This window comes from Cornus florida, unplaced genomic scaffold (genome assembly GCF_030987335.1).
Source record: "Cornus florida cultivar Cherokee Brave unplaced genomic scaffold, ASM3098733v1 CherokeeBrave_3.0.0_Hap2_Chr04, whole genome shotgun sequence".
Lineage (NCBI taxonomy): Eukaryota > Viridiplantae > Streptophyta > Magnoliopsida > Cornales > Cornaceae > Cornus > Cornus florida.
In genome coordinates this window covers 58,259,528-58,403,706 of record NW_026775574.1, presented here as the reverse complement: position 1 = coordinate 58,403,706, position 144,179 = coordinate 58,259,528, and positions in this window count along the sequence as shown.

Below are 144,179 nucleotides of genomic sequence, written 5' to 3'. Positions count from 1 at the left end.
ATAGCTTTGAAATTTAAAGAAATAAGTGTACAAGAATCTCTCAAAGATAGATTACAGAGTTTAGCTCACAACTATAGAAAAGATGAATATACGTGAAGCTCAGAATTACTACAGTGATATGAAATAACAGAGAGGGAATGAAAGCTCAGAATACTTCTTTAATGCTTTTCAAGGAATGATAGAATGTTCTCTGTAAAAGTGTTTTTTAGTTTGAAGACCAACCTCAGTATTTATAGAATCAACAGAGTTCAATATAGCTGTTAGAGGTTGTTGAGAACATTTAATGAAAATTTTTACATTACAGTTCAAAATCCTAAAGAGAGCCGTCTCTTGAAAACCAAAGAGCCTGCTCTTTGTTCATTTTCCTTGGAAAGAGCCTGCTCAATAAAAACGTGAGCCTGCTCTTTATTTTGAAGATCCATTTTTGTAGCTTTCTTGGAACAAAAAGAGCCCTCTCTTTCTTTTGATTGAGCCCTCTCTTTTTCTTAAATACTTCTCAAAGACTTACTGGAGTTAAAGAAAAGAACCTTTTCAGAGCTCATTGAATAGAAGAAAAGAGCCTTCTCTTTATTTTATGGAGCCTTCTCCATCTCACATTATGATACTTAATATGAAATTCTTTAAGTCCTGTGAATGTGATCATGAGCTGATTTTATTTTCTTTGAGAAATAAAATGGGAATGCAATGCATAGATTGAATTTTGAGCTTCAAATATATTCAAATTAACTTTGACATTAAATCTTAAGCTCTCACCATCTAATCTACCATTTTCTTCAATCTTTGACCATGATCGGTTAGCCTTTGATGGAGTACTTGAATAATCTTTGAATTCTTGCAACTTCAATGCTTCCTTGAATCCATTGCTTGAGTACTTGGAATGCTTCTGGCTCATTATTGAGGATTAAATTGATTGATCAACTATATAGCACTCAAGGAAAATATTAGTACATAAACATCATTAATGGTTTGTAATCATCAAAATATAAGATTGACCTTTAGATTAAATCCTTAGGCCAACAGTTACAACATCATCTAGTTATCAACTTGAAATTCAAATGTGAAATCAAACAAAGTGGATACTCGGACATCAGTCGAATCAGGCCGACACCATGGTTACTTTAGGGTTACTAGCCCATGCTAAACTTCCCTATGTGTGCACTAGACTACATAGAGGGACTATCCCCCGTACTAGAACCACGTCCTAGCCGTAGCCAAACAACGACATCCCCAAGTTTCCAAAATCAACAAATTGTGCAACAACAAATATATCAGCATGTATATACAAGATAATCAACTATCTACCATGCACAACCAAATTTGGAAACCTATACAATACATGCTCTAAGTCCACAACTAATATGATATGATGAATGTCGAATCTTCAGTATGCGATTCGTTACACGCTATGCATGAAAGATGTTAAATACGAAGTGTGCAAATCATTACACAAGGCAACAATATATTTGATGAGCACTAAAAAATGCGTATTTAAACCCTTTAAGCTTAGGCATTCTTATACCTTTATCTATCTTACTTTACCGCTTTAGATTAATTTCGTATTATTTCTATTTTCTGGCACTTATCCCGAAAATAAGCTAACTCAGCCAAATAAGAGTTTAATTGAAACAATTCTAGGATTAAACAAAGAAAGGAACAAAGTGGAGAAAGAAATAAGCAAATGAAGCCAAAGGTGGGAAACAGCAAAGTTCGATCAATCCAACTTCAAGGTTTGATCGATCGAACACTGATCGATCTCAGTACTTCAAGATAGATCCAAACCTTGACCCAAACCAGAAAGTCCAAAGTTCGATCGATCCAAAACCATCCTTCGATCAATCGAACACTTTTGTCCTTATTCAAATGATTGATCTTATCCAGAGCTGTACCACCCACTAACCACTTTTATCCTTTTCCCAAAAATATCTCTCAAAATATCTCTGATTTGTCTTTTCCCAAAAAGCTTAACTAGTTGGATCGTTTCAGCCTCAATTCGATAGATCTCAGCTAAGTTCGATCGATCCAAGTCCAAGGTTTGATCGATCGAACTTCCTCCAGTGCGAAAAAGTTAAAAAGCCAGCTTGTTCAATCCGTCCTCTATCCAATCATTAGAGAATATTCTTTGCATGACCCCAGCTCATTTTGTATGTCACTTGACCTACCTCTAAAAGGAATATGATGCACTTTTTGAGAGATATACAACTCTAGGGATTATTCTCAAGAGGAGGCAAGCTTTAGGGAGGAAGAAAAGGATGAGGAGGCTAGAGACAACATTAGAGTTCTTCATCAACAAGGAACAAATCTCTTCCACGGAGTTAGCCCTTGAGGGTTGGAGCAACATCACTATGAGTGGCTAGACATCCTCTTAGGGCTAGAGTTAGCCCCAAACATGTTTTCTATATCTTAATCTTGTGTATTATTGAGGGATTAGTGTTGTAATTAATGTTTTGACACTTTGATATATATAGATCTTGATTGTTCAATGATTTATGTGGTTAAATGCTTTCAATTGATCATTTCATTCTATCCATATGTTTATGTATGTTAGAATAGATGTTCATGTGCTTGTCTCTAGATTTTGTGTTATTGATGCATGTCTATGTGAATTGATGCTATAGATTTAGAGATTGTTAAAACATAGTGCTTAAAGGAATGCTCTTGTGATTCTCTAGATGGTTTATGCTCATTTTTTTGATGAATTGTGCCTCTCCCTTAGTTTATTTTCATGCTAGTAGTGTAGATGTAGTGTAGTTGTAGTGTAGTGTTAAATGGGAGGACAATCTATGCTTGTTGTTTGATGATCCATACTTTTGAATGCAAGTAGCATATGTCTCTAACCTTGTGTTGTATTTGGATTGTGAACTTACTGAAAGGATTAATGACTTGTTTTGATTTATTGTGCCTTTCACATGCTGTTTAGACAATATATGCTTCATTACTTAGATATATTGTGCCTTTCACATGATGTTTAGATAATACATGCTTAACTAGTCATCCTTGCTTGTTGAATCAACCAAACACACACACACACACCAATATTGCAACACACCATTTTCCCTCACTATTCACTTGTCATATAATGACCCGGTCTTTTTCATTTCTTTCCTTCTGCTCAGATTTTCACGGATATTTTTTTTCCGTTGATATTTTCCTTTCTGAGTTCGGTTTCTTGTCACATAGTGTTGTCTCGAGTGCTCGGAAATGGTTTCTGAGACTCTTTCATGTGGATTGATAACTTCTTTTGAGGACCGAGTCATTTCCATATTTTCACTTTTCGGACACTATGCACTATTTCGTCCTTTTCCTTATTTTGTCTTTTCCTCGTTTGTCACTTTTTAGCGTAACCACACTTCTTGTGTTTGGAGTTGGTTTTTGACTTAACGTATCTTCATCTTGAGTAGTTTCCATGAAATACGTATCTTTACTTTTGCAGTAAAGTACTCTAGTTGCTCCCGGTGTCCATAGGGGCATGGATGCAAAGTTCTTTGGGAACTTTTTCTTTTCTTGGGGTGTTTTTCGTAAATATCTTTTGAAGATATTTTATTTCAGGGGTATCTAAGAAAATATATTTTGGAAGATATTTTCATTTTGGGGCAGTTTTGCAGTTTTCACTTTTTGTAGGGGTCATTTTGCAATTAATGAAAGTTATTGCAAAATGCCTCGTTTTGAGCTTGAATCCTCATATGGGATTCATTTTCACTTTTCATTATGTCGTGGACTTTTTGAATTTTCTTCTGATTATTTTTCTCTAGTTTCAGGGTTTCTGACCCCGTTTGTCGCCAAACTTGTTTGGGGCATAACTTTCTGCACGGGACTCAGTTTTCGACGTCATTTCTTCTGTTATTCATTTTTTCTCATTTTGAATCTTTTTTGTTCATGGAGTTTTTCCGTTTGAGCGTGTTTGCTCAAATTCCACTTTTCCGGACGCGGCGGGGCCCGTTTGGGGCACTTTTAGGGTTTTTCTGTAAATAGGGTGCCTTTAGTTGAAAAATCAGATCTCACCCTCTCTCTCCCCTCTTCTGGCCGGAATCCATGGCAGCCATGGCTGCCATCTTCTCTCTCCTCTTTTGGTCCAATTTTCCTTGATGGAAAGTCTTCGGCCTTAACATTTATTGTTCCCCTCGACGTGCTCTTCCTTTCCCCCTTATTAGAATTCAGTTTTGGCCATTTCTTGAGTTCGGATTTGAATTCAAGGTGTGAATTTGATGGGGCTTCCTTGGGGTTTATGTTCACGATGTTGTCACCGACAAAACCTTGAAGCTTTGTCGGATTCGGAGCACATTCATTTTGGTGGGGATTTGAGATTTCATCTCAAATGGAGGTAGGGGATGTTTTAGGATTATTTGTGTGTTGTATTGAGTATTTTGCATGATTATACAACTTATATATTTGCCTTGTATCAAATCTAGAAAGTTAGTAATATTTAATTCTTTATATAAGATTTAAATTTCATGATGATGTATAACTTGGATTTGAATTGTGGCATGCTAGAAAGTTTAGTTTTAATATGTTTGTTAGCATATATTAAATTGGGATTTATTGAATAAGAATTGCACATTTTATTTAATATCTTTTGTGAAAGATTAAATCCTATGGCCGTACCTTGCATGAAATTGACATGTGATATGCTTTTAAATTAATTCTTGGCATGTTGTTTAACATACTTTAATTTGAGAGCATTTGGTTAAGTATGAAAATCTAGAGATTTTAATTAATAGGATTAATTGAAATCTATTTAAGAGTTCCATTGGCCAAATTGGAATTTTGAATGCATATATGTAATGACCATGATTCGTTCTTCAACATATATTAAATTGAGGCCATTTAGAAATGATGTGAAATCTACAGAGTTTAATTATTTTAATTTAATTAAATTCTATCTTGTTTATCCATGGATTTAATCATGTTTTAGAAGTTGCTTCTATGTTGAGATCATGGATTTGGACTTGTTGAGTATTTATTTGATTGCGTTTTAAGCATTGAAGAGCATTGTTGCTAAATTTATATTCATGAGAACTTGTTTCCAATATTGAATATATGATTGACTTGTGTAAGGAATTGTACACTTTGTGTTGACATTATATATGTCATTTTAGAATTGAAACTTAACGCATGGATTGTGTGGTTTCAACCTACTTGTGCATGGAAAGTGGTTTTCGTGCATTATATAAATTATGTATAAGTTGTGAACTTATTTGGATTATTTTAGAGTCTTGGGACATTGTTGTTACATGTGATATGGCTAGAGTTTGGCTTTAGTACGGGAGGTATGAGTTCTCCCTATTTGATAGTGTGCACTAGGGTGGTCTTCCCAGCGGGTTAGTGCCCGGAATAACCATTTTGTTCTCGGCGGAAATCCGAGACGTGATGTCCAAGTCTTCCACTATTTGTTTTCGCATTCAATTCCAAGTTGATAATCATGTTTAATTGTGACTTGTGGTTTTAGCTATTGGCGAATTGATATTGTTAAGTACATCCATACTAAATTGTTATATTTAGTTGTTTTCACACTTTTAGATTTCAAGTTAATAACTTTGAGAATCTATGTCTTGATGTGTGGTATTAGAATTCTAATTGTACTAAATTGTTATATTTAGTTGTTTTCGTACTCGTAGATTTCAAGTTGATAACTTTGAGAATCTATACCTAGTTGCTTTGTATAGCATGCTTCTATGTTGGTTAAATTGCATAGATGTTGTGATTTATGATTTATTGTTCAAATGTGACTTAGGAATGATCCTATAGATTCATTTGGAACATAGACGTTAGGTGGCATGACCCATTTTGGTTTTTGTAACATTTTAGATTTCAAGTTAATGACATTGAGAATCTATATCTTGTTACCTTGCATAACATGTTCTTATGTTATTGGAATTGCATGAATGATGTGATTGATGCTAGAAATGATCTAGAGTAGCTTATCCCTGAGTCTCACTTTAACATAGACATTAGGTGGCATGAACCTTTTAACATGTTTCACCTTAAGGTGATAAATTTGTAAAACGTAGGTCGATGCATGTTCATTTCCTACAAGTAGCTTTATGTTGCTCACCCCAAAGTTACTGGGGCATATTTCAAGTACAGGGATCAAGGTTGGAATTCACATTATGCTTAGATGATTTGTGGACTTGAAAACTTCCATCCTTGTAATGGTTGGCTTGAAAAGCCATTTGTAGCCTTGTATGTCAAAATGTGTATATTTGGCTCTAAAGATGTAAAGTGTACCTAAGTATACTCCTTTCAATGTATTTGATATGTATGACATGAGGCCAAGGGCCATAAGCCTTTAAATTCAAGTGTATGTATTTAAACTTCAAGTTTTGCCTTTGAAATGTAACTTTTCAAACTTTGGTTGGTTGGCATGTCAAATTTTATAAGTGTTATGTAATGAGGCCATGGGCTATTATAACATATCTCAATATGTAAATTTCACTTGTTGGCATGCTTATATAGCTTAAAATCTTGTGTTTTGAACCAATTTCATGTTGGGGTATGAGGCATGGTGAAGTCTCAACAATACTTGCTTATAACAGGAGTTTCAGCACCATTTCAAGGAGTTTCAGTCGACCGAAACTCCAATTCGATCGACCGATGGCTCAATTCGGCCTACCGAATCAAAACCACTTCAAAAATCAATTTTCCAGTAGCTCTCTATGAGTTTTAGTCAACCTAAAGTCACCCTATCTCTATTTCGGTCGACCGAAATAGCCCTTTTATGTGCAGCTTCCAGGTTGTGTTTCAGCAATGAACATCCGACTTTAAATGATCATAACTCCTTCATTTTAAATCCAAATGGGTGATTCTTGAGCCTAAATTCATGGATTTTGAGTCATCTTTCCAATGGTACCAATTCAATTCTCAGATTCCAAACATAGTGAGAGTTATTCATGTTTTAGTGAAGTAGTGTCTGTTTTCACTTCAACCGGGAAGGGGCATTTTGTGGGATTCTTGTCCAATGTTCTTAGAACCTCTTGGAATGTTATGAAATGGTTAGATTAGGTTTTTTTCACCTTTTTTTTGAATTTTTTAGAGTCAAATTTCTCCTTTTAGTTGTGAGTTGACCATTTTACCCTTGGTTCATGGTTTTTGGCCATTTTGACCTTTTGTTTCCGCTTTCGTTCTCTTTGAGCTTCGTGGATTCATGGAAGGTCACATTGGTGTCTTAGAGATGGTTTATATCTCTAAAGACTTTGGTTTCATCTTTTGCTTCCGCATTTCGGATCCGTTACCGGATCAACTTTCGGTTCATCACTGACGCACCGGGTTAAAAAATCCGGGTCGTCACATGTCAATGGTACATAAATGATTTGCTTGGTAGTGATCTCTAAACCCCAAGAATCTTCTCTCTCTTACTTACTCTTAGTTGCATTCTTTTGTTATCACTTAGTTTAATTTAGTTGCTCTCTAGTTTAATCAACCAACCAACCAATTGTTTGATCACTCGACCTATTAGCCCTAATAGCGATTCCACAACCTTGTTCGACCCTCACAATCCCTTGGGACGATCCCTACTCGCCCTAACTATATTTATAGTGAAGGTAGTAGTGGCTTCTATAAATGTAAAACTTGGCCCTCGCCTTAATGCACACTCTTAAGCTTATGGTAGGACGACGGACCAATATTCAATAAGGAAAACATATTCTCATGAGTATAAACATAGCAACTATGTTATCCAATGCTCAAAATATAACCAAATGAATATACAATAAGTCCATGTCCAGGATTTTGATATAGAAATGACTTTGAAACACAATTAAATCCATGGCTCAATTAGATAGAATTTAATTAAATAAAAATAATTATATTCCCTAGATTCTAATTTAATTCTAAATAACCTCAAATTAATACATATTAAACATGGCATGGTCATCACCTATATCCATTCTAAAACTCAATTAGGTTATTGGAACAACAAAGTAGAACTCTAATTAAATCATGCTAATTTAATTACCAAGGTTCTAAAGCAACTTCAAATGGTCCACAATTAATATATACTAGTAAACAAGTCATGGCCAACACAAATATCAAGTTAAAATCTTAATTAAGCTAATGGGACCACAAAATAGATTTTAATTAATTCTTTTAATTAAAATCTCTAGATTTTCAAATTTAACCAAATGCTCTCAATTTAACATATCTTAGAGAACATGCCAAGGACTAATGTAATATCACATTACAAGTTTATTTCATTCAATTTACGACCTTGTGAATTAAACTTTCACTAAAATTAAATATAAAATAAAAGTTGCAATTCTTATGCAATTAATCTCAATTTAATATATGTGAACAACCATACCAAAGCCTAATTTTCTAGCATGCCACAATTCAATTCCAAGTTGTATATCACCATGAGGATTAAATCTTAAACAAGGAAATTAATTAAATGAAAGGTTTCAAAACCTTACCGAATATTCTAAATCAAATATATATGAAGCTATATGGCATGTAGATCAAGAATATCAAGTCGGAATTCAAATGGAGTGAATAGTGCACTCAGGGCAAATTAATTAATAATTACTAATTTTCAAAACACCTCCAATTACTTTCAAATTCAACTATGTTGAAGAGCTTGCTAAGGCCAAATATAATATACTATCACACATTGATTTCAAGCTAGTTAAGGCCACATGAATTAATATTTTATTCAAGATAAATATTAAATAAAATCTTCATTTCTTATCAAAATGCTCCAATTTTAGTATATGTTAATCAACATATCAAGGTGTAATATAATGTCAAGCCACAAGTTTAAAACATGTTATAACTCACCAGGAAAATTAAATTTCATACTAGAAAATAAATAATCAAAAATTCTAGATTTAATATCCAAACATGCAATTGAGTTGAATAAGTATCACAAGTATGTAATAGAGCAATAAAGTAAATTATAACACTCCCTACCTCAATTTGAGATAAAAACCTTAAATCCCCACCGGAAGAAAAGTGTTCCGAATCTGCCGAAATCGAAGGGTTTTGTCGGGGACAACACAATCTACAAGAATCCCCAAGAGTCCCCATGAAAATCAAAACTTAACCCAAACTCAAGAAATAGTCAGAAATGAATTCTAATAAGGGGGAATGGTAGAACACGACGAGGGGAACAAAAACCGTGAAGGCCGAAGACTTTTCACTTAGGAAAAGTAGATCAAAGGAGGAGAGAGAAGGTGGTAGCTCCATGGGTTCATGGATGCTTTAAGTCGTGCAAGGAGAGTGGGGAAGATAAAAAATAAAATATTTCACCCCCCTTTTATAGAAATCTCAAAAAGTGCCCCGAACGGGCCCCGTCGGGTCCGAAAAAGTGGAATTTGAGCAAACGGGCTCAAATGGCAAAACTCTGTGAACAAAAAAGATTCAAAATGAAAAAAAAAATATGAATAACGGAAAAAACGGCATCAAAAATCGAGTCCCGACCAGAAAGTTATGCCCTGAACATGTTCGGTGACAACCGGGTCCAGAAACTCTGAAACTGGAGAAAAATGACCAGAGCGGAATTCTAAGAGTCCACGACTCGACGAAATGTGAAAATGAATCCCGTACGAGGATCCAGGCTCCAGATGAGGCATTTTGCAATAACTTTCGTTAATTGCACAATGGCCCCTACAAAAAGGGTTAACTGCGAAACTGCCCCAGATTGAAAATATCTTCCAAAAGATTCTGAAGAATTATGCATCCATGCCCCTATGGGCACCGGGAGCAACCAGAGTACTTTCTTACAAAAGTAAATATACGTATTTCGAGGAAACCACTCAAAATGAAGGCACGTGAAGTCAAAAACCAATTCTGAGCACGAGAAGTGAGGTTGGGCCAACAATGTGACAAACGGGGAAAAGACAGAATAGGGAAAAAGACGAAACAGGGAAAAGGACGAAAGGCACATAGTGTTCGAAAAGTGAAAATGCAAAATTAACTCGGTCCTCAAAGGAACTTGTCAATTGACATGAAAGAGTCTCAGAAACCAATTCCGAGTACTCGAGATGACACTAAGCGACCCGAAATAGAGCTCAAAAAAGAAAATTAAAGGAAAAAAATTCATTTGTAAAATTTCAGGAAAAAGGAAAGGAAGGCAAATGACCAAGTCGTTACACTTTCTTGCTTGGAGCCTGCTCTCCTAGTCTTAGAGGTGGCTCTAATACCCCTTAGAGCCGGCTCTATGTTCCCATGGAGCCTGCTTTTTGCTCCAAAGAGCCGGCTCTTTGAAATCTTGAGCCGTCTCTTCTCTGTTCTTCATTGTTTTCAATTCCGGTGAGTTTCTGATGAACTGACCTTCATACCTAGGGTTCCTAAGTGTTTAAAACAGGTTCCAACTTATTCCAGAATACTCTAAATTCTTTGTTCAGTTACCAAAATCAATTAAATCATGACTTTTGCATCAAGAGTTTAATACGAGTAGTTTATGCGTTCCCGAACCCCAACTGTTTTAACACACCAAACTTGCAAACTAAATTAATTCCAGTGATTCCCAACATGGTATAGAACTAATTAAAATCATTACCCATCAACTTACATGATTTAAAACAGATATTACGCAACGAAAATTTAATACAAACATTAAACAACTTGAACACACATCCAGTTTTAAGCATTTAAAACATGTAATCTAGTTCAATTTTTAATCCTTATTAAATCCTAGAATTGTATTAGTCGTGTAAAGAACATGAGCCTAAGGAAAGAGTTAAGATAGAACTTGCCTTTGAGACTTTTGTTCAAAATCTCTACGTCATCTTCTAAGGTTCAGGCGATTCCGACTACAAAATTCCTCCTCTGTTCTCTCTCTGCCTCCACAGACATGAATAGGTTTTATTTTCTTTTTATTTTAAACCCTAAACAGACGTATCCTACATATTTATAGAGTTATACCAAACCCTAACTTAATTCAAGCCCCAAACTGAATCCTAATCGGCCCATTAAAACTTACTTAAAACCTACGTCGGCTACAACCGTGATTTCGTAAAAGAACCCTAATCTAAATCATTAAATGAAAACAAATAAGTAAATTAAAATAGTGATTCAAAAAAATAAAAATTATGTCATATAAACAACTTACCAATTTAAAATTAAGTCAAATAACTCAACTAATTCACATAAGTCAAATAATTTAAATAATTCAAGTAATTCAAATAATTCAAATAAACAATTAAATAATTAAAAATTTAATTAAACCAATAAATTAAATACTAGGACTATCATTTTGAAATTAGAGGTATTACACACCCATAGTATTTTTTAAAAATAATTCTCAACATCTCCCTTATTTCTGAATATTCTCACTCGTGACTTTTGCATGTCGCTTAGCCGTCCCCTATCTCATAAAACTATAGTTCAACATCTCCTCTTCCCAACCGAGTCACTACTGAAAGAATTACTAATATGTTGTCATAAATAGGAGGTATGCCTTTCCTTGTTATAACTCATAAATAGTTAAAGAAATCTTTTGGGCATACTGCTGCGTATGTCGAGCTTCTAACGGATAAATCTTTGCCTTCAGTAATGCATTGGCATTGTTCTCTATTCCTTTAGAAATAAGGAGACGTCACTACAACAACTGGTGTTATTTCCGACCCCAAAGGCATCGTCAAAACCAAAAAAATAGTGTCGAAAAAGGGTATTGCAAAAGCCATATGAATTTTTGACTCCTTTTGGGGATCGAAAATAGCGCTATTACTTAACGTCGCTAATGTTGGGGTCGCATCATTATTAGTGTTACTTTCATCTTCCTCTTCCTCTTCCTTTCCATCTTCCACCATTGAAACATCAAATATTCTTCTACGAGTTATTTTCTGAACCACCTCCCATGAACCCCGTAATTTGGTGTCCTTCACATAAAAGACTTGTTGGACATGTTGAGATAGAACAAACGGCTGATCCTCATACGATTGACGTGATACATTAATGTTAGTGAAGTGCGGATCTTTGTGTATACCCAGGTTTGTAGTAACATCCCTCCAATCACACTTGAAAATGAAAACCCGTTCTACCCTGAATGTATTTCAACTCAATTACATCTCTTAAAACACCATAATATTCAACGCCTTCACATTTAACAGATATACCACTATTTTGAGTTTTTCGATTTTGCTCCTTATCCTTTGTGTGAAATCTTGATCCATTTACAATGCAACCAGTGTATCGTTTGACTCATCGTTCAGGTCCACATGTCAATGAAAAAGTATCATCATTTGTTGATGAGTCATTTAATTGTCTCATTTGCTTGATTTATAAACACAATACATATTAACAAATAATTACTTCCAAATACAATAAATTATATAATTAGAAACAATAGAGAAAAGCAATAAACACTTACACGTTGTTCAAACCAAATTGGACATTTCAGTGCATGCCTTGGTTCTACCGTGGATTATGCTCGTCGTGGTAAAAGTTTCATATATTCTCTACATACATATATATTTTAAAATGTTACATGACTGATTATAAAAAATATATGAAGATGTAAAATTATTGAAAACGAAAAATCAAATAAAATTAACTAACCTTAACATCGGCTGGAATTCATCGCAGTTGTTCAAAACATATAAATGAGCCCTATCAATGTCCATCAAATCCAATGTATCATAACTTGAGGAACCTAATGGACAAAGGACTTGTCTAAATACATACAAGGAAGCTCCTTGCACAGTTTGATCTACCTCATAATTTCGTTCCTCATGGTTAAACCGTGTCTCAACTCTACTGAGATACAAAGAACAAAAAGTTATGCATTCACTATCCACGTAAGCTTCAGCAATTGAACCCTCCAGGCGTGCTTTGTTGCACACATATGACTTAAGAGTGCACAAAAATCTTTCAATAGGGTATATCCATCGATATTGTATAGGACCAGCTATGAGTGCCTCCCGGGGCAAATGCACAGCAAGATGAACCATGATATCAAAAAATGCTGGAGGGAAGATCATCTCTAACTTGCAAAGTATAAGAGCAATATCCCTCTCAAGAGCTTCTAGCACTTCAACCTTTAGCGTCCTACAACACAACTCTTTAAAGAAAATGTCAAGTTCAGCCAATGCATTACAAATATCTTGATCTAAGCAACCAAGAATGTCGACTGGTAAGAGTCGCTGCAGAAGAACATACGAGTCATGACTTTTCACCCCGTATATTTTGCATTCTGCAACATTAACACACCGAGATATGTTAGATGTATATCCATCTGGAAATTTAATTGTCTTCAACCATTCACAAAACTCTTTTTTTTCCTTTGTTGACAGTGTGTAACGTGCAGGTGGCATCACATATTTTGCACTAGTGGAGATAAGACGCAATTCTTTTCTTATTCCCATCTCTTATAAATCCAGACGAGCCTTCAAACTATCTTTTGTTTTCCCTTCAATATTCATCAAGGTCCTCAACACATTGTCACAGATATTTTTCTTGATATGTGCATGATATCAAGGTTGTGCTGCAACTTGAGCAATCTCCAATATGGTAATTAAAAAAAATGCTCGTTTTTGTCCAATTAAGCTCGATTGTAGTACGTTTCCTCTTTTTAATATTTGGTACCTTCCCGAAATTGACATCCCTTGTATGATCTAATTGTTCTAATTTTTCTAGAATCTCATCCCCAGACAACTCCTTAGGTGGTAAGCTGTGCTCCTTATAACTATCAAATTGCTTCGAATGATTCCACCAATCATGATCCAAATCCAACCAGTGTCGATGACCACGGTAACTAATCTTTTTACCATTTTTTAACCACACTGATTCTGTGTCATCCATGCACCTTGGACATGCCATATACCCCTTCGTACACCAACCGGACAAATACGCCAAAGCAGGAAGGTTATTTAAAGTCCATAGACATGCCGCATGTAATTTAAATTTTCTTCTGGTACATGCATTATAAGTTGAGACGCCATCCACCCATAATTCTTTTAACTTATCTATTAATGGTCTCAAATACACGTCAATGTCCTTTCCAAGTAATTTTGGACCGGGAATAAGCAACGGCATGAACACATATGGATCCCTCATCAATTTCCAAGGTGCCGCATTGTATCCTACAATAAAGACAGGCCACATGCTATATGCATTGTTCATGTTACCAAATGGAATGTTTTGAGGGTATTTTGCAAACCAACCATGTTGATTATCAAATTCCTCCTAAGCTCTAGAATCTGCCAGATGTTTTAAAACATTCGTCTCCTTAACACGCTTTTCCTTATGCCACCTCATATCTTTCGTAGTCTTTCTTGACATATACAATCTTTGAAACCTCAGTTTCAAGGAAAATATCGAAGAACCATCTGAGGAACTTTTTTCTTTTGCCGTCATGGAATTTATATAGAGGTGCACTGTGCATCACATTTAGGACACTCCTCATTATGCTCATATTCCTTCCAAAAGAGTACACAATCATGTTTACAGGTATGAATCGTCCCAGAGCCAGGTCCCAAATCACGCAATATTCTTTTAAGCTCGTAATGGGATTTTGGCAATGTTTCATCTTTTCGCAACAACTCTTTAAGAAACTCAAGTAACATAGTGAGCGACTTGTTAGTCCATCAATTCATAACTTTTAGATGGAGTAACCTAAGAATACAAGACAACTTTGTGAATTTCTAACAACCTGGATACACCTCACATTGTGAATCTTGCAACAATCTCGTAAACCTATTTGCACCCCCTTCCCCCTCACCCTCAAAGATATTAACTGGACTACTATTATGTTGAATACCTTCTTGTTCAATATTCATGTATTCTCCAATCCGTATGTCTTCAAAGTATTCATGCACCTCATCAGCATTTCGACTTTGGTCTTCTATATCATTAACACGAAGCTCGACTTGATCATTATTTGAGTTTCAAACACTTTCTCCATGATATATCCAAGTCGTGTATTGTTTGTACATTCCATACTTGTATAAATGATCCTCCACTTCTTTTAGTTGCCTTACTAGCTTGTTTTTATAACTACGACATGGACAATGCGCTCTATTTAAACCATCCACATGACCACTAGTAAACTAAATGAAATCTTTTATTCCTTGCAAATATAGTGGATGAACTCTAGTTGGAATTTGTATCCAACTCTTATCCATCTAAATACACATAGAACAATATATTAATTAATCAAGACATAAAACAATAGACAAATTGCCTCAAAATGTGTTTGCTTGGGAAGATTTAAAACTGGCTAAATGTGTCAATTAACATAAGAAATGACTGAACTAACAAATACTGGATAAAATAGAAATCTGCTAAAGTGAATAATCTTAATTTCAGTGAAAAAAGAACTGACCTCTATCCCAATCCCTTTCTTTTGTGTAATGATTATAGATACATATTGGAAGTATTTATACAGGAACTAATATTTTATCAGATTGATGCCAGTTTTATCTTTGGCAACCTCATTTCAAGTTAAAAGAGAAATAAACAAATAAATAAATTTATTAATTTAAAACTCTGTGCTTAATTAAATAAAACTTATTTCAGTTTTATCTTTGGCAACCAGTGTTGGTGTTGACACCTTTTTTTGGTAAATTTTGTATTAATGACATGGCAACCAATTTGGGTATAAATTGACATGTGGAAAAGGTTACAGGATCTATATAATGACCCGGTCATTTTCCTTCCTTTCCTTTTTCTCAAATTTTACAAATAAATTTTTTTCGTTGAATTTTCTTTTTTTGAGTTTGGTTTCTCATCATTTGGTGTCATCACGAGTGCTCAGAAATGGTTTCTAAAACTCTTTCCCTTGAATTGACAACTTCCTTAAAGTACCGCGTCATTTCCTCATTTTCAATTTTTAGACACTATTCACTTTTCGTCTTTTTCTCAATTTATCAATTTTTTGGCACAACCTCACTTTTTGTGCTCAGAATTGGTTTTTGACTTCATGTACCTTCATTCTAAGTGGTTTCCACGAAATACGTATATTTACTTTTGTAGAAAAGTACTCTGATTGCTCTCGGTGTCCATAGGGACATGGATGTAAAGTTTTTCAGAAACATTTTGTTTCTTGGGGTGTTTTTCGTAAATATCTTTTGAAGATATTTTATTTCAGGGATTTTTAAGAAAATATTTTTGAAGATATTTTCATTCTAGGTCATTAGTGTAGTTAACACTTTTTGGAGGGGCCATTATGCAATTGATGAAAGTTATTGCAAAATGCCTCATTTTGAGCTTGGATCCTCGTACGGGATTCATTTTTACATTTCGTCGAGCCATGTAATCTTAGAATTTCCTCCTGGTCATTTTTCCCCAGTTTTAGGGATTTCGGCCCTAGTTAGTGCCAAACTTATTTGGGGTATATATCTCTGCTCGGAACTCAGTTTTTGACACCGCTTCTTCCGTTGTTTATATTTTCTCATTTTGGTTCTTTTTTGTTCACAGAGTTTCGCCTTTTGAGCGCATTTGCTCAAATTCCACTTTTCCAGGCCTGGCGGAGCACTTTTAGGGTTTTCCTATAAAAAGGGGGTGAGACATTTCATTTTTGACCTTCTCCTCTCTTCATGGACGAACAGCAGCGGCCATGGAATCCCAAGGGGGGCAACCACTCTTCTTCTCTCATTTTAGACTTCTTCCCTTTAAGTATTTTGCCGTTGTGCCTTAACGTTTATTGAAGGCCTTGACTAGGCCTTCCTTTCTCCCTTATTAGAAACCATTTTTGACCATTTTTGAGTTCGGGTTTTGAGTTCGAGTTTGGATTTTCATGGTACCTCAAAGGTTAAAGTTACTTCCCTCGTTGTCCCCGACATAACCTAGGAGTATCGTCAGATTCGGAGCACTTTTCTTTCAGTGGGGATTTGAGATTTCATCTCAAAGTGAGGTAGGGGATGTCTTAGATTTATATTAATGTTGTCTTGATGATTTTAGAAGCTTATACAACTTGTATGCATACTTTGTTTAAGTTTTAGAATTTAATTTAATTATTTTCTATGTTTAAGATTTAATTCTCATGATGGTATACAACTTAGAATTAAATTGTGGCATGTTAGTAAATTATGCCTTGGTATGTAAATTGAGAGCATTTGAATAAGAATTGCAACTTTTATTTAATATTTATCTTTGTGAAAGATTAATTCACAAAAAAATGTAACAAGCATGAAATCAACTAGAAATGTGATATTAAAATAGGCATTGGCATGTTCTCTAACCTATGTTAGTTTGGGAGCATCTGGATGAGTTTAAAAATCTTGAGATTTTAATTAAAAGAATTGATTAAAATCTATTTAATGGTTCATTTGGCTTAATTAAGTTTTTAACTTGATATTAGTAATGACTAGGACTTGGTTACTAGCATATATTAATTTGGGACCATTTGGAGTTGCTTTAGAAACTAAAGATTTAATTATCATAATTTAATTAAATTTTATTTTAATGTTCCAATGACCTAATTAAGTTTTTGGAAAGATATATGTAATGACCATGCTATGTTGTTTAACATATATCAATTAGGGATTATTAATTAGGGATTATTTAGTTTAGATTTGAAACATAGAGAAATTAATTAGTTTATTTAATTAATTTTCGTTTCTATTGCATTAATGATTTAATCAAGTATTTGACATTGGTTGTATGTTTAAATCTTGATTTTGGACTTATATTAGATTCATGAGTTTATGTTTTCAATATTAAATGATATTGTCATAGCGTGTAATGAATCGCACACTAAAGATTCGACATGTGATGTTATTATAGCGTGTAACGAATCGCACACTAAAGAGTCGACATGTGATATTATTATAGTGTGTAACGAATCGCACACTGAAGATTCGGCATTTGTCATGCCATAGTAGTTGTGGACTTGGAGCATGTGTTGTGTATTTCCAAAAATTGAGTTGTGCATGGTATATAGCTAATATCTTGTTTATACATGTTGATATATACATTGTTACACAATTTGTTGATTTTGGTAACTTGGGACATTGTTGTATGACTACAGTCTAGTGCACACATAAAAAGGTTACCCGTGGGCTGGTAACCCTAAAGTAACCACGTTGTCGGTCTGATCCGACGTGATGTCCAAGTATCCACCTTATTTGATTTCGCATTTTATTTCAAGTTGATAACCAGATGATGTTGTAACTTGTTGTTCTTTATTTGATTTCCATTTTAAGTTTCAAGATGTTAACTTTGAGAAATCATGTTTTATGCGTTGTATTGGAAGTTCCAATGTTGGTTAAATTACAACGATATTGTGATTTGTGTTTTGATGTTCAAATGTAGCTTAGGAATGATCTTATAGATTCATTTAGAACATAGACATTAGGTGGCACGACCCACTTTAGTTGTTTTCGTATTTTAGGTTTCAAGTTGATGGCTTTGAGAATCAATATCTTGTTGCTTCGTATAACATGCCTTCATATTGTTTGAATTGCATGAATGATGTGATTTATACTAGAAATGTTCTATGGTAGCTTAGGATGCTTCCTGAGTCTCACCTTTGACATAGACGTTAGGTGGTATGACCTTTTGAATTGTTTCACATTAATATCATAACCTTGTAAAAAGTTAGGTCGATGCATGCTCATTTCCTACGAGTAACTTGTTTACTCACCCCAAAGTTATCAGGCTGTTTTCAGGTACGGATGCCTTAGTTCGGGATGCACAATATCCCTAGGTCGTTTCGATGGATTGAAGTTCCTTTAAATGTATTTTAACGAGCATGCAAGTGTTAGCATGCATCGTTTTGTTATTTTAAGTTATAATGCACCGTTTGATCAAAATGTCACTCGTTATCTTGAGACTTGTAATGTGTGCTTCAGCACACTTTTGACATTCATTCTATGTATATGATATGTGGCCAAGGGCCAAACTTTATTTGAAATCCATGTATATTCATAAATGTAGAATTTTGCCTTTAATGAGAAAAGTATGAAAACTAGGGTTTTAACATGTCATTTTTGTACCGGAATGTGTATTGTGTATGAAATTCATTATTTGACATTCATTTACCATGTATGAGGTGTGGCCAAGGGCCAAACACTATTTTGTTTTAGGTTTTGCTTTTTAGTTCCATATATTACATTTTTGAGCTAAAATAGGAAAATTCGAGCCTTTAAGGGTTCATTTCCAAATCGGGTGGCGTACAGTGTGCAGGAGCAGATCCATTAGCGCTCACATATTATGCATAAAGTGTGGCCAAGGGCCCACAGACTTCGAGACTATTTGATAATTTTAGTTTTAAGTTTCTCCTTTAAAAGCCATTTTAGGCAAAAGTTGAGGTTTAATAGGTGATATTTTGTATTTAGCGACCATTAAGGCCGTAGCCCATTGAAACACGTGTAAATATGTATATTATATTTGCGTGAATGCTCACCTTATACAAAATATCACATTTGTATGAAATGAATACTTGTTGGCTTCAAGTTTTTCATTTAAAGTTCATTTTAGGCATTTTTGAGTTTTGATAGGTCGTATTTTGCATCGGCCATTTTTGAGAGCTGCGGATCATTCCCTTGCGCTTAAAAACACTAAATACATTTGCGTGCATAATCTTTTTAGCCTAGAAATACATTTAGGATCAAATGAACACTTGGTGCAAAGTTGCATTTTCCTTTTTTTTTTTTGCCTTAACTGATCAGGGGTGTTCTGGGCATTTCATAGAGCGTTTTATATTTTTATTTCAAAATGGTCGGGTAGAAAACATGATTTTAAGGGGGGTTTCTTCTTTGTGTTTTTCAAGAAAATGTCGTCTTGGTACTGAAAATCCCGCGCGAAGTTCAATTTTCTGTTTTGCATTTTATCAGCTTTTTAACCTTCTTGGACTAAACTGATCTAGGGGCATTTTGGGAATCTCTTTTGAAAAATAAATTTCGGTCTTGATATGGTCAAATAGAAAACATGATTTTAGGGGGATTTTCTTCACAACATTTTTCCAGAAAACGCTGTTTCGGTCTCGAAAACCCCGAGTCAAATTTGATTTTCTGTGCGCATATGCACTATTTGAAAAAGTCTGTTATAAGGGCATTTTGGGAATTTTACGTCAAAAATAAATTTTTATTTTGATATGGTCAGCTTGAAAAAATTATTTTGAGGGGGATTACTTCTTCTTGTTTTTCCAGAAAACATCGTTTTGTGCCTCAAAACTGCACACGAAGTTCAGCATTTTGCCCAGGTTACTATTCATTACTGTCAAAATACTATTCACAGCCTCGACGACGTGAAAACTTTGTTTTGACTTTTCTCCCTCGTCCGGACTCCAAATCGAGTGAACATTTTTTGAACTTGACTATTTTTTTGTTGTCTATCCAACGGTGTGGTCAGTTGCACCCGAATATTTCGGGATAATTACCAAATTATCCTTTTTACCGTATTTGCTCATTTTTTTTTGTTTTGCCGTTTCTTCTTCATCTGGATTCCGAATCATGCAATTCTTGAGTCCATCCTGATTAGTTTTTTGCTGTCTTTCCAATTATGTGCTTGGTAGCACCCGATTCCATATTTTTAGAAAATTACCATTTTGCCCTTGGGGGCTTGTTTGGTCTTTTTCTGATCTTTCGCTTCCGCATTGTTCTTGTTGAGATCCGTGGCCTCATGAAAGGTCACTTTGACTTCTTAGAGATGTATTGCATCTCCAGAGTCTTGTTTTCTGTTTTCGTTTCCGCATTTGGATTCGTCATCGGGTCAATCATCGATTTATCACAGGACGCACTGGCTTGAAAAACCAGGGCTGTCATAGGCGGTATTAGAGCTCCTAGATTCGAAAACCTTAGGACGATGGGTTTTGGGTGCATACTATGCTTTTATTGATTTGCTTTGATATGTTCACATGCTTTTTGATTACCAGCTTTGTTGTGATAACGTGCTTGTATGCTTATGTGTTTAAAAACGCCCTTGTTTGACATGTATGCTTATTTGCTTAAGTGCTTAATTGTCTAAAAGGCTTTCTTTGATTGCTTTAACATGATGGTGTGCGACAAGTGTCATTATGCCTTATGTTTTATGTCGCATGTGTTGCCATGCTTTGTGTTTGTATGCTTTTGTTACATATATATGCGTTGCATATAGTTTCGCGTCCATATCAGCAAGTAGTCTGCATCTGTACTGACTTAGGTCTTCATGCATCGTTAGGTACATTTTGAGAAAAGAGCATGCTAGTTGCTACATATATGTGTTGCATAAGTTTGTTATTTCTTGAGTATGCCTTAGAAACATGTGTAGGATATACGACCGTGTGTTGGTTTATCTGATGATAGAAATAATGCATTTCTCACATGTTGTAGTTTATGTCGTGCTAGTATCATTGGTGATATCGTTGTAGATATTTGTGCACATATGTGTTTAGGTACTTTTTAAGGTATTTGATAGAATGTCTATTTAAGTAGTTGGACATTTTTATTGCATTAAGTAATTTGGGTGCGTAGTAAGTCATTCATGACATGTTTATATATTATTCAATAAGTAGGTGTCATTCATGGGATACAAAAGGGCAAACCATTGTCGCCGGTGCGGAATGTGATTCTAGTGATTCCAGCAAATCATTATCGCCGATGAGGAATGTGATTCCAGTGATTCCAGCAAATTTGTGTTGCGGGTGCGGAATGAGATTCCGGTGATTCCAGTGCATCATTATTTCATGATAGATGGATAGATGCTATCCATAGGGTGCGGAGGGGCACTCAATTGTTGCGGGGGCAGAACTTGATTCCAGTGATTCCAACACATCATTTGTTGCGGGTGTGGGATTTGATTCCGGTGATTCCAGCACATCATTGTTTTAGGTGCGGAATGTGATTCTAGTACAACATTGTCATTTTGCATCATGTCATTCACATGTGTATGATTGGGTCATGTGTTCTTCTTTATGAGTATATGCTACTTGAGTGTCGATTACTTACCTAGGTACATAGTATTGCATTCGAGTTGCATACATGGTTTACATACACTTTGAGATTGTGATGTGGCCACTATATATATGTATGTTTCTTTAACTATTTGTTTTATTCTATTTATTCTATTTCATCTTTCCTGCACTTATGTTGGGGTTTTGTGACCGTGGTTATCGGGATCGAGATGTGTAAGCTACGTGGTTGGCTTCTATTTTAAGGACTTAGTTGTCCATAATAGGGATCTTGATCCAACTTTTTGTTTCCTGTATGTGACTTTAGGATAGGTCTGCTTCGGGTCGATGTCTTTCAGTTTCGTGGAGTTCGATCCATTGGCTTGAGGGTATAGACTTGTCAGGCTTTGGATTCATGACTGGAGGTTATTGGTAACGGTGTTTTGCAATGTAGGAGCTGCTGGCTCTACTTGTACTAGGGATTTAAGGCCTTAAGCGTACCGGTGCCTATGACATTGTTGTCAGAGTTTTGGGATTAGCTATCCCAACTTTCGCAGATGCCTGGTTCCCGTAGTGCTTTTCGTAATGATCATTTTCGACATTGATGTCATTTGTATCGAAAAGTTTCTTTCTGGGTTGACCTGTTGGGGGCATGTATTAAATTTTTTTTTCGACATGGTCGGGTAGAAAACATGATTTTAAGGGGGCTTTCTTTTTCGTGTTTTTCAAGAAAACATCGTCTTGGTACCGAAAATCCCGCGCAAAGTTCAGTTTTCTGTTTTGCATTTTATCAGCTTTTTAACCCTCTTGGACTAAACTAATCTAGGGGCATTTTGGGAATTTTTTTTGAAAAATAAATTCCAGTCTTGATATGGTCAAATAGAAAACGTGGTTTTAGGGGGGGGTTTCTTGACAAATTTTTCCAGAAAATGCCATCTCAATCTCGAAAACCCCGAGTCAAATCTGATTTTCTGTGTGCATATGCACTATTTGAAAATGTCAGTTATAAGGGCATTTTGAGGATTTCACGTCAAAAATAAATTTTTCTTTCAATATGGGAAGCTTGAAAAAATTATTTTGAGGGGGGTTTCTTCTTCGTGTTTTTCCAGAAAACGTCGTTTTGTGCCTCAAAAATGGCACACGAAGTTCAGCATTTTGCCTAAGTTACTATTCATTTTGCCCAGGAGTCCCTCGTCTGGACTCCAAATCGAGTGAACTTTTTTTTGAACTTGACTATTTTTTTGTTGTCTATCCAACGGTGTGCTTAGTTGCTCCCGGATATTTCTGGATAATTACCAGATTACCCCTTTTGCCGTATTTGCTCGTTTTTCTTTGTTTTGCCGTTTCTTCTTCGTCCGGATTTCGAATCATCCGATTCTTGAGTCCATCCTGATTAGTTTTTTGTTGTCTTTCTAATTGTGTGCTCGGTAGCACCCGATTCCATATTTTCAAAAAATTACCATTTTGCCCTTGGGGGCTTGTTCAGTCTTTTCTGATCTTTCGCTTCCTCATTGTTCTCGTTGAGATCCGTGGCCTCATGAAAGGTCACTTTGACTTCTTAGAAATGCATTGCATCTCTAGAGTCTTGTTTTCTGTTTTTGCTTTCACATTCGGATCCGTTATCGGGTCAATCATCGATTCATCATAGGACGCACTGGCTTGAAAAACCAGGGCCGTCACAAGCTACATTCAGAAGCAAAGGAGATTAAAACATTTGAATTATTTAATGGATAGGGATTATAATTTTAGTATTTATCTTTTAGTTGATGTAAGTTAAATATTTATGTTTATCTTTAGGATTAGTTTATTTTAAACTTATAGTTAGTTAGGTTTTCGATAGGATTAGATTTTATTTGAAATTAGTAATTAGTTATTTGATAGAGTTTGACGTATTTAAATTGCTTATGCATAGGAGTTTGTTAACATTTTATTCTATAAATAATCAAGGAAGCATGCTGAGATAGAGGTCCAGCACCCTTAGAATCCTTTAATTTATTTGTTTGTTTTCTCAAGCCTTTCCTAGAATAGCATCCTTGCTATTTTTTCTCTATCTCTTTCAATATCTCGCTCTATCTCTCTCTCTATCATTCTTTCTATATTTCTTTTTATATCTATTTCTCCTCCTTTCTATTCTCTCAACTGTTACTATAAATTATTCACTGTAAAGTCCTTTTAACTAAGGCAATACTGAACTCAAAAGATGAGTTTTATTGTTCTCTTCATCCTCGCATTGTCTGAAAGTCAACCTTCCCAAAGAGACTAACGTTGACAACTCATTCTCGAACCATATAATTGGTTCTAGCACACTGAACAACATGCAAAGAAAAGTAAATTACCTTCACGCGGGCTCACGATCTAACTAAGAAAGTAAAAACATGTCTCCACGCGGGCCGACGATTTAACTAGAGATTGAGTTAGAAAAATCTCACAAAGGGTCCTTAAGCAACTTCAATTCATTTTTAATTTTTCTTAGCTTAGCAATGCCTTGCAAATTTTAAATTTTTGCCCTTTTTATGCTTAGCTTAGCTCCTCGCTATTCAATTCTCCTTTGCTTGATTTCCTTGCTCAAATCACCTAGTCAATCAAGAACAAACACAATAAGTAACTAAAGATAAAATAAAATAAAGACACGATCAAAAAGTACTAATTCCTATTTGTTTCCAAAGCAATACGGCGTTGCCAATTCGATCCCTAGCAACGACACCAAAAACTTGGTGGTCGTGGATACCAAAGCTTGCAAAAGTGTAGTGTGGCCAAGTTTTAAATTTATAAATGCCACTACTACCTCTAACTAAAAATATAGCTGGGGTGAGTAGGGATCGTCCCAAGGGATTAGGAGTGCACTTGCAATGGAAACAATGTATAGGGTTAGTAAGTTAAGTGATCAAAAGTTGGTTTGTTTGGTTGATTAAACTACAATACAATTGAAATTAGGGCAATCAAAGTACAATAATAGGGAAAGAAATATAGAGGAAAGGACTTGGGGTACTAGAGTTCACCACTAAGTTTAACTTCACTAGACATTAGCAATTGTATAACAATAGGGAAATTGACTTGTAACTTGTGTGTGTGTGTGACATTAATTGAAACTAGCCATGGATGGCAAATAAGTATAGATTGTCAAGCCAAATCAAATGAAAAGCACAACCTATCAAAGGAGACCAAACTCCATTCAATGAAACCATAATTTATGCACACACAACTATCTAGAAACATACACCCTTTGCATTCAAAAGTATGGAACACCAAGGAACAAGAATAGATTGTCCACCTATCTATGAATCTAAAGCAAGTACACTACATCTACACTAAAGACATGGAAATAAAGGTGTGACACAATCCATCAAGAAACAAGTGTGAACCATCAAATAAATTGCAAGAGTGTTCAATTAAGCACTATATTTTGACTATCTCTAGATTAACTTCATCCATACACATAGACATGCATAAATTCCACTAAACCTAGAGAAAAGCACATGAATCATCCATTCTAGCATACATAGACATATGATTAGAAATAGAGAATCAGTTAAAAGCATTAATCCATACACATCAAGTAGAAACCACAAGATGTATATACAAATCCAAGATCAAAACATTTGCTACAAATAAATCTCCAAAAATATACAAAGCACTAAGTCTAGGAAGCAAACTTAGGGGCTACTCTAGCCCCAAGTTGATGTCTAGCCACTCATTGAAGTAGTCATCCAACCCTCAAGGGCTATCTCCGTGGTAGGAATAACCTCCTTCTTGATAGAAACCCTAGAACAATGGAAGAACCCCCTAAGATGTGTAAAAAGCTCTCTAGTCTCTAGCCTCCTCTCCAAGATATGAGAGACGAAAAGTATATCCAAGCATATGAGAGATATTGGCTCAAAATCCTTATATAGGAGGCTCAAGTGTCATACCCAATGGTTTGGATTCGTGCACTAGGGCCCTTGCAATGATTGCACATGTGCTAACTTTTAATGAGCTAGCATCTATTTTTTTTGGACTTGAGGAGGTTCGATCGATCGAACTATGGTGAGATCAATCGAACTTAGCTAAGATCTATCGAATGCTGCAGAGATCGATCATCCTTTGCGGCCCCTTTTTGAATAAAGAAAAATCTCTGAGATATTTTTGAGATATTTTGGGAAAAAGACAAAAGTGGTAGGTGGGGTGGTAGTTGTAGATAGGAACGAATGATTTCAATCGATCGAAGAAAAGTTAGATCGATCGAACTTTATGGATTCTTTTGGATATGGACAAAGGCTTGGATCCATCTTGAATTGTCCAGATCGATCATCTCCCGATCGATCGAAGAGTTGTTGAGATTGATCAAACATGCTGACTTTCCACACTTTGCTTCATTTTGCTTCCACTTTGCTCCTTTCTTCCATTCAACTTGAGTTAGCTTCTTTAATGCTCTTATTTGGCTTAATTAACTTATTTTTGGAATAAGCAACTAAAAAGGACAATAACATGAAATTAGTCTAAAACGGAAATATAAGATAGATAAAGGTCCTAGAATACCTAAGCTTAAAGGGTTTAAATGCGCGCTTTTCAGCGCTCATCACAAGCCCTCAACATATCAATTTAGGAAGTTGGATATGGTCGCAACACTCTGTGCTTCAAAGGTATTATCAAGCAACCATTTAGAAAAAATTCACAAACTCAATTTGATGTGCAGATTCACATCATTAAAACTATAATCAGTTGGTTCAAATTTTAATTTGATGTTGGGGATTCTTCAATAATATATTTGAATTTTATATAAGCTAATCATTTTTTTCTCTGGTTTGCCTAAGCATTCAAATTTATGCGAATATATATCTATGTGTGTGTGTGTATATATATATATATTGAACTTTCATTTCTAAACTTCCTGCCTACACACATAGTCACAGACATGCACACGTATTGGTATGTAGAACAAAAAAAAAGAAAATGCAAGAAAAAAAAAGTAGAGTAAAATTACGGCAAGTAAAGAAGTTCAACAGAGATCGTACCAGAGAAGAGTGAGTGAGTGAGATTTGCAGAACTCTTCGTTACCTTGACGGGTTAGGGCACACACTTTCAAAATATTCTCGCGTCTCGCGCTTAATAAAATCAAAGGGAGATAAGATCTGAAAACCATACAGATGAACCATCACATCTAAAAGCCTTGAAGACCAAAATTGAAGCAAAAAAATTCATAAACTCCTTCAATAAAATCACCAACACACATAAATTTCATAAATTTGAAGGGAGATACAATCTGAAAACCATACAGATGAAATGCTTATTCTGTTCTTCAAATCTCAAATGATAGTACAAACTCAAGGACGAAAAGTGCAAATGATCGTTAACGAAATGCTTGATGATTAGAAGGCAAACGATTGACGATGAACAAATTGCGATTCGAGCTGAACTGGAGTAAAAGAATTTTGAGGAAAATGGTGTGGTTATCGATGACCCTAAAGCACAGAGTCCAACAAATTAACGTGTCTGAAAAAAAAAATTAAAAAGTAATAATAGATCCAGCTATATACAGTGTCGTTTAGGTTTTTTACAAACCCCTTAGCGTCGAAAAAAACCAATTTTACCCATACGCTGCCATTTTGTCCCAAAAAAATGTGGGGCCCCCAAGCAAAAGGCGGGGACCCAAAAAAAAAAAGCGGGGAGGTGAATAAAAAAGGAGGGAAAGGTGTATTTCCGACCCCTACCGGTGGGCATTGGAATTGACCCCCTTATTTCCAATGCCAAAAATTTAGAGTCACTAAAAGGGGATATTTCTGACTAAATTTTGGGCGTCGAAAAAGAGTGGCGTCCCAAAAGCCACCTTTTGTTGTAGTGCGTACTCCATGCATGCATAAAAGGATGTTGACTTCCGTAATTCAGGCAAACTGATCAATCTCTGTCAGATTCTTGTCTCTTTACCAAGCTTCTCCCTTTTCTGCCCTACATGATGCCAAAACTAGATAAACCTAAAAATACATTCTGCTGCCTTAGGTTCGCTTAATTTCACTCTTAAAATTGAAGTTCACCGCTTGCAATATAGATAAACAAGTTGCTCAAGAAGTCTCCAGTAAATTGATTAGTATTCTACTACTTTCCTTCGCCTCTGACAGCTTTACATTTACCATTAAGGGTGTAGGTAATTGTGATGGCCCAAGTTTTGTAAACCTGGTGCGTCAATGATGACAAAAAGATGACCCGATAACGGATCCAAAATGCGGAAGCGACAGGTGAAACAACGGTCTCTAGAGATACAATGCATCTTTAAGACACCAATGTGACCCTCAATGAGGTCATGGAACCCAAAGGAAAACAAATGCGGAAGTGTCGTTTCAAAAAATGGACAAAAAGGAACCTAGGGGCAAAATGGTCATTTTGCAAAAAAAAGTGGTTTCAAGTGCTATCGAGCACACCACTGGGAAGACAATGAAAAACTAATCATGATGGACCCAAGAATTTCATTATCCGGATTCCGGACGAAGGAGAAACGACAAAACAAAGAAAAACGAGCAATAAAGCAAAAAGAAGTAAACTGGTAATTATCCAGAAATATATAGGTGCAACCGAGCACACTGTTGGATAGACAATGAAAAATTAATCAATTTCAAAAAAAAAAAATCACTTGATTTGGAGTCCGGATGAGGGAGAAAGGTCAAAAACAAAATCGACGTCGCGGCGGCACGACGAAGGCCGTGACAACTACAGTGCCGTCAACCCACTACTGTTGCAACTGAGAGTAAAAACGGGCATCTAAACGGACTTTTCTAGAAAAACTCAAAGAAGAAACCCCCCCTAAAATCAAGTTTTCTACCCTAAGTTTGGATGGAAACAAAAAAAATGCATTGTAAAATGCCCAGAATGTCCCCAAGAAAATCTGGTTAAGGGGGTAAAAATTTCTCCGAGCTGTTGCCCAAAGAAAGGAAATAGGGCTTCGGGAGGTTTTAAAATTGCCTAAATTGAAAATGCAATCTTAAAATACACCCATAAGACCCCCGGAAGTTTCAGATCGGTCGTCATACTTTTCAAAAAAAAAGTCGATGAATAGTACCAAGTACATTTGCACTAAAAATCTGCAAAACCTGGCAGCAAGGATTTTTCGGACAAATATGGATTTTTGAGGGCCAAGATGGCATTTTCTGGAAAAACACAAAGAAGAAACCCCCCTCAAAATTGAGTTTTCTACGTGACTCGTGAGCAAAAATGAAAAAAAAAATGCATTGTGAAATACCCGAAATGCCCCTGGAACAGAATAGGGTAAAACTCCCTAAAAATGCTACTTAGAGTTTTTGTTTCATCAAGGATGGTGTTGTTTGCCAAAGTGAGTATGCAAGTCCATGCAATATGATAAAATAGATGTACCAACATGGCCTAAAGCCTCTTTACATTCCATTAACAAGTTTTAGCATACAAAGCCTCCATTTCTCACAAATAAGCTACAATGGCAATACTTGAGTTTTAGAGGAAACATACTTGTAACCTTTCAAGTTAATGGCCCTTGGCCTCACGTCATACATGTAAAATGCATTAAAAGGAGTGTACTTATGTACACTTTACATACGTAGAATCAAAGAATACAAGTTTGATACATAAAGCTACCAAACGATCCAAGGCAATGAAATCTTCGAGTCTTGAGTCCTGTACCTGAAATATGCCCCAGTATCGTAGGGGTGAGTAACAAAAAGCTACTCGTAGGAGATGAGCATGCATCGACCTATCATTTTACAATTTTATCACCTTAAGGTGAAACATATCAAAGGGGTTCATGCCACCTAACATCTATGTCAAAATGAGACTCAAGAAGCATCCTAAGCTACCTTAAAACATTTCTAGCATAATCACATTGTTCATGTAATTCAAACAACATGGAAACATGTTATACAAAGCAACAAGATATAGATTCTCAAAGTCTTCAACTGGAAATCCAAGATACAAAAACAATAAGAATGGGTCATGCCTCCTAACGTCTATGTTCAAAGCGAATCTATAGGATCATTCCTAAACTACATTTGAACATCAAAACACAAATTATGATTTCGATGCAATTTAACCAACATTGGAACTTCCAATACAACACTTAAAGCATGATTTCTCAAAGTTAACATCTTGCAACTTAAAATGGGAAATCAAATAAAGAACAACAAGTTACAATATCATCTAGTTATCAACTTGAAATGAAATACGAAATCAAACAAAGTGGATACTCGGACGTCACGCCGGATCAGACCGATAACATAGTTACTTTAGGGTTACTAACTCATGGGTAACCTCCCTATGTGCACACTAGACTATATTGAGGGACAATCCCCCGTACTAGAACCAAGTCCTAGCCATAGCCAAACAACGACATCCCCAAGTTTCCAAAATCAACAAATTGTGCAACAACGTATATATATATCAACATGTATATACAAGATATCAACTATTTACCAAGCACAATCCAATTTTGGAAACTTATATAATACATGCTCAAAGTCTACAACTACTGTGGCATAAAAGATGTCAAATACAAAGTGTGCAATTCCTTACACATAGCAACAATATATTCAATAAGAAAAAACATATTCTCATGAATATAAAAATAACAACTATGTTATCCACTGCTCAAAAGTAATCAAGTGAACATACACCAAATCCAAATCCATGATTTGAATATAAAAACAACTTCCAAAATGCAATTAAATCCATGGAGTAATAAAATAGAATTTAATTAGACATAAATAGTTAAATTCTCTAAATTCCAAGTTAATCCCAAATAACCTTAATTTAATATATATTGAAGGACATGTCATGGTCGTCACATATACAATATCAAATGACAATTTAAGTGATTAAAGCACTTAAAACAAATTAATCAATCTAATTAATTAATTTCCTCTAGATTTTTAAACAATTCCAAATGCCCTCAATTTAATCTATGCTAGAGAACATGCTAAGGCCTATTTAAATATTACATTACAACTTGATTTCATGCTTGATACAACCATGTGAATTAAACTTTCACTAAAGATAAATATTAAATAAAAGTTGTAATTCTTAATCAAATGAGCCAAATTTAATACATGTTAACCAATATATCCAAGCATAATTTCCTAGCATGTTACAATTCAATTCCAAGTCATACATATCCTTGAGCATTAAATCCTTTACAAAGAAATTAATTAAAATTAAATTCCAAGATTTATACAAAACATGCATACAAGTTGTATAAGCATATATAATCATCAATACAACACAAATATAATCCTAAGACACCCCATACCTCAATTTGAGATGAAAAGCTCAAAAGCCATCAAAACGAAACGGCTCCAAATCCGACGAAACTCTTAGGGTTTGTCGGGGACAACACGATCTATATGAATCTCCAAGAAGCCCCATGAAAATACAAACTTGGCCTAAATCCCAAACTCAAAATTTGGTCAGAAATGGTTTCTAATAAGGGGTAATGGTAGAGCACGACGAGGCGAGCAACAAATGCAAAGGCCGAAAGATTTTCACTTAGGAAAAGTAGGTTAAAGGAGGAGAGAGAAGATGGCAGCTCCATGGGCATCCATGGCTGCCTTTGGTCATGCAAGGAGAGGAGGAAGAAGAAGTAAATCTGAATTTTCTTCTTTAAGGCACCTATTTATAATTAATCACAAAAAGTGCCCCGAAAGAGCCCCGCCGGGTCTGGAAAAGTGGATTTTGAGCAAACGCGCTCAAACGGTAAAACTCCGTGAACAAAAAAGATTCAAAATGAGAAAATAAGAACAAAAAAAGAAACTACGTCAAAAATTGAGTCCCGAGCAGAAAGTTATGCCCTGAATAAGTTCGGCGGCAACATGGTCCAGAAACTCCGAAACTGGAGAAAAATGACCAGAACGGAATTCTATAAATTTATGAGTCAAAAAAAAGTGAAAATGAATCATGTACGAGGATCCAGGCTCCAGATGAGTCATTTTGCAATAACTTTCATTAATTGCACAATGGCCCCTGCAAAAAGGGTTAACTACGAAACTGCCCTAGAATGAAAATATCTTCCAAAAGATATTTTCTTAGATGCCCCTGAAATAAAATATCTTCAAAAGATATTTATGAAAAACACCCCAAGAAATGAAATTAATTCCAAAGATTTATGCATCCATGCCCCTATGGGCACCGGGAGCAACCAGAGTACTTTCTTGCAAAAGTAAAGATACGTATTTCGTGGAAACCACTCACAATAAAGATACATGAAGTCAAAAACCAACTCCGAGCACAAGAAGTTAGGTTGTGCCAAAAACTGTCAAACGGTGATAAGACGAAATAGGAAAAATGACATAATAGGGAAAAGACGAAATAACACATAGTGTCCAAAAACGAAAAATGCGAAAATGACTCGATCTTCAAAGGAAGTTGTCAATTCACATGAAAAAGTCTCAGAAACCAATTCTGAGCACTCGAGATGACACTAAGCGACGAAAGACCATCCACGGAAAAGAAAAGACAACGAAAAAAATTTATCCGCAAAATTTGAGGAAAAAGGGAAAAGGAAGAAAATGATCGGGTCATTACAGTAATTGGAACCCTGCACTTGTATAAATTGAGCATCAAGAATATATTTTGAAAGCCAAAAGATCAACTGTCTTGATTTCACTCATCAAAGCTCTATCATCTCCTTGCATCTTCTTTTTACAATTTTTATTATGTTCGCCATTATTCTCACCAAGTCAAATCATTAAGATAAACGCATATAAAAAGAAAACATGTATAACCAGATTTTAACAAACAATGTGGTGATGGGTGCCTATTTAAACAATATGGTGCTTTCTGAAATCAGAAAACTTTTCCTTAAAGGCTTTAGTAACTCTGTAATTGGATATGCCTAAAAGAAGTTCTTGATGACGAGATTTCCAAATCATTGCCTTCAGTATTCTACACCTTAAGCTGAATTTAGGCTTGGATAATAAAAGGTGTGTACTGGCACGCATAAACCAGCTTGGTACTGTGACTAGAAAATAAATCTGTCTTCTCCATAATGTAGTCCATAAAAATTCAAGAAAATTTTTTTTTTTTTTTATGAGAAATATCCAACTTAAAACCTCACGATTCAAGTTTGATTCAATTTGAATCCCATTAGATGTTTTATTTAGGGATGTACATTTGTAATTAAGGTGGACTAGTAAACACTTTGATTCCAATCTTAATAATTCACCGTATATTACAAAGTTTCTAAATTGAAATTTATATCAACTTATAGAACTAATAAGATGTGGTGACCTTGGGGACAGGTGTCAAGCACTGACAGGCTACGGGTAGATAATCCCACATCAATTGAGGTAAGGTGAACTGATTATACGTGCTAGGGCCCAAAGTGGATAATATCATTCCATGTGGAGGAGTTGGCTATTACAAATGGTATCAAAGCTGAAGCCTAGCTGAAAGTGTAGCCAACAAGGACATTAGGCCTCTACCAGGGATATACCTAAAAGAAGTTCTTGATGACAAGATTTCCAAATCATTGCCTTCGGTATTCTGCACCCTTAAGCTAAATTTAGGCTTGGATAATAAAAGGTGTGTACCGGCAGGCATAAACTTTATGACTGGCTTGGTACTATGACTAGAAAATAAATCTCTCTTCTCCATAATGTAGTCCATAAAAATTCAAGAAAACAATTTTTTTTATGAGAAAAGGCCCATTTAAAACTTTACAATTCAAGTTGATTCATTTTGAATCCCATTAGATGTTCTATTTAGAGATGTACTTTTGCAATTAAGGTGGAGGTGGACTTGTTTATAAATTTATATCTTTTCAACTTATTCTTTAAAAGCTTTCCAATTTAGTTCAAACTATAATTCCAACTTATTCTTTAAACACCTTGATCTAACACTTCTATAAACACTTTGATTCCAATCTTAATAACACTTCGAATCCACCTTATATTACAAAGTTTCTAGAATTGAAATTTGAAATTTATATCAACTTATAGAACTCATAAGATGTGGCAACCTTGTGGACGGGTTCCAAGCACTGGTAAGCTACGGGTACACAATCCCACATCACCTAGGGTAAGGTGAAGGTGAAGTGCTTATATGTGTTAGGGCCCAAAACGGACAATATCATACCATGTGGTGGAGTTGGGTGTTACAAATGGTATCAGAGCTGGAGCCCAGCCGAAAGTGTCGCCAACAACGACGTTGGGCCTCTACCAGGGAGTGGTGATTGTGGAGACCTTGTGAGGACTTTTGGGATAAATCCCATCAACAGAACTGTGCGGGCTCAGAGCTAGAGCCCAGCCAAAGGTGTGGTCAACAAAGACATTGGGCCTCTACCAGGGGGTGATTATAGAGACCTTGTGGGTTGTGTCAGGCACTTACAGGTGCACAATGCCACATCATTAGGGTAAGGTGAAGGTGAAGAGCTTATATGTGCTATTGTTGTCTCCAAATAGAATGAGGTCTTTTGGGATAAAGCCAATCAATAAAACTGTGCAGGGGCTCAGATTAAAATGGACAATATCATACCATGTGGTAGAGTAGGCTTTTACATAAGAATTTCAAATCCACTAAAGAACAAATATATGGAGTAAAGACCAAATATAGGACATGAGTACGTACAGTACATGTCTTCAAAATTTATAAATTGCAAAATAAATTATTAACCATTAAACATCACAAGACATTTACAAAATTTAATCGATCACTAGCACATGTAATAATAAGTGCCAACAAACTCTCACATCGAAGAGATGTAGTACATCACAGTCACCCCTGCCATCGAGGACGCGCTGGCCTATCGCTCTGGGGATCGGCTATGCTATCATCTATTGTGACCTACTTCACTGTTTAGAAATTGCCCACTTTGGCCTCTACATATATAAGTGTCAATATATATTGTCTGTTTTACACATTCTTTGTGCTCAAGGTTTCGAAATGTAGACTACATAGTTGGAAGGCATTCATACTTAAAAGTGCCAACAACGGTCACAGTGGACCTTATCTTGTGATCAAACCGTTCTCTAAAATTTTCTACTTTACATTTTCTATTTCATTCTTTTCATGGACTAATGAATAGAGTAGTCTATTGTGAACAAAGTTTGTCTATCATATTTGGAAAGAGAAATTTTTACATAAACTCCTCTAGAGCAGTCACAACCATGTGGCAAAACAATTGTTTATACAATTAGAGAGAGACTTAATTCACTTCGATATGATAAAAGCAAAAACAAGATCGCTTATAAGATCTTCTTGCTTCAGTTATTGTGTAGCCCGTCTAAATATCCTAGTGGCTAGAATTTTAATGGCTCTTTCTCCCGTGTCGATTGCTTATAAGGGTTTCTACCTTAGTTTATCTATTTCCCATCATCTTTGAATGGGCCACAAGTATAATTGTAGAAGTTGGTGCCTTGATGACAACCTACAAAAGGAGCCCTATTAGCATGAATGGAGTATCATTCTACATTTTACTCTCCTATATAGTCCTTTGGGCTTCTGATGTGCTATGGTCTAAGCTGCAACTCCTCTTGGGTGCAAACAATTCGTTGAGGAGAGGTGTGAGTATCAACTAGGAAAAAAAATTATATCTTCTTATTTAGAGCTCTTTGATAGTCTTTTGTTTAAACCAAAACTATTTACTTCAAAACTTGGACGAGTAAACCAAAAGTTTAAATATATATATATATATAGAGAGAGAGAGAGAGAGATTTTGCAATAACACAATGGCAAAATGAAACAACCCACTTACGGCGACAGTGAGTCCGCGAAACACGTCGAGGGAGGCAAGACGGCCTTTTCCATCGGCGGCAGCCTTCTGGGTGTTGCGCCCGTCGTCTCCACCACTGGACTTATTGGTCTCCACCGTCATCGTTTGAAGCTTCCCAGACTCAACATCGTTAATGTCGGCGACCTTATCCTTAACCCGAATAGGCCCGTTCTCCAGATCTGAAATCTCTTGCTCCTCCACCCCTTTGACGATCTCATACACCCCCATATCTCTCTTCAATCCAGTCAACAAGCTCCTCTTCTTAATCAAATCTATCTTATTATACATTATAGGGGTTCATTTTCATAACACAATAAAATACATATAAATTGTGATATCATACACAAATTTGAGTGATCCAGATAACATAATAGAATCTAAGGTAGACTGAGAGAGGTGGAAGCACAGGCAAACTCGAGAGAGAAAGTGTGAAGATGGCAGTGTAATAGTACACCATTGACTCCCTTAATAAAGGTGTATGGAGAAAGTATAAGAGCTTATTTACTCCTCCCCCTATTTGCTCTACCTTTACTTGGTCTTGGAGCACATCCTTATATAAGCCAAGTAAGAGGCTGGGTGATGTCATATGACATCATATGTGGGGCCCATTAACATTATAAAATAATGTTAATTAAGATGGGTCTAAAATGTATAGGAGTCAAAATGGTATTTCTCTCTACGAGTCAGGTCGAGTGTTAACTCGACAAGCCCAAAACTTCATCCACCAAACCAAGAACCTCCTCAGATCCCAAGTAATCCTGAGTCCTGCTCCTAACTCAGGTCTTCAAGTCTTTGATCTTCTGTTTGAATTATACTGACGTGGTAAGTGTCACGTAACTTAGATCGTTTGACTGTTTGACTTCAGGCTATCATTTCTGATGTGGCATCACTTGTTGACCATTTGACCAAGCTTTGTGAGCCATTATTGATGATGTGGCATAGTCCATTGACCGTTTGACCAAGAAATATAGGCCATTTGAAGTGAGATATATTCTACACTTATATTTAGTCCCCCTACGCGGGTGAGCTTTGTAGAATTCGTAGAAGGTTAGTTGTGCATAAATGACCAAAAGTTGTGCTTACGCAAGGTTTTGCTTGACTTAGTACGATACCAGGTTTTGGTGACCTAGTACGTGTTGGTCCTAAGTTATCTTAAGGAATGTTTGCCTTTTAATGTCAAAAAGTGTGGTTTCAGTGGCTTCAAATATGATTTATATTTGCATTGTGTGTTGAAATAAGGTCCAGGGATTGTATTATCACTTACTACCTTGTATCACATTGTACTCACTGGTCTGTAATAGTGCATTGCAATGGTTCAGCCTGTTTTGATCAAAATCATTGTGACAGTGAAGGTTCAGTACTTTAGTTTTAGCTACAGGTGCTCACAGGGGTACTATGGTCTTTTCTTAGTTGTATTTCATATATATACGTATGCTCAGGTACCTACATTGAACTGGAGTGTCTTGATTGGACCTGCATTGTGAGGAATACAGCTTCTGGTCTGTCACAGTGCTGAGTAGAGTTAAATCTATTTTGAGGGCAATATGGTCTTTTTCGGCTATGCTCAAGAATGTGACATGTCTCAGTGGTCCTAGAGATCTGGTATATGCAAGAATATTACATCGCTTAGAGGCTAAGTTTAGATAAAATAAGAATTCAGCACTCAAACTTGTAACCTACTGCAGCTGGTGACAAATTAGCTGAGGTGGCAGGCCTGCATTGGTGCATTGCTCTAAAAATATCTGAAATATGCTCTCTCAATCATTAGCTAGAGGTGACAGGTGTATATCCTTGGTGTGTGAGGCCATGTGTAATTCAGTGTCACTATAAATATGCTGTTATAGTGATTTTTAGGGTTCAAGCCTTTTGAATATACATTGCACATTGAGCTGCTGCTGAGAACCCTCAAGCATACTATGTTAAGCAAGTTTTTCTCTGTTGTTTGATGATGATTCATGCAAGAAAAACACATTGAATCAACTCTAGGGTGTGTACTAATTGTTGAGATGAGGCTGCTGTCAGACTTACTGTTACAAGGGCTGGATTGAGTAGTGACTCGTTTCAAGCTGCTGTGGTCTATTCTGATGGTTACACAAGTATAATTCATCTTTTTACACTTGCTCCGACTGTGTTTATGTTGAGAATATGCTGAAAATGAATTTGGATAGTATGGTCACTAGTTAAGCTTGTTTTTTTGAATTAATCTTGGATTCTGGTGTTGTTTGATCATACTTAGCTATTTCATGATGATTTATGCTACTAGCAATATTTTGATGAATCAAGATTGTTAAAGTTGAGCTTGTGACAGAAATATGGAATGCTTTGATTTTGAGTATTCAAACCTTAAGGCTAAAGCTATTTTGTGCTGAATCTATTCTGTACCGAGGCTATTTTGTGCTGAATCTATTCTGTGCCGAAGCTATTTTGTGCTGAATCTATTCTATGCCGAAGCTATTTTGTGCTGAAGCTATTCTGTGTTGAAGCTATTTTATACTGAAGCTATTTTATGCTGAAGCTGTTTTATGCTCTGAACTTTGTGATATACTCATGCTGTGTTTGATTATGCAAAGCTATGAACATGAGTACAACAGTAAAAAAAGACTGTGTAAGGTGCTGGTGAATTGATCTCGAGAGTAATTTCTAATTTTACCCCTCAAACCCTAAGTGTTGCAGATTATGGTTCTGAGGCAGTATATTAGATTTCAAAGTTGTCCAGCTTATTCTTATTGTTGTAAAGACCTTCTTGAATTAATCTACATCTGTAATGGTGTGTGTGGTGAACTATGAGAGTTTATTTGGTCCAAGCATGGTTGCTTAAGACAGGGGGAGTGCTTGTATACACTGTGGTGTACTAGTGTGTGTATTGGTTGTGAAAACTAGTGTCTATTCTTGTTCCTGGGTGTGTACAGAGAGTGAGACAGCTGATTGTGTAACAAGATACATACAGCTAGTTGTAGATTGCAAAGTTTTAACCAATTCACCCCCCTTCTTAGTTCAACAATTGGTATAAGAGCTTTGGTCTGCATTGTGAGGTTCTAATAATCCTGCAGTTGATCCCAACAGTGGATGAAGGTCAAGTTATCAACAAAGCTCCAGGGTTTAAAGGTTCAAACTATGATTCTTGGAAAACTAGAATGGAAGCCTTCTTAATGTCTCAGTCCTATAATGTTTGGCATGCTGCCATACATGGAGTTGTGATTCTTAATCCTAATAACCCCTATGCTGAAGATAAATTGGCTGTGGCTAATGATGGCAAGGCTAAACGTGTTCTCTTTTGTGCCTTGAGGCAATGACAGTATACCAGGGTTAAAAATTATAAAACAACCAAGGAATTGTGGGATTCTCTTCAGGCAGCTCATGAGGGAAATAAGGTTATTAAGGAGAACAAGATACAGCTATTCAAAGTTCAATATGAGGTTTGTAAGATGGAAGAAAGAGAAATTCTTGCTGAGTACATGTTTAGGATCAATGACTTTATCAACAATATGAGAGCTCTTGGTGAAAATATTAAGGATGTTAATGTTTGTAAGAAGATACTAAGGTCACTCACTTCTAGATTCAATCCTAAAGTGACATACTTGATGACAAAGATCTTTCTCAGGTGAAAATTGAAAAGCTTCAAGCCTTTATCACTGCCTCTGAAATAAGAATTAAAGTTACAACTGTTCATAGAAGAAAAGCTGCTCTTAAAGCAGAGGAAGTTGTTGAAGAAACTGAAACAAAGTCTGAAGATGATCTTGAAGAAGATGAGGCAGCCTACCTTGCTAAGAAATTCATAAAGTTCAGGTTTAAAAAGAAGAATCAGCTGCAAAATTTAACCTGTTATGGTTATGGTAAACCTAGTCATGTTGTATCTAATTGTCCTAACTCAAAGGGGCAAAGTCAGAAGAAGAATCAGGGAGAAAACTACAAAGGAAGGATTGGTAGAAAAGCACTTATCTCAGACTGGGATGCAGCTCCTGAAGAAGATAAACCCGAGGAGACACAAAAAGATGAATGTCTCTTTATGGCTATTTTTGAAGCACCACAAATTCCAGTTCAAGTTGAAGAAGATAGTGACACTGAGATTGAGGAAATTCTTGAAGAATGTGAAAGGCTTGCTATGAAGTGTAATCAACAGAAGTCTCAGATAAAAAGGCTCAATCCAAAATTGTTATAGTCCAAACAAGTTCTCACTAAAAACTTCAAACTTAAACTGTCAATGCTATGTTCAGTGTCTCTTATTTTTCAAAGACTATTGAAATCTCAAGTCAACACTCAGTGGTCTACCAAGAAGTGTAAAGAAGAACTGTCTCTCATTCTTGAAGAAAGATACCTAAAGATGGTTGAGATCTGGAAGTGATGAATGCTGAAAAGTGCGCATTTAAACCCCTTAAGCTTGGGTATTCTAGGACCTTATCCTATCTTATTTTCCTGTTTTAGTCTAATTTCACGTTATTTCCCTTTTTAAGCACTTATCCCTAAAATAAGTCAATTCAGCTGAATTAAAGCATAAAGATGCAATCTCAAGCTTAGTGGAAAAAAGGAGCAAAGTGGAAGCAAATGTGGAAAACAGGAATCTTCGATCGATCAGGCCAAGCTCAGATCGATCTCATAGTGATCGTTCCAACCATGCCAAGATGGATCGAGCCTCTTGTCCTTATCCTCAGGAAATTCCCATCTTCAATCGGTCCAACATTACTTCGATCGATCGGACTTCTTTGATCTTATCCCCACCTACCACTTTTGTCCTTTTCCCAAAATATCCCAAAAATATCTCAGATTTGTCATTATTCCAAAAAGGCACCGCCATGGTTCGATCGATCTGACCACCCTTGTGATCGATCGAACCACCTCAAGTGCCAGAAAAAACAAAGTTCCAGCCAATTAAAAGGAGTGCTCATGGTGTAATCATTTAGAGATCCTAGTGCACGAGGTCTGACCATTGGGTGTGACACTTGAGCTACCTATATAAGGATTTTGAGCCATTTTACATATATACAATCTTAGAGAAAGGAACCATATACACAGGAGAGATTGGAGGAGTCTAGAGATTAGAGACACACACACCATTTGGGAGTTCTTCCACTCATCTAGGGTTTCCATCAAGGAGAAGAAGATCAATCCTACCATGGAGATGGCCCTTAAGGGTTGGATAACTACATCAATGAGTAGCTAAACCAGTCTCTTGGAGCTAGAGATAGCCCTAAGCATGCCTCCTAGACTTTGATGTTTTGTATTTTGAGGGGATTTGTATTGTAATTCTTGTCTTGACATTTGATTTATATATGAATCTTGTTTCTACAATTATTTGTGTGGTTTAATACTTCCAATTCATCATTTCATTCTATTCATATGTCTATGTATGCTAGAATAGATGTTCATGTGTTTATCTCTAGGTTTTGTGATATTGATGCATGTCTATGTGTGTTGATGCTATGAATCTAGTTATGGTCAAGGCATGGTGCTTTAATAAAATATTTTTGTGGTTTGTTTGATGGTTCATACTCATTTCTTGATGGATTGTGCCTCTTCCTTAGTTTAATTAGTTTAATTTTCATGTCCCTAGCTTAGTTGTAGTGTAGTTGCCTTACTTTCGTAGATGGGAGGACAATCCATACTTGTTGTTTAATGTTCCTTGCTTATGAATGCAAGTAGTATATTTCTCTAATTTACTAATGTGTATTGATTGTGGACTTAAAGGAATGAATAATGGCTTAATTTGATATGTTGTGCTACTCACTAGTTTTTCTAGACAATGTATACTTAATTAGTCACCCATGCTTGTTGATTCAATCAATGACACATACTAATATTGCAATATATAATCCCCCTCATTCATTACACATTGAGTGTCTAGGGAGGTGATGTTTAGTAGTGGCCTCTAAGTCCCAAGATCCCTGTCTCATATTCTCTACATTTTACTCTATTTCAATTGTTTTACCGTGCATCCATTTCCTTGACATTGTCGTTTAACTAACCAATCAAAACATCTTTGATCACTCGACCTACTAATCCGACCTTGATTTCCAAGCATAATACACTCCATTTCCCTTAAGACGATCCCTACTCACCCTAGCTATATTTATAATTAGAAGTGGTAGTGGCAATCTCTAAGTTTAAACGTGGCCACATTACACTCCACTTTTCCATGCAATTTGGTGCATTGGTACGGCACACACCAAGTTTTGGTGCCGTTGCCGGGATTTGGCACCGCCGTATTTTGGAAATCAATTAAGAATTAGTATTATTTTGATCGTGTCTTTATTTTACTTTATTTTGGTTACTTATTGTGTTTGTTCTTAATTGAAAAATAATTTAAAGTTGCTTAAGGACCCTTTGTAAGCTTTTCTAAACTCTTTCTTTAGTTAAATCGTGAGCCCGCGTGGAGACAAGTTTTTATTTTCTAGGTAGATTGTGAGCTTGCGTGGAGGCAATTTAGTTTTTCTTGCTTATTATTCAAAGCATGGGAGTATGGGATCATCGTATGTGGAGGATTGTTGATTTGTGATTTGTTGCGGAGGAAAAGTGATTGGTACTTGCTTGTTACTTATTTTTATTTGTGCATGCATTGTCGTAGATCATTAAATCCTACTCTTGTTCCATTTAATTTGAAGCTTGAATCCATTGTTCGTAATTCTAAGGGAAGGGGTAATTCTAATCATTCCATTTCATCAATTGAAGACATCAATGAGGATCATGTGGAGGACCTTGGTCACATAGACCAACAAGGTATCCTCCACCCTAATGTGCATCATGACAACATTCAAGTACCATTAGGCATGCCAAGACCTTTCATTCCACCACAACAACAAGGCCAAGTTCCATTGGGAATGCCTTGGCCAATTTTTGCTCCACAACCTCCCGTTGCTCAAGTTAATCAAGGTGCTTATGTAACACCACCGGTTGTGAATCCTCCTCTTACTTTGCGTGATCATTATGTGCCAAATGAATATAATGCACCTACATGCATTCAATTGCCCCCATTTATAGCACATCACTATGAAATTAAACCGCAAACTATTCAAATGCTTCCCAACTATCATGGACTTCCAAGTGAAGAACCTTACAAGCATTTGGATGAGTTTCTTGAAGTGTGTTCCACCGTGAAATACACGTACATGCCAGAAGAGGTTTTAAAACTAAAACTCTTCCCTTTCGCCCTTAAAGATAAGGCAAAATATTGGTTTAATAATCTTAGACCTTTTTTGATAATTTCTTAGGAAGAAATGCAATAAGAATTCTTGAAAAAATACTATCCAGTTTCAAAAACCAATGCAATGAGAACCTCAATTCGAGAATTTTCTCAAGGGGATGGGGAATTGTTTCATGAGGCATGGGAGCACCTCAATGACTTGCTTAGGAAGTGTCCACATCATGACATTCCTAAATGGCAATTAGTGCAATTTTTCTTTGAAAGTTTATCGGATAATTTTAAAGGAATGCTAAATGCTTCCATGGGTGGTTCATATTTTGATAGGCATGAGGATGATGTTTGGCAATTATATGAGAGCATAAGTGAGAATTCAATGCATCGATCCTTGTCTTCCAAAAATGGTAGAAATCTAGGTGGAAGGAAGAATGTTAGTTTATATCAAGTTAACAATGCCAATGACATAGCCGCCAAAGTCAAGTCTTTATCTCAAAAGTTTGATTAACCAAAATTCGGTAAATCAATTGTCTTCCTCCCCTAATCATTCTCATCACAATTCCAATGAATCTTGCATGACTTGTTCTAGTGTCTTACATTCTACTTCCAATTGTCCCTATGGACATGTGCAAAGTGAGAACCATGAACAAGTGAATGCCACATTTGTCAATCAAGGGAATAATCCCTACGGCACACATTACAATCCCGAGTGGAGGAACCATCCAAAATTCTCTTGGAAAAGCCAAGGGGAAGGCTCAAACCCTCCCCAAGGTGGTTTTCAAGGCAAGTATGTTCCGCCCCCAATGCAAACCCAAGGTTCCCAAGGTTATAGATCATATTTTCAATCATCACATGGAAACCAATTTTCTAACTCTCATTTTCCTAATCAACCATCTTATTCTCAAGGAAATTCTAGGAGTTCCACTTTTGAGGAAAAAGTGTTGACTGCTTTGGGTATGTTGGAGGCAAACACCCAATTATTCCATTCCCACTCCCAATCCATTATGAAGCTAAAAACCCAAGTTGGGCAGATAGTTAGTACTTTAAACGCTAGGGAAAAAGGGAAGATGCCTTTGAATCCACCTCCCGAGCAACAATTTATTGTGGAGACCAATTCCTCATCGGAAGGTCACACGATTAAGCATGTCAATGTAGTGACGACCTTAAGAAGTGGAAAAATTGTTGACAATCAAGTTGGTATTCAAAATGAAGAGAGTGAACCAGTGCAATAGAAAGTTGACACCCGTCCCGTCTCACATTCTATTCCTCCTTCATTGCATGTGCATGATCCTTTTGTTGATAAAGTTTTGAAAAATGATTTGAAAAATTCTTATATTGAAAGTAATTCCAAAAAGGATTTTGAAAAGGTTTATGGGCCAAAAGCTCCATTTTCGGATGCCTTAAAAGGATCCAATTCTCTTGAAAAACAACAAGGCAAAGTGAACAAAATTATTGAAGTGTTTAGGCAAGTGAAGATTAATCTTCCTCTCTTGGATGTAATTAGACAAATTCCGGTGTACGCCAAATTCTTAAAAGATCTTTGCACTCAAAAGTGGAAGAACAAAAGCCAAGCACCAAAGAAAGTTGTCTTGACCGAGCAAGTGAGCTCAATATTGCAACACAACACTCTCCCAAAATTCAAAGACCCCGGCTCACCTACTACATCTTGCATCATTGGTGACCATGTCATTAACCAGGCTCTTCTTGATTTAGGACCAAGTGTGAAGCTTCTTCCATACTCGGTGTATGTTCAATTGGGTTTAGCAGATTTAAAACCTACGTCAGTGGTTTTGCAACTAGCCGACCGATCCATCAAAAAGCCCCGGGGTATAATTAAGGATGTGTTGATCAAAATTGATAAATTCTTCTTCCCGGTCGATTTCATAGTCATAGACACGGAACCGATCGCAAATCCTAAGAGCCAAATTCTGGTTATCCTTGGCCGTCCTTTCTTGGCAACCTCTATTGCCAACATAACTGTAGGACGGGGATAATGAAAATTTCATTTGGGCATATGAAGGTGAAGTTGAACATATTCAATCTAACCCCTAATTCTTTGAACAAATAAGAAGAAGTTCGTGTTGTTGAAAAATGTATTAAAAATGAATGTGAAAAATTTGTGTCTTTGATTGATGTTGAACATTCCCATGGTTTGCTTTCCAAAAAGACTTCAAAGAAAAATGTTTCCAAACCAAGTGTTGAAAGGGCATGGAAGCCCAAGAGTTACATTGACAAAGGACCATCAATCTCCTTTGAATCAAATCCAACAAGCTCTTTAAGGAACAATTTGTTGGGTAGGGTTCACAGTACTTTTCACCCCGCTAAGGAAGGGATGCACAACAAGATTTTTTATTCGAGCTAAAAAAGCCCAACGTGTTGCTAGAGACATTAAACACTAGTGATTCGTAAGGTTTTTAACCCTATTCCTCCCTCATTTCTATTTTACCTTTCATTTCTTGTGTCATCTAGATATATTCTATGATCATACACATTGTTTGAGACTTTGATAGGGAATACATGTGTTTTCATTTTCAAATTAGATATTTTGTGTCTGTTCGATCGATCTAAGAGTAAGTTCGATCGATCAAACAATCTTCCCTGCATATTCCCATCTTCCTGTCCCATCGTACAAAAATCTCTGCATATTTCATCACTCTATGTATCGTGTGAACTTTCTTCCTGATCGATCTGAGTATTCCTATATCGATCTATCTTTCCTCCAGATCGATCTGTGTCCCATACTTAGAAATTTTTTTAAAACTATAAATAAAAAAAAAAAAACACCTCTCTCTGTATCGTTCGAACATGTCTGCAAGTTTTCACCTGTTGGATCGATCGAGTTTCGATCTATGTTTGATCGATCTATGTGCTTCCATTTGACTTTAACTTTTTGAATTTCAAATTTTAAATGTTTCAAAAATATTTCAAAATAAAAAAAAGTTCCAAAAAAAATTTCCAAAAATCCAAAAATATTTTTAATTTTCAAAAATTCAAAAATTTTCAAAAAATTTTTGTCGTTTTGTGGGTTCGATCGATCTGAGTACCTTCATAATCAATCTGGGTTCAAGTGATCAATTTTAACATCGATCTAAGACCCTCCTTCTCTCCCACCGCTGTTCATTTATCTTCCCTACCTCCGGCTAACTTCTGGCGACATCTCAGAAGCTTCAAAACTTCTTTCTCGATCCTGATCTTCTCTATCTCTCTCAGACCACTTCTCTTTCTTGTTTTTGGTACGTTTTTAATCTTGTTTTCCATTTTCGAACTTAATTTAGTGATCCCTATGTTGCCATGTTTAGATCTAAAGCTTCCCTTGATTTGTTGTTCCATTTTTGAGTTTTTAAGCATATGTATACATATGTATATATATAGATATATTTTTGTATATATTTTGTTTTCGATTTTTATTTTGGGGGTCATGTGCCGATTTAAGTGACTATTCTTACTTTGTTGAGGTGTATAGGGCCTATGAGCATATTTGGATGCCCCCGTGCTATCCATGTCACAGATCCGTGACTGTTCATGTTTTTCCACAGGTTCGATCGATTACACTAATACTCTGATCGATCAAAGCACGATCGATCTCTATTATGTCATGATCGATCCAACTTGGATCGATCCCATCTTTTTCATGATCGATCGAACTTCACTGCTTTGCATATACAGCTTATATACCCTCTTTTGTGTTCCATGTTATCTCATTTATGCCTAATGCCTGTGTTTTCCACATTGGTTGCATTCTGCTCTGTCATATCTAGCATGTTTCATTTTATTGGAATTGTCACTGTCTATATTTGGCTACATTATCACTTGCATAGATTCATGTAATTTATTCTGAGTTGTCTATCTTGACTTGACAAACATGTTTCTATCTGTGTGCTTTCAATTTTATATCTCATATACTGTTTCCTGTACTGACTACAATTGCAAGTGTTTTTCTCTTTTTTACAGACCATGGCTCGAGTCAAAACCACTACCCACCGGACATATGAACACAGGGTGCGGCAGTGGGTAGAGGAGCCTAAGGAGCCAACTCCCTCTCAGTCCGAGCGCTCATCCTCTTCTGCATCCGCATCCTCATCTTTTTCCTCATCTTTTTCATCGGCTGAGGAGGCCGAGCAGGCACTACCCCCATTGATGAGCGCTGAAAAGTGCGCATTTAAACCCATTAAGCTTGAGTATTCTAGGACCTTTATCTATCTTATTTTCCCATTTTAGACTAATTTCATGTTTTTGTCTATTTTAGGTCAATAATGTTAAAACGGGCTAAAAATGGTTTCTTAATGCCTTTTGGAGTTAAACTAATTCTTGGAGAGAATCTGGAGCAAACGGAGGCTAATTTAGAGCAAAAAGGAGGCTAATGCTGAAAACTGCCAAGTTGGATAGATCGCAGAAAAGTGAGATCGATCAGAGTTGAATCAATCGAACTCAGATTGATCAAAAGTTAGATCGATCGAACTTTCTCTGATCGATCGAAGAAAAGTTAGATCGATCGAAAAATGCTGGCAGTGAGTTGTCTAATTCCCGAGCGCGTCCGAACTCCACCTACCACATAGTTTCGGGATTAGATAATTTTGGGCTATATTTCTGACTTAGTGGCTAAGAAAAGGATCTAGTATTTAAAGGGAATTGACCCATTTTGTAAGATATCATATCATAGGGCTTTTATCATTTTACTTTTACATTGTAATTTTATTTTTCTCTCTCTAAAAAAGTTAGAGATTAGGGTTAGAAAAAAAAAAAGAAAAGAGTGGAGGCTCCAAGAACACATCTCAAGATCTACACACTCTCTCTCTAGAATTCAACAAAGAAGAAGAGGAAGAAGATGGAGCCATGTTTGGGGATTGCCCTTGAGGGTTCCAAGATCACATCTACCTCCTCCATGATTGGCTAGACTTCTCCTTGGGGATTGGATAAGCCCCAAGTTTGTAATCTAAACCTCTATCTTTTTCATACTTTTTGGGGAATAAATCTTGTGATTAGTGTTCTAGCCTTGTAAATTTAATGAATCTTAGTATATTTCTATGATTTCTATGGTTTAATTCTTCCTATTAATTCTCTAGTTTATTTACATGTCTATGTGTGATTAAATTGGGAATTATGTCTCACATGATTTATATAGATTTATTCTTTCTATTGATTCTCTATATGATTACATGTTGTCTTATGTGTGATTATTAGGGAATTGATCTCTACACTAGTTTTCCTATATTAATTGCATGTCTATGTGTAGTTGATTGAGAATCTAGTGATGGCTAGACATGGTTTTTATTAGATGGGTTTGTCAATTAATTTGATGGATTATTCTTATGCTTGATGGGTTTTTTTACAATTTAATTCATGCTTATAGGTAGGTAGACAATCTATACTTGAGTTGATATTCCATGGCTTATTGTTGCAAATTCCATGATTCTCTAGATTGATGTGTGCTACAATTATGGCTAGTTTGATGGGTCATGCTTAGAATTGATAGGTTGTGCTACACTTAGTTTATTTGTCGGTTAGGTAGACAATTTATTCTTTAATTTGATGGTCCATGCTTAATATTGCAATTGGTAGTCGCATTTTATTCACAAGAATGTTTTCCCCAAATTAGTTGAAAGTGTGTGGTTTGGTGAACAAGCTTGGTGGCGATTCCAATACACTCCAAGACCTCACTTCTCATCTCTTAAATTCCTATCTCTACTTAGTTTTATTTTAATTGCATTTTAATTATTTTCTAGAGTAATCAATCAATCTCTCTCTTTTGCAATCAATTGATATGCTAAAGTTGAAGTTAAATTCCAACACGTATAATCTCTGTGGACGATCCCTACTCACTATACTTCATTAGTTGTAGTAGTGGTTTTATAAATGTAAATTTGACTCTCTAAGCTTCCGAAACCACATTCATATTTTGACCTTGCGAAGCGACCTATGCATTAAAAGCTCACTTTCTAAACACTTGGAAAGGGGCACTGTCACCCATCACCTATTCCACCACCGGCACTGCCAGGCATGGCCCGTGACCGGGTTGAGCACAGATATTTGCGCCTTTCAGTGGCGCATGAGTCTGTTTTTTATGATACTTTCTTCTCCCGGTCGATTCTGACCAAGGCGGCCTACGATAAAATTTACCGGCGCAACATCTCTCCTATCTTGGCCCCGATGGCCAATCCGATTTACCCGCGGCTCGTCCGGTTGTTCTACCAGAACCTCCGGCTGGCCCCGAGTAACCTGGCGGAGTCGCAAACCACCATTAACGGCTCTCCCATCCGCATTACAGTTGAGACTGTAACGACCCGGTCATTTACCTTCCTTTCCTTTTTCCTGAAATTTTACGGATAAATTTTTTTCATTTAATTTTCTTTTCTAAGCTCTGTTTCTTGTCGCTTAGTGTCATCTCGAGTGCTCGGAAATGGTTTCTGAGACTATTTTCCGTGGATTGACAACTTCCTTTGAGGACCGAGTCATTTCTGCATTTTCACTTTTCGGACACTATGCATCTTTCGTCCTTTTCCCTGTTTCGTCTTTTTCCCTATTCTGTCTTTTCCCCATTTGTCACTTGTTTGGCAAAACCTCACTTTTCATGCTCAAAGTTAGTTTTTGACTTCACATGTCTTCCTCTTCAGTAGTTTCCTCGAAATACGTATCTTTACTTTTGTAAAAAAGTATTCTGGTTGCTCCTGGTGTCCATAAGGACATGGATGCACAATTCTTCAGAATCTTTTTCATTTCTTGGGGTGTTTTTCAAAAATATCTTTTGAAGATATTTTATTTCAGGGGCATCTAAGAAAATATCTTTTCGAAGATATTTTCATTCTGGGGCAGTTCCGCAGTTAACCCTTTTTGTAGCGGCCATTGTGCAATTAATGAAAGTTATTGCAAAATATCTCGTCTAGAGCCTGGATCCTCGCATGGGATTCATTTTCATATTTTGTCAAGTCATGGACTCTTGGAATTTCTTTCTGGTCGTTTTTTTTTTTCAGTTTCAGAGTTTCTGGACCTAGTTGCCACCGAACTTGTTCGGGGCATAACTTTCTACTCGAGACTCAGTTTTTAATGCCGTTTCTTCCGTTGTTCATATTTTCTCATTTTGAATCTTTTTTGTTCATAGAGTTTTACTGTTTGAGCCCGTTTGCTCAAAATCCACTTTTCCGGACCCGGCGGGGGCCCTTTTAGGGCACTTTTTGAGACTTACTATAAATATGGGACTTAAGAACAAAAAAATCATTTTTTCTTCATCTTCTCCACTCTCTTGGCCGGCAGCCATGGGAGCTCCTTGGCTGCCACCCTTTCTCTTTCTCCTCCACTTGATTTCTTTGGTAGAAATCCTTCAGCCTTTACATTTATTGTTCCCCTCGACATATTCTATCATTGCCCCTTATTAGAATTCATTTCTGACCATTTCTTGAGTTTGGGTTGAGGTCAAGTTGTGATTTTCATGGGGCTTCGGATTCATGTAGATCGTGTTGTCCCCGACAAAACCCTTCGGTTTCGGCGAATTTGGAACACTTTTTTTTCAGTGGGGATTTGAGATGTCCATCTCAAATTGAGGTAGGGGGTATTATAATTTACTTTCTTGCTATATTACATGCTTATGATGCTTATACAACTTGATTACATGCTTGGATGTAAAATCTAAAGATTTTATTATTTATTTTTCTTGTGAATGATTTAATTTTCCCAGTTGTCCATAGCTTTGTTTAAACATATGGCATGATAGAATATTCCTGTTGATATTTAGATTGACATATATTAAATCTAGATATTTAAACAAGTAATGAAGATTTTATTTAATATTTATCTTGAATAAAATATTAAATCATGTGGCCTTATCTAACTTTAAATCAATGTGTGATAGCATATTATATTAGGCCTTAGCATGCTCTTCAACATAGATTAATTTGAGAGTAATCGGAGAAGTTTTGAAATCTAGTAATATTTAATTAATTAGATTAATTAAATTGTTCCAAGTGTACTATTCATCCCATTGGATTTCCGACTTGAAATTCTTAATATACATGTCATATAGTTTCACATATATTAAATCTAGAATATTTGATTAGGTTTTGAAACCTTTCAATTATTATTTTTCTAGTATTAAAGTTTAATACTAGTGGCCGTACCTTGCATGAAATGTACTTGTACCGTGTTCTTAAATCAAGTTGTGACATGTTGTATAACATATATTAGATTGAAGTCATTTGGATGACTTATAAATCTAGAGATTTTAATTAAATGAAATAATTAAAATCCATTTAATGGTTCTATGCACTTGATTAAGTTTCTAACCTTGTATTCATGATTTTCTTGATAAGTTCCTTCACGTGTATTACATTGAGCATAATCGGATAAGTTTTGAAACTTATATTTATTCATTTCTCTTGTATGGAACTTAACTCACATGGTTGTGTCGTGTATGAAATGAACTTGAAACTTGACATTGAACTTGGCCTTGACATGATCCTTGACATAACTTGTTCATAGAACATTTGGACTTGTCATGTAACCTTGATAATTTAATCCCTTAAGTAGATTAAATTTTCTTTTATGTCTCCCTCGAGTTAATCATGCCTTGATATCATGTATCTAGACTTCTTATATCTTGGTTTCATTACTGTGCTTAATGAACATGCTCATTTGTCTTGGAATGGTTTATTCACACATGTTGTTTAGTATACAATTGAACCATGTATCTTCTACTTGTGGTATATTTGCTTCTATGGATTTCATGTGCTATATATCTTGGTTCTAGTCTATATATATGCACATTATGATTTCTTGACATTTCACATGCCATCATAGTTGAGAAGTTAGGGCATGACTTGTGTGTTCCAAAATCTTGGTTGTGCATGAAATGTGGTTAATGCATTTTCTTGTATTTTGATATAATCTTGACTTGCACAACTTGTTGATTTTGGGACTTGGGATATCAATCAATAATTGACATGGCTAGGACTCGGTTCTCGTACGGGGGAATGTCCCTCTACACTATAGTGCGCACTAGGGGAAAGGTACCCATGGGTTAGTAGCCCTAAAGTGATCTCAAGAGTATGGTTTTAATTCGAGTGATATCAAAGTTTCCACATTGGTTGATTTCACTCTTTAAATTTCAAGTTGTTATTCCTTGAAGATTTAAACATGTCGTGTATGTGAAATGCTCCAATCTTATCTCATCGCATAGATTTTATGCTTCATTCGTGATTTAATTCCTTAAATTTCAAGTGTTGTATTCCTTGAAGATTTAAGACTCCTTTCGTGTTGTATGGAAGATTCCGTCTTTATTAATTGCATATATGTTATGCCTTATTCTTGGTTTCATGTATAATTCTTACCTTGTTAATTGGAATGTCCCAATCTTGTTTTATTGCATTAGTGAGATACCCCTCGGATCCGAGACACGGGTTGATCAGGCCCAGGCCCAAACCCGAGGGAATATCAAACAATTAATATTTTATAATGAACACGGAATACAAAATAAATTAAGAAATGAAATTAAAGCTGGAAGGAACTAAAAATAGAATCCGCAAAATATTATAATTATTAAAATCTATCAAACCCAAACTCCAAAACTCCATCAATTTACAACTTGGGAATCCATCTCTAGTGGACCCCTATTAAACATCCAAACGGAAGATAGAACAACTATAATAAACGTCCAGAAATAAAACTATAGAGAGAGCCCTACATCGTCGGAAGAGTGAATAGAGACCTCTGCTCAGCACGAACACGTCTAAGCCTGGAACTGTCGTGTACCTGAAAAATAGAAGTGGGTCAAGCCCACGCGCAAGTTCTATACTACTACAATCCAAACAGAGGCCCGATACGCATGTACATCCTAAACAATTCAACAATAGCTAATAGTCTGTAAATATATATATATAGTCACACTAAAGGACTCTTACTGGACTACAGGCCGGTCTCAACCTGAATAGAGGTAACATGCTAAAACGCACACGAAGTGGGCATATGTACCTATACCAAAACAGGGTACACCTCCAACCATCGTAGCCAGCTACACATCCCGATGCATATACGCTCCCTAGCCATCGGTCCTGAGGCTCAAGCTCATACCGAGGCACCATAACAGTATATATATAAAATCCATCCAAAATCCCTGGTATTGCCACTCAACAAGTAGTTGCCATGACAATACAAATCCACGGGACTTAACTTTTAGTTAATCCCTTCCTTATTCCAAGTAGGTGATAAGCGCCGAATATTGTATATTCAAGCGCCCTAAATTGCATTAGTTAAGTTCTTTATTTGTGTATTTTATATAGATTATCTCCAATTGTATGTTTTTGCACATTTTCAGGTCCATTGGCCAAAAAGAAGCAAGAAGGATGCTTTGTGGAGTTTTGAACATCAAAGGTGCCAATTCTGAAATTCTGGCAGCAGTGAAGTCCAAACTTTGTTTGCCATTTTGACCTACCAAACTCAAGAACTGGACTTCCATCATAACATAAAAGATTTAGAGCTCTGAATCAGCTTTCCAAATCTTCAAATGGTTTGTCATTCGGAGCTCAGACCAGAGAGTTATGGACTTGTTACCAGAGGTGCGCAGAACTGCCTGGCAGCAATAAAATTCTGCCTTGATCTTCATTTTCGACCAATCATCCTTGAGAATTGGATCTCCACCAAAACATGAATTATTTAAATCTCTGAATTAGCTCTCCAAATCTTCAAACGGTTCATCATTCGGAGTTCGGAGCACAAAGTTAAGGCCATTTCATCAAAGTAGGTCTGGGCGGAGCAAGTGAAGCATGGAGCTTTTTACACTAAATTCAAGTGCTCGAGGCCCTATTTCGAGCACTCGAAATTTGGGCAGAATGCCCTTCGGAAATGGCTCATTTCAGCCCACTTGCACCTTGGTTTCTTCATTTTGTTTTCCTCTTTAATGAAGTGGTTGGAGATGTTGGTTGGTGGCCTCTTGGAGTGGATAAGATATCTAATAAAGGGAAGGAGGCCACACAATACATTAATCTTTGAATTTTGGCAAGATAGAGGAGAGAGAAGAGAGCAAGAAAAGGGTGTTCTTGGAGCTAGAAAAGGGGAGCTCCAAAATGGAGGTCAAGGCTTTGATTCCTCCTCCCTCTAGTGCATCAATGGGTAACTAAACCTCCATCTAGGGAGGTGATGAAGCTCTACCTTGTAAGCATGTCTAGTTTTTGATTTATTTTGGGGAATGAAATGTATATTTGGCTAGTTTCATGGTCTAGAGCATGTTACAAATTGTAATGAAGATTTTGAATGTTTGAATGACTATGTTGATTTACATACTCTTGTCTTAGATTATTTAATCTCATAGTGTATGGCTTATAGTTTCATAGTGACAATGGAACTAAGATTATGGAACGGTTTTAATGGCATGGTTTTGAGTAGCTTGTTAATCCATAGCTTAAGAATTTCTTTTGATCAGTTAATCTTGTGACTTGATATCATGTGCTTCCACCAATTGATTAATTGTTTGACAATCTCTAGCTTAGTGAGCATATCTAGGGTTGCATCTTAGTTTAGGTAACTCAACCATGTGAAGCTTTGATAGGTTGTTCTTACTCTTTAATTAATTGAATTTCTTGAAGATATTATAGTAGTCATGTATTATTATATATCAAGGTCATTTCTACATTAATTCCCCAAATTAATCATATAATTAGCTTGTGTAGAGGTTTGGAGTGGACTCAGTTCCCTAGACTTCCTTCTCTAAATCTTCTCTTTTAATCTCCTTCAATTTATTGTTTTATGCATTCTGAATTTGTAGTTTAGTGATAAACAAAACAAACCCTCTATGAACACCCCTTATCACTCTAAAATAACTCTAGATACTTAGGTTGCCTTAAGACTAGCGCAGTCCCAGTGGTTCGACTTACCCGACCAATAGCTCTATTTTACAATGATTCGGGCTATTGCGAAGGTTGATGTTTGATTGACCAACCGATCAATTTTTGGCGCCGTTGTCGGGGACTGCAAAACGTTTAGCGACCAAAGTTCTAGGGTTAATTTTAGTTTGATTGTGAATATTGTGTCTTGTGAATACTCCTTATGTATTTTTGATCATCTTCGTGTTTGTGAGATTCTAGGGACTCGAAACTCGCCGTGGGAATGCTAGCAAATTGTAAGTCTAGAGACCCCCAGGTAAGTCTCGTGACTTCTAGTTTCGCATTGTGAATATTGTGTATGTGTTTAATTTAGCTTGTGAAGCCCTTGTCGAGGCTATTTTTGTTTTACTATATTCCAAGCATCGGTCCTTGTCGTGGCCATTTTAATTTTTGTCTTGATAATTGAGGAGAAAGGGAACATCGTATGTGGAGTTGTGGTTGATGAATTGCTTTGTTGAGTATATGCTTTGTTGTTGATGTTCGGTCGTAGGTCACTTTCCTTACCCACAATCGATTCTCCCATTGATATTAACTCTCTTGAAAGAACTCTTAGACGGAACCCTAGGGAACCTACTCTTATACGGGATCTTGAAACTGAATTTAATACAATGGGGGATAATATAGGAAATCCGGGGAATGAAAGGGCTGAAATTCCTAATATCGAGCCAATGACTCTTAGAGATCATTTCATCCCTACCACCTATGCTTCTTCATCTTGTATAGTGATGCCAAACATCGATGCAGCTCAATATGAGATCAAATCTAGTACCATCCAAATGTTTCCATCTTTTCATGGTTTTGATAATGAAGATCCATATAAGCATCTCGATGAGTTCCTTGAAATCTGTTCGACCATCCGGTTGAGAGGATTTTCTGAAAATGCACTCCACTTACATCTTTTCCCATTCTCCCTAAAGGATAGGGCAAAATATTGGTTGAACTCCCTCGCTCCCAACTCTATTACTTCTTGGGCTCAATTGCAACAAGAATTTCTTAAGAAGTATTATCCGGTGAGTAAAACCAACCAAATGAGGCGTTCCATTCTAAGCTTTTCTCAAGTTGATGGAGAACAACTCCACGAGACTTGGGAAAGGTTACAAGATCTTCTTCGGAAATGTCCTCATCATTTGATCCCAAAATGGCAATTAGTGCAAGCTTTCTATGCCGGCTTAACCGAAACCCATAGATTCATGGTTGATTCTTCTTGTGGTGGGATGTTCATGTCCAAGAATGCGGATGAGGCTTGGACCCTACTTAAGAATTTAAGCGAAAATTCACTTCAACATAATTCTCGTAGGGCTCCGACCTCAACCAATGCAAAGAACACCAACCTTTCTTAACCAAAATCTATAAGGGAGGAATCATCTCAAGTGGATGCCATAGCTCATAAATTCTACCAATTGATGGCACCACATCTTCGTCCTTCATTGTCTCAAAATTCGGCAAGTTCGGTTTGTGCCTCATGTAATAGTCCATTTCATCTCTCAGAAGATTGCCCCACACCGGAGCAATTTCCCAATCCCAACCAAGAGCAAGCTAATGCCATGTTCTCACGGCACGGGAACAATCCATATTCCAACACCTACAATCCGGGTTGGCGAGATCATCCGAATTTCTCGTGGCGGCAACAAGCCCCACAAAATTCCCAATTCCAAAACCAAGGGCAGCAAAATCAGCCCTCTTCTCAATATCAAGGTAGACCATTTCAAGCCTCTTCAAGCTACCGTCCTCCTTACAATCTAAATGTTTCCAATCAACCTCCTGTGAATCCAATTGATGAGATAGTGGCTGCAAACAAGCAAATGATGGAATCATTAAATGTGCAAATGATGGAATCATTAAACAAGCAAATCATGGATTCCAACAAGCATCTCTTGACATCCTTGCAACCTACTCTCCAAATGGTTCACTACCATACTCAATCCATAGCTAGGCTCGAAAATCAAATGGGACAAATAGCTAACCAAGTGAACCAACTTCTTCAAAAAGACAAGGGTAAGCTTCCCGCTCAACCATTTGAAAATCCTAGAGGAATGCATGTGATTGATGAAACCCCTCCTCCGAGTGGGCCAACTCATGAACAACTTCAAGCTATCACTACCCTTCGGAGTGGTAGAGTGGTTGACAACAAGGTTGATGGAGACACAAGTGAGAAAAACCCTCCTTTGAAAAATCCGAATTCAAGCTCTTCAAGTCCAAATTCAAGCTCTTCTTGTCCAAATACCATTCACGGAAAGCCCACTCATGTCACCCCAAATGTGGAAACTTCTTATGAGCCAAAAGCTCCGTTTCCTCAACGTTTCCAAGAGTCGACACATTTTGGGAATAAGAATTGCAAAATTCAAGACATGTGGGAAGTTTTCAAGCAAGTAAAGATCAATCTTCCTCTCTTGGATGCTATCAAGCAAATTCCTCCCTATGCAAAATTCCTTAAGGATTTGTGCACTCAAAAGCGCACTTCCAGAAGTCATTTACCAAAGAAAGTGAGGTTAACCGAAAATGTTAGTGCGATCATTCAGCACAGCACTCCTCCGAAGTATAAGGATCCGGGTGCCCCCACAATCTCTTGTGTCATTGGTGACAACAAAATCGAGAGGGCCCTCCTTGACTTAGGAGCTAGTGTGAATTTGATCCCATACTCGGTTTACTTACAACTTGGGTTGGGAGATCTAAAACCAACTCCAATAGTGTTGCAATTTGCTGATCGATCTATTAAGCAACCACGGGGAATTATTGAAGATGTGATCATAAAAGTGGACAAATTCTACTTCCCGGTAGACTTCGTGGTTCTTGATACGGAACCAGTCCATGATCCAAGAAAACACATTCCCATAATTCTCGGACGTCCTTTTCTAGCTACAGCTAATGCTTCCATTAACTGTAGATCCGGATTGATGGATATCTCTTTTGGGAATATGAATGTTAAGCTCAATATCTTCAATGCTGTGCAACTTCCTTCAGATGACAATGAGTGTTTTGCAATCACTATTGCTGATGAACACATTCAAAATCCAATCCCACCTCCTTCAACGGAGGATCCCCTACATGCTTGCTTGGTCCCTTTTGATTTTGAGGATTTTGGTGTGGACAAATCCATTCGGGAAGTCAACTCCTTGCTTGATATTCCATCACCATTTTCCTCTCCTTTATGGGAAGCACCAAATCCATCTCTATCTTGGGATTGTCCATCTCCTTCCATTACTTCATCGGAGTTACCTCAACATTTTGAAGGTGAACCACCGGACAAGGGTAAGGAGAATGTTGGCAAGTTGTTGGAAATTCTTCCAATCATTCTGGCCCAATCTAGAATCATTGTCCATGATACTCAACCTATGAACAAACCATTTGAGTACAATGAGGTATATGACTTGGAGATTGCAAATATGAAAGGTCATGATCCTCCCATTGTTAGTCAAGACAGTGACATTCAACGAGCCTCCATAATCTCGAACAAGCAACACCTTTGCTTAAATCTGAAAATAAAAGAAATGAGATTAAAAGCGATGCTCAAATCCTCTAAGGCCAAACTTGTTTCTCTTCGGAAGGATCAATATCCCTCACCATTCATTGATCCAAGTTTGAGACCATATGAAGGAGGCAAGTTGCATACGGAGCGTTAAGGATCCATCTCTCCAATGGATCCCGATCCTGGTTCGTCTAGCTATCGACATTAAATTTAGCAAAGCAAGGAAAGAAATTCTTTCGATGTTCCAAGCTTCCCTACCTTCTCAAATTGCTCGTGCCTTGAAATTTTCTGGGAAATGGTTAAGAAAAGCCAAAAATTTAATTTTCTGGAAATCTCTTCAGTCGTGTTCCAAAATTTTAGACTGGCTTCTTAGACCTTCTCAACTCTAATTTTCATTCCCGGAAGTTTCCATCACTTTCTAGCAATTTCACCGCATCTTGGGAATGCTACTCATGTGCATAATGTCTCATTTTTAATGCATTTTTGAAAAAATTTCCCAAATTCCATCCATGCATTGAAATTCTTGCACCAATTAAAATTTTTCCATGCATTTGCAATGTTTGAAAAATTTTCAATATTCTCCATGCATTAGAGAAAAATTGCAAACTGTGAACAATTTTCAAAATTTTCCATCCATGCATTGCATTAAAATGGAGTTGCAAAGTTTTTTTAAAAAAAAAATTCCATGCATTTGAGATGATGTGCAATTTCAATTTTTCCCTCCTTGCATTAGAATGGATTGAAGGTCAAAAGTTTGAGAATTTCCCATGCATTAGAAAGAAGTTGAAAAGTTTTCAAAAATTTTTCTAAAAATCCATCCATGCATTGGATTGGAATAATGTGCAAAGTTTCAAATTTTCCATGCATGGCTTGAATTTAGGACTGACATGCAAATTTTCAAAAATTCTCTATGCATGAAAATTTCATTTTTGCAAATTCCATCCAGTTTGCATAAGGTTGCAATGTTTTGAAGCTTGAAAATTTCATTTTTGAGATTTCCATCCAATTTGAATAATGTTGCTATATTGCATAATGTTCCTCACTTTACAACTTCCATCTCAATGTTGCATAAGTCCATTTCAATGCGTCAATAGCCTGCTCACTGCCTCCAGTTTGAGAGCTCTAGCACCCATTTAGAGTGCTCGAAAGTTCTAGCACCCATTCTGAGTGCTCAACATTTCATCCCACAATCCTCCTCATTTCCCCGAGCTTACTGATCCAATTTCGAGCACTCGAATTGGCATTTCGAGTGCTCGACATTCCTACCACATCTTGGCCAATCTCACTACCCAGAGCTTGAGCACTCCAGCTCCCATTTAGAGTGCTCGAGCCTAACCAACATCTCACCACCCAACTTTCTTCCTCTCTCTCTCTTAACCCAAGCAACCTAACCACACACCATGTATGCATGCGACCATGCAGGTGCCACCATAAACCTGCATGCCGAGTGCTCGAACACTCCCTAACCATCAACCCTCACCCCAACCCCACCCTCTCGGCATCTTGCATGCACCATCAACTTCCACCACCTCAACCCACCAACTAATCTCTCGGCATCTACACACACCAACACCATGCAACCCCCATGTATGCCCCTCTCGGCATCCTCTATTTTCCCAACCATCCAACCAACCTCACCAAACTTCCTCATCTCACCCCACCATGCATGCCACCATCTCTCTCTTGGAACCTTCACTCCCTAACCACCCACCACCCTTCACACTCAATCAACACCCCCCACAACCCCCCACACATCCAACCCTCATGCATGCTTTCATATAAAATAAAAAAATAAAAAAATAAATAAAAAATAAAAAAAAAAGTGAAAAAAAAAAGAAGAAGAGTAAAATGGCACACTTTTGGCATTCTTTTGCTATCCATTTTAAACTTATGGCTAATGTGTGCCAATTTATGTTTTTGTATAGATTTCTATCTTTCAATAACATTCATGTTCGTATTATTTTTTCTGTTCCTGTTTTTCTTAAGAGACCTATGTTTTTACATGTATATTTTAGTTGTATTTTGATAGGTCTTCATGTCCAAGTTTGGGGGACGCAGTTGCGCACTCACATAGCTCAACATCTTCGCCTTTGTCACTCTACTTGGTATTATTGTTCATTTCCCCCCCTTTTTGCTCTTATTTTGATTTACTTGTCTTCTCACATTGAGGACAATGTGACATTTAAGTTTAGGGGTGCATTTATGCATTTTTGGTTTCATAATTTTTGCTAAGCAATGATAGTATAACTTGACACTTGTCGGAGATGAAGCATATGTTTAATACCTTGTGTATAGAAGGTATTGAAATTTTTGAAAATAAAGAAAAATTTGAGTTGAAATGATTATGTAGATTCAAATTAGTTCGTATAAATGTCTCAATTAGATTCTTGCTGGATTTACACTCTTATAAGCTTCACAATGCACAGATGCACATTGGAAACTTAACTGTGAGGCATGCAACTTGATCAACCTTGACCTTGGCCTAGTTAATCTGATTTGATGAACCTGATAGATGAATATCTTTGGCATGATTTAAGTTGAAAAAAAAAAAAAAAAAAAAAACTGAGAAAGAAAGAAAAAAATGACCAGTTGACGTTCGTAGCCTTTCCAACTCGAACTATTAAGCCCTAGGAGTGTCTCTACACTTAGCACCCTAAAGCCGTCTGGTTTGGGAGTTGATGGCCTAACGCTTGCTACAAGGGTTGGTTAGAAAGCTTAAAGGACTTAAACATTGCACGGTCATTCAAAAAAATTGTAATAAACATGGTTCGCTAGAGTTCGTAGCCTTTCCAACTTGAGCTATTAAGCCCTTTGGAGTGTCTCTACACTTAACACCCTAAAGTCATCTGGTTTGGGAGTTGTTGGCCTAACGCTTGCTACATAGGTTGGTTAGAAAGCTTAAGGGACTTTAGCATTGCACAACCATTCTATGTTTCGCTTATGAGTTGCAATAAATTGTCAACAAGCAACAAAAGTTGTCTTGTAAATAAAATCATGCCTTAGAGACCTCATTTAAAGGGGAATTCAATGATTTGAAAACTTGTGCCTTGGAATTGGAAAAAAAAGTAAAAGCCGCATGTTGAGAATCCAATTCACTTTCACTGAAGTAGAGTTGATTTCCATTTAAGAGATGACAATTGAGTTATTTATATGGACGATGATGTTGATGCATGTATGTGGAAATGTATTTAGCCAATTTTTGTATCAATGCTACATATATGCAAGGTAGTTTTCCCAATGACCCCATCTCCAGTTTTTGTCTATTTCAAGTTCTATTTGAGCTATGTATCTATCTCATTTTACCATGGATCATATTTCTGTAGTAGCATGCCCATGGTTGTCTTTTCATTAAGTTTTTCATTGTAGTTTTGCTAAGGGACTAGCAAAATGTAAGTTTGGGGGTGTGATAAGTGCCGAATATTGTATATTCAAACGCCCTAAGATGCATTAGTTAAGTTCTTTATTTGTGTATTTTATATAGATTATCTCCAATTGTATGTTTTTGCACATTTTCAGGTCCATTGGCCAAAAAGAAGCAAGAAGGATGCTTTGTGGAGTTTTGAACATCAAAGGTGCCAATTCTGAAATTCTGGCAGCAGTGAAGCCCGAACTTTGTTCACCATTTTGACCTACCAACCTCAAGAACTGGACTTCCATCATAACATGAAATATTTATAGCTCTGAATCAGCTTTCCAAATCTTCAAACGGTTTGTCATTCGGAGCTCGGAGCAGAGAGTTATGGCCTTGTTACCAGAGGTGCATAAAACTGCCTGGCAGCAATGAAATTCTGCCTTGATCTTCATTTTCGACCAACCATCCTTGAGAATTGGATCTCCACCAAAACATAAAGTATTTAAAGCTCTGAATTAGTTCTCCAAATCTTTAAACGGTTCATCATTCGGAGTTCGGAGCACAAAGTTATGGCCATTTCATCAAAGTAGGTCTGGGCGGAGCAAGTGAAGCATGGAGCTTTTTACACTAAATTCGAGTGCTCGAGGCCCTATTTCGAGCACTCGAAATTTGGGCAGAATGCCTTTCGGAAATGGCTCATTTCAGCCCACTTGCACCTTGGTTTCTTCATTTTGTTTTCCTCTTTAATGAAGTGGTTGGAGATGTTGGTTGGTGGCCTCTTGGAGTGGATAAGATATCTAATAAAGGGAAGGAGGCCACACAATACATTAATCTTTGAATTTTGGCAAGATAGAGGAGAGAGAAGAGAGCAAGAAAAGGGTGTTCTTGGAGCTAGAAAAGGGGAGCTCGAAAATAGAGGTCAAGGCTTTGATTCCTCCTCCCTCTAGTGCATCAATGGGTAACTAAACCTCCATCTAGGGAGGTGATGAAGCTCTACCTTGTAAGCATGTCTAGTTTTTGATTTATTTTGGGGAATGAAATGTATATTTGGCTAGTTTCATGGTCTAGAGCATGTTACAAATTGTAATGAAGATTTTGAATGTTTGAATGACTATGTTGATTTACATACTCTTGTCGTAGATTATTTAATCTTATAGTGTATGGCTTATAGTTTCATAGTGACAATGGAACTAAGATTATGGAACGGTTTTAATGGCATGGTTTTGAGTAGCTTGTTAATCCATAGCTTAAGAATTTCTTTTGATGAGTTAATCTTGTGACTTGATATCATGTGCTTCCACCAATTGATTAATTGTTTGACAATCTCTAGCTTAGTGAGCATGTCTAGGGTTGCATCTTAGTTTAGGTAACTCAACCATGTGAAGCTTTGATAGGTTGTTCTTACTCTTTAATTAATTGAATTTCTTGAAGATATTATAGTAGTCATGTATTATTATATATCAAGGTCATTTCTACATTAATTCCCTAAATTAATCATATAATTAGCTTGTGTAGAGGTTTGGAGTGGACTCACTTCCCTAGACTTCCTTCTCTAAATCTTCTCTTTTAATCTCCTTCAATTTATTGTTTTATGCATTCTAAATTTGTAGTTTAGTGACAAACAAAACAAACCCTCTATGAACACCCCTTATCACTTTAAAATAACTCTAGATACTTAGGTTGCCTTAAGACTAGCGCAGTCCCAGTGGTTCGACTTACCCGACCAATAGCCCTATTTTACAATGATTCGTGCTATTGCGAAGGTTGATGTTTGATTGACCAACCGATCAATAGGTGGGTAATGGTATTGTTTTAAAAACCAAACCCATCCTTAGTATGCCATCGTCCCATACCGGTGCCTACTTTCCAATCCTCCAGTAGTCAATAATACCAATAAATCAAGTATATATCAACTAAATTCCAACATCCAACATTCAATGTTAGCAGTGATAAAATAAGCATTGATAAACAGGGTCACAACAACAACATATACATGCCCAATTTAAGGTGTGCCCTTTAGTCTGATATAAAGACAGAATTAATTAAAACTTCCATTTAACACCTTACAAATGACATACAGATACGTAGGGTATGTATCACAAAATCCTAACCTCCACAGTTAATACTAACTGTGATAATGTAAGCATCAAAACAATATTCACAGTATGTATGTAGACATGCTCAAATTATAGTGTTCCACAAAACCGATCTAGTGTTAAACTTAAATCCTCCTAGTATTTAAGTTCCAACAGTTGCTATTACAGAAGTTAAGATAGCTATCATCTAGACCCATCCTTCCAATAATTTATACTAGCAGTGGTAAGGAAAAACGTGAACCACAGAACCACAATGCATCCACAAACATGATTAGTCTAGATTGAACAAGCATACAACACTATTGTAACTACCAATTTCATAGCAAAACAGATATCATTTTAGTTTGGTTTAATCTTCATTAATCCTGAAATCATTTAAGAGTGTAAAGAGTATGAAGCCTAAGGGAAAGAGTAAGGATAGAATCTTGCCTCAGAAACTTTTGTCTAAAGTTTCAACGTCATCTTCTTAAAAAATCCCGGCAAGTTCCAAAACCCGGTTACTGTTCACGGGTACGAAACACTATTCCCAAACTCAAAATCTGATCTCCACCGTTCAGATTGTGCGACATTGAGTCATGAACCTATCCTCCAAATTTCAGCTCGATCGGATCACGGACGAAGCGGGATCGGATGTTTGATGAAATCTGGGCAGAATGGAAAAAAACTGTGCGACCCAGTTACTGTTCACGAGTACGAATCACTGTTCCCGAGGTCAAAGTCTGATATTCACCGTTCAGATTGTGCATCACTGAGTCGTAAATCTCTCCTCCAAAATTTAGCTCAATCGAACCACGGACGAAGCGGGATCGGAGCTTTGATCAAACCTTGGCAGAATATGAAAAACTGCATTTTTCCTTCTCCACTTCCACAAAACATGTGCTTTGTTAAAAAAAAAACTCTACACAGATGTCTACCTTATACTTATAGAGTTTTCCTAAACCCTAGGTTCATTTAAGTCCAACTCACAATCCTAACCGGCCCATCCAATTAACGTAGAAACCTACGACGGCTATAATATAAAATCCTAATTTATACTGTAATTAAAACCTTAGTTAGATGTATTTACCTAATTACCCTATTCACCATTAAATACTTAACAAATAATCTAATTGAACAAAATAATAATTAGTAAACCCAATTAAACCAAATAAGACACACATAAAATAAGACACACATAGAATAATTAAACCAATTACACTTAAACCATTAATGCCAATTAAATAATTAAAACACTAACAAGTAATTCTAATCAAATAACTAAACCAATTACACTTAAACCATTAATGCCACTTAAATAATTAAAACACTAACAAGTAATTCCAATCAAATAACTAAAAATAAATATCATTTAAATAAATTAAATCACCACAAAAGAAATAAATTAAATCACCACAAAAGAAAACAATTAAGCACCTAATAAAAAAAATAATGACACATAATCAAATAAAATGCACTTAAATAATAAATTAAATACCATTAAATACCAGGAATATCCTTTTTAAAATTAGGGGTATTACATTCTTCCCCCCTAACAAAAGGAATTCCGTCCTCGGAATTCACTCTTACCTTCTTCCAACATTTCAGGAAACCGTGAGCGAATGACATCCTCCTGTTCCCAAATGGACTCAGACTCATTATGATGACTCCACTGAACACGAACCAAAGGAATAACCTTATTACGAAGAATCTGATCTCGTCGGTTGACAATACGACACGGTGGCTCTAAATAAGTTACATCCGGCTGCAACGCAATCTCCCCAACATCGATATACTGATACCGATCCTCATCTCGAAGAAATTTCCGCAACATGGAAACATGAAACACGTTGTGGACGCGATCCAAAGTATCCGGAAGTGCTAACCGATAAGCAACAGCTCCAATGCAATCCGTAATCATGAATGGACCAACAAATCGCGGTGACAACTTCCCTTTCTTCCCAAACCATATAACACCCTTCATAGGAGACACTTTGAGTAGAACCTGATCCCCAACCTGAAACTCCAAAGCCCGAGTACGACAATCAGCATAGCTCTTCTGCCTACTTTGGGCAGTACGCATGCGATCTCGAATAAGAACAATCTTTTCAGAGGTATCCTTGATGAACTCAGGACCTAAGAATCGATTCTCTCCAACCTCCATCCAACAAACAGGTGACAGACAAGGTCGACCGTACAATGCCTCAAATGGTGCCATACCAATAGTCTTCCGGAAACTATTGTTATAAGCAAACTCCACAAGTGGCAAATATTCCTCCCAGTGGCCCTTGAAATCCAAAACACACGACCGAAGCATATCTTCCATAATCTGATTCACCCTCTCAGTCTGTCCGTCAGTCTGAGGATGATAAGCAGTACTAAGGTGTAACTCCGTACCTAAATCCTGCTGAAAACTCTTCCAAAATCCAGATACAAAGCTCGAATCCCTGTCCGATATAATAGACAATGGAATGCCATGTAGCTTCACAATCTCTGAAATGTAAAGCCTCGCCAACTGCTCCGAAGTGTAGTTAGTGCAAATAGGCAAGAAATGAGCTGACTTGGTCAACCTATCCACAATAACCCATATGGAATTATGCACCTTGAAAGAATTTGGCAACCCTTCCACAAAATCCATAGATATGCTCTCCCATTTCCACTCCGAAATTAGTAGTGGCTATAGAGCTCCTGGCGGCCTCTGATGATCAATCTTAACCATCTGACAAGTACTACATTGAGAAACAAAAAGAGCAATGTCCCTCATCATACCTGCCCACCAAAACTGCCGCTTCATATCTTGATACATCTTATCGCCTCCTGGATGAACAGAGAACTGAGAGTGATGAGTCTCAGTCATCACATCCTTCCTCAAATTATCAGCAGAAGGTACCACTAACCGTCCCTTGTACCTTAAACCTCCATCAGCCCCAACATAGTAGAATGGAACCTCTCCGGAAGCTATCTCTGCGACCTTGTCGACACACTGCTGATCGGTGAGTTATGCTTGTAAAACCTTGCGAATGATGGAAGGTGTAACCACCATGCATGCCATAAAAGCATCCGATAACTCATCCACACTCTTTAAAGCATTCCACTCAGTAGTGAGTAGAGCAGAAAGACTACCAACAGGTCGGTGACTGAGTGCATCCGCCACTACATTCGCTTTCCCTGGATGGTACTGTATAGAAAAATGATAGTCTTTTACAAACTCCAACCACCTGCGCTGTCTCATATTTAGCTCCCGCTGAGTGAACAAGTACTGCAGACTCTTGTGATCACTGAATAATCTGAAGGACTCACCCAACAGATAATGCCTCCAAATACGCAAGGCAAAGACCACTGCTGCCAACTCCAAATCATGTGTTGGATAATTAAGCTCATGAGGCTTAAGTTTCCGAGATCCATAAGAAATCGGTCGCTCCTCCTGCATCAATACACATCCAAGACCCTGCAACGAAGTATCCATGTAAACAAGATACTCTATCCCGCTCTGCAGAGTAGCCAGAACCGGTGCAGATGTCAGCTTCCTTTTCAGCTCATCAAAAGCTCGCTGACAGTGTTCATCCCACACGAACTGTACACCCTTCTTAGTCAGATGAGTGAGTGGTCCTGCTATCTTGGAGAACCCCTGGATGAATCTCCTGTAATATCCTGCCAGACCGAGAAAACTCCAAATCTCAGTAGGTGATGTAGGCTGTCCCCACTCAACCAGCGCTGAAACCTTAGCCGGATCCACTGCTATCCCCTTTTCTGACACCACGTGACCCAGAAATTTCACCTCCCGCTGCCAAAATTCACACTTCTCGAACTTGGCATATAACTGGTGCTCACGAAGCGTCTGCAAGATTATGCGAAGATGTCTAGCATGATCGTCCTCCGACCGAGAATAGATCAAGATGTCATCAATAAAGACAATAACAAACTGATCCAAATAAGCCCGGAAGACTCTATTCATCAAGTCCATGAATACTGCAGGTGCATTAGTCGTCCCAAACGGCATAACTCGAAACTCATAAGAACCATATCGCGTGAGAAATACTGTCTTAGGAACATCCTGCTCCCTGACCCTCAGCTGATAATACCCAGAACGCAGATCAATCTTGGAGAAATATGTGGCTCCCCTTAACTGATCAAACAAGTCATCAATCCTGGACAAAGGATACTTGTTATATCGTAACCTTGTTCAACTCCCAGTAATCTATACATAGACGAAGCGAACCATCCTTCTTCTTTACAAACAGAACCGGTGCTCCCCAAGGTGATGTACTCCTACGAATAAAACCCTGGCTGAGTAACTGCTGAATCTGATCCCTCAACTCTCTCATCTCTACCGGTGCCATCCTATAGGGTGCCCTAGCAATAGGCGCAGTGCCTGGAGCTAAGTCTATCACAAAATCAATCTCCCGACTAGGTGGCAGCCCTGGAATCTCCTGAAATACATCCGGGAAATCCTGTACAATCGGTATGTTATCCAATGACACAGTAATCCCCTCCTCATTTTCTTCCTCCACATGGAACAAATAGGTGCTACCACCCCCTTTAGAACGTAGCATAGCTACTACATACATATCCTGACCAGGTATGGTAAAAATAATAGATCTATCAAAACAAACAACTTGGGCATGGTAGTGAGACAACCAATCCATCCCAAGTATCACATCATAAGTGTGCATGTCCAGGACCAATAGATTGACTAGAAATCTGAGTCTGCCAATATCTAGTGTCACAGGCCCATCACTCTCATGTATAATAGCTGTATCACCCAATGGTGTAGAAATACCCTGAGGTCTAGTGCATACCCTCGTCCTCATCCCAGACAAAGCAACAAAAGTCCTAGCTACAAATGAGTGTGTAGCACCCGTATCAAATAAAACACGTCCATGCAAACCATAAATAAGAAACTTACCCTCAATAGTCTGAGGTGCCTGAACATCCTGTGGCATGGGGTTATACACCCTGCCATAGTGCAACTGCTGTGGTGTCTGTCCCTAAGTCTACGGTGGTGCCGGTAAAGCCAGATGTGTTTGTCCCTGAATCCGTGGAACCTGTGGAGCTAGTAGAGGCACTGGCACCCTCTGTCCCTGCTGCACATACTGTCTCTGTCCCTGTCCTTGTCCTGCTTTAGGACACTGCCTGGTGGTATGACCATACTCTCCACAAGTGTAACAACTACCCTGGAAAGTACCAAATGGCCTCCTCTGTCGGTTAGCCTGTGGCTGACCCTGTCCTGCCTATGGTCCCCCATTCTGTTGCCTCTGAATAGGTGCCCCATTCCGGTGAGCATCTGAACCACCTTTGTGCTTCTTCCAAGGCTGTTGTCCTTGGAACTTGCCTTTGTCATTCTGCCGCTGACCATTGCCATTCCCCTTTTCAGCTGACTGATTAGTAGAGTCTTTATCTCCCCGCTTCTCACCATGAGCCTGTCTGATGTCCACAGTCAACTGATACTATTGTAGAGCGGCGTCTACCACCTGAGCATAGGTAGTATAGGCTGGACTACCTGTAATAGCTCTCTTGATAGACCACATCAGTCCCTTGACAAAACTGTTGCACTTCTTCTCCTCTGTATCCACCTCCTCTGGTGTAAAGAGAGACAAGCGTGTGAACTACTGCTCATACTCCGCCACTGTCATGTTTCCCTGCTGCAAACTTAGAAACTCGGTCTTCATAGCTGCCCTGACTGCAAAGGGAAAATATTTCTCATCAAAGCGAGCACTGAACTCATCATAAGACAATGTCATCCTCTCCTCTAAGGTGGTAACTGACTCCCACCACTGTAGTGCATCCCCAACTAGCTTGAAAGTAGCAAGCATCTGCTTCTGAACCTCCGTGCACTGAACCAAACGAAGATGACACTCAATGTCCTGTTTCCACTGGTGAGCTGCTCTCGCATCGGTTAAGCATGAGAACACAAGTGGACTCCCCTTTGTGAAAGAGCTCCTAACCTTTCCCCAAGAATCCGTCTAAATCACTGGTGCTGGTACAGGTGCCGGCTGTACCCGAGGCTGATTCCGAAGTGCAGCTGTTACCCCAGCCTCAATAGCCTGAGCAACGAGGTCATTGAGGTGAGGAGGAATCTCTGGATCTCTGACCTAGTCCAGAGTCTGTTGAACATTCTCCTGTTCCTCCTAAAACTGATCCATGTCATCTTGAAACCCAAGCCTTTGCTGCTCTTCCTCCATTTGCTGACGCCGTAGGAGATATTGTTGCCTACGTGTCGTTCTCCTTTCCTTCCTAGTTCCTTGCATGTTCTGTCCATTTCTAGCGTTAACCATCTGTTAACACGAAAAGACAGATGTCAGTACCCTTTCTATACGAACCATAAGGAATACAATGAATCCTAACTTAAGCTCTATTCAAGAGAAAACGCTACGCGGAAGACTTAATACGAAAACATCCTAGAAACACTTAAACCTGGAGTGCTCTGATACCAACTGAGATACCCCTCGGATTCGAGACACGGGTTGATCAGGCCCAGGCCCAAACCCGAGGGAATATCAAACAATTAATATTTTATAATGAACACGGAATACAAAATAAATTAAGAAATGAAATTAAAGCTGGAAGGAACTAAAAATAGAATCCGCAAAATATTATAATTATTAAAATCCATCAAACCCAAACTCCAAAACTCCATCAGTTTACAACTTGGGAATCCATCTCTAGTGGACCCCTATTAAACATCCAAACGGAAGATAGAACAACTGTAATAAATGTCCAGAAATAAAACTATAGAGAGAGCCCTACATCGTCGGAAGAGTGAATAGAGACCTCTGCTCAGCACGAACACGTCTAAGCCTGGAACTGTCGTGTACCTGAAAAATAGAAGTGGGTCAGGCCCACGCGCAAGTTTTATACTACTACAATCCAAACAGAGGCCCGATACGCATGTACATCCTAAACAATTCAACAATAGCTAATAGTCCGTAAATATATATATATAGTCACACTAAAGGACTCTCACTGGACTACAGGCCGGTCTCAACCTGAATAGAGGTAACATGCTAAAACGCACACGAAGTGGGCATATGTACCTATACCTAAACAGGGTACACCTCTAACCATCGTAGCCAGCTACACATCCCGATGCATAACGTTCCCTAGCCATCGGTCCTGAGGCTCAAACTCATACCGAGGCACCATAACAGTATATATATAAAATCCATCCAAAATCCCTGGTATTGCCGCTCAACAAGTAGTTGCCATGACAATACAAATCCACGGGACTTAACTTTTAGTTAATCCCATCCTTATTCTAAGTAGGTGGGTAATGGTATTGTTTTAAAAACCAAACCCATCCTTAGTATGCCACCGTCCCATACCGGTGCCTACTTTCCAATCCTCCAGTAGTCAATAATACCAATAAATCAAGTATATATCAACTAAATTCCAACATCCAACATTCAATGTTAGCAGTGATAAAATAAGCATTGATAAACAGGGTCACAACAACAACATATACATGCCCAATTTAAGTTGTTCCCTTTAGTCTGATAGACAGAATTAATTAAAACTTCCATTTAATACCTTACAAATGACATACAGATATGTAGGGTATGTATCACAAAATCCTAACCTCCACAGTTAATACTAACTGTGATAATGTAAGCATCAAAACAATATTCACAGTATGCATGTAGATATGCTCAAATTATAGTGTTCCACAAAACCGATCTAGTGTTAAACTCAAATCCTCCTAGTATTTAAGTTCCAACAGTTGCTATTACAGAAGTTAAGATAGCTATCATCTAGACCCATCCTTCCAATAATTTATACTAGCAGTGGTAAGGAAAAACGTGAACCACAGAACCACAATGCATCCACAAACATGCTTAGTCTAGGTTGAACAAGCATACAACACTACTGTAACTATCAGTTTCATAGCAAAACAGATATCATTTTAGTTTGGTTTAATCTTCATTAATCCTGAAATCATTTAAGAGTGCAAAGAGTATGAAGCCTAAGGGAAAGAGTAAGGATAGAATCTTGCCTCATAAACTTTTGTTCAAAGTTTCAACGTCGTCTTCTTAAAAAATCCTGGCGAGTTCCAAAACCCGGTTACTGTTCACGGGTATGAAACACTATTCCCAAACTCAAAATCTGATCTCCACTGTTCAGATTGTGCGACACTGAGTCATGAACCTATCCTCCAAATTTCAGCTCGATTTGACCACGGACGAAGCGGGATCGGATGTTTGATGAAATCTGGGTAGAATAGAAAAAACCTGTGCGACCCAGTTACTGTTCACGAGTACGAATCATTGTTCCCGAGGTCAAACTCTGATCTCCACCGTTCAGATTGTGCATCACTAAGTCGTGAACCTCTCCTCCAAAATTCAGCTCGATCGGACCACGGACGAAGCGGGATCGGAGCTTTGATCAAACCTTGGCAGAATGTGAAAAACTGTGTTTTTCCTTCTCCACTTCCACAAAACGTGTGCTTTGTTAAAAAAAAAAAAACCCTACACAGACGTCTACCTTATACTTATAGAGTTTTCCTAAACCCTAGGTTCATTTAAGTCCAACTCACAATCCTAACCGGCCAATCCAATTAACGTAGAAACCTACGACGGCTATAATATAAAACCCTAATTTATACTGTAATTAAAACCCTAGTTAGATGTATTTACCTAATTACCCTATTCACCATTAAATACTTAACAAATAATCTAATTGAACAAAATAATAATTAGTAAACCCAATTAAACCAAATAAGACACACATAGAATAATTAAACCAATTACACTTAAACCATTAATGCCAATTAAATAATTAAAACACTAACAAGTAATTCTAATCAAATAACTAAACCAATTACACTTAAACCATTAATGCCACTTAAATAATTAAGATACTAACAAGTAATTCCAATCAAATAACTAAAAATAAATATCATTTAAATAAATTAAATCACCACAAAAGAAAACAATTAAGCACCTAATAAAAAAAAATAATGACACATAATCAAATAAAATGCACTTAAATAATAAATTAAATACCATTAAATACTAGGAATATCCTTTTTTAAATTAGGGGTATTACAATTGGTACTATGTATTATCCATGATTCTATGTACTATTCTTGTCTTGTTAATTGGAATGTCCAGACCTTGTTAAATTGCATAGAAATTATGCCATGTTCTTGACTTCGTATATTAATCCTATCGTGTTAATTGGAATGCTCCAACCATGATAATTGCATTGAAAATGAAATCCTTGTATTCTAGTATCCTTCTTGTCATGATCTTGGATTATCCCAACTATGGCTTGTTTCATGTGTGTATATATATCATGATTCTTGTTGCTATTACTCCATGGTAGCATAGGATGATCCCTGAGTCTAATCTTTGACATAGACGTTAGGTGGCATGATCCTTTTTGAACTATATCATATTAGTCCTAAAAATCTCTAAAGAAATCGAGTCGATGCATGCTCATTCTCTATGAGTAAACTTGTTTACTCACCCTGAAGTTACTGGGGGATTTGATCAAGTATGAAACTTGGTTCGTGATGTTCATCATTGCTTAGATGATTGTAGATCTAAAGGTTTCAATTTTTGTAAAGGTTGACTTGAAATGCCATTTGTAGCCATTTTATCAAATGTGTATATTTGATTCCAAACTTGTATTATGTGCTTAAGCACACTTTTTGGTATTCATCCTATGTATATGATATGTGGCCAAGGGCCAAACTTCATTTGTAATTCATGTATATTAAAAAATGTAGAATTTTGCCTTTAATGTGAAAAGCATGAAAACTTGGGTTTCAATATGTCATTTTCGCACCGGTGTGTGCGTTGTGTATGTAATTCATCCTTTAGCATTCATTTTCCATATGTGAGGTGTGGCCAAGGGCCAAACACTATTTAGTGTTCATTTTTGCATTTTAATTCACATATTGCATTTTTGGGCTAAATAGTAGAAACCGAGCCTTTAAGGGTTCATTTTCAAATCGGGTGGTGTAAAATGTGTTCCGACACCTCTACTAGGTCTCATTAATCTTGTATGAAGTGTGGCCAAAGGCCAAACGGTCATTTGAAACCATTTTCTAATTTTGGTTTTCATGTTTTTCATTTCAAGTCCATTTTTGCCTTTTTGGCGGTTCGGGGTCGGATTTTGCATCGGTGGTATTTTTAAGCCGTGGACCATTGTAGCGCGTCCAAATAGGTAAGTTACGTTTGTGTGCATGATCGTTTTCAAGAAAAACCCTTTCCTTTGTGATTTGAGCCTCCTAAGGATTCATTTTACAATTTTGTTGCATAATCTGATTTAGGGGCATTCTAGACCTTTCACATCAGTTTTATTTTCTTCTTTTGATATGGTCACCTAGAAAACATGATTTTAGGGGGGGTTTCTTTTTTGTGTTTTTCCAGAAAATGTCATCTTGGTACCGGAAATCCCTCGTGAAGTTTCAGCCTCCAGTTTTCATTTAGCAGCTTTATGACCCTCATGACCAGATTTCTTGGAGGGGCATTTTGGGCATTTTACAATGAGTTTTTTTCTTTTTCTACCCGACTTTAGTCGGGTAGAAAACTCGATTTTAGGGGAGGTTTCTTCTTCGTGATTTTTCAGAAAAATTCGTTTAGGTCTCCGTTTCAAGCCTCAGTTCTGGAACCTCACTTTTTTTTTTCTTGCTATCAGCATGTGCATGCTATTGGGCGCCGGCATGGACCCCGGTGGGGTCGTGCATGGGCGCCGTGTGCGCCATGGCCTTTGTCGGGCCGCCGCGACGTCTCAACTTTAAACCCTTGTTTCTTCCTCGTCTGGACTCCAAATCGAATGAACTTTTTTTTTTAACTTGACTAATTTTTCGCTGTCTTTCCAACGGTGTGCTCGGTTGCACCCGATTCTTCTTGGATAATTACCAGTTTACCCTTTTAGCCTTAAGTGCTCGTTTTTCTTCGTTATGCCGTTTCTCCTTTGTCCGGACTCCGAATCATGCGATTCTTAAATCCATCTTGATTATTTTTTTGTTGTCTTTCCAGTGGTGTGCTCGGTGGCACCCGAATTCATAATTTTCAGAAATGACTATTTTGCCCCTGGGGGCTTATTTGTCATATTCCCAATCTTTTACTCCCACGTCATTTTTCTTTGGGTTCCGTGACCTTGTGGAAGGTCATCTTAGGGTCTTAGAGGTGTGTTGTGCCTTGGAAGACTATTTTCTTGTTTTTTGCTTCCGCATCTGGATCCGTTACCGAGTCAACTTTCGGGTCACCATTAACGCACCGGGTTGAATAAAACCTGGGTCGTTATAGAGACACTGGCCACAGCCTCTCAGTGCCCACATGTCTGCCCCCCCGGCGTTAATTATCCTATTCTCCGGAGGCCATCTGATGCAGACATAGCCACAGCTCTGAATGGCCCTGCTAGTGCCGGTGAGACATTTACCACCAAGACTCACTTGCCCGACGACCTATGGTTCTTTGATTCAGTGTTATACCAAAATGTATTTATGGCGGGGCACAAAATTCAGAGGCGATCAGATTTTCTTGCAGCCTTATATGCATTCTACACAGGCCACTGGTTCCCTATTCCCGCACTCTATTGGAGTGTTATGAAGCTCTACACAGATTACATCAACAAGAGGAAGCCCAAGCGGGGCAAGTTCCTCCCCTTCTCGCATTTGATTACTCAGATCCTCCTGGACCAGCACTATCATTTCCATTCAGAGGAGCATCCTGAGACAGGGGCTTGCCACTATGGCAAGAAGGACTGGAATAAAAGCTACAATGCTCTTATTAAGAGTCTAGAGGACGGGACCATCTTGGCAGCCGAGGAGGCAGAGTTGGCAGAGATGGCAGTGGCAGAGGCGGCGGCAGCAGATGATCCAGCAGATGCACCGGCGGCTGTGGGTGCACATATAGAGATAGACTTGGAGCAGCAGCCTCCAGAGGAGTCACCACATGACTCTCCAGCGGGGTCCCCATTACATTATCAGGAGCAGAGTCAGGTGAGCATCAGTTTCACGATCCCGTTATTCTTGACGCTCCAGCTCAAACACCCGGCTTAGGGGAGCATATCCAGACCTTAGAGGATACGGTAGTCTCCCTCCGAGCAGATGTGGCCTCCCTCAGCATAGACGTGACTACTCTCCGTGCGGACATCCTGACTGCGCTACAGAGTATTTCCAGGGATATCTGGGGATCATGCCCCGCTAGACCGACCTCCTCTGCTTGATCTCTCTCCTTCTCATTATTATATATTTGTGTTATTTAACTATTATATTGACACTGGTACTATATTTTTTGCGGCCAGTCTGGTGGCTTGATACTGTGATGTACACTATACTTAATCTATTTCTCTTTCTATGCATGATACTATTGGATGTTAGATTATTATATTGATATATCTATTTGTGATTGACTCCATTATCAAGTGCATCCCAGTGACTTTAGTGAGAGAGTACTGCCCAAATTTTTCAGGACCACCCTTATTCCTCTCTCTCTTTATTTAATTTCCTATCCCACTTGCACTAGCATGCCCACTATGCACCATTATTATCCCATTTGTTATCTGATGAGGTTTTATCCCAGTGCAATCTTTTCAGAACCACAATAAATCCCAAGTTTGGGGGGGTTATACCACCCACTTCGGATACTTATGTCCGAGCCATTCTTTGCTATAGCTGCACTGGTATACTCTTTCCTCTTTTTGTTGTTCTCTTTGCACATTGAGGACACTGTGCCATTTAAGTTTGGGGGTAATGTGTGTTATTTGTAGTATTTGTCTTCAATTCAACATTTTGAACATGACTTGTGTATTTGAGGGATTTTCTATGATTGGTCCAGACTAGCTATAATTTTGATCTTTTGAGTACTATATTACTTAAAATTTAAAAATTGCTTGACTTGAAAGTCCAATACTCCTTGTATGCCTTGTGGATGCCCTTTAGGAATAAATTTTTCGAAAAATTGATTTCATGATTGCATTTGTGGTCCACATCATCCTGATCTTGTGATTGTTTTGAGATTCACTCTATGATTATACACTAGTACAGGCGCACACTAGCAGGAATGGAATGGAATGGAATGTCCATTCCAGTCATTCATTTGTTTGGTATGCAACTTAAAGTGGGACTGGTCATTCCATTGGAATGAAAATCCATTTCTCGGAATGAAAATCCATTCCATAACTAAACATATGGAATGACCATTCCATTCTCAAGTAATTTATTTTAAAAAATTGACTTTCCAAAATACCTTTATATTCCAAGTCCAAAAATCACCATTACCTTCTACCACAATCATTTCCGCCTTTCACCACCACCACCGATTTTCACCATCGCCCACCACCTTCCATTACCGCTACCACCTTTCACCACCGTTTGCCGCAATCACCACCGCCACCTTTCACCACCGTTATCGCCACCACTATCGCTGCTACCGCCACCACCACCACCGCCGCCTTTCACCATCGTTACCACCTTTCACCACCACTACTGCCACCGCCACCGCCACCACCACAGCCACCGCCACCACCGCCACTACCGCCGCCGCCGCCACCGCCACAGCCACCACCACCACCACCGCCACCGCCACCGCCACCGCCACCACCACCATTACCACCACCAACACCGCCTTCCACAACCACCAACGCCGCCGCCATCGCCTTCCACCACCGCCATCGCCTTCTACCACCTTTCATTACCACCACCACCACCATCTTCCACCACTGCCACCACCTTTCATCACCACCACCGCCTTCCACCACCGCCACCACCACCACCACCATCGCCGTCTTTCGGCCACCATCACTATCCTTAATTTAATTGTTACTAAGAGGGATATTTTGGAGAATTCAATTAGAAATTTATTCCATTCTAAATTTTAAATTGGTTCAACCAAACACTAAAATGGTTATTAGCATTCCATTCCTACACATTTCATATTTACAACCAAATAATAAAATAAGAATAACCATTCCATTCCATTCCCATTCTCATTCCATTCCGACTTGCATTCCATTTCATTCCTGCACACCAAACGTAGCATAAAAGATTGCTTGCTTCCTCTTTTCTCACAAACCGGGAAACTAAAAGGTCTCCACAATTAACTTGAGAAAACTATGTTAGCTCCAAGAAAAATAATCAAAAACCTTAACTTGTTTCTTGAAAGAGAGAAAAATACTACATCTACTAGTCTAAGCAATCTAGAGTCTAAACAAGATTAAAGGTATGATTTACGTTTTTGTAATCTAGTTTTTCACTATTGTGTATTGTCTTCGAGTTGATATTTTTTCAATCCTTTGTTGCATTTTGACATGCATATGGGCTACACTGTGATGTTGGGTTGGCTTCTATGTTGTGTTTAAAGAGCTTTTTGGATTCCTCATAGTTCCATGGTCAGGGTTGTTTGCTTCTATGGCTTCTATGTTGTTTACTTTTTTTTTTGGCAGCATTAGTGCCTTTGTGTTAGGACGTTTGTATTAGTGGGTTTGGGAACTCTGAAAATTTTATTTTATTTTTTTATATATTTCGTACAAGATGGAATTTTATCCCCTGTAAGCCTTTTTAGACCTTGCTAATACCAAAAGAAAAAAAAAAAATTTGTTGGAACAAATTGTTGTTTGCAAACTTGAGATAGAGTTGCTTGGTGATATGCCCCAATCACTGCAATACTATCAAACTTTCATGTAAATTAACTTCACAATGACCATATAGAATAATTATTTGTTTTAAGATATGCATAAAACATCAATTACAACTTGGTTTTATTTTTCTTGTTCAATGAAGTATACTATAGATATCTTACATGATATGTATAGTTTCAATAGATTCTCTTTTTTTTCTTTTTCTTTTTTTCTTTTTTTTTTTTTTTTTTTTTTTTTTCCCCTTTTATGGTTTCTTTGTTGCTTGTCTAGGTTGTCAATTTGACTAGCTGGGTAGGTTTAACTTTTCTATTAATGTGAATATAATCACATTGTCTAAATTTCTTTATGTTGTCGTTCTGACTTTCCTGACTATCTTAGCACATTTTAATGTTGAGCAATGATAAGTTGGAATAAATTCATTTCGCTTCTCTTACACTAGAATCTCAGCTTCTATGCGTATATGTTTTTTGCTTTACATTTTAGTGTTTTTTTTTTTATTTTTTATTTTTTTTATTTTATATAATGATATTATTATAGTAGGTTTCTTAAAAATTATTTTGTATTTTTTGTGAAATAGTATTTATGAAAATTATTTTGATGCATTATATTGTTGCTGGCAAATGCAGGTTACTGCTCTTTTGCGTTATTTGGGTGATTAATTACATCTTTGATTTTTGTAAGAAGTGGAGAACAATTGTCATGTGAATATGTCATTTAATTTGGAGAGATGTAACAATGATAAAGTGAATACCAAGAGTTAGAAAATCAATTAGTCGATGAACACAAGGTAAGAATGATTTTTTTGTTTGAGGAAGAGGTTCGTGATTTTTATAAGAAGTATGCGAAACAATGGGGTTTGGGTGTAGCAAAAATAAGTGTAAAAAATAGTGGCGACGGAAAGTTAAGTTACTTTTCACTTGCATGTGCTCGGAATGGAAAGACAAAATCAAAGGCGAAAGACTCTTTTCATCCAAGGCCTTCAACTAAGACAAATTGCAAGGCCAAAATTAATGTTATAACTAAAGATGATGGAAGGTTCATTATTGGTTTTGTCTATTTGGTTCATAATCATGCATTAAGTTCGGGAAATGCTCGACATTACAGATGTAATAAAGTTATAGATTCTAATGTCAAAAAAAGATTGGAATTGAATGATTCAGCAGGTATAACATTAAGCAAAATTTGCCATTCACTTGTTCGTGAAGCTGGAGGATATAAGAACTTACCATTTGATGAGAAGGAATGCTAAAATTACATTGCAAAAACAAGGTAATTGAGACTAGACACTGGAGATGCTGAAGCCATTCTTAACTATTTTTGTCGCATGCAAAATAGGAATTCAAATTTCTTTTATAAGATTGATATGGATGAAGAAGGGCGCTTAAGGAATGTTTTTTGGGTTGACGCTAGGTGTAGGGCCGCATATGAGTCTTTTGGAGATGTTATCACTTTTGACACTACTTACTTGACAAATAAGCATGATATGCCTTTTGCCCCGTTTGTCGGGGTGAATCATCATGGGCAATCTATTTTGTTTGGTTGTGGTTTGCTATCAAATGAGGACACTGATACTTACATTTGGTTGTTTAAGTCATGGTTGACATGTATGTTATGTCGTGCTCCCAAAACTTTTATTACATACCAGTGAAAAGCGATTCAATCAGCTGTTGCAAAGGTGTTTCCAAAATCTTCCCATCGATTGTGCATTTGGCATATAATGCAAAAGATTCCTATTAAGTTGGGTAGACTTACCCAATATAAAGTAATTAAGAGAATCTTAAAAAGTATCGTGTATGAATTGATGAATTGTGATGAATTTGAAAGAAGTTGGATGGAATCTGTAATACTCCTATATTTTAGAGGAATTATTTAATTAAATTAATCGTTTTTAAATAAATTTAACGGATTTATTTGTTTTAAATTAATTATTTATTTACTTGTTTCTTTGAATTATTTGTATGATGATTGTGTGTGTATGTGCTTGATTGTTAATTGATTTGTTAGCGTATTGATTTCTATTTGTATGGTATGACTTGGTTGTTAATTCTTATTTGTTTATGTGCTATATGTCTTTAGTTGTTTTAATATTAAGTATTTATTTATTTAATTATTTGTTTAAGTTTAATGGACTAGATTTGGATGATATTTGGACCAAAGGATTTGGGTCTTGTGCTAGAGAGGAAGCCTTCATGGATTTGGGTTGGTCTAAGGCCCGTGGATGTATGATTTTATATATATATATATATATATATATATATATATATATATATATATATAATATCTAACTATATATTTATATAGAGATAATTAAGTTCCACGAATACATTTATGCGTATGACTAGTAAGGTCATGATCCTATAAAGTTGGGAGTTATGTATATATATGAAAATAATATATATATAGTAACACTATGGACTAATTATTATTATATATATATATAGTTATTTTATATAGTTTATATATATAATAAGTATATATGTATAAGATTATATGCATTTATATGGTAAATATCAGTTATAAATATATATATATATATATATATATATATATAAATATTTAATGGGATATATAATATTATACATATAAATTAGAAGAGAGAGAGAGGGAGAGAGATGCCAAGAGAATGAAAGAGTGAGGAAGATGCCGAGAAAGAGAGAGATTTGCGAAGAAGAAGAAGGAAAGAAAGGAAAAGAAAGAAAAGCAAGAAAAGGAGGGAGCTTGGAACAAGGAGGAATAGGCCAGATCTATGGAGGACAACGGCGAGGAGCCGGAGTTGCAAAATAGATCTGAATTGGGAAGCTTGCGACGTCGATTTTATTTCGAAACCTTCAAGCAAATTCTTTTCTATTTCTCCTCTCAGAACCCATAAATTATACACCTTGGGTATCATAATCGTAGACATAGACATAGGATAAATGCATATGAAGAAATTGACGTGTATATATACATATACATATATATATATATATATATGATTATGCTGAATCATGTCATATATTCATATAACCTCTGTAATTATTGATCTGATCGGGTGGTGATTGTTTGATCATGTTTACATGTTATATACAATTATGTGAGGCTACTTTAATTAATTAGACATTATGACGTGTCTTGGAACAGAGGAGTTTAGGTTAACCTATATCATACATTATATGATGTGTTGGTCAACCTATATCGTATTATATATATATATATATATATATATATATATATATATCTTATCCCATAATTGTTTTAGCTAATTAGCCAATTATATCGTACGACATGTTGGTTAACTTATATAGTATGTTGTATATATATATATCTTATTCCATAATTGTTTTAAACCAATTTGGATAGCATTACATTGGTTGGGTGTAGGCCAACTAATCCTGAATATATATTTTTTTGAAGAACGTTGTATTGCGTACATATTGGTTGAGCTATATCGTACATTATATATATATGTGTGTGTGTGTGTGTGTGTGTGTGTGTGTGTGTGTGTGTGTGTGTTTGTACATCTTATTGGGGTATATGTTATAACCGCTTTGGGACAATGTGGAAGTGGTTGGTAATGAATGTCATATTATATTGGCTAAATAATTATATAACGGATGACGTGATATTTTGGTTATTATTACTTTGGGCAAATGGTAGTGGTTGGTCACTTTTAATAAATAAATAAATAAATATAACTATATAAATTAATAAGTTGTTCGTTGTTATTTATCATGTGTATACATGTTATATGTGAATAGAAATCTTAGTAGGAAGATTTATATGATTTTATTCATGTTTAATTAATGCATACGTTTATTTGTTGAATGATATTTTGTGTATTTATTGCATTGTGCTATGTGGATGATTCGGAGGTGTTGAATATGGTGACTCAAATAATTTGCCAACTCAGCAAGTGTAATTTCATCATCCATTACTTCATCAACTTGGGCTTCAAGTATATGTGATTAACAAGTATTCATGATCAACAAGCTGTGGTGCTAGCCATTCATGTGTGATCAGCAATATAACGACTCGGATTTTTTTTTAACCCGGTTCGTCAGTGATGAACCGAAAGTTGATCCGATAATGGATCCGAAATAAAGAAACAAAGATAAAACAGAAGTCTATAGAGATAAGAATCATCCCCAAAACGCCAATGTGACCTTCTATGAAGTCACGGAATTCAAAGAAAGCAAAAGTGGAAACAAAGGTCAAAACGGGCAAAATCTATTAACCAAGGGGCAAAATGGTCAATTGACAAAAAAAGAGAGGAGAAAATTGACTCTAAACAAGTCAAATAAGGTGAATACAATCTAATCTAATCATTTCACAACATTCCAAAAGGTTCTAAGAACTTTGGCCAAGAATCTCACAAAATGCCCTTTCCCGGTTTAAGCGAAAACCGACACTACCTCACTAAAACATGAATAACTTCCACTTTTATTTGAATATGAGAATGTAATTGGTACCATTGGAAAGATGACTCAAAATCAATGAATTTAGGCTCAAGAATCATCCCATTTGGATTAGAAATGAAGGAGATATAACCATTTGAAGTTGGAATATCAATGCTGGAACACAACAGAGGAGCTGGGCATGTACAAGCTATTTTGGTCGACCGAAATAGAGTTTTAGTTGACCAAAACTCACAGAGACTTACTGGAATCCTAATTTTGAAGGGAATGAAGTTTTGGTAGGCTGAATTGAGCCATCAGTCAACCAAACTGGAGTTTCGATCGACCGAAACTCCTCGAAAGACTGCTGAATGACTTGTTATGAGTGTGAAAAGTTGAGGCTTCACCCAAACCTCAAACCCCAACATGAAATTGGTTTGAAAACATGATTTTAAGCTATACAAGCATGCTCGCAAGTGTACTTTATATATTGAAACACGTTACAATGGCCCATGGTCTTATTACATAACATTTACAAAATTTGACACGCAAGAGTAAACATGCTTGGCCCTTGGCCTCATTACATACATAAAATGAGAATCAAAAAGTGTGCTTAGGCACACATTACAAGTTTAGAAGCAAATATATACATTTGACCTATAAAGCTACAAGTGGCATTTCAAGCCAACTTACACAAGAATTGAACCCTTCAAGTCCTCATACCATCCAAGCATAATGTGAATCCCAACCTTGATCCCTGTACTTGAAATATGCCCCAGTAACTTTGGGGTGAGCAACATAAAGCTACTCGTAGGAAATGAGCATGCATCGACCTAGCATTTTACAATTTTATCACCTTAAGGTGAAACATGTTAAAGGGTTCATGCCACCTAACGTCTATGTCAAGGGTGAGACTCAGGGAGCATCCTAAGCTACCCTAGATCATTTCTAGCATAAATCACATCATCCATACAATTCAAACCACATAGAAGCATGCTATACAAAACAACATGATATAGATTCTCAAAGTCATCAACTTGAAATCTAATATATAAAAATGACAAAAGTGGGTCATGCCACCTAACGTTTATGTTCCAAATGAATCTATAAGAACATTCCTAAGCTACATTTGAATAACAAAGCATGAATCACAATATTTATGCAATTTAACCAACATAGAGGCATGCTATGCAAAATAAATAAATATATGTTCTCAAAGTTATCAACTTGAAAACAAAAAGTGCAAAATCAACTAAATATAGCAATTTAGTATAATTAGAATTTCTAATACTACACGTTAAGACATAGATTTTCAAAGTTATCAACTTGAAATCTAAAAGTGCAAAGTCAACTAAATATAGCAATTTAGTATAATTAGAATTTCTAATACCACACATCAAGACATAGATTCTCTAAGTTATCAACTAGAAATCTAAAAGTGTGAAATCAAATGGTGGATATACTTGGACATCAGACGGATCAGACCGACATAGGACTTCCTTTGGGCTACTAACCCCTGGGCAGTCTACCCAATGCGCGTATTTTTGACTTAGAGGACTCTTATCCCCGTGCTAGAGCCAAACCCTAGCCATCAAGCAATGTCCCAAGTGGTTCCAAAATAAATAAGTTAACAACTTATATATGTATTAAATAGTATACGAAACTACCTTCATGCACAGGTAGGTTGGAACCACACAATACATGCTCTAAATCCACAACTATTATAGGATGACAATGTCGAATCTTCAGTGTGCGATTCGTTACACACTATAACAATATAATTCAATATTGAAAAAATATGAACTGAAGAATCTAATACAAGTCTAAAATCATACTTTAAACATAATACCAACGTCAAACACATGATTTAAATCAATAATGGAATAGAAATGGAAATTAATTAAGTAAACTAATTAAGTTCTTTAAGTTTCGAATCTCAATTAAATGGTCTCTAATTAATACATGTTAAGTAATATAGCATGGTCATTACATTGACCAAATCAAAAACTTAATTAGGCCATTTGAACAATAAAATGGACTTTAACTAGATCATGATAATCAAATCCCTAAATTCTAAAACAACATCAATTGGTCCCAAATTAACATATACTAGTATGCAAGTCCTAGTCATCATAATATCAAGTTAAAAAAACTTAATTAGGCTAATAGAACCATTAAATAGATTTTAATTAATCTGCCAAGACTTAATTTAAAAGTATATCACAAGTTAGTTTCATGCAAGGTACATCCATGAGAATTAAACTGTCACAAAAGATAATTATTAAATAAAAAGTGCAATTTATATTCAAATAATTCTAATTTAATATATGTTAACAAACATATCAAAACATGATTTACTAGCATGCCACAATTTAATTCTAAGTTATCTATCCACATGAGAATTAAATCTTAATCATAGAAATTAATTAAATTAAATTCCAGGACTTAAATCAAAACATGCATACAAGTTGTAAAATTATGAAAAATACTCAATACAACACATACAAAATCCTAAAACATCCCCTACCTCCATTTGAGATGAAATCTCAAATCCCCACAGATATGAAAGTGCTTCGAATTCGACGAAACTTTGGGGTTTTGTCAGGGACAACACGGTGAACAAGAATCCCAAGGAAGCTGCATGTGATGACCCTGTGGGCGGGTGTGCGGTGGGCTGGTGCAAGAGACACTGACAGGCTACCACACTGGCGAGCTACGGGTGCACAGTCCCATATCGCCTGGGTAAAGGAAATGTGAAGTGCTTATATGGAAGTATGTCATCTCCAATTGGTATGAGGCCTTTTGGGGTGAAGCCCAAGAGCAAAACCGTGCGGGCTCAGGTCCAAAGCGGATAATATCATACCATGTGGTGGAGTGGGTCGTTACAAATGGTATCAGAGCCTGACCCAGCCGAAAGTGTGCCGACGAGGACGTCGGGCCTCCAAGGGAGGTGAATTGTGATGACCCTGTGGGCGGGCGTGCCGTGGGCGGGTGCGAAAGAGATTGTCAGGCTACCACACTGACGAGCTACGAGTGCACAAGTCCCACATCGCCTGGGTAGAGGGAAGGTGAAGTGCTTATATATAAGTGTGTCATCTCCAATTGGTATGAGGCCTTTTGGGGTGAAGCCCAAAAGCAAAACCGTGCGGGCTTAAGCCCAAAGCGGACAATATCATACCATGTGGTGGAGTGAGTTGTTACACTGCATCAAAATCACAACTTGACTTCAAATCCAAACTCAAGAAATGGTCAGAAATGGTTTCTAATAAGGGGGAAAGGTAGAGCACGACAAGGCGAACAATAAACGTTAAGGCCGAAGACTTTTTACCAAGGAAAAGTGGTTCAAAGAAGGAGAGAGAAGGTGGCAGCCATGGCTGCCATGAGATCTGGCCAAGAGAGAGGTGGGAGATAGAGAAAAATCTGATTTTTTTTATTTCACTCCCTATTTATAGAAAAATCCTAAAAATGTCTCTAAAAGGGCTCCGCAGGGTCTGGAAAAGTGGAATTTGAGCAGATGCTCTCAAACGACAAAACTCCGTAAACAAAAAAGAACCGGAATGAGAAAATATGAACAACGGAAGAAACGTTATTGAAAATTAAGTCCCGAGCAAAGAGATATGCCCCAAACAAGTTTGGCGGCAATAGGGTCAGAAACCCTGAAACTGGAGAAAAATGATCAGAAGGAAATTCTAAGAGCATACAACTCGAAGAAAAGTGAAAATGAATTCCATACGAGAATCCAGGCTCAAAACGAGACATTTTACAATAACTTTCGTTAATTGCACAATGGCCCCCTTAAAAAGTGAAAACTGCGAAACTGCCCCAGAATGAAAATATCTTCCAAAAGATATTTTCTTAGAAACCCCTGAAATAAAATATCTTCAAAAGATATTTATGAAAAACACTCCAAAAAAAGAAAAAGATTCTGAAGAATTGTGCATCCATGCCCCTATGGACACCGGGAGCTACTAGAGTACTTCACTGCAAAAGTAAAGATACGTATTTCGTGAAAACTACTTAAAATGAAGATACGTGAAGTCAAAAACCAACTCCGAACACAAGAAGTGTGGTTAGGCAAACAAAGTGACAAACGGGGAAAAGACAAAATAGGAAAAAGACGAAAAGTGAAAAGTATCCGAAAAATGAAAATGTGAAAATGACACAGTCCTTAAAGGAAGTTGTCAATCCAAGGAAAAGAGTCTCGGAAATCATTCCAGAGCACTCGAGAGGACACTAAGTGACGAGAAAATGAGCTCAGAAAGGAAAAGAGTAACGGAAAAAAAATATCCGTGAAAATCTGAGAAAAAGAAAGGAAGGAAAATGACCGAGTCATTACAAACAAGCCTTGGTTGATTTTTTTTGGCTATAAATAGCCTGGACTCCTCATGGTTTATGGCATCCAAAAATTTGAGTGTGTTTACTTAATATCAGTAAACAAAAGTGTGCGAGAGCTTGGGTGTAATTCGGTTTTGGGTGTGAGCCACTTAACCTTGTATCTCTTTATTTTCATAGTGAAATATTGTTCTGTCTTCTCCTCGTGGATGTAGACATAGCAGAACCATGTAAATCCTTGTCTCGTTTGTGTGTGCGCTATCTTATTTTTCTTGTCATTTATTTTTTCTCTTTGTTTTCATAAACTCCTATTCGATCCTTATTCCATAATAAACTGGTATCAGAGTTCGATTCGTGTGTTGTGTATAGATACTGTTCATACATACGGTACTGTTCACATATACTATTCGGGTACTGTTCACAAATACGGTACTATTCATCGAGAAATATTTTGGGGAGTTTTTTGAGATGTCGACCAGATACGAGATTGAGAAAAGTGATGGCAAAATTAGTTTCAGTCTTTCGCGCATTAAGATGCAGATCCTGCTGACTCAGCAAGGTTTAAAGAAGGTGCTATTTGGGAAGGATAAATTGCCAGAAACTATGTCCAATGAAGATAAGGATGAGGTCGATGACAAGGCGCGCAGTGCGATTCTCCTGAATCTAGCCGATGAGCTACTGTGTGAAGTTATTGCTGAAGACACGGCGGCAAAGTTGTGGCTAAAATTGGAGAGTTTGCATATGACGAAGTCTCTCACCAACAGACTTTACCTGAAACAGAGACTCTACACCCTTTGTATGAAGGAATGTATGCCTCTTAAGGAACATGTTGATAATTTCAATTCTATTAGTATGGATTTGAAAACTACTGATATTATAATTGATAAAGAAGATCAAGCCCTTATTTTGTTGTGTTCTTTGCCTCCTTCCTATGACTATTTTGTTACCACATTGCTCTATAGAAAAGACACCATTAGTATGAAGGATGTTAAATCCTCATTGAACTCTCAAGAGTTGAGAAAAAAAGTGTCTGAGAATAATGGAGATGAACAGGCCGATGGTTTGGCTGTAAGGGGAAGAAGTGAGAAAAAGGGTTTTGGTAATAGGGTCAAATCGAGATCTAAATCTAGGTCTCATGAAGATACTGAATGTTAGTATTGTCACCAAAAAGGGTACATTAAGTAGAATTGTTCAAAATTGAAAAATAAGAAGAAAGATAAAAAGGATAAAAAGGAGTGTAAGGATAAATCCACTAGTAATTCTTCTGTTGTTGTTGGGGTTGCTGAGAAAAATTCCTCGGATGTCGAAAATGTTCTTTCAGTTTCTATCAGTGACTATCACTCTAGTAGTGAATGGGTTCTTGATTCTGGTTGTTCCTATCATATGTGTCCCAATAGGGATTGGTTTTCTACTTACCGTTTTGTTGATGGTGGTACTGTCTTAATGGGGAACGAAATCCCTGTAAAACTATTGGCATAGGCACAATCCAAATTAAAATGCATGATAGTATTGTTAGAACTTTAACTGATGTTCGGTATGTTCCAGATTTGAAAAAGAATTTGATTTCTCTTGGTACCTTTTACTCTAATGGTTACAAGTTTTCAGTTGAAGGTAGAGTTTTGAGAGTTTCTAAAGGCGCTCTTATTATACCTAAGGGAAAATAGAGAAAAAGCCTCTATTTTTTGCAGGGTAGTACTTTGACAGGTGTTGCTTCAGTATCTTCTTCAGTTGATCAAGATTCAGAAACTACCCAACTATGGCATATGCGTTTAGGGCATATGAGTGAGAGGGGTTTGACAGAATTGAGCAAACGAGGTTTGCTAGGTGGACAGAAGATGGGAAAGCTGGACTTTTGCGAGCATTGTGTCTTTGGCAAACAGAAAAGACTCAAGTTGAGTACAGCTATTCATAGGACCAAAGGCACTGTTGATTACATTCATTCAGATCTTTGGGGTCCTTCTAGAGTTCCCTCTCTTGGTGTTTCTCAATATATGTTGACTTTCATTGATGACTTCTCCAGGAAAGCCCGGATCTATATCTTGAAGCAAAAATATGAAGTGTTCCTTAAGGTTAAGTAGTGGAAGGCCATGATTGAAAAGCAGACCATAAAGAAGATCAAACGTCTCAAAACAGATAACGGTTTAGAATTTTGCTCAGAAAAGTTTGACGATTTCTGCATAAATGAAGGCATTGTCAGACACCATACAGTTCGAAAGACTCCACAACAGAATGGTATAGTAGAACGCATAAATAAAACTCTCTTGGAAAGAGCTCATTGTATGCTTTTCAATGCTGGGTTGTCTAAGGGATTTTGGGCTGAAGAAGTCAACACAACTTGCTATTTGGTGAACAGGTCACCATGGACTGTTATTGAGTGCAAAACACCTGAAGAGGTATGGTCTGGTACTCCTGCTGATTATTCTAATTTAAGAGTTTTTGGATGTCCTGCTTATACTCATATTAATGAAGGAAAACTTGAGCCTAGAGCCAAGAAATGTATTTTTATTAGCTATGCATCTAGGGTGAAGGGATACAGGTTGTGGTGTCCTGATCCTAAGTCACCTAAGTTTATTACTAGCAGAGATGTTACTTTTGATGAGTTTGCTTTACTTCACCCGAGAAAGGAGTCTTTTGTTACAGTGAATCTCAGGGTGTTAAAGCAGCAGGTGGAGCATGACTTTGAAGCTCTAGAGAAACAAGTCAACACTCCAGTTCAGCCCAATGTTGAAGAGGTGCAGGATGATTATATAATAGATGAGCAACAGTACAGTATTGCTACAAGGAGACAAAAAAGGCAAATTAAACCACCTTAGAGGTATACTTATTTAGATTTAGTTGCTTATCCTTTATCTATGGCAGAAAATATTGAAGATAAAGAGCCTTCCACTTAACAAGAAGCTGTTACAAGAAATGAATCTGCCAAGTGGACTGTTGCTATGACTGAGGAGATTGAATCTCTTCACAAGAATCAGACATGGGAACTAGTGAAACCTCTTAAAGGCCAGAAGATTGTTAGTTGTAAATGGGTCTTCAAGAAAAAGGAAGGAACTCTAGGTATTGAAAATGCAAGGTACAAAGCACGTTTAGTGGCAAAGGGTTATAGTCAGAGATAAGGTGTGGACTAACGAGGGCGCTTGTATATGCCAAAATAATGTAGTGAATGTGTGGTTCAAGAAAAGCCATTTAGGTCAAGTTTAAATTTATAAAACCACTACCACCACTACTACTAACGTAGCAAGAGTGAGCAGGGATTGTCCCAAGGGATTATACGTGTTGGAATTTAATTTTGACTCTAATGTATCAATTGATTGCAAAGAAAGATTGGTTGATTAAACTAAGATACAAACAAATTAAAATGCAATTAAAATAAACTAAGTTGAGATAGGGATTTAAGAGATGAGAAGTGAGGTCTTGGGGTGCATTGGAATCGCCACCAAGCTTGTTCACTAAACCACACACTTTCAACTAATTTAGGGAAAACATTCTTGTGAATAAAATGCGACTACCAATTGCAATATTAAGCGTGGACCATCAAATTCAATAATGAATCGTCTACCTAACCGATAATTAAACTAAATGTAATACAACCCATCAATTTTAAGCATTACCCATCAAACTAGTCATAATTGTAGCACATATCAATCTAGAGAATCATGGAATTTTCAAGAATAAGCCATGGAATATCAAATCAAGTAAAGATTGTCTATTTACCTACAAGCATAAATTAAATTGTAGAACAACCCATCAAGCATAAGAATAATCCATCAAATTAATTGACAAACCCATTCAATGAATACCATGCATAGCCATCACTAGATCCTTAATTAATCACACATAGACATGCAACCAACATAGAGAAACTATTGTAGAGATTAATTCCCAAATAATCACACATAAGACCACATGTAATCACAAAGAGAATTAATAAGAAGAATTAAACCATATGAATCATGTGAGACATAATTCCCAATTTAATCACACATAGACATGTAATAAACTAGAGAATTAATAGGAAGAATTAAACCATAAAAATCATAGAAATATACCAAGATTCATTTTATTCACAAGGCTATAGCACTAATCACAAGATATTATTTCCCAAAAAGTATAAAAGAGATAGAGGTTTAGATTACAAACTTGGGACTCATCAAGCCCCAAGGAGAAGTCTAGCTAATCATGGAGGAGGTGGGTGTGATCTTGGAACCCTCAAGGGCAATCCCCAAACATGGCTCCATCTTCTTCCCCTTCTTCTTTGTTGAATTCTAGAGAGAGAGAGTGTGTAGATCTAGAGATGTATTCTTGGTGCTTCCACTCTTCTCTTTTCTTCTACCCTTAATCTCTAACTTTTCTAGAAAGAGAAAATAAAATTACAATCAAAATAAAATTGAAGACTAAAGAGAGATATATATATTACAAAATGGTTCAATTCTTTTTAAATACAATGTCCTTTTCTTAGTCACTAAGTCAGAAATACAGCCCCAAAAATATCTAATCCCGCAACTATGTGGTATGAGGAGTTCGAGCGTGCGGGAATAAAACAGCTCGTAACCAGCACATTTTCGATTGATCAAAAAAATCTTCGATCGATCGAAACTTCGATCGATCCAAAATATCTTCGATCCATCCAAATTTTCAGCATTTTTGACCTTTTTCCGAATTTTTCTGAAATCTTCTAAGAACCTTTGTTTGACTCCAAAAAGGCTGTAATAGACCATTTTTAGACTGTTTGAACCTTATTGACCTGAAATAGACAAAAACACAAATAAGTAATAAAATGGGAAAACAAAGATAGATGAATGGACTAAAATACCCTCGCTTAGGTGCTAAAATGCGTCACATTTAAGCACTCATCACACCCCCAAACTTAGATATTGCTAGTCACTAGCAATGAACTACAAGGAGAAGAAAGAAATAAACAACTAAGTAACTATGAACTAGAAAGCAATAAAAGGATAGCGCCACTTTCGTAGGAAACACGATTGCATTTAGTGTATGCAACAAGCCTTTTAAATTCCTAGATTACCCCTAGTGGACGAGTGAAGTCTCGTGAGGGTTTTCAGAAATGATACTCATAAACATTAAGTTCTTTCTCACTAAAGAGTCACCAATATACAAAACAAGCATTGGGAGAAAACTACCTCAAGTATGCAATTTTTCAACTATTTCCAAACAATCTCCCAAAATTTCAATATCAAGCAAGCAAATATGGTCCTCCACACATCAGGAAAATGATCATGCAAATCAAAACAACTCTAGAATTTAAATGGACCGACATCAAATATTGTATTATCTAAGCCAACTAAAGAAATGATCACATTCTTACTCTCAAACTAGCACACAAATCTAGTACCGATCATCAAAACAAAGATTAGACCTTTTATTAAAACTTTATTCAACTAGGTGCACTTTTTATTATTATTATTATTATTATTATTTTTTGCTATCCTAGAAGATCAAAGATGGAAACATGGTGCAATGTGTTAATCTATTAAGCTTTCTAGCGATCCATGAGGTCAAGCGTTATTTCAATGACTCCCAAACCAGACGATTTTAGGGCATTAGGTGTTTAAACACCCTTAAGGACTTACAATCTCAAATCAACTAGGCTACAAATCAAAACAACATCCATCTAATCATTTCCCACTTCTCACCTTTTGGGAGAAGTCCTCACTTTTTTTATTTGCTTTTGCAATTTTTTTTTTTTTTTTTTTTTAACCTAGAGTTTAGGCCTTCCACCTTTCGGCGTGAGAAATTCAGTGTTTGATAAGGCTAGAATCCCGGCTACTCAATGAAAAAGGTTTGTTATCCACTTTTGTCATGATGAAAGTTTTCAATGCACTACTAGCTCAATTGGGATATAACCAAATCAATAATCAACAAAGCATGTACCACACAAATGAATGCTAGTGTGTGCCTGTGCTAGTGTAGAATCCTAGAGTGAATCTCAAAACAATCACAAAATCAGGATGATGTGGACCACAAATGCAAGCAAGATATCAATCTTTCGAAAAATTTACTCCTAAATGGCATCCACAAGGCATACAAGGAGTATTGGACTCTCAAGTCAAGCAATTTTTAAATTCTAAGTATCATAGTTCTCAAAAGATTAAAATCATAGCTCAAATAGATCCCAAATCTCAATCATGCAATTAAGTCTCAAACTTAAGTAGAATGCAACAAAGTCACCTTACTCCCAAACTTAAACCACACATTGTCCTCAATGTGCAATGAGAACAATGGAAAAGATGGAAAGAATATACCGTGATGAAAAAGACATGAAGCCCGATAGTGATCCATTGGGAAAGAGTGCACCCCCAAACTTGGAATCAACAACTTACTTGAATAACCACACTAGCAAACTCACATCAAATATCAAATGGGATAAGATAAAGTAAATTAAGCATTCTAAGGCAATATAGCACAAGATGAAAAAGAAATATGAGATCAAGCCCAATAAAAAATATGAAAGTAGCATGACTACACATAAGGGCACAATGGTGAATTTTTATTTAAATTTTTTTTTTTTTTTAATGAAAGCAAGTATATACAAAATGCAAGAAAATCAAATAATAAAATGCATGAACAAAATACAAAAAGATTAATAAAGAAGGTAAAATTTAATGAAAGAATATATACAATGCAAGAAATGAAAAAAATAAATAAATAAATAAAAAGGTAAGAAAGGATGCAAGAACAAAATAAAGAAAAATGAAAATAAAAACTCTTTTTTTTATTTTTTTTATTTATTTTTTTTAGACATAACAAGTATGTACACACACACAAAAATTAAACAAATAAACATGCAAGGAATGAAAATACAAGAAAATAAGGAATGCAAATTTTTTATTTTTTTTAAATTTTTATAAACAGTGCTTGATCGATCGAAAGGGGTTTCGATCGATCTAAAAGTTTGTAAAATGATGCCCTAAGAACAAAAATTTCTGACGTAATTCCAATCGATTCAAATTATTTTCGAAAATGGTCTCAATCGATCGAAAATAATTTCGATCGATTGAGACCATTTTTGATTGATCGGAATAAGCTTTGATCGATCGAGAAAGTCTTCGATCGATCGAATTGCCCGGGCACAAATTGCTGAATTTCAAAAAAATTTCAAAGGTAGAAATTTTCTAAGGCCCCAAAATGCATGAATATGGTCTAAAAATCTGATTTTTGATAATGAAGTGCAATGGAACATATCTAGACACTGCAAGAAGTAAAAAATAAACAGAAATGGGAGAGGAATAGAGTTGAAAACTCTACGAATATTAGTGTTTAACGTCTCTAGCAAGACGTTAGGTCGACTCACTAGTAGAAAGTATCAAAGACCGGATATGAAACATCCTTGTTGACCCTATTTTCCATTTTCTCATTTAATGCCTCACTCACAACAATGAAATCATCCTCCGATAAGCGCCGAATATTGCATATTCAAGCGCCCTTAATTGCATTATTTAAGTCCATTGTTTGTTTAATTATGTAGATTACCTTCATATGCACGTTTTTGCGTATTTTCAAGTCCATTTACCAAAAAGAAGCAAGAAGGATGCTTTGTGGAGTTTTGAACATCAAAGCTCACAATGCTGAATTTCTGGCAGCAGTGGAACCTGGACTTTGCTCGCCATTTTGACCTTGAAAACTCGAGAACTGGACTTCCCTCATAACATGACATATTTAGAGCTCTGAATCAACTTTCCAAATCTTCAATCAGTTCATCATTCAGAGTTCGGAGCAGAGAGTTATGATCTTCTTATCATAGGTGTTCAGAACTGCCTGGCAGCAATGAATTTCTGCCTTGCTCTTCAATTTCGACCAACCATCCTTGAGAATTGGATCTCCACCAAAACATGAAGTTTTTAGAGCTCGGAATTAGCTTTCCAAATCTTCAAACAGTTTATCATTTAGAGTTCAAAGCACAAAGTTATGGCCGTTTTACCAAAGTAGGTCCGGGCGGAGCAAACCAAGCATAAGGCATTCTGGCCAATTTTCGAGTGCTCGAGGCCTTATTTCGAGTGCTCGAAATTAGGGCAGATTGCTTCACGAGATCAGCAGTGGAGTTAGGACTTTCCTGGCCATTTTTACCCAGAAAGCTTGAGAACTGGACTTCCATCATAACATGAAAGATTTAGAGCTATGAATTAGCTTTCTAAATCTTTAAACGGTTCATCATTCGGAGCTCGGAGCAGAGAGTTATGGCCTTGTTACCAGAGGTGCGCAGAACTGCCTGGCACCACTGAAGTACTGCCTTTCTCCCCATTTTCGACCAACCAGACTTGAGATTTGGGTCTTCATCAAAACATGAAGTTTTTAAAGCTTTGAATCAGCTCTCCAAATCTTTAAACGGTTCGTCATTCAGAGTTTGGAGCGCAAAGTTATGGCCATTTCATCAAAGTAGGTCTGGGCAGAGCAAGTGAAGCATGGAGCTTTTTACACTAAATTCGAGTGCTCGAGGCCCTATTTCGAGCACTCGAAATTTGGGCAGTTTGCTCCACGAGACAGCCCACTTGTGCTCTAAAATTTCCAACTTTGGATTTCCCTATTAATGAGGTGGTTAGGGATGTTTTTTTTGGAGGAGAGAGAGGGTTTTGTTGGAGGACAAAAGGCAACCAAAGGCCACACATTTCATATCCTTGAATTTTTGCAAGATAGAGGAGAGAGAAGAGAGCAAAGAGGAGGAGTTCTTGAAGCTTCAAGGAGGAAGCTCGAAAATGGAGGGGAAAGCCTTGCTTCTTCCTTCATCTAGGGCCACCATGGGTAACTAAACCTCCTCTAGGGAGGTGATGAAGCTCCATTTTGTAAGCTTTGCTTTGTTTTGATTTATATTTGGGGGTTAATATATGTATGTAATCCTTCCATGAACTAGAGCTCTTCATTTGATGTAATGAATTTCAATACCTATACATAATCATCTTGAGTTAAATATCTTGTCTTAGATGGTTTTTCTCCTATGATTATATTGCTACATTTTCATAGTGACAATGGAATGGAGTTTATGGAAGTGTTGTTAATGGCATGATATTTAGGAGATTTGATAATCTATTGCTTAGGATCTTCCTTTGATAGATTATTCTTGGATTCTATGTCATGTGCTTCTACTATGTGATTAAGGGCTTGATAACTCTATGCTTAGTGAGTATGTCTAAGGTTACAACCTAGTTTAGGTAACCAAAACATGCAATGCTTTGATAGGTTATTCTTACCTATTGATTTCATAAATTTCTTGAAGGGAATGTAATAATTTGTGTTGTTGCATCCAATGGTTATACATATATGTTATTCCCCTAAGTAAATCATATCCTAGCATGCTTATTGATGGTTGTGGAGTCTCTTCCTAGTCTCTTCTCTATTGTTCTATTTCATCCTAAATTCCTTGCAAATTAGTGTTTTATGCACTTTGAATTCCTAATTTAAGTGACAACAAACAAAACCTTTATGAACACCCCCTCATCATTCTAGAAAGATTGTAGACACTAAGGTTGCCGTAAGACTAGCGCAGTCCCAGTGGTTCGACTTACCCGACCAATAGCCCTATTTTACAATGATTCGTGCTATTGCGAAGGTTGATGTATAGTTGATCAACCGATCAATTTTTGGCGTCGTTGCCGGGGACTGCAAACGGTTTAGCGACCAAAGTTCTAGGGTTAATTTAGCTTGATTGTGCATATTGTGTTTTGTGAATATTTCTTGTGTGTTTTAACCATCTTTGTGTTGTAAGTGAGATCCTAGGGACTCGAAGCTCGCCGTGGGAATGCTAGCAAATTGTGAGTCTAGAGGACCCCAGGTAAGTCTCGTGACTTCTAGTTTCGAATTGTGGATATTGTGCATGTGTTAAGCTTAGAAGTAGTTAATTTATTTGTGAAGCCCTTGTCGAGGCTATTTTTGTTTTACTATATTGCAAAGCATCGGTCCTTGTCGTGGCCATTTATTTCCTATCTTGTTGATAATTGAGGAGAAAGGGATCATTGTATGTGGAGTTGATGATAAAGAATTGTTGTGTTGATTATGTTGTGTGTTGTTGATGTTTAACTCCTAGATGGAGAATAATTATCTCCCAACTCAATTCTACGCACCACATGCGTTTTGTGCTTTTTGCTCTAGTAATTCACATCATACAAGAGATTGTCTTCCAACGAGACAATTCTCGGATTTTTATCTAGAGCAACCAAATGAAAATTTCTTTGAACCGGGTAGTGATCTATACTTCAATGGTTACAACTCGGGTTGGGGAGACCAACAAAACTTCTTGTGGCATGACATAGGAAATTCAACCCCACAATCTCATATGCAACCTTTTCAACCCAATGATCATTCTTTCCCGCCCTCTTCGCCTTTTCCACCGTCTCCATTGGATGAGCTAATTGTTGCTAACAAACAAATGATGGAGTCTATGCACACGCAAATGATGGACTCCAACAATCAACTATTGGCTTCCCTTGCTAGCACGCAATCCACAGTAGAGTCTATCAATCAAGTGGTACCATATCACCAGTCCCAAGTTAGTGCAATGATAGATGACCAAATATCTCAAATTCAACAAAGGATTAATGCTAAAAATCATGAAGAGGAGGAAACATTTTCATTTGAATTTATGGCCAATCCAAAAGAAAATTCTATGAATGATGAGATTACTCCTAGTAACTTTCATCATGAGAATGATCAAGTGGTTATTACATGTGAAAATGATGAAATGGTGGTTGAAGATCAAATTGTTGCCCCACATCAAAATGAAGCAATTGTGGTTCAAAATGGGAAAAATAATGATGTAGAGATTGTCTACCCTACTCCAAAACAGCCCCTACATAATCCTTTGCTTGATGCACCTCCTTCAATGGAGGATCCTCTAAAAGCTTGTTTGGCTCATTTCAATTGTGAGGATTTTAATGTTGACAATTCCATTTCGGAGGTGAATTCTTTGCTTAATATTCATCCACCTATTCATTCTCTTCCTTGGTCAACATCAAATGTATCTCTTTCTTGGGAGCTTGCATCTCATCCCATTCCCTCACTTGAGTTGTCTCAAGTTGTTGAGCCCGAACCGCCGGATAAGTGTGAGGAGGATGTTGAAATTTTGAAGGATAAGTTGTCGAGCATTCCCGTGCTCAATGTGACCCTTCAAAAGCCTTTGCTAGGTGCACTCTCACCTACTCCATCTTCCTATAATCCAAATCAGCCCCATAGTCCAAAGTACTTCATTGAGGATGAAGAGTGGATTGAGGTCTTTCCATTACCTCTTTCCAACTTTTGTCTTCAAGCTCTTTTTCTTCTGCTTCCAAACGAACTTTTTTACTTAGGGAAGCTTGAATCTCTAGAGAGACATGGTATAGGGTAAGGAGGACTAACCTGATCTCGGACGCTAAATTTAGCACTCATGGGAAGCAATTCTTTCAATTTCCAAGCTTCCCTCCTTTCAATTGCCTGAGCCTTGAAATTTTCTGGGAAATGGTTTCGAAAAGCCAAAAATTTGATTTTCCTGGAATGCTCTTCAGTTGTGTTCCACAATTTTAGACCGGCTTCTTAGACCTTCTCAACTCTTGTTTTCATTCCCGGAAGTTTCCGGCTCTATCAGGCAATTTTCTCGGACTTTCGACATGGCACTCACATGCATAACCTCTCATCTTCAATGCATTGTTGAAATGTTCTTAATCTCATCCATGCATTGAAGAGATGTTCCAAAGTTTGAAAATTTTCTCAAAATCATCCATGCATTGTGTGAGGTTGCAAAAGTTGGGAAATCTTCTTAAAATCATCCATGCACTCATTGAAAAAAAAAAAATTGCACAATTTGAAAAATTTTCTAAATTTTCCATGCATTGCAATGAAGTGTAGAGTTTGACAATTTTCCCTCCTTGCATTAGAATGGATTGAAGTTCAAAAGTTGAAAGTTCATTCATGCAATATTGCATTTTTACATGCATAGACACCTTACTTGCATGCATTCCATTCATTTCTATGTTGCATGCAATTTTTTTTTTATGTTGCATGCATTTCTATGTTGCATGCATTCCATGCACTTCTTTGTTGCAATCTTACATGATGGATGGATGGTTGGAAGCACCATGCATGGCAATCCATCCATGCAAGATCATCCATGCATTCAAGTTGGCTGAAACATTCCATCTCCAAGTGCCAATTCATTTCCAAGCTACTGAGCCAATTTTGTGCCCTCCAAATCCCATTCAGATTGCTCCAAATTACCACACCAATTTTGCATGCTCACTGCCCAAGTTTGGAGCGCTCTAGCTTCCATTTGGATTGCTCCAATTGTGAACCAAACTTCCATGAGCCTACTGCTTTCATTTAGAGCACTCTAGCTCCCATTTGGAGTGCTCCAAATTTTCAGCCCAACTTCCGTAACCTTCTGAGCCATTTTAGAGCACTTTAAATTCTGGTTTGAGTGCTCGAACTCCATGCACCAACCAACCCTCACTCTCTGCCAAAATCTTGAGCACTCGCAATACCATTTCGATTGCTCTAAATTGCTTGCACCAAACACCCGAGACACTGCCTTCATTTCGAGTGCTCGCAGGCTCATTTTCGAGCACTCGAAGTTAGCCTCTCACTCTCTTTTAAACTCACCACTCCACTTCTCTCTCTCACCACTCAGCAAACCCAAGACCTCCATGCTTGCAGCAACCACCTGACAACCATCTCATCAACCACTCCATGCACCAACCCTCTCCAACACCATCCACCCTCTCGGCATCATCCTCAACCTTCTCTCTCTCTCTCTTACCACTCTCGGCTTCTCACTTTCGGCCACCTCAACTCCAACCCACCAACCTCTCACCATGCATGCCCTCAAGCACACCACCCACACCCATGCACACCTCCATGCATGCACACCATGCAAGCCACCACCATCCCTCATCAACTCTCTCTCATTCCACAACCCACCATCACCAATCTACACCCCTTCAACCTTTCCCTCACTCACTGCCAAGACTTCGAGCACTCGAAGTCCCATTTCGAGTGCTCGAAGTGTGCAGCACAATACACCATCCTCACATTCCGAGCCCTCGCAACCAACCTCCCAACCTCATGCATCTCCTTCCTCTCGGCTTCTCTCCATTCCCTTCCTTCCCTCGGCTTCAAACACCAAACCAACCTTCCTCATCTCATTTCTCTCTCTCCACAGCACAACCACCCCCTCAACACCATGCACACACCACCCCCAAGCAACCAACCTCCATTCCCCAAACCAACCACTCTCGGCATATCTCTCTGCAACCCAAAACACCAACCCCACAACCTCATCTCCATAAGCCATGCATGTATTTCAACACCACCCCATCAACCACAAACCAACCTCTCGCAGCCAACCACGCAAACCAATTTCTCTCTCTTCCACCATCCTTCCTCTCAACCCCAACATCAACCAACCAAACCCACAACCCAACACCACCATGCTCGGGCACCCCTCCTGCATGCACACATCTCTCGGCATCTTCCACCATTTGTCTTCCTACAGAAATTAATAGTACTAATAATAATAATAATACTAAATAAATAAATAAATTTTTTTGGCATTATTTTGTTTTGCATTTTACGCTTATGGCTAATGTCAGCATTTGTCTTTTGTTTGGATTTTTTATCTTGCACTAAAATTTAGGTTAGTGTTTTAATTTCTGTTTTGGTTTTTCTTACAAGACCTATGCTTTTACCTGTGTACATTAGTTGTGTTTTGATAGGTCTTCATATCCAAGTTTGGGGGACGCAGTTGCGCACTCACATAGCTGAACATCTTCGCCTTTGTCACTCCACTTGGTATTATTGTTCCTTTCCCCCCTTTTTGCTCTTATTTTGATTTACTTGTCTTCTCACATTGAGGACAATGTGACATTCAAGTTTGGGGGTGCATTTATGCATTTTTTGTTTCATAATTTTTGCTAAGCAATGATAGTATAACTTGACACTTGTCGGAGATGAAGCATATGTTTAATACCTTGTGTATAGAAGCAATTCACATTTTTGAAAATAAAGAAAAATTTGAGTTGAAATGATCATGTAGATTCAAATTAGTCCGTATAAATGTCTCAATTAGATTCTTGCTGGATTTACACTCTTATAAGCTTCACAATGCACAGATGCACATTGGAAACTTAACTGTGAGGCATGCAACTTGATCAACCTTGACCTTGGCCTAGTTAATCTGATTTGATGAACCTGATAGATGAATATCTTTGGCATGATTTAAGTTGAAAAAAAAATAAAATAAAAAAAAAAAACTGAGAAAGAAAGGAAAAATGACCAGTTGACGTTCGTAGCCTTTCCAACTCGAGCTATTAAGCCCTAGGAGTGTCTCTACACTTACCACCCTAAAGCCATGTGGTTTGGGAGTTGTTGGCCTAACGCTTGCTACAAGGGTTGGTTAGAAAGCTTAAAGGACTTAAACATTGCACGGTCATTCAAAAAAATTGTAATAAACATGGTTCGCTAGAGTTCGTAGCCTTTCCAACTTGAGCTATTAAGCCCTTTGGAGTGTCTCTACACTTAACACCCTAAAGCCATCTGGTTTGGGAGTTGTTGGCCTAACGCTTGCTACATAGGTTGGTTAGAAAGCTTAAGAGACTTTAGCATTGCACAACCATTCTATGTTTCGCTTATGAGTTGCAATAAATTGTCAACAAGCAACAAAAGTTGTCTTGTAAATAAAATCATGCCTTAGGGACCTCATTTAAAGGGGAATTCAATGATTTGAAAACTTGTGTTTTGGAATTGGAAAAGAAAGTAAAAGTCGCATGTTGAGAATCCAATTCACTTTCACTGAAGTTAGAGTTGATTTCCATTAAAGAGATGATAACTGAGTTATTTATATAGTCTATGATGTTGATACATACATGTTGAAATGTGTTTAGTATCAATGCTTCATATATGCAAGGTAGTCTTCCCAATGACCCCATCTCCAGTTCTTTGTTGTTTCAAATTGTATTTGAGCTATGTTTGCACTTCATTTCACCATGGATGATATTTTTGTGGTAGCATGCCCATGGTTGTAGTTTCATTGAAGTATTCATTTTGGTTTTGCTAAGGGACTCGCAAAATGTAAATTTGGGGGTGTGATAAGCGTCGAATATTGCATATTCAAGCGCCCTTACTTGCATTATTTAAGTCCATTGTTTGTTTAATTATGTAGATTACCTTCATATGCATGTTTTTGCGTATTTTCAGGTCCATTTGCCAAAAAGAAGCAAGAAGGATGCTTTGTGGAGTTTTGAACATCAAAGGTCACAATGCTGAATTTCTGGCAGCAGTGGAACCTGGACTTTGCTCGCCATTTTGACCTTGAAAACTCGAGAACAGGACTTCCCTCATAACATGACATATTTAGAGCTCTGAATCAGGTTTCCAAATCTTCAAGCGGTTCGTAATTCGGAGTTCGGAGCAGAGAGTTATGATCTTCTTATCATAGGTGCTCAGAACTGCCTGGCAGCAATGAATTTCTGCTTTGCTCTTCAATTTAGACCAACCATCGTTGAGAATTGGATCTCCACCAAAACATGAAGTTTTTAGAGCTCTGAATTAGCTTTCTAAATCTTCAAACGGTTCATCATTTGGAGTTCCGAGCACAAAGTTATGGCCATTTTACCAAAGTAGGTCCGGGCGGAGCAAACCAAGCATAAGGCATTCTGGCCAATTATCGAGTGCTCGAGGCCTTATTTCGAGTGCTCGAAATTAGGGCAGATTGCTTCACGAGATCAGCAGTAGAGTTAGGACTTTGCTCGCCATTTTGACCCAGAAAGCTCGAGAACTGGACTTCCATCATAACATGAAAGATTTAGAGCTCTGAATTAGCTTTCTAAATCTTCAAACAGTTCATCATTCGGAGCTCGGAGCAGAGAGTTATGGCCTTGTTACCAGAGGTGCGCAGAACTGCCTGGCACCACTGAAGTACTGCCTTTCTCCCCATTTTCGACCAACCAGACTTGAGATCTGGGTCTTCATCAAAACATTAAGTTTTTAAAGCTCTGAATCAGCTCTCCAAATCTTTAAACGGTTCATCATTCGGAGTTCGGACCGCAAAGTTATGGCCATTTCATCAAAGTAGGTCTGGGCGGAGCAAGTGAAGCATGGAGCTTTTTACACTAAATTCGAGTGCTCGAGGCCCTATTTCGAGCACTCGAAATTTGGGCAGTTTGCTCCACGAGACAGCCCACTTGTGCTCTAAAATTTCCAACTTTGGATTTCCCTATTAATGAGGTGGTTAGGGATGTTTTTTTTGGAGGAGAGAGAGGGTTTTGTTGGAGGACAAAAGGCAACCAAAGGCCACACATTTCATATCCTTGAATTTTTGCAAGATAGAGGAGAGAGAAGAGAGCAAAGAGGAGGAGTTCTTGAAGCTTCAAGGAGGAAGCTCGAAAATAGAGGGGAAAGCCTTGCTTCTTCCTTCATCTAGGGCCACCATGGGTAACTAAACCTCCTCTAGGGAGGTGATGAAGCTCCATTTTGTAAGCTTTGCTTTGTTTTGATTTATATTTGGGGGTTAATATATGTATGTAATCCTTCCATGAACTAGAGCTCTTCATTTGATGTAATGAATTTCAATACCTATACATAATCATCTTGAGTTAAATATCTTGTCTTAGATGGTTTTTCTCTTATGATTATATTGCTACATTTTCATAGTGACAATGGAATGGAGTTTATGGAAGTGTTGTTAATGGCATGATATTTAGGAGATTTGATAATCTATTGCTTAGGATCTTCCTTTGATAGATTATTCTTGGATTCTATGTCATGTGCTTCTACTATGTGATTAAGGGCTTGATAACTCTATGCTTAGTGAGTATGTCTAAGGTTACAACCTAGTTTAGGTAACCAAAACATGCAATGCTTTGATAGGTTATTCTTACCTATTGATTTCATAAATTTCTTGAAGGGAATGTAATAATTTGTGTTGTTGCATCCAATGGTTATACATATATGTTATTCCCCTAAGTAAATCATATCCTAGCATGCTTATTGATGGTTGTGGAGTCTCTTCCCTAGTCTCTTCTCTATTGTTCTATTTCATCCTAAATTCCTTGCAAATTAGTGTTTTATGCACTTTGAATTCCTAATTTAAGTGACAACAAACAAAACCTTTATGAACACCCCCTCATCATTCTAGAAAGATTGTAGACACTAAGGTTGCCGTAAGACTAGCGCAGTCCCAGTGGTTCGACTTACCCGACCAATAGCCCTATTTTACAATGATTCGTGCTATTGCGAAGGTTGATGTATAGTTGATCAACCGATCATCCTCCAAAAGAATGACTTGAAAAGAAATGAAATAGATGATTTCATTCCTTTTATCCACGGTCTTGAAAACAAAATCAATTATGGTAAGCGGCCTTGCACTTGGCAAGGCAAAGTCTTTCAAAGACTCAATTGGAATATCAAGAAACACATTCTCTTCATTCTTTTTCTCTTCCTTAAAAATCACTATCTCCTCACCTTCCAAGTTTGCTAAGGAGTCCATTAGAGAGTTTATTTCATTTTTGGAGCTTTCAATGTCAAAACCACAATTTTTATATATTTCAAAAAGGCATGTCTCAAGAGGGTCTTTGGAGATAATAGAAGGAAGGCTTTCTTCGACAAGTTCCTCCTCCTCCTCTCCTACCTCTATAGTGGTCAACATTTTCTCACTCTCTAAAGTATCAAAGGCCGGGATAAAATCATGATCAAAATAAGGAAAGTCCTTATTAATCATGTTGTGCTCTATTGGGCTAGCCATTGGTGGACTCATTAATTCCTCAAATTGCTCATTTGCTACTTCTTCCTCTTCACTTTCATTATCCTCATCTATATAAATTGAAGTTCTTGCCATTTTTTTATTTGCCTCTTCCTCCTCCACTTGACGAGTAAGAGTACTTGCAATTTGCTTAACTTGAGCTTCAAGCTTGGCTAAAATTTGAGAATGTGAAAGAATAAGTTGAGTTTGTGAACTAAGCCTATCAAGTAAAGCTAACACTTTTTCTTGAAACTCGGGTGAATAAGGTGATTGATGTGGTTCTTCAAAAAATGGTGGGGGAGGGTAATAGTCACAAGGAGGATTAAAAGAGTGATCAAGTCCATAATAAGATGGTGCATGAAATGAATTGGACTCAATCTCATAAGAATTAAAATATGATGGAGAAGCATAAGGTGAAGGGATATAATTCCCCCCATCCCAAACTTGGATCAAACAATTCCTCCATTCACATTAAAAATCCAAATACAAGAAAAACTTTTGGCCTCCACACGGGCCGATGCTTGGACTTGAAATAAAGCAATGAAATTAGCCTCAATAAGGGCTATCACAAGCATACAAAGAAGTGCACAGTTAAAATATAAGAGTTCCAAGAATTGCTCACAATGGTCCTTAAGCAACTTCAAATTTTAATGTTAGCTTTAAGCTTCAATGATTGCTTCAAGTTCCAAAGTTTGCATTTCTTGTAGTTAAGTACCTAATTGACAAATAATATCAACAATAAGAAATGAATATACAAAAGAAATAAAATAAAAATAGAAGCAATCTAATGAACACTATTGTCTAATTTAATTCCAATAAAATCGTTAATCCCCAGTAACGGCGCCAAAATTTGACGAGGCCGCTTGTATACGCCAAAATAATGTAGTGAATGTGCGGTTCAAGAAAAGCCTTTTAGGTCAAGTTTAAATTTATAAAAACCACTACCACCACCACTACTAACATAACAAGAGTGAGTAGGGATTGTCCCAAGGGATTATACGTGTTGGAATTTAATTTCGACTCTAATGTGTCAATTGATTGCAAGGAAAGATTGATTGATTAAACTAAGATGCAAACAAATTAAAATGCAATTAAAATAAACTAAGTTGAGATAGAGATTTAAGAGATGAGAAGTGAGGTCTTGGGGTGCATTGGAATCACCACCAAGCTTGTTCACCAAACCACACACTTTCAACTAATTTGGGGAAAACATTCTTGTGAACAAAATGCGACTACCAATTGCAATATTAAGCGTGAACCATCAAATTTAATAATGAATCGTCTACCTAACTGACAATTAAGCTAAGTATAGCACAACCCATCAATTCTAAGTATGACCTATCAAACTAGTCACAATTGTAGCACACATCAATCTAGAGAATCATGGAATTTGCAATAATAAGCCATGGAATATCAAATCAAGTAAAGTTGTCTACCTACCTATAAGCATGAATTAAAATCTAGAACAACCCATCAAGCATAAGAATAATCCATCAAATTAATTGATAAACCCATTCAATGAATACCATACATAGCCATCACTAGATCCTTAATTAATCACACGTAGACATGCAACCAGTTTAGAGAAACTAGTGTAGAGATCAATTCCCAAATAATCACACATAAGACCACATGTAATCACAAAGAGAATCAATAGGAAGAATTAAACCATATGAATCATATGAGACATAATTCCCAATTTAATTACACATAGACATGTAAATAAATTAGAGAATTAATAGGAAGAATTAAATCATAGAAATCATAGAAATATACCAAGATTCATTTTATTCACAAGGCTATAGCACTAATCACAAGATATTATTCCCTAAAAAGTATAAAAGAGATAGAGGTTTAGATTACAAACTTGGGGCTCATCAAGCCCCAAAAAGAAGTCTAGCCAATTATGGAGGATGTGGGTGTGGTCTTGGAACCGGCAAGGGCAATCCCCAAACATGATTCTATCTTCTTCCCCTTCTTTTTTGTTGAATTCTAGAGAGAGAGTGTGTAGATCTAGAGATGTGTTCTTGGTGCATTCACTCTTCTCTTTTCTTCTAACCCTAATCTCTAACTTTTCTAGAGAGAGAAAATAAAGTTACAATCAAAATAAAATTGAAGACTAAAGATATATATATATATATATATATATATATATATATATATATATATATTACAAAATGGTTCAATTCCCTTTAAATACAAGGTTCTATTCTTAGTCACTAAGTCAGAAATACAACCCCAAAAATATCTAATCCCGCAACTATATGGTAGGTGGAGTTCGGGCGCGCGAGAATAAAATAGCTCACTGCTAGCACATTTTTTATCGATCGAAGAAATCTTCAATCGATCGAAACTTCGATCGATCCAAAATATCTTCGATCGATTGAAGAAATCTTCGTTCCATCCAAATTTTCAACATTTTTGATCTTTTTTTGGATTTTTTTGAAATCTTCTAGGAACCTTTGTTTGACTCCAACAAGACTATAATAGACCATTTTTAGCCCGTTTGAACCTTATTGACCTGAAATAGACAAAAACATAAATAAGTAATTGACGACGGCTGCTCGTGAACGCCAAAATAATGTAGTGAATGTGCGGTTCAAGAAAAACCGTTTTAGTTAAGTTTAAATTTATAAAAACCACTACTACTAATGTTGCAAGGGTGAGTAGGGATCGTCCCAAGGGATTATACATGTTAGAATTTAACTTCGACTTTAGTAGATCACAAGATTGCAAAGGAGAGATTGATTGTTTGATTAAACAAAAATTCAATTAATAAAAATGTAATTAAAATAAACTAATGAGAGATAGGGATTTAAAAGATATGAAGAGAGGTCTTAGGGTGTTGGAATCACCACTAAGCTCATGGAATTAACCACTTGCTTTCCATTAATGGGGAATACATTATTGCAATCTAGATGTGGCCACAAACATAAACACAATTTGCATGTAAAAGTGTGAACTAGCTAATGCAAGAGTGAATTATCTACCTAATCAACAAGTAAACTAAGTGTAGAACAACCCACCAAGACAAAGGCATAATTCACCAATTAGTTAACAAATGGGTCTAATGAGAGCACACATCAATCTAGAGAATCATGGAATTTGCAACAATAAGCCATGGAATATCAAATCAAGCATAAATTGTCTACCTACCTACAAATATGAATTAAATTGTAGAACAATCCATCAAGCATAAGTATAATTCATCAAATTAATTGACAAACCCATTCAATGAAAACCCATGCTTAGCCATCACTAAATTCTTAATTAATCACACATAGACATGCAACCAACATAGAGAATCTAGTGTAGAGATCAATTCCCAAATAATCACACATAAGACAACATGTAATTAAAATAGAGAATCATAAGGAAGAATTAAATCAACAATCAAAAGGTTAAGCACTAATCACAACAATATATATATAAATCCCCAAAAATAGAAATACAAGGGTTTAATTACACAAGACTTAGGGCTCATCCAAGCCCTAAGTGTAGATCTAGCCAATCATGGAGGAGGTGGATGTGGTCATGAAACCCTTAAGGGCAAGCTCCAAACATGGATCCATCTCCTTCCTCCTCTTCTTCTTCTTCTACTTTGAAGCTCTAGAGATAGAGAGTATGTGGATCTAGAGATGGATCTAGAGATGTGCCTCCACTTCCCTCTTTTCTTCTAACCCTAATCTCTAAATTTCTAGAGAGAGAAACTACAATAATATAGAAATTACAATGAAATAATATGAATCCCTCTACAAAAATGGTTCAATCCCTCATATATACAAGGCTTTTGGAGCCCAAAAATGTGAGAACTCGGCCCTAGAATCTCTCATTTGAAGCACAGTCCGAGTTGGTTCGGAATGAGATTCAGATTTGCTTTTTAATAACTTTTGCGAACAGTTCGATCGATCCAACTTTTCTTGGATCGATCTGGGTTCGATCGATCTCACTTTTCAAAGATCGATTCAACTTTTCTCAGATCGATCAGAAATAAGTTGGATCAATCAGAAATAAGTTGGATGGATCCAACTTGGTATATTTTCAGCATCAACCTCCTTTCACTCCAAATTCTCACCAAGACTTAGTTTTGATTCCAAAAAGGTTGTAAGAAACCATTTTTAGCCCGTTTTAACATTATTGACCTAAAATAGACAAAAACACAAATAAGTACTGAAACGGGTAAATAAGAATAGATAAATGGACTAAAATACCCTCGCTTAAGGGGTTTAAATGCACACTTTTCAGCGCTCATTACACCCCTAAACTTAAATATTGCTAGTCCCTAGCAATTAACTATAAAGTAAAGGAATGAAATGAACAACTGAATAACTATGAACTAGAAAACAATAAATGGATAACACCACTTTTGTAGGGAACACGATTGTATTACCATATGCAACAAGCCTTTTAAACCCTTAGGTTACCTCTAGTGAACGAGTGAAGTCTTGTGAGGGTTTCCAGAAATGATACTCATAAACATTAAGCTCATTGTCACAAAAGAGACACCAATATAGCAAACAAGCATTGGGAGAAAACTACCTCAAGTATGCAATTTTTCAACCCTTTCTAAGCAATCTCCCAAATTTCAATATCAAGTAAACAAGTATAGTCCTCCACACATCAAGAAAATGATCATGCAAATCAAAACAACTCTAGAATCCTTTTTGAGTGGACCAGCATCAAGTATGTTGCTATTTAAGCCAATTAAAGAAATGATCACATCTTTACCCTCAAACTAGCACACAAATTTAGTACCGATCATCAAAACAAAGAGTGAACCTTTTATTAAAACTTTATTGATCTAGGTGCGCTTATTCTTTTCACTCGATTTTTTTTTCTTTTTTTTTTTTTAATCCTGAGGATCAAAGATGGAAGCATAGTGTAATGTGTTGATCTATTAAGCTTTCTAGCGATCCATGAGGTCGAGCGTTAGGTCAATGACTCCCAAACCGGATGGCTTTAGAGCATTACGCGTTTAAATACCCCTAAGGACTTACAAGCTCAAATCAACTAGGTTACAAATTAAGACAACCTCCATCTAATCATTTCCCACTTCTTACCTTTTGGGAGAAGTCCTCACTTTTTTTTTTCTTTTTTTTTTTTTAACCTAGAGTTTGGGCCTTCCACCTTTCGGCGTAAGAAATTCAGTGCTTGATGAGGCTAGAATCCCGGCTACTTAGTGAAAAGGGGTTGTTATCCACCTTTATCAAGAATGAAAGCTTTCAATGCACTACTAGCTTAATTGGGATATAACCAAATCAATAATCAATAAAGCATGTACCCCACAAATGAATGCTAGTATGCGCCTGTGCTAGTGCAGAATCCTAGAATGAATCTTAAAATAATCACAAAATCAGGATGATGTGGACCACAAGTGCAAGCAAGATATCAATCTTTTGAAAAATTTTACTCCTAAATGGCATTCAGAAGGCATATAAGGAGTATTGGACTCTCAAGTCAAGCAATTTTTAAATTTTAAGCAATATAGTCCTTAAAAGATCAAAATCGTAGCTAACATCAATCTCAAATCTCAATCATGCAATTAAAGCTCAACTTTAAGTAGAATGCAACAAAGACACCTTACCCCCAAACTTACACCATACATTGTTCTCAATGTGCAATGAGAACAATAGAAAAGATGGAAAGAGTATACCATGGTGGCAAAGACATGAAGCCCGACAATGATCCAATATGAAAAGGGTCTCCCCCAAACTTGGAATCAACAACCTACTTGAATAACCACACTAGCAAACTCACATCAAATATCAAATGGGATATGAATAACCAAGGCATAAAATCTAAGGCAATATAGTACAAGATGAAAGAGAGATATGAGATCAAGCCCTAACTAAAGCATGAAAGTATACATGACTATACATAAGTGCACAATGGTGAAAAGTTTTTATATTTTTCTTTTTATGAAAATATGTACAATGAAACAAAATGCAAGAAAAATAAAGAAATAAAAATGAAAATGAACATGTATGATACAAGAGATAAAAGACAGGATGTGTCATGTTGGTGTTAAGTTTAACGTCTCTAGCAAGACGGAATGCTACTTTAGAAGATTTTTTTTTTTTTTTTAAGACATAACAAATATATATACAAACAAAAATAAAAAGACAAGTAAATAAAAATGCAAGAAGTAAAAATGCAAGGAAATAAAGAATACAAAGATTTTTTTATTATTATTATTTTTTTTTTATAGAATTTTTGAAAATATTTGTAAATAATTAAAAATAAAGAAAATATATTTTTGGATTTTTGGAAAATTTTAACCTAAAAATAAAAGTAAAGATTAAAATAAAAATCTTTTTGAGGTTTTTGAGAATAAAATAAAATCAAAATCAAAATGCAGTCAAGTCAAAGTCAACGAAGGGGCACAGATCAATCACTCCAAGATCAATCGAGAAGGTACTTCGATCAATCGAACAGGTGAAAACCTGTAGACAAGTTTGAACGATTAGACAGAGAGCGGTTTTATGCAGGGTTCAAAAAATTTCTAAGTGTTAGAAGTGAAGATCAACCCAAGAAAAAGTTGGATTGATCTTGGAATTTCAGATCGATCACAAAACACTTCGCACGATGGGACAGAGAGGTGATTAAATGCAGGTATGGAGTTCGATCGATCGAACCTCTTTTGAGATCGATCGAACAGGTAAAAAATGCCTAATTTCAGAATGAAAGTACATGCATTCCCAATCAAAATCCCTAACCATGTGTATGAACCCAGAATATATTTAGACGACGCAAGAAATGAAAGGTAAAATAGAAATGAGGGAGGAATAGAGTTGTGAAACTCTACGAATACTAGTGTTTAACGTCTCTAGTAAGACGTTGGGTTAACTCATTAATCAAAAGAATGAAAAACCGGATATAAAACATCCTTATTGATCATCTTTTCACTTTTCTCATTTGATGTCTCACTTATGACAACGAAATCATCCTCGAAAAGAATGACTTGAAAAGAAATGAAAGAGATGATATTGTTCCTTTCATCCACGGTCTTGAAAATAAAATCAATGATAAGCGGCCTTGCCTCTTTTTTGTGCTCTTGAAGTGTATTCAAAGAATCACTTCTTTTGTAAATTGGCAAGTTAATGTCTTTCAAAGACTCATTTGGAATATTAAGAAACACCTTCTCTTCATCTCTCTTCTCTTCCCCAAAAATAACCATTTCCTCACCTTCCAAGTTAGCTAAGGAGTCCATTAAAGAGTTGACTTCATTTTTGGAGCTTTCAAGGTCAAAACCACAATTTTTATACATTTCAAAAAGGCATGTCTCAAGAGGATCATTAGAGATAATAGAAGGAAGACCTTCTTCAACAAGTTCCTCCTCCTCCTCTCCTACCTCTATAGTGGTCACCATCCCCTCACTCTCCAAAGTAGCAATGGTTGAGATAAAATCATAATCAAAACAAGGAAAGTCCTCATTAATCGTATTATGCTCTATTAGATTAGCCACCAACTCACTTGCCATTTTCTCCCCTATACAAGATAGAGTGCTAGGAATTAGCTCACTTGCTACTTCTTCCTTTTCACTCTCATCATCCTCATCTACATAAATTAAAGTTCTTGCCATTTTTTCATTTGCCTCTTCCTCTTCCTCTTAACGAGAGAGGGTACTTGCAATTTGCTCAACTTGAGTTTCTAACTTGGTTACCATTTGAGAATGAGAATTAATAAGTGAAGTTTGTAAAATATGCACATCAAGTAAAGCTAACACTTTTTCTTCAAATCCGGGTGAGTACCTAGAAGGTGGTGGAGTTAGTTCATCATAAAATGGTAGGGGAGGGTAATAGTCACAAGGAGGATAATGAGAATAGTCAAGTCCATAATAAGATGATGCATGTTGAAATGAATTGGACTCAACCTCATAAGGATCAAAATATGGTGGAGGGACATAAGGTGAGGGGGAGTAATTTTCCCCCAAACTTGGATCAAACAATGGCTCCATCCACATTAAAAATCCAAATGCAAGAAAATATTGGCCTCCACACGGGCCGATACTTGGATAAAAAATTTAAGCAATATAATGAGCCTCAACAAGGGCTATCACAAGCATACAAAGAAGTGCACAATTAAAATACAAGAATTTTAAGAATTACTCACAACGGTCCTTAGGCAACTTCAAATTCTAATGCTAGCTTTAAGCTCCAATGATTGCTTTAAGATCCAAAGTTTGTCTTTCTTGTAGTCAAGTACCTAATTGACAAATAATAATGAGAACAAGAGAAAAAAATATACAATCGAAAAAAAAAAAGAAAAAAAAAAAAGAGAAGTAATCTAATGAACACTATTATCTAATTTAATTCCAACAAAACCGTTAATCCCCGGCAACGGTGCCAAAATTTGACGACGGCCGCTCGTGAATGCCAAAATAATGTAGTGAATGTGCGGTTTAAGAAAAGTCTTTTTAGTCAAGTTTAAATTTATAAAAACCACTACCACCACTACTACTAACGTAGCAAGAGTGAGTAGGGATCATCCCAAGGGATTATACGTGTTAGAATTTAACTTCGATTTAATAGATCACAAGATTGCAAAGGAGAGATTGATTGTTTGATTAAACTAAAATTAAATTAATAAAAATGCAATTAAAATAAACTAATGAGAGATAGGGATTTAAGAGATATGAAGAGAGGTCTTAGGGTGTTCGAATCACCACTAAGCTCATGTAATTAACCACTTGCTTTCCATTAATGGGGAATACATTATTGCAATCTAGATGTGGCCACAAACATAAACACAATTTGCATGTAAAAGTGTGAACTATCTAATACAAGACTGAATTGTCTACCTAACCAACAAGTAAACTAAGTGTAGAACAACCCACCAAGACAAAGGCATAATTCACCTATAGTTAACAAATGGGTCTAATGAGAGCACACATCAATCTAGAGAATCATGGAATTTGCAACAATAAGCCATGGAATATCAAATCAAACACAAATTGTCTACCTACCTACAAACATGAATTAAATTGTAGAACAACCCATCAAGCATAAGTATAATCCATCAAATTAATTGACAAACCCATTCAATGAAAACCGATGCTTAGCCATCACTAAATCCTTAATTAATCACACATAGACATGCAACCAACATAGAGAATCTAGTGTAGAGATCAATTCCCAAATAATCACACATAAGACAACATATAATTAAAATAGAGAATCATAAGGAAGAATTAAATCAACAATCACAAGGCTAAGCACTAATCACAACAATATATATATAAATCCCCAAAAATAGAAATACAAGGGTTTAGATTACACAAGACTTAGGGCTCATCCAAGTCCTAAGTGTAGATCTAGCCAATCATGGAAGAGGTGGATGTGGTCATGAAACCCTCAAGGGCAAGCTCCAAACATGGCTCCATCTCCTTCTTCCTCTTCTTCTTCTTCTTCTTTGAAGCTCTAGAGATAGAAAGTATGTGGATCTAGAGATGGATCTAGAGATGTGCCTCCACTTCCCTCTTTTCTTCTAACCCTAATCTCTAAATTTCTAGAGAGAGAAACTATAACAATATAGAAATTACAATGAAATAATATGAATCCTTCTAGAAAAATGGTTCAATCCCTCATATATACAAGGCTTTCGGAGCCCAAAAATGTGAGAACTCAGCCCTAGAATCTCCCCTTTGAAGCATAGCCCGAGTCGGTTTGAAATGAGATTCAGATCTGCTTTTTACTAACCTTCGCGAATAGTTCGATCGATCCAACTTTTCTTAGATTGATCTGGGTTAGATCGATCTCACTTTTCTCAGATCGATCTAACTTTTCTCAGATGGATCAAAAATAAGTTGGATCGATCAGAAATAAGTTGGATGGATCCAACTTGGCAGATTTTAAGCATCAGCTTCATTTCACTCCAAATTCTCACCAAGACTTAGTTTTGACTCCAAAATGTTTGTAAGAAACCATTTTTAGCCCGTTTTAACATTATTGACCTGAAATAGACAAAGACACAAATAAGTACTAAAATGGGTAAATAAAGATAAATAAATGACTAAAATACCCTCGCTTAATGGGTTTAAATGCGCACCTTTCAGCGTTCATCAGTAGTAAAATGGGAAATTAAAGATAGATGAATGGACTAAAATACCATTGCTTAGGTGCTAAAATGCGTCACACTTAAGAACTCATCATGGACTTCAATGAAGTACTCTCACCAGTTATGAAACATACCTCTATCCGTGTATTGCTTGCCATGGTTGCGTTATATGACTTAGAGCTTGAGCAACTTAATGTCAAAATAGCTTTTCTACATGGTGAGTGTGGTGGTAAAAATCTCCCTCCAGTAAGAGTCGTCCACGTCACTACAATACAAAATTATGCTTTTGATCTTTTGCTGGATTGCAAAAGCCTAATCCCGGTCAAGCCCAAATTGGGTCTCCATTTGGCCCAATATCACTAATGCTAAACTCAAACTCTCAACCCGGCAAGCAAGCTCAACCGGCCTAAGGTGAATTCAGCCCAAACGAATTTGGAGATTAAGTGAGTCCTACTAAACGAAGGAACCTACATGAAAGTAAAGTTAAACAGAAAGAAAGTCCGGCATAGAAAGACTTATAGAAGGAAAGAACTCTATATGTAAATAATGATATATAGAATGAACTAGAGGACAAGTAAGGCGAGTCCTACCATAATTCTACTATCTTTTTGTATATAAATAGAGGCCTACACCTCCAATAAAGATCATCGAGCAATATATGCTTTTCTCTAAGTAATTCTTATTGCTTAGTATTTTATCTTGAGAGAGTTGTATTATTTCTTTTAAATTCTTTTACAGAGAGAAATTTTGCACCTACGCTTTGGCGCTGTCTGTGGGAAGCGTATAGAAATATACTTCCACAAGTGATTTAAATCGTTTATGTTACTACGATCTGGAATGTTAATCAGAGGATCCGCAGCAGCAGCTGATCAACAGATGGAGTTAATACAAAAGATGCGAGAAGAGTTCTTGAACCAGTTTAAAAAGCTTCATCAAGCGAATGAGGCCAGCACAGCCCAGATTGTTTTACTTCAGGAGAGAAACGATGCCCTTTAGGCAGCTATGGATCAGGTAACACCACAGCCACCACCAGGTGATACGACAACACCTTCCCTTAACTATAACATTCCTCCGGTCAACGAACCTCAAGCCAATGACGGTCGGCCTAACGAGGTTCAGCCTAATGAAGTTCAGCAAGAGTAGAGAACGAGAACCGAAGCAGTCACTTCAGGCAATAATCCTCATCGCATGCAGGACGAGTAAGCCGAATCCAGCCGTAAGCTTACGGTATGGACTAATGGCATTCCGGATGGCACTGCCGTCCAAGAGGCCTTTGATGAGAAGAAGCTCATGAGGATCCAGACGCTCGCCGAGATACCCAGGGAGCATAAGCACTCCTTAGTGAAGACTCCGTTCACCGATGATATATACCTTGTTGACAGACATTCACTATGCTTTCTTTCACTCAGTTTGATGGCACAGGAGATCCTTCTCGTCACCTCGACCACTATTCACAGAAGTTGGCTTTGGACAATCACAACGATGCGTTCATGTGTAAAGTCTTCCTAACTAGCTTAACGGGAGCCGCATTGGAATGGTTCAAGAATAGGCCGCACAAGTCCATTCCGAACTACGAAACTTTGTGTGCCATGTTCCTAACTCAATATTGCAGAAACAAGAAGCAGAAGAAGACCATCGCTAGTCTTTTCACTATAAGACAGAAGAGAGGAGAATTGTTATAGGATTTCCTATCCAGGTTTAACATAGAGGCCTCAAAGATAACAGATTGTCATCCTGAGACTGCTACAGAAACGTTCAAGATTGGCATGATCCAGGGAACCAAGTTCCATACCTTCCTAGTCAAATATTCCCCCCCCCCCAGACATACAGACTCTCAATGCCAGGGTACAGATCTACATTCGACTTGAGGAGAATGTAGCCTACCGAGCACAGCATGCAACCCTTGTTACAGTAGAAAATAAGCCTCGGGAAAAACCTTCAAGTTCAAAAAGTCAAAGAAGCCAGCATGCCTCAGCATCGGTCGTTCAGGTACCTGAGAAGAGGCAAAGGACAGAGGTGAGGTTCACACCTCTTCGTACAACCCTGGCTTAGCTATTCCAAGAAAACAAGGTTAGATTTATAGCCCCTCAGCCAATGAGGCAACCCTTGGAGCAAAGGCATAAGAGCAAGCACTACGCCTACTATAGGGATTACGGTCATACAACCAATGATTGTAGATCCCTTAGGCAGCAAGTGGAAAGCATGATAACCAGAGGTGAGTAAGCAGAATACCTCACATCAAAAGAGTATGTGAAGCCTAGGGAGGTCAATCTTCGGAAAGTAGAGGGTAATCAAGTAAAAGTTATTCATGTGATACATGGGAGATCAGAGGACGACCAAGAGTCGGAAGAAGTGTACCGATCCAGACTGAGGGCAGCCCACAAGCTAAGGAAGTTATCCTTGGTAAATGCTATCGCTTCGGGCAGTATTAGTGTTGGGTTCGGTGATAGAAATTTATCCAGAGTTTAACTTCCCCACGAGGATCTACTAGTCATCAGTTTTCTGGTGGCAAATTGCATGATCAAAAGAGTTTTGGTGGACCCGGGTAGCAGCACCAATATTATCACAAAGGCGGTCTTTGAGTAATTGGAGATCCCATCATTATCAATTCAGCCCACCTCTAGTCCTTTTATGGGGTTCAATGGCACGAAGGTGGACCCCATAGGTGATATGCACAAATGTGTACCACTTAAAAATACCACTTATAATAATAGCACATATATATATCAATGTAGAATAAGGCTATTATAAGGGTTTATCGAACCACAAGGAATGCGAGCTTATGGCAATTAGGATTGTAAGATTAATTTACGGTTTGATTTATGAAAGAAAGTTTTTGAATTGTTTTGTTTGTCACGTACCTAAACTGAAATTAACTAAAATTACTAAAATAGAATTTGAATGAATTAAACTTATAAAGATAAGGGCTAGGGAAATGACTTCACTACAAGCCTTGTAAACATACCTAATTGCAATTAACTTGGGGAACAACTTATACATGTAACCATGATATGTAGAAATGCAAGACAACTACAATATCTTCGAGGCTCATTTCACCAAAGGAGAAGGTTTGCCCGGAAACAACCATGCACGCAAACGTCTTACCTATTAGGACGTGTTACAATAGTTGACGGCTTAAAAATACCACCGATGCAAAATTTGACCCCCCAACGGCTAAAAAGGCAAAAATGAACTATAAATGGGAAATTTGAAAACTAAAATTAGGAAATGGTTTCAAATGACCGTTTGGCCATTGGTTATACTTCATACAAGATAAATGAGACCTAGTGGAGGTGCCGGAACACACTTTGCATTATCCGACTTGAAAATGAACCCTTAAAGGCTCGGATTCTACTATTTAGCCCAAAAATGCAATATGTGAACTAAAATACAAAAATGAAAACTAAATGGTGTTTGGCCCTTGGCCACACCTCACATATGGAAAATGAATGCTAAAGGATGAATTACCTACACAATGCACACACCGGTGCGAAAATGACATATCAAAACCCTAATTTTCATACTTTTCTCATTAAAGGCAAAATTCAACATTCATGAATATTCATGGATTTCAAATAAAGTTTGGCTTTGGCCACAAATTATATACATAAAATGAATATAAAAAAGTGTGTTTAAACACATAATACAAGTTTGGAATCAAATATACACATTTGACAAAATGGCTACAAATGGCATTTCATGTTAACATTTACAAGAATTGGAAACTTGAAAAGCTAGTAGCCATCCCAATGAACGACAAGCATCACGAACCAAGTCTTCGTACCTGATTAAATCCCCCAGTAACTTCGGGGTGAGTAAACAAGTTTACTCGTAGAGAATGAGCATGCATCGACTCGATTTCTTGAAGATTTTTAGGACTAACATGATATAATTCAAAAGGGATCATGCCACCTAACGTCTATGTGAAAGATTAGAATCAGGGATCATCCTAAGCTACCACAAAGCACACGCAACAAGAATCATGATATATATACTATATGAAATAAATCAAGGTTAGGATAATCCAAGAACATGATAGGAAGGATACTTGAACATAGATTAACATGGATTGCATTATCAATACAATTAAGCAAGGTTTAGAACAATTCCCTACAACATGAAAAAAGGAGACTAGAATACAAGGATCACATTATCAATGAAATTTACATGATTGGAGCATTCCAATTAACATAACAAGAGTTATACATGAAATCAAGAACAAGGCATAACATATATGCAATTTAATAAGGATGGAACATTCCGTATAACTTGAAAAGAGTTACACGTGAAATCAACAATAATGCATAATATCAACGCAATTAAACAAAGATGGGATATTCTATATAAAACACGAAAAGAGTGTTAAATCTTCAAGGAATGCAACACTTGAAATTTAAGGAGTAAAATCACGAAAGAAACATAAAATCTATGCAACGAGACAAGATTGGAGCATTTCACATACACGACAAGTTTAAATCTTCAAGGAATAACAACTTGAAATTTAAAGAGTGAAATCAACCAATGTGAAAACTTGGATATCTCCCGGATTAAAACCGTTCTCATGGGATCACTTTAGGGCTACTAACCCATGGGTACCTTCCCCTAGTGCGTACCATAGAAAACCGGAATCTTGGGATCACTTTAAGGCTACTAACCCATGGGTACCTTCCCCAAATACGCACTATAGTGTAGAGGGACATTCTCCTGTACTAGAACCAAGTCCTAGCCATGTCAATTCTTGATTGATATCACCAAGTTTCCAAAATCAACATGTTGTGCAAGTTAAGATAGCATTAAGACACAAGTAATGCATTGAACACGTTTTATGCACAACTAAGATTTTGGAAATATATAAGTCATGCCCTAAGTTCTCAATTAACATGGCATGTGAAATGTCAAGAAATTATAGTATGCATCTACATAGACTACAAACTAGGACATATATCACATAGAATCCATCGATGCAAAAATACTACAAGTATAAGATTAATGATTTAATTATTTACTAAGCAATACATGGATAATTAAATCATACCAAGACAATTGTGCTAGTTCATTAACTACCTTAATGAGATCAAGATACAAGAAGTCTAGATATATGATATCAAGGCGTGATTAACTCGAGGAATGCATAAAAGGGAATTTAATCTACTTAAGAGATTAAATTATCAAGACTACAAAGCAAGTCCTTATGTTCTACGAACAAGGCATGTCAAGGATCATATAAAAAACAAGTTCAATGTTAAGTTTCAAGTTCATTTCATACATGACACGACCATGTGAGTTAAGTTCCATACAAGGGAAATAAATGAATATAAGTTCAAAACTTATCCGATTATTCTCGATGTAATACACATGAAGGAACTTATCAAGAAAATCATGAATACAAAGTTAGAAACTTAATCAAGTACATAGAACCATTGAATGGATTTTAATTACTTCATTTAATTAAAATCTCTAGATTTTGGAAGTCATCCAAATGATCTCAAATTAATGTATGTTATTAAACATACCAAGACTTGATTTAAGAGCAAGATACAAGTACATTCTATATAAGTTACGGCCATGTACATTAAACTTTAATACTAGAAAAATAATAAATGAAATGTTTCAAAACCTAATCAAATATTCTAGATTTAATATATGTGAAACTACATGGCATGCACATCACGAATATCAAGTCAGAATTCCAATGGAGTGAATAGTACACTCGGAGCAATTTAATTAATCTAATTAATTAAATATTACTAAATTTCAAAACTTCTCCGATTACTCTCAAATTAATCTATGTTGAAAAGAATGCTAGGGCCTAATATAATATGCTATCACATGTTGATTTAAAACTAGATAAGGCCACATGATTTAATATTTTATTCAAGATAAATATTAAATAAAATCTTCATTACTTGTCCAAATAACCTAAATTTAATATATGTCAATCTAAATATCAAGGGGTAATATTCTACTATGCCACATGATTAAACAAAGCTATGGATAACCGGGAAAATTAAATCCTTCACAAGAAAAATAAATAATAAAATCTCTAGATTTTGTAATTCAAGCATGCAATCAAGTTGTATAAGCATCACAAACATGTAATATAGCAAGAAAGTAAATTATAACACCCCCTACCTCAATTTGAGATGAAAACCCCAAATCCCCACTGGAAGAAAAGTGTTCCGAATTCGCCGAAATCGAAGGGTTTTGATGGGGACAACATGATCTACATGAATCCAAAGGAGGCCCCATGAAAATCATAACTTGACTTCAAACCCAAACTCAAGAAGTGGTTAGAAATGAATTCTAATAAGGGGGAATGGTAGAACACGTCGAGGGGAACAAAAATCGTGAAGGCCGAAGACTTTTCACTTAGGAAAAGTAAATCAAAGGAAGAGAGAGAAGGTGGCAGCTCCATGGGCATCCATGGCTGCTTTAGGTCGTGCAAGGAGAGTGGGGAAGATGAAAAATAAAATATTTCACCCCCCTTTTAAAGAAATCTCAAAAAAGTGCCCCGAATGGGCCCCGCCAGGTCCGGAAAAGTGAAATTTGAGCAAATGCGCTCAAATGGCAAAACTTCATAAACAAAAAGATTCAAAATGAGAAAATATGAACAAAGGAAGAAACGATGTCAAAAACTGAGTCTCGAGTAGAGAGTTATGCCCTGAACAAGTTCCGCGGCAACCGGGTCCAAAAACTCTGAAACTGGAGAAATATGACCAGAAGGAAATTCCAAGAGTCCACGACTCGACGAAATGAGAAAATGAATCCCGTACGAGGATCCAGGCTCCAGACGAGTCATTATACTTTCTTAAAGTGTCAAAGACTTCCTAGAGGTGCTTGGGATGATCCCCCTTCTTCACGCTTTTAACCACCATGTCATCGATGTAGGCTTCGACCGTCTTTCCCAGCATCTCGTTGAAGATCTTGTTAACGAGACGTTGGTAAGTTGTCCTAACATTCTTAAGTCCGAAGGGCATAACTTTGTAACAGTAGGTGCCCCTCTCTGTTATGAAGGCAGTTTTCACTTCATCCTCTAGATTCATAGGGATCTGATTATACCCGGAATACGCATCGAGGAATGTAAGTCTCTCATAACCAGTGGTAACATCAACCATCTGATATATCTTGGGTAGTGGAAAGCTATTTTTAGGGCAAACCTTGTTGAGATTGGTAAAATATATGTAAACTTTCTATTTTTCATTCTTCTTTTGAACCACTACCATGTTCGAGAGCCATTGTGGGTAATGTACTTTTCGGATGAAACCTGTTTAAAGCAATTTGCTTACTTCTTCAGCATGATTTGATTACGCTCAAGAGTGAACCTTCTGTGTCTTTACTTAACAGGTTTGAATGCCGGATCCACCTTCAGGCTATGGCATGAGATTGAAGGGCTGATTCCAAGCATGTCCGAATGATCCCGAGCAAACGCATTTGTATTCCGTCGAATGACATCAATTAATACCCCCTTCTCCTTGGCTATGGGGGAAGAGCCTACAAAAGTAATTTTCTGAGGATTGCCGAGGACCACTTCGACGGTTTCGAGAGATTCCTTGTAGGCTTTGTAGTTTTGACTTCCTCCTTTACTTTCAAGTACGTGGGCAAAGGGCTCGGTAATTATTATTTGGAAATATTTTTGGAGGTCGCATCTGGCTGGAACTGCTTGATCCTCTTCTTTGCCTCGTTCAATGTCAGCATGTAGCATTCTTTGGCAGCGACCTGATCTCCCCAAAGATTAATAACTTCTTTACCGTCAGGAGACAAGTATCGCATCACCTGATGCAGGGTAGACGGGATCCCATTCATTCGGTGGATCCAACCTCTTCCCATAATGAGATTACAGGAAAGATGGATTTCTGTTAGAACAAAGTTTTCCTTCAATGTCATTTTCGCCGCAGTAACAGATAAATCAATTACCCCTATTGATAAGCGTTAAATATTGCATATTTAAGCGCCCTTAATTGCATGAGTTAAGCCCTTTATTTGATTTATGTATATATATTAACTACATTTTTATGTTTTTATGTTTTTGCAGGTCTAATTGTGAAAAAGGAATAAAAATAAGGTTTTAAGGGTTTTTGAAGAACAAGTCATATCGGGCCTAGATATCAAGTGGTTTTCAAGAAGAGATAGCCCAAATATGCGATAGAAACTCTCAGCAACATATTTGGATGAAGAAGGACTCAATGGTCCAAGCTGAAGAAATGCAAAATAGTTGCATTTAGGCATGTATCAGCACTTCGCATCCTGACGCCAGATTTTGCGTCCCGACACGAGGCTTTGTCTCGCACGCGCACATGTCATCAGCACAGTGCACCTTCAGTAAAAAGGTCATAACTCTCTGCTCTGAACTCTAAATGACAAACCGTTTGTTTTTGTGAAAAACGACTCAGAGATCTATGTTTGGTATGTTTTAATGGAAGTTTAATTCCCATGTCTAAAATGTCAAAAATAGAGATCAATAGGACACCAAAGTGCTGCCAGGTGGCAGAACTCAACTTTGCACTCCTGTGGTATTTTGACCATATCTCTCGGGTTATAAATCCAAATGCTAAATGGTTTGATGATTTGGAAAGCTGACTCAGAGCATTATATTATATGTTGAGAGGAAAGGCTAATTTGGACAATTGATAGGTCAAAAATATAGAAGAATAACATGCTAAAGTCTACCAAAATGTTGAGCTATAGCACTTGGATTTAGTCAAAGTTTGTTTCCTTGATTTAAGGGATGTCTCCAACTGATTTGTGATTCAAAGGCTATGAAATATGATCTCTTTAGAGGGAATTTTGAGTTTATATATCAACCACCCATCATTATCTATCGCTAAGTTTGGATTGGAGAGTTTGAATTGGGTGAAAGATAAAGAGAGAAATATTGAGAGAAGGGGAGGAAGAAGAACAAGGCAGAATTATGAGCTTATGGAGATGGAGTCTTCATCATCAATGGAGGCTTACAACTTGCACATGAGAGGCTAACTCTCTTCCTAGGGATTTGATGTAACCCTTGCCAAGTAATTATGTCTTGATTGTATCTAAATTTGGGGAGCTTTGTATATTTGTGACAAGTTGTATAATCTAGAGATTACACTTGATGTATTTGTGCTTTATTCTATATATAATCTTGTTGAGACTCTTATCTTGTCTTAGAAATTGTTTCTTCATGATTATGCTACTTACATGCTTAGAGTGACAATAAGGATGAGATTATACAATAGTTATATTGGCATGTAATTAAGTCATTATATAGATTATACTTAAGGAAGATGGACCATGCTATATCTTTAAATTAATTTAGTTAGGTAGATGGCCCATACCAACTGAAGATAATCTATGATATTTAAATGATTTCATATGCTGCAACATACAATTGATGGACCTTGATAGGCCATGCCTAGGGAAGATGGTTCATACCACAACCTAGTTTAGGTGGATGAACCATGCCAACCAAAGATTAGATATGCTTAGTCCTGAAATGTATGATTTTCTGGAAGATATTGTAATTGTCTTGCATTTCTACATATCATGGTTACATGTATAAGTTGTTCCCTAAGTTAATAGCAATTAGGCATGTTTACAAGGCTTATGGTGAAGTCATTTCCCTAACCCTTATCTTTATAAGTTTAATTCATTCAAATTCTGTTTTAGTAATTTTAGTTAATTTCAGTTTATGTACGTGACAAACAAAACAATCCAAAAACTTTCTTTCACAAATCAAACCGTAAATTAATCTTACAAAATCTTGATTGCCATAAGCTAGCATTCCTTGTGGTTCGATAAACCCTTATAATAGCCTTATTCTACATTGATATATATATATATATATATATATATATATGTGTGTGTGTGTGTGTGTTATTGTTACAAGTGGTATTATTTAGTGGTACACATTTGTGCACATCAACTTTTTTGCGCCGTTGCCGGGGAATGCAAATGGCTTTGTGATTAAGATTTAAAGATTAAATTTGGTTTGATTTTTAGTTTAGGATTTTGTATATATATTCTATTTTTAACTTGTTTTGGAGTATTTGAGTGCATTTATGCAGGTACAAAGGGTTGTTTTGCTTGAAAGGAAAATTCTAAAAATTCTAGAAATTTTGGACCTTTTGTAAGTTTTCAAAGTTGAATTTATTTGCACTCTATGCTCTATTTGTATATATTTTGTGTGAAATTTTTTTTATGTATTTAAATAAATGGTTGAATTAGTCCTAAATGGAGGGTAATTATCCTTCATATCATTTTTACATACCACATGAGTTATGTGTATTTTGTTCTAGTTATACAAATCATTCAAGAGATTGTCCTCTACTGGGACAATTTTCAGTTTTTTATCTAGAGCAACCAAATGTTAATTTCTTTAAACCGGGTAATGATTTATACTTCAATGGTTATAACTCAGGTTGGGGAGATCATCAAAACTTTTTGTGGCATGATATGGGAAATTCAGCCCCACAATCTCATGGGCAACATTTTCAATCAAATCTTCAGCTCAATGATCATTATTTCCAGCATTCTTCTCCTTTTTCACCGTCTCAATTTGACGAGCTAATGGATTCCAACAATCAAATCTTGGCTGCCCTTAATGGCATGCAATCCACAATAGAGTCCGCCAATTAAGTGGTACCATACCACAAGTCCCAAGCTAGTGCAATAATAAATGACCAAATAGCCCAAATTCAACAATGGGTTAATACTCAAAATCATGAAGAGGAAGAAGATTTTCCAATTGAACTTGTAGCCAATCCAAAAGAAAATTCTATGAATGATGAGATTACTCTTGGTAACTTTTATCATGAGAATGATCATTACTTCCGGCCTTTATCTCTTACACCTTCTCCATTGGAAGAGATATTGGCTTCACAAAAGCAAATATTGGCTGCCTCTTCTAGCATTTAACCCACCATTGAGTTGATCCATTCTTATTCCCCAGCTCTAGTTAGGATAGAAATCCAAATGGAACAAATAGCTAATGATTTAAATCATTTAGTGGAAGAGGAAATTTCATGTGAGCTTCTAATCGATTCAAACGGGTATTCTATGAATGGTGAGATTACTCCTAGTAGCTCTTATCATGAGAATGATCAAGTTGTTAGCACATGTAAGAATGAAGAAATAGTGGTTCAAAATGAGAAATTTCTTGCCACATATGAAAATGAAGAATTTATGGTTCAAATTGAGGAAAAGAATGATGAAGAGATTGTTTCCCTAAATAATCCTTTGCTTGATACACCTCCTTCAATGGAGGATCCTCTAAAAGTTTGCTTGTCTCATTTTAATTATGAGGATTTTGATGTTGACAAATCTATTTCAGAGGTAAATTCTTTTCTTGATATTTCTCCACCCATTCACTCTCCTCCTTGGATAACATCAAATGTATCTCTCTCTTGGGAGCTTGTATCTCCTCCCATTCCCTCACTTGAGTTACCTAAAAATGTTGAGCCCGAACTACCAGATAAGTGTGAGGAGGATGTGGAAAATTTAAAGGATATTTTTCTAAAAATTTCCCATGCTAAATATGATCCTTCACAAGTCTTTGTTTAATGTTCCATCACTTGATCAACCATCACAAAATCCAAATCAATTTTACCATATTCCAAAGTCCTCAAATGAGGAAGGAGAGTGGGTTGAGGTCTTTCCTTTAACTACTCCCATTTTTTATCTTCAGTCTCTATTTCCTCCACTCTTAAAAGAACTTTCTTATTTTGGGAAGCATGACTCTCTAGAGAGACATGGTATAGAGTAAACCTTACTTTGAGATTCCCATATCGTCTAGCTATCAATGTTAAATTTAACACTTCAAGGAAGCAAATTCTTTCTATTTCAAGCTTCTTTATATACTTGTTACCATGAACCAAATTTCTCTCCAAATGGTTGAATAGAATTTCCACTTTACATTCTTCAAGAATCATTTACATGTCCATTCAAGTGGCCATAGTGGGTTTCTATAGTCATATAAAGGTTTGGTAACATTTTTGGGCATCTTTTAATCAACAATTCATCACAACTGGAGCATCTTGCGTCCGGACGCCAATTACTGAAGGACCCCGCCTTCGAACGCCACCACCTGCAAGCACTCGCGTTTGGACGCCACCACCTGGAAGCACTCGCGTCCAGACACCACTACCGGCGTCCAAACACCAACCCCTGCTACATCTCGCGTCTGGATGCCAAAATGTGAGTCCAGACGCCTTTCTATCATTAGCCCTTAGCGCATAAAATACCTCATCGCGAGCTCCGCTACAGTTTGCGTCCAGACGCCATGTTTCGCATCCGGACACAAAAGCCCATGAAGCCAACCCGAGCACAGCTTGGGATTTTATAAACTTCATTCCTTTATTCCTCATTCACAAGTTACACCTCCCAACTTCTAACCCTACCTTCCCATACCCTATAAATCATATTTCACTCTCTCCATCTCCATTGTTCATTAATTCATTCTCTTTATCATCCCCTTCCATCATCATCATTCAATCAAAGAGGGCAAGGTTTCAATCTCCAAATTGAGGTAAGTTTTTTCTATTCAATCTTTCAATTCATAAATAGTTCATAGAGATTAGAACTTGATTTTGTAGGCGATTAGTTTATTAAGTGAGGAATTGTTGAGCTTTAATTTTAGATTCATGCTTGTTGGATTCAAATAATCTAATCTTCACAAGTGTTCTTTACTTTTCAGTCTTGCACACATCGTGTTCGACAAATGTCTAGAACCATATTCATTCACTCAAATGGCTTCTTCCTTTGCTTCTAAGCGTCCTTGTAAATCCAAGGAGTTTTTGAGGAAACTACCAATCCAGATTGGTCTAAATGGCCCCTTCAATTTGAAACTGCATTTGATGTTAGGAATGCCTTTCGTAGGCGTGCTGACACAGATTGGGTAGTCAAAAATATCAAGAAATGTGGACTAGCATTCATATTTCAGCCATATCATAATGTAGTTCATCCTCGCTTAGTTTATCAGTTTTACAAGAATCTTTCATATAAACCTCAGGAGCCAACCAAGTTTTCAACTGCAATTGATGGCACCATACTTTCGTTTACATTGGATGATATTGCAGTTGCATGTGGATGTCCAATCAACTCCCCAGTTGATGTAGATGGTCAGCCTCTCTATACTCCCTTCCCGGATATTCTTAATTTATTGGTTAAAAGCGTGAAGAGGGGGATCATCCCAAGCACCTCCAAGTGTTCCTTTACGATTTCTTCAGGGCAATTCCTCGGTCATATTGTCAACAAGAGAGGAATAGAGGTAAGCCCGGCTCAAGGTCAGGCCTTTATACAGAATTAAGAACCAAAAACTCGCAGGGAAGTACAAATACTAACTGGCCGAATCGCAACTCTTAGCCGCTTCATATCCCCGGTAGTTATATAAGTGTAAGCCATTTTTCGATGCCATAAGATCGAAGAACAAGGATTTATGGGAACCTCAACAGCAGGAAACACTCAATCAGTTAAAGTATTACATGGCTAAACCACTAATCTTGTCTGCTCTGAAGCCTGGTGAAGCCCTCATCATGTAATTAACAATCTCCAATATAGCTACTAGTGCCATACTAATCTGAGAAGAAGGAAAGAATCAATACCCAGTCTTTTACATAAGTAAGACAATGACAGATGCTAAGACACGATACAGCAAAACAGAGAAGATTATACTAGCCTTAGTGTATGCGAAGAGGAAGCTTCAGCACTATTTCGAGTCTCATCGCATTGTGGTCCTCACAAATTATCCTATGCGAGCTATTCTTTCCAAGCCAGATCTGTCTGGAAGAATCACCAAATGGGCAATCGAGCTTAGTTCCTTTGATATAGCTTATAAACTAAAGGTGTCACACATGGGACAGGTACTGGCCAATTTCCTTCTAGAGTATGAAGATAAGCCCGAAGAACCCGAGTTTCCCGAACCACAATGGGAACTTCGGGTAGATGGCTCCTCGAACCAAACTAGTGCCAGAGCTGGGGTCATTATTGTAACCCCCGAATGAACCAAGCTACAGCAATCAATCCACTTGAATTTTCCTGCCATAAATAATGAGGCCGAGTATGAGGCCTTGCTAGCTGGACTTCGGTTGGCAGACTAGCTCCAGGTAAATGTCTAAAAGTTTTTAGTGACTCACAACTCATTATGAATTAGGTGACAGGAAAGTACCAGCCTAAAGAAAAAAGAATGAAAGCATACAAAAAGGCTATAGAGAGTGTTGTACGTGGATTCGATCAAATCGAATTCCACCAACTACCTCGAGAAGAAAACTCTGAAGCTGATCAACTGGCCACAGTGGCGTCTTCCTCAGACGAAGATTTAGTCCAAATAGTGCCAATCGACATCCTGGACGAGCCTAGTATGAATCCTCGACAGGAGATAATGGTGATCCCGGATATTCCACGTGAACCATGCTGGATGGACCTATTGGAAGCTTACCTCAAGCACGGGACTCTTCCGAACCAGAAATCCGAGGCAAGGAAAGTAAGGTTCGCCGCAGGCAAATACTCTATTATTAATAATCAACTGTACAGGAAATCATTTTCAGGTCCTTACCCAAAGGGCTTAAGCCTCATTGAGGCCCTCACAGTATTAAAGCAAATTCATGATGGAGACTGTGGCAACCACTCTGGTGGCAGATCTCTCGCGCATAAGGTTCTAACTCAAGGCTATTTCTGAACGTACTTGGCTTGGAACATTGAAGAATATGCCAGGAGATGTGACAAATGCCAGCGACATGGCCCAATGAAATATCAGCCTGCAGAAGATTTGCACCCAATGGCGAATCCATGGCCATTCGCACAATGAGGGATTGATATGGTCAGACCTTTACCCACAGTTGTGGAGCAAAAGGAATATGTGTTGCTAGCCACAGATTACTTCACAAAATGGGTAGAGGCAGAGGCTTACTCAAGTGTAACGCATGAGCAAGTATAGAGTTTTCTATGGAACAATATCATCTGCCGATTCAGAGTGCAGAAGGTTATCATGATGGACAACGGTAAGAACTTGGACAATAGAAGTACAAGAAAGTTCTTCGCCGAGCATAGGATTGGGCAGAAGTTGGCCGTAGTTAGTTATCCACAAGGGAATGGGCAGGCTGAAATAACTAACCGAACCATCTTCAACTGTCTGAAGAAAAAGTTAGAGCAATTCTAGTCAAAATGGTACTAAAATCTACCTAAAGTACTTTGTGCGTACCGAACCACCCCACGATGGCCAACGGGGGGAAAGCCCCTTTGCAATGGCCTATGGGTCCGAAGCTGTCATCCCCATGGAATCTGCAATTCTGACTCTACGGATACATTTGTTACTCGGAGGAAACAATGATAAATAGCTAGAGCATAACCTTGACCTCTTGGAGGAGAAGCCAGATGCCGCAACAATTAGGCTCGCTTCATACCAACAACAGTTACGTAACAGTTATAACAAATGATTTAGGTTTAGAAGCTTTGTAGTAGACAATTGGGTATTGAAGCAAGAAATGGCATATGTGAAGAAATTGCAACCCAATTGGACCGGACCCTTCAGAATCACAAAGGTGGTAGGGAAAGGAGCTTATCGGTTAGCTGAAGTAGATGGGCGAATAATTGCACACCTATGGAATGCAATACACCTTAAAAGGTATTATCATTAAGAAATTTGGTTTTTCTTTCTATCTTTCATGATGCAAATAAAGCTGCCTATGGCCCATTTAATAAAATTACTTTTGACATCTTATATTGAAAGTATGTGGTAACGAAAGTGATAGAGAGCATGCAATTTCTTTTCTTTACATCATAAGATTTCTAATTGACTATGTCCTCTTAATATTTACGGTCTTCACTACACTTGCAAATGGCCAATCCTCATAAGTGCGATAAATATTTGTGGTCGCTTTTTGTACACACATATCAACACTCATGACTATTTTTTACTTATTGAAGGGTGCTGGGTCACTTGCATATTCTTTGTCTTTTTCTTTCTTTTCGTAAGAGGGGGCAAGACTAGTACCCTAATAGGGGTTTACAAAAGCATTGCATTTTTGTTCCACATCTTATTACGAAATGAAAGAGACACAAGTATTGGTTATTTTTCATCGCACTTCCAATAAGGGTTTACAAAAGCTATTGTGTTTTTGTCCCACATCGGTAAAAAGATGTATGAGTAACCCTCTTTAAATAGGGAAATATTTAAATCATATAAACAGTTGTAAAGGGGGCCTACTGGATATTGGGGTGGCCCACGAGCTCTTATTAAGCCCTATGTCCAGCGGATATTCTTTGCAATTATTCCTTTTGCTTTTTACACAAAGCCCAATATTTGGTCCAAAATCCATACCCATCTTTCTCCCACATCGAATAACAATAAGAAGTTAATATAATCAGACTTTACTAAAGGAAAACACCAAGGAAGGGGTGACCGTGAAATGAAGGATCCCAACCAAACGTTTGGGAATCCGGTTAAGTCACTGTCACTCTTTTCCTTAGCCTTCTTTCATTTTTGAGTGCTTGGATCTATGAGTCCGAAGACTTTCTCTTTGAATCCTCGGACCCAAGGGTCCGAAGGTATCCACAAGTTCTCTCAGGCTCATTGCCGAGGAACCACTTGCTTCGAACCATAAAAGTCCAGTACAATATAAGTTCTCTCAGGCTCATTGCCGAGGAACCACTTGCTTCGGACCATAAGAGTCCGGTACAATACAAGTCCTCTCAGGCTCATAGCCGATGAATTACTTGCTTCGGACCATAAGAGTCCGGTACAATAAAAGTCCTCTCAGGCTCATTGTCGAGGAACCACTTGCTTTGGACCATAAGAGTCCAGTATAATACAAGTCATCTCAGGCTCATAGCCGAGGAATTACTTGCTTTGGACCATAAGAGTCCGGTACAATACAAGTCCTCTCAGTCCCATTGCCGAGGAACCACTTGCTTCAGACCATAAGAGTTCGGTACAATACAAGTCCTCTCAGGCTCATTGCCGAGGAACCACTTGCTTCGGACCATAAGAGTCCGATACAATACAATTCCTCTCAGGTTCATAGCCGAGGAATTACTTGCTTCGGACCATAAGAGTCCGGTACAATATAATTCCTCTCAGGCTCATAGCTGAGGAATTACATTCTTCGGACCTCAAGAGTCCGATACGATATAATTCCTCTCAAGCTCATAGCCGAGGAATTACATACTTCGGACCTCAAGAGTCCGATACAAGACAATTCCTCTCAGGCTCTTGGCTGAGGCACTTACCACCTCAGACGCTTCAAGCTTGAAGTTAAGTTAATAGGTCTGAACCCAACTGGGTGCAAAAATTCTTTATGATTGTCACACCTGCAGGCCCTATACTTGGCCCAATAGTGTACAACCCATAAAAAGTTTTGCCCCACATTGAAATCAAATGAAACCAAGAGTGCTATATATGGTGCAATCTCACAATTGTTGGTTGCCAAGAAATGCGTCCCTTGATAAATAGGTCTTCAAGCGAAATTGATCAGTCAGAGACCTGACTATCAAGGGACCCTCTTTCTTGAGCCTATCATTTTCAAAATCCTCAGATCATGATATTATGAATGCAACACATACTCCAAAAGTTAGAGAATTCAAAGGCATCAATAAGATTCCTCCAAGTCACATGTAAAGGCTGAAGAGACACACACTTCGGACCTCAGGAGTTTGAAGATACCAGTCAAACATATGCCTCAGATCTCAAGAGTCTGAAGGCATCAAAACATTCCTCTAAGGTAAGAAACTTCATGCCTCAGACACTAAGAGTCTGAAAACATGTATACGGGTCAAAACCCGTATGAGCCAGCCAAAACCTAAGTAGAGGTTGGTGTATCCTGTGACATTTTATTCTCAAAATCCATGGATTTGATCAATACGCTTACTAAATTAAGTAAGTAATTTGTCCAACAACGAAATAATACAAGGAAAAACAAGTAGATATATTTGTTCTACACAAAGTCAACGACAAGAAGGGTTCCCTTGATGGTTAAATCGCTAAATGGTACAACTATCTCTAGCTAATAGCTTAACTGTCATAGGAGTTCCCTTCTTACTACCATCCCTGTTTTTGCCTCAGACCATGAGGAGTCAGAAGCTTCAAGTGCTTCGAACCACGAGGAGTCAGAAGCTCCGAGAGAAAACGAATTTTTCTCACAAACATGAAAGCTGCTCAGCATAAATATGCACCTCTGAAGTACTAAAAAATATATAGATTCTAAAAAATTAAATATCAAAGTTATTACAAATATTGTTCGCACAAACAAAATTAATACATTAAGCTGAAGCAAATACATAGATTCACTTCCTTTTGGGATCAAAAGGAGCAAAGTCAAAGGCATCCACCACGCTTGGGCTTGAAGATGGAGGTAGATAAGGGCTTGGAGCTACTGGAATTGAAGAGCTTGATGCTGGAGGATCCCCCTGATAAGACTTCACTATTTTAGCGAATAGCACCTCGGCTTCTTCGGCCTTTGGACCCTCATCATAGGGGAAAAACACCCCCCATATCAGCATCAAACGCCTCAGGGTCCTTCTGTTTATCTCCTGAGCCTTGGTTAAAATAGAACCAGAAGGCCTTTGCACTTGACAGGCGCACCAAGGATGAGTAGCATTCCTGTATTTGCTTTCCAGCAGTTGTGCAAGTATTGACCGCATCCCTCCACCGTATGTTTTCCGCCTCCAGTTCTTTCGCCTTAACCTCAGCACATGCGAGTTGGCTTTTATACACGTCTCTGGTGTCATAAGCCATCTTGACGTCCAAGAGCGCGTGAGAGAGCTTCTTCCCAGCAACTTCCAGCTCTTTCTCCATTTTTTGGATATATATGGATTGAGCTTCAGCTATGGTGCATAGGGCCATGGTATGGTACATGTTTTGCACAATCAACAATGGCGTAAATGATATGAAATGAAAGTTCAGTGCATATCAAAGCAGAAGCAAAATGCAAACCTCCATAGCACGAACAGGGGCAGAAGGAAGCAGTTGGTCCAGCCCCATGTTCCCAATGATCTCTTCATCTTTGGGTAGCCACATTTGTAATACCCCTAAAATTAAAAAGGATATAATTGGGATTTTATTATTGATTTGCATTTATTATTTGAAATTGGAATTAAATGGATTTAGGTGCTTCATGTGTATTATTTGAATTATTTAAATAGTTTAATTATGGTGTGTTATTTACATTGTTAATTGCATTATTCTATTTATATTCACTGTTGCAAGATTTGGTTAGGGTTTTAGTTTATTATAACCATCAATTTTTGTAGCTGACGTTGGTATAATACAGGTTGGGTTACGGGGCCGGTTAAAACAGTTAGGGTTTAATGGAACCTAGGATTAGTGGCCTATAAATATACTAGTAATGCTATGCCTAGGGTTTAAGATTATATTCACGGTATAGTAAAGGCAGAGGAAATTTGGAGAAGTCTGGGAAGCAACAGAGAGGGGAGAAATAGAGGGTTGGCCGGAGACTTTAGGACGACGTCGGTGTAAGGCAAGTTCTAATCCTAGCTCTTTTCCTTTGGCTCATATTCTTTGCATGTCTAATACAACTCCAGGAAGATAATAATGATTAAAAATTAATTTACGTCTTCATGTTTCTGATGTTTTAAAACTGATCGTAGTTGTATGATTAAGTACTGCTTGTTTGGAGGTTTTCTTGTTTAACCTTTAATTGAATGCATGTAAATTGATGCATATAGGGTTTTAATTAATTTGGAACACATGGGATTACAGTGGAATTAAACTGGATCAGAGGGTTGAATGCCTTAATCAGTGAGTGTTCAGGAATAGAAAATTACTTCGTTCTAAGTTTTGTTGTGTAGGTTGTGTTCCGAAGGATAACTGGGTTTGTATAAAGAATTTATTTGTATATTGAACATACTGGAACTCAGTTTAGAGACCTAGAAGTCTTAGGAATTGAGGACAGATAAACTAAAGGTCGCCGGAGTGGACACAGGGGAAGAAATCAAGCAGAGAGGAGGAGAGGGGGAAGAGGCGGCTCCATGGAATCATGGAGCCGGCTCTAAAAGGGTTTGGAGGCGGCTCTAAAAGGGTTTGGAGGCAGTTGGCTCCATTATGTTTGGAGGCGGCTCCAACTTGTTTGGAGCCGGCTCCTTCATGGTTTTTCAATTTTTTTTTGGTTTTCTCCGAAGTCTGGGCTGCTGTGGTTGGATTTTAAAATTCTAGATTGAATTAGAAGTGGTTCTAGGGGAGCACAGTGATGTCTAAACCCTTATTAAAGCTTCAGGAAGCATGGTAATACGTAAACTACCATAGGAAGTTAATGTAGAAAACAGTAGGGAATTCTACAAGAAGTCTAAGTGTTGGCTTGGATGCGGATGATTCAGGTTGCTCATGTTTAAATTAGCAACAGACTTAAGGAGTTTATGGTTTAGATCATGTCACAGTGTTATAAAATTAAGCATGTCAGTTGTATTAATTCGTTGTTATGCTTAATGAGAGCTTGGTTGTTAACTATATAATTATATAGTATTGTATTTTATCAATTTACCGGATATCATGGAACAGTTTTAAGTGAGCATGTTAATTCTGATATTGTTAATTTTATGCTCATAGTGGATCACTGAATGGATTATACCTATTCTCTATATTTTAATCTTATTAGAGAATCATGTTACCGGATGGAAAGAACTAAATTGCTTAAATTAATTTAGCAATTGTTTGGACTAAAACATGATTATAAAACTTATTTAAATGCATGATAGAGTTGTTGATTTATTAAAACTGATCTATGCATGCTCTGGATGCTGGTTGTTGAACTATTAAACTATTTCTTGTAATTAAATGGTTTAGATCTTGGATTTAAAGTGTTGAAACTTTAATCACTTTTCTGCAATGATATGGATATTTGGTTTTGGACTGTAAATTACTTGCTTATTATTTATATGTTGTAATTTACATGGATATGGAGGATTGTATGCACCGGTATGGGACGGTGACATACTAGGTATGGTTTAGCTCAAACGATAATGCCTACCTGATGGATTTTAATTGGTGAACAATTTTACCTATTCTATCAATTACATGGATTTTGTGGATTGTATGCACCGATATGGGACGGTGGCATACTTGGGACAGACTGATGCAAAATACTCAATCCTACCTATTTTGGAATAACGGTACAAATTATAAAAACATAATTCTCTTTATATTTAAGTCTGTGCGGCTGAATAAGCTAAACGACTTATTAGATCTCTTATATAAGTCTGTGCGGTTGAATAAGCTGAACGATTTATTGGATTTCTTATGGATGGATATGAATGGATTTTAAATATATTTTTATGGTACCACGAGATGAGCTTGAGTCTCAGACTCGTTGGTTAGGGTGCATATATGCAGTAGGATGCGTAGCTGGATATGAGAGTTTGAGGTGTACCATGTTAGGTCTAGGTACTCATGCCCACCTATGGGTGCGTTTTCGTATGTTGCTTTCTATTCAGGTTGAGACCCTCTCCATAGTCCCGTGAGAGTCCTGTAGTGTGAATATACATATGTACAGACTATTAGCTATTGTTGAGTTGGTTAGAATGTATATGCGTATCAAGTCTCTGCTTGGATTATAGTAGGTTAGAACTTGTTCGTAGGCCTGACCCACTTCTATTTTTCAGGTACTCGTCAGTTCCAGACTTAGACTTGATCGTGCTGAGCAGAGACTACTACTCATTCTTCCGATGATGTAGGACTTTTCGCTATGGGTTACTTTGGATGTTCTTTAAGTAGCTTTCATTCCAGTTGGATTATTATTAGGGGTCCATTAGAGATAGATTCCTGAGTTGTATTCTTGGAGGATTAGTGTATCAGAAAAGATATTTATTAATGGAATTTTTATTCTGAGGTTTCATTTACTGGATTATCATTTTAGTTTCCTTTTCAGCAAATTTTACTTATTTATGTTTATGTTAATTGTATTCCGTGTTTGATTATTGCCTAATTGGTTTGATATCCTCGGATAATTGGGCGTGAGCGTAGGCCTGGCCAACCCGCATCCGGAGATCGGGGGGTATCACAACATTTCCCGAGCTACCGCCAAAGCAATAAAGGGGTCAGTGACTACTGAGTCTCCGGAGTGTAGAACTAGCTTAACAGCTCTTAAGAAGATGGGTCTCCATGATTTTTCAGCCTCTGCTAGGACATAAGCCCTAACTTCTTCCTCAGGGTCAGCTTCATTATCCTTCTTCCCTTTGCTCTTGGAGACATTTTTGCCCTTACTGGTTGAAGGAGGGTTCTGTTTTGTCTTCTTCAGAGGAGGTTCATCAACCTCTTTCTCATGCTCAGTGGAACGGATAACAGCAAAGGGCTGATCTGTGCTGCCTTCTTTTTAAGAGCTTCAGCTCTTTTCTTCTCCTCGTTAGTCAGAGGGAAGTTGTCGAAAGGAAGGAAGTGCCAAGTCCATGAGGTCAGCCGCTGCAGCATTGGAGGCGATTTCCTTGAGGTTGGATGAAGAAAGCAACTCCTCAACAGATAGGGGATCACTCCAAACCTGTTCTTCAAGAAAGAAGAGCCTATTCTTAGCTGCAGAGGAGGGGAAGGTCGTTGAAAAAATACCAAAAAATTCATAAGTATAACGAAAGAGTAAGACTCGACATGGGAAGCAACCAAAGCCCTTGTCATGAAGGGAGGCAAAACATTCTATACCTAACTCCCCATATTTGCGTGGGATTGGGAGTTTGCTCGATTGAGACACAGCCTAATTCCCTTTAACAATTATCATCCTCTCTTTCCATTTCTTCTCGGAAGTAGGAAGGTCCGTACATATCCTCTATTGAAGAGAGGACATAAAATAAAAATGGCCAGGCTCATGCCTGGAGATGGTGTAAGTAATCAATAGGTCAGCGAGAGTTAAGTCAAGACTCTCTAGCCTTTGGCAAACCAAAAGTGCCGAGACTATTCAAAGAAAGTTAGGGTTTACTTGAAGGGGGGCAAGACCTAACTTATTAAAGACCAAGTGATAGAAGGGGTGAAGAGGAAATCAAAGAGCATTAAGGTGCCCAATTAATAAAAGTAATTCACTCTCTCCGACGCCCTCGCTGGAACTGAAATCAGCCCTATTTGGGTATTCCATAATTTCTACCCCTTTAGGGATTTCAAATTCCTCCATTACAGACTCAATGGTGAACTTGAGACGCCGAATAGACAAAATAATCCTTTTCTCCTCTTTGGTGAAAATATTATCTGTCCCAGAAGTTGATACTTCAGCTTGAGGTAGGGAATCCTCCATTTGAATGACTGAATCTTTCGCAGATGCGAGGGGGTCAGAAACCCTAGGGGGAGGAACCCTATTGAGAATAGGGGAAGACGAAGGTGTGGACTTAGAGTCTATAATCTCTATATGGTAGTGAGTGGGTGAAGTACTCATGGTATGAAATCAAAGAAATAGGTGAAGAACTAACCTGGTTCAACGACGAAGCAAAGAACGCAGTAAGCACAGCAAAGGCAAAAGCAGGTCTTGAAGAAGCTATTGAGACAGAATGGCAACATACACTCCTTGAACCGCCTCTTGTAAAATAAGCAACCGCGCAACTTCAATTTCTTTTTAATTAGGAGCCGTAGTCCAATTAAAGAGGGAATTGGGGGCAAAGTGTGGAGGGAAAAATCCCCCTCTAGTCACAGTCGTCCACGTCACTACAATACGAAATTATACTCTTAATCTTTTGCTCGATTGCAGAAGCCCAATCCTGGTCAAGCCCAAATTAGGTCTCCATTCGGCCCAATATCGGTAATGCCAAACTCAAACTCTCAACCCGATAAGCAAGCTCAGCCGGCCCAAGGTGCATTCGGCCCAAACAAATTTAGAGATTAAGTGAGTCCTACTAAACGAAGGAACCTACATGGAAGGAAAGTTAAACAGAAGGAAAGTCTGGCATAGAAAGAATATATAAGGAAAGAATGATATATGTAAAGAATGATATATAGAATGAATTAGAGGACAAGCAAGGTAAGTCCTACCATAATTCTACCATCTTTTTGTATATAAATAAAGGCCTAGACCTCTAATAAAGATCATCAAGCAATATACACTTTTCTCTGAGTAATTTTTATTGCTTATTATTTTATCTTGAGTAAGTTGTATTATTTCTTTAAATTCTTTTATAGAGAGAAATTTTGCACCTATAATGAGCTTGAAGAAGAAATTTTTATGCATCAGCCAGGGGGGTTCGTTGTTCAGGAAATGGAAGACCACATTTGTTTGTTGAAGAAATCCTTATATGGATTAAAGCAATCTCCAAGGCAGTGGTATAAGAGGTTTGACACTTTTATGGTTGGACATGGCTATTTGAGAAGTAGCTATGACAGTTATGTTTACTATTGGAAGCTCTCAGATGGTTCTTTTATATACTTGTTGTTATATGTTGATGATATACTTATTGCTGCAAAAGACATGTCAAAAATCAACAAGTTAAAATCTCAGTTGAATATTGAATTTGAGATGAAAGATCTCGGTGCAGCGAAGAAGATTTTGGGCATGGAAATTCAGAGGGATTGCCAAGCTGGCAGGTTGAGTTTGTCACAGAAAAGTTATATTAACAAAGTGCTTGAGCGGTTCAATATGCAGAATTCCAAACCTGTGACCACACCACTTACTACTCATTTTCGTCTTTTTACAGCTCTATCACCGCAATCTGAGGAGGAGATGGAGCACATGTCACGTGTTCCTTATACTAATGTAGTTGGTAGCTTGATGTATGTAATGGTTTGCATTCGCCCTGATATTTCACATGCAGTTAGTGTAGTTAGCAGATATTTGGATAATCTAGGAAAAGAAAATTGGCTAGTTGTGAAATGGATTCTTCGGTATTTGAAAGGTACTGCAGATATTGGCTTAGTTTATCAGAAGAGCAGTGATGATTTTGGCAGTGTTGTTGGTTTTGTGGACTTCGATTATGCTGGTGATTTAGACAGAAAAAGATCTCTGACAAGATACGTTTTTACTCTCTCAGGTTGTGCAGTTAGTTGGAAAACAACTTTGCAATCTACCATTATTCTCTTTACTACAGAAGTAGAATATATAGCGGCTACTGAAGTAGTGAAGGAAGCCATTTGGTTAAGAGGTTTAGTTAGTGTTTTAGGTTTGCAGCAGAGCTCAATTGTTATTTATTTTGACAGTCAGAGTGCGATATATTTGACCAAAAATCAAATGTATCATGAGGGAACCAAACACATTGATGTTAGATATCATTTTATTCAGGATGTCATATCAGAAGGAATTACTACATTGAAGAAAATTAACACAGCTGAAAATCCAGCGGATATGATGACGAAGTCCATTCTGGCTCTCAAGTTCAAGCATTACTTGGACTTGGTTGGTATTCTCAACTGTTGAAATTGCCCTTAGGGGCTTAGTGGAGAAGACAGTTTGTTTAGCAGATATACAGTAGCTCACTTGAATTTTCGCTAAGGTGGAGATTTGTTGAATATAGTGGCTCAAATAATTTGCCAACTCAGCAAGTGTAATTTCATCATCCATTACATCATCAACTTGGGCTTCAAGTATGTGTGATCAACAAGTATTCGTGATCAGTAAGCTATGGTGCCAGCCATCCATGCGTGATCAGCAAGCTATTTTTTGGCTATAAATAGCTTCGCTGTAATTGGGTTTTGGATGTGAGCCACTTAGCCTTGTATCTCTTTATTTTCATAGTGAAATATTGTTTCGTCTTCTCCCCGTGGATGTAGACATAGCTGAACCACATAAATCCTTATCTCATTTGTGTGTGCACTATCTTATTTTTCTTGTTATTTATTTTTTCTCTTTGTTCTCATAAACTCCAACTCGATCCTTATTCCATAACAGGAGGCATGGACGATTTTCCAAGATATAAATAGATTGCCTTATGACTTGTGGGAACTAAATACCTACATAGGAAGCATGGTTCATATGCTATTAAATTTGTATGGACAAAAACATACTTATTGAAGCATGGACGATTTGCCAAAGCATAAATAAAATGTTATATGAGTTAGATGGATAAGTATACATCTATGGATATTGTGTTTGTAATTTGGAGGAAATAAATATTCTTATATTAGAATAACCAAATGATTAAAGGATATTATGGTATTTTATAGTATGAATAAAATCATACTTGTGGAGGCATGAATGAGTTGCCAAATCATAAATGTTGTTATGTGATTTTTATAAATAAAATCATTGGAGGATATTGGAATTGGGATTAAAGGAATATTCCTTAAATTGTTATTTATTATTTAATAGTTAATTAATTGTTTTAAAATAGAATTGTGGTTGAAAGGAGTTTCTCTTAAAAGGAATTTACTTGATGGTTTGTTTATATATGGATGTGATTTTTATCATTATTCATAATCTTGGATTTCAGGGAATGTATTAAATGGACTTGGCTTTTATATTATATTATTTATTTACATATATGTGTCATCTTATATTAAAGGTTAAAACATTAATTAGGATGATTTTGATTAGAGATGTTTTATTTATCAATTTTTAGAGGCTTGGTGGTGGGAACTTGCTCGTGGGTCTAATCCATGCTTTATTTTTTAAGTTATTAGAAGTTCCAGTCTCGAGGTTGAGGATCCGCAACTTGAAGACTTATCTTTCATCTAATAATCTCATCTACTTTTAAGTAGTGTTGACATTTAATGTTAGCTGATAATTTATTTATGTATAAACTGATGGATTAGTATTTTTGGTTTAGGGGTCCTTAACTTACAGGATTTTCGAGTTGTATTATAGAGATCTACATTTATAGATTTTATTTTGTGAAGAAGGTTTTATTTTATCAATAGAATATCTTTCAGCAAATTAATTATTCTTTGTATTCTTCTTGTATTCCGTATTCGTTTATTGCCATATTGTTTTTTATATCCCCATGTTTTCAAGTGTGGGTCTGGCCAACCTACACGTGAAAATTCGGGGGTTTCACAGAATTGATTAAAGAATACAAGCTTGAGAGTACTGAATGGTTGTAGTCATTACATAGAGATCGCCATTGTTAGGTTCCAGTATATGTGAAATACACTTTTTGGGCTGGAATGTTAACTACCCGATGGAGTGAAAGCATGAATGCTTTTTTAAATGAATATGTTCATATAAAGACCTCCTTGAGGCAATTTATTGAACAATATGATAATGCCTTAAAAAGCAAAGTTAAAAAAGAAAACAAAGTAGATTTTGCATTTTTCAGTTCTATCATTCCAACAATAAGTGAGTTCTCTATTGAGAAACAAATTGAAAAATATTTACACCAATGATATTTTTAAGCATTTTCAAGGCGAATTAAGGGGAATGATTTATTGCAATACGTCTCTTACTAGTAGAGAAGAGTTAACCTCTATATTTGAAGTCAGAGAACATAAATTTGGAAAAGGTGGTGCATATTAGAAGAGGTAACTTATGAGATTTTTTACAATGCAGCTGAATGTAAATTACGATGTTTGTGCCATTTGTTTGAGTTTCAAGGGATTCTATGTAGGCGTGTGATATCTGTGATGATGCAAGAAAAAGTAAATGAAGTTCCATCTCATTATATATTAGATCGTTGGCGGAAGGACATCAAGCGTAGGTATAATTTTGTGAAAAATATATATGATAATTTCAGTAATAATGAACAAAGGCAGCGAAATAATAATTTACATCCATTGTTTTATGAATTGCAAGAGCTTGGAGTAGAGTCAGATGAGAAGTGTGAGTTTCTAATGAAGCAATTGAAGGAGACAAAGGAAAAGCCTCTTAGCTTTGACCCAAGTTGTCACAATAGTCAAGCTAGTGTTATAAGCCAACCTGAACTTGAATGTAGTAGTATGCTTTTTGACCTATCAGGTTCTCGGAAGAAATTACTCTCTCCTATAAAAGCAAGAATGAAAGGTCATTCACCTTCGAAGAGAAAGGGATCCATTTAGATTAAAAAAAGTTAAAAAAAGAAAAAGAAAAGAAGGTATGTATTTATTTTTTCTTTACTACTGTACTTTTACCAATTTTGTTCATTTTCATCTATCAACATTTAGCTTCTATTTCTATAATCTATGAGCAGGCCTTTCAAGGAAAACATCAAGGAAAACATTAAGGACAAATTGATCAAAATGACTTGTAATTTCCAGAAAGGAGAAAGGTAACTTATTATTTTCAAATTACTTTCAACTTATTATTTTCAAATTACTTTCTTCAGATTTATATGAAATGACTTACCTCTTCATAATAGTAAGACATTTGCCACTAAATTGGATGGAAGATAAAATGCAACCACTCCTCTAAACTTAATATTGACTTTCGATTTCCATGTATATGTGCCTTAAGTGGCGTAGCCAGGAACTTCCTTCTATGGGGCAATCTTTAATAGCAATACTATATATATATATATATATATATATATATATATATATATATATATATAATTTGAACCAAAACAATATATGTAGAAATTAAAACATTGATTCATAATATTTATATTCGGTGCATTTATAACGATTTTCAGATTATCCATTGCTATTTCAAAATTGAGTTCATTCAATTAAATATACTAAAAAAAAAATCATATTCAATGAATCAATAATAAGATATGAAAAAGAAAATAACACAGTTACCTAACTATTCTAATATATCACATATGTAAAAAAAAAAATAAAAGTAAAAATCCATGATAACCAAATCTAACTTTATAAGTTATAACCAGATAATTCAATCAATCGAAAAATTTAATAAAGTAAGTGAATACGTGATTTCATTGATTTGGACTGCAAAAAAGTCTTATTTAGAGAATAATAATTAGTAACACAATTACACAAACTAAAATTTGAAAGAACAACAAGCCCTAAAATAATTTTGATAGTAATAACTAATAATTTTTCTAATTAAAATTATAATATCAAATAATAATCGTAAATTTAGATGATAAAAAAATATATATATCAGATTAGCTGTCTATCGCACTGCAGTATGACTGACTGAGTCTCTATGTACTGAAAAATGATTGTTCCGCTTACTTTGTTTGGACTGTGAAAAATGTTGAAGACTAAAGATGTGATGGAAACAATCCATTTGTTTGTCGTAAAGTAAAAAATGTGATAGAATGTATTGATGAAATGCTTTTGTTTTTTTTTTTTAGAAAAGTGGGAAAAAATATAATATTTTGGGAAAGTGAAAAAAATATATCATATTTTCAATTGATATATATATTATATATATTTACGATTGTGTCATGATTATATTCCTTGATTTTGACTTCTTTTTTTTTTTCTTTTCTTTTTTGTGTAAAACCATGAATGGGCTTTTGGTTATATATATATATATATATATATATATATATATATATATATAGTAATGATACTTGCACCGATTTGTTGCAGTGAATTACCTAACCGAATGTTTCTGATTAGTTATTTATGCACAATACATGTAAGTGGAGGGCCTCACTCCTTTATTTATGCTAAATGGACAAATGAAAAGAAATATATATAGCAATTCACGACAACAAATAGGTTAAATAAGAGGATGGGCCCTTCACTTATATGTATTGTGCATAAATAACCAATCAGAAACATTCGGTTAGGTAATTCACTGCATGCAACAAATCGGTGCAAGTATCATTACTCATATATATATATATATATATATATATATATATGTGCATTGTCAAATTTTAGAGGAGGCAATTATGTAGATATAAAAATCTTTCTATATAAAATTTTAAAAAATTAAAAGTTCAGTGGGGATAGTTGCCCCCACTTGTCCCTCTGTGGCTATGCCACTGTGTGCCTTCGAAGATTTTTCATGAAGAATCAATGGGCTTGCAGGCTCATCAAAGCATTTTAACTGCTACGAATGATGCTGTTCTGCAAACCATAAGTCCTACTTCAGAAA